Consider the following 144,179-nt stretch of genomic DNA (forward strand, 5'->3'; position numbering starts at 1 on the left):
AGCGAAGTGGAGTACAGGGACCCGGCTCAGAAGGCCCAGGGGTGGCCCGAAGCGGGGTCTGAGTGTGCGGTGCGACACTTACCTGTCTCCAGGGATCGGCAGGGGCTGCATGAGAAGGCACAATCGGGTCCTCGAACCGCTCCCAGCTGCCAGCTGGCGACACAAGAGGGGGCTTAGGGGTGCAAGGCTTTACAGGGTCTCACACCGCCAGTCTGACCCTCTTGGGACCCAGGAACGGAGGAATTTGCTCTTTTGACAATTCGGATACCACTAAACTCTGGGGAGCCAGCGGCGGAACGGTAACCATCTGAAGAGTTCGTCCCCCCATCCCTGGGTGGCCTGTCTCAGGGACGCTTAGTCTTACGCTTGCGACCTGGTTTTGCAGTGCCTGAGACAGGCTGGGCGGCCTGCCTGAGGCTGGCTCAACGCTGAGGCCTGGGTGGAGGCTTCTGCAGAGGCCCAGCAGGAGCGGAAGAGCAGGCGGAGGAACTTCTACCGGTGGCGGGGTGGAGGCAGCAGCGGGCCGCCGGGGCAGGATGTGCCGGATCCGTCTGCACTTGGGCGGCAGAGAACTGTTGGGCGCAGTTTTCCACCACGTCGCCGAACAGCCCAACCTGGGAAATTGGGGAGTCCAGGAACCAAACTTTGTCCGCATCCATCATTTCAACCAGGTTGAGCCAGCGATGGAGCTCCTGGACCACTAAAGTGGACATCGCCAGACCGACCGTGCACGCCACAACGCTCATGCCCTGGAGGGCGAGGTCTGGACTACCCTCGTACATGTCCATGGCATGCAAAGAGGAAGCGGCTTGCCCACGGGCTTTGTAAGCTCTGAACGGACGAGAACTCACAGGCCTTAGAGGGGAAACGAGGATCCCCCGTCCAAGAGGCAGCTGCCGCCAGACACAGGTGTGTCGCAACAGACTGCTCCACTGGAGGGATAGCCTCGTAACTCTTCACCGCTACTCTGTCAAGGGTAGTGAGGGGGGAGGAGCCACTCATGCGGTTTCTGGCAGAGAAAGGTGCCGTCCACGACGTGGTAAGCTCTCCATGCTCTTCGGGAAAGAAAGGCACTGGGGCGGCGAGCTGAGAACCAGCACGGCCTGCCCCGAGAAACCAATCATCCAACCGAGACAGTTTGGGACACGGTGGAGGATTCCACTCGAGCCCACAGCCTTGGCGGCCCGTTTCAGCATAGCTGACATCTCTGGATCTGGCTCAGGCAACGTTACACTACCAGAGGGAGATAACGCAGCTGAGTCATCATCTCCAGAGGTCAGCTCACCCTCCGATGCTGCAATCGGCATCTTCTCCTCTGGAGGGGCCCCGAATGAAATGGCTGGTGGTTCCATTACAGAGGGACTAGCGCGCTCAACCGGGTGCTCCACAGGGATTGGTTACCGGGCAGGGAAGCCATCACTGTAATCCTCCGATCACCCATCCCACATAGCACCCTAGGGTGGGGTGTGGTAATGGGGACTCCACCTTCATGGATGAAGGTGATTCTTGATCTCAACACCTCAATAGTCATGTTCCCGCAATGGGAACATGAACTATCCACAAAAGCTGCTTCAGCGTGTTTTAAGCCCAAACACGTGATACAACTATTGTGACCGTCAGAGGGGGACAGCGAATGACCGCATCCAGAAACACACGGGTCGTATGACATTTTGAAAAAGACTCAAACGCACCCGTGTTCCTCTTTCAGGAAGTTTGGGACTCTCACCAGTGCCGGAGCACACAGGGGAATGATCACAGCAACACTGACAGTAATGGTGCAGCCTGTACTAGTGATGCACTCACTTTCTTCTCCCTCAACCAACCGTCAGACAAACAAACACAAAAAGGAATGCTGTTAAAACAGAAGTTGAGAGCTCAGAAGGCTCCCGACCACCGCTGCACTCGTGCTGTAAAAACACCAGCACCGGGAGAGACCTCCAGAAGAAGCACCGACACACTCGCTCGTTGAAAATATTCAACACTCTTCAGAGACATCGACGTGAAGACCGATCGGCTCCGAAGCGAAAGGCAAATGGTGCGTGCATCCACTTACGTATTTATACCCGCGCTGCGGGGTACACTTCATCGCGCTGCAGGGTACAGATGCAAAGCTCGCGTGCCAATGTGCATTGGCTTGTTTTATCAATACTCGAAGATGACAGGCTCCCTAAGCGTGATCCCAATCAGTCGACACGTCGACTATGTCGAACGTGAGCGACTGAAAGGGAACAATCATTTTTTGTCATTTTTGGAACTTGACTATGTCACGATATCTTATTGTTTCAGTGTCATGTTCATGTACTTTTATGCTGTGTCTGAAATCGCCCACTATACCCTCGTTATCTATTCTCTACATTAGTCCACTGGGGGTGGGAAAGCAGAGTGAATATTCTTCTAAACTTTTTTGTTCTACTTTGCATATGGGTTTGGTAAAACATGGGGTGAAGAAATGTTGATTTTAACAATGTAACTATAAATTATAGACAGGCAACCAAGCAGTGAGGTCTCTATTTACGTATAAATGGCTCAAAGTAAATAAAATAAAAGTATAAATAGCTCAAAGTATTTCACATAAGCTCTGCTCTGGTAGCACTACACAATTAATAGTGCAAATAATGATGTCTGATTGTTGTACCAGAGGACTTTCCACTTCTAAGCTCTTCAGATATCTGGTGGAGTGTTTCATCTCTGAACCCTTGGGGAAGAAAGGGGTTTCTGTGTGCTCATTTAACCCACAGTGCATTATGCAAGTTTATGCAATTCTTTGAAAGGAGAATACGATTAGTTACAACGATTCCTCTGTCTAAAACATAGAGATTACTCATCATCAGCTATTAATAAACTAATAAACTTGCTTTAAACTTTGCAGACAGCTGACATTTCTGCAGGTAAGATTAAAGCTGCTGTAGGTAACTTTTGTAAAAAAATATTTTTTATATATTTGTTAAAACTGTCATTATGTCCTGACAGTAGAATATGAGACAGATAGGGGCCTATTTTAACAATCTAAAACGCAACTGTCAAGCGCAAAGCGCAAGTAAATTTGTGGGCGGATCTCAGCGCTGTTGCTATTTAACCGGTGGGATAAATGACTCTTGCGCTCGGCGCAAATCTAAAAGGGGTTGGTCTGAAGTAGCTTCATTATTCATAGGTGTGGCTCTTAACCAATAAGAGCGTCATATCACATTCCCTTTAAGAGCATGATGAACAAGGTGCGCTTGTTCGGCGCAATACTATTATAACGGCGCATTTACCAGGCGCGCTTCAGAATCGGTTCACAGCCGAGGAGATCGATGTTCTCGTCAGGGCCGTAAAAGAAAGAGAAGTGACATTGGGGATGGGACAAACCCACCCAAATTCGCTTCGGTTAAGCATGCATATACTAATTTGGGTAAATGTGTAAGCTTTATGCCTATTTTTCCCATCGTCATGGACACAACAATGATTTCCCTCGTGTTTTAATATTTTTCCTTATAATAATGTATCATTTGCAAAAAGTAAAATGCATCTGTGTAGATGAGAGAATCATCTACAGTGTATGCGCGTTGTTCACACTCTGTATTATGGCCAAGCATGCGCGCTTAAAATAGCATCTGAATGTACGCGCAAAGCGCCACTGACTTTAGACTAGATTTTTTTCTGGTCAGCGGCGCAATTGTTTTCTGGAACTGCAAAATAGGACCAGGGATTGTTTGCGCCGGAACACACCTCCTTTTTTGCGCTGAACCGCCCAGGGAGCGCAAGTTCATTCCCTAGTTTGCCGGCGTGCGTCTGTGGAGGGAAAAGTCCGCTTTGTACTGGTTCAAAATACAAATGATACATGTGTCGGTGTACAAAGTCAATTGCGCTGGGTGCAAGATAGGGCCTGTGAAAAAATCAAGCTCCTCTGGCTCCTCCCAGTGGTCCTATTGCCATTTAACACCGCTCCCGGTCAGAAACAACCAATCAGAGCCAGGAGGAATGTCTTAGCAGTGTCAATCACGCTCGTGTACGTGCTGATCACAACCCTCTTTTGCACAACACGTACCGTCGTTCAAACTCAAGATTGCCGGTGTGCCGCAGCTGTGCTAATGGCGGAGAAACAACCTAAACTGCCAATTTCTCGATTGGCACCTGCTCATAAAACAAAGACAGGTAAAAGGAAAAAGACCGATGACGATAAACAAGCGAAAAAGAATTAGACTATGTGTCAAAACTCTAGCCGCGTAACATGTAGATAAAATGTCACGCACTGTGCAAAGAAACAATTGAAACCCGCTAATTCACTGGCTTGTCATGTTGCTGAAATAATGTTGTGGCGAGCAGGACGAGGCCGAGGGACGTGAGAGCGGCGCGAGGCCGGTGGCATGAGTGATAATAAAGGACACCCGTGAGACGCATCGGACTCGCATCTCTCACGGAGGAGCGGAAGCATAAAGAAGGAGCGACGACAGTGAAGATCGAGAGAGGAACAGGCCTGATTTTACGTTGTGATTTTATGTTCTGTTTTGTGTGCCAGCAGTCGTCCGTGAGGGGCTGCTGGCTTGTACTTTCATTTTGTATTTGTTTATTTCTTATTCAACTTGTTGAACGTTCGCCGGTTCCCGCCTCCTTCTTCCCAAAACAACTGAACCCTGTTACAAATGTACTAGCAAACCTTATCTAGCATTAGGGCTACGCATCGCTAGAATAATTACTTACATACTGTTACGTTAGTTATATAATCCGGTATATTATCTTACTAGCTATTTATAACTTATAGAAAGGGTGCAACGTTATAAAGTTACATTACATGTATTGCAAAATGCGTAATGATTTGAGGACCAAGTTTGTAGTCAAAGTATGGGCAGGCCTTAGTCAATGTAAAGCATATTGTTGATGTTTCGTTCCTTCTAGTTCACGGCAGGCTCCGCTGTGGGGGAGGAGCTGTGGAGGGAGGGCTGTAGCGCAGCAGAGAGCAAGGGGGTGGGACCTGTAAGTTGTGCTTGTTCAAATTTTCAGGCTAAGTCAACGTTTTCTCAAAACTCCCTACTGCAGCTTTAAGAGCCATGTCAAGCCTTTAATTGTATAAGGTTGTAATATAATCACATGGGACTTTGTAGCATTTGAATAATAAATCAACGTTTCATTTAGTTGTGAGGAACAGATCATAATCTTCTTTTGTTGCACAAAGCAAAATGTCTATGTCAAGCCAGAAACGAGTTAAATTTAAAGCGTTTAACACTGATGAGGTTTATTTCAAGTGTTAGAAAGAGAGAGTAGTCTTCAGTCTAGTCTATTTTAGAAAGCATTGTGTTTATGTTCAAATTTTGTGTCACATGGCTCATTGGGGAATGTTCAAAAATGTGGCTTGGAAATTCAGCTGTGGGGATGTAATTTTACGGGAGTGTAGTTTAGTGCCACATTTCCTGTTGCTTGTGTTGTGCATCAGATCCTAGATACAGGGCGGCAGTCCGGAGACAGATCTTGGCGTGTGTTATGTAAGCAAAATAACTTTTGTAAACCGGTGTCTGGATAATGTTTACTTTACTACTGTAATCAATTCACTCCAGCTTTGGATGTCTGACCAAACCATGCAGCTCTGTAGCTTTGTTTCCATTACAAAATAGCTTCTGTCTCAGGCATAAAGTTTTTCTTACATCTTTGGAACACTGCAAGAGACATTTTGAATAATGTCCTGTACTTTAACATGCAATGACAAAAATGGGGACTGAGGCTTTCAAGCTTGAAATAAACCATATATGAAATTGGTGATATTCTTTAAGGAACAGACCAACATTGATGTATTATTTATTAATTTAATTTGACCTGTAAAAAAAGTCTCCTTTTGTGTTCTACAGAAGTAAGAAAATCATACAATTATGGAATGGCATGAGATTTTTGGGTGAATGATCACTCTACTACACTCACCTAAAGGATTATTAGGAACACCATATTAATACTGTGTTTGACCCCCTTTCGCCTTCAGAACTGCCTTAATTCTACGTGGCATTGATTCAACAAGGTGCTGAAAGCATTCTTTAGAAATGTTGGCCCATATTGATAGGATAGCATCTTGCAGTTGATGGAGATTTGTGGGATGCACATCCAGGGCACGAAGCTCCCGTTCCACCACATCCCAAAGATGCTCTATTGGGTTGAGATCTGGTGACTGTGGGGGCCATTTTAGTACAGTGAACTCATTGTCATGTTCAAGAAACCAATTTGAAATGATTCGAGCTTTGTGACATGGTGCATTATCCTGCTGGAAGTAGCCATCAGAGGATGGGTACATGGTGGCCATAAAGGGATGGACATGGTCAGAAACAATGCTCAGGTAGGTTGTGGCATTTAAACAATGCCCAATTGGCACTAAGGGGCCTAAAGTGTGCCAAGAAAACATCCCCCACACCATTACACCACCACCACCAGCCTGCACAGTGGTAACAAAGCATGATGGATCCATGTTCTCATTCTGTTTATGCCAAATTCTGACTCTACCATCTGAATGTCTCAACAGTAATCGAGACTCATCAGACCAGGCAACATTTTTCCAGTCTTCAACTGTCCAATTTTGGTGAGCTCTTGCAAATTGTAGCCTCTTTTTCCTATTTGTAGTGGAGATGAGTGGTACCCGGTTCTGCTGTTGTAGCCCATCCGCCTCAAGGTTATGCGTGTTGTGGCTTCACAAATGCTTTGCTGCATACCTCGGTTGTAACGAGTGGTTATTTAAGTCAAAGTTGCTCTTCTATCTGCTTGAATCAGTCGGTCCATTCTCCTCTGACCTCTAGCATCAACAAGGCATTTTCGCCCACAGGACTGCCGCATACTGGATGTTTTTCCCTTTTCACACCATTCTTTGTAAACCCTAGAAATGGTTGTGTGTGAAAATCCCAGTAACTGAGCAGATTGTGAAATCAAAAATACAAAAATATTCAGACCGGCCCGTCTGGCACCAACAACCATGCCACCACGCTCAAAATTGCTTAAATCACCTTTCTTTCCATTTCTGACATTCAGTTTGGAGTTCGGGAGATTGTCTTGACCAGGACCACACCCCTAAATGCATTGAAGCAACTGCCATGTGATTGGTTGATTAGATAATTGCATTAATGAGAAATTGAACCGGTGTTCCTAATAATCCTTTAGGTGAGTGTAAATATAATACAATACTGTAAATACTGTCACTTCTTTTGTGTGTGTATGTGGACTAGAAAACTAGAAAAAAACTGATCACTTCAGCTATTTCATGATGAAACCATTGATCTAGGTCCTAGAAAACACAAAATCCACCTCTGTAAATACAATGCTGTCTCGACACATTGATTGCAGCTGTTGCCATGCCAGTGTGTAAAATGTGGATTAATTGCAGCTTTTCATTCTCTGATTTGCATATTCCTCTATAAAGGGGAGTGAGCAGCTTTTCTCATTGCTGATGGAACTGGATGAAACCCAGACAAGAGAAAAGGGTGACCTGTCTCTTTCATTCATATACAACAAATACATTACACACACACACACACACACACAGCATAATGACATAAAGCACAGTTAGAACAGAATTAAATAGAATTTGTGATGATGGTGGTGACAGATCCGAGGAGGAAAAAAGCAAAGCTAGTGAATCACACTCATTTAAGTTCCTTTGTGGATTTTATTCCTTTGTTTTGAAGTGTCTTCAAATCTTTTTATAGTGCGTCCCATTTGATGTGTGAAAAATGTCAGCCTTTATATTTGAAAATTAGATCCTTTTCTTTCACACCTTCAGAAATGTCAAATATTCTGAAGGAACTATAAACATTTATATCAGTTAGTCTAGATGTTCATATTTTGATATTACTTTTAGATGTTTATATTCTTGCAACCTATTTTTCCTCCACAACCTAACATATAAGTTAATGTAGTTCATTTAAAAAAAAAAAAAAAAAATCTAGATGGCCCTTGCTAAAGCACGATGCTTTAAATACTGCTTCCCCAGTCTTAATAGCTTAACCATCAAGACGTCTTTTTAAAATCTTTTTGATCGCGAAAGTCGGCATGAAACGGATGTTGTGATTGTGTGTTTTTGCCTATTGTGACATATCCAAGTGAAACAGCTTCTCAAACAAGACAAAGTCTAGGGTGGGATTTGATTTTGTCCATTGGAAATTGATTGGATGGTTGTGGTTTGCTATTGGTCGATCTCTTGTGAGTGACAGGTTGTCCCGCCCTCGCACCAGTAAACGCGTCATCAGAGAAGAGAAGAGATGTCACTGCAAGAGAGAGGGGAAGTTATGTTGATTAAAGATGATGATAGCATATAAAATTTAAAACATAATAATAATGGTGTGCACCGATAAATCATTTATAATAAATACTGCAATATTATGTAAAAAAAATATATATTTCATGGTGACCAGGATAAACTGAACAAGCATGGTAGTTCATCCAGTTTTAAACGGCTTTTCAGCTGGTAGAGCTCTTTGTATAACGATTGATACATAAACAATTAATCTGTCAGACTAACTGAAGTGCTCTTTCTGAAAGCTAAATAGCTGACATTTAGAGAGAGGCTCAACCACCTGTCTAGTCTCAGTCAGTGTGGGCAGCACTTTTTCTGGACAGAGATAAATCTGTCTGTGTGCTAGGCGTGGGTTTACCTGTTCCTATAGGAGAGAGGTACTTCTGTAGCACGTCTCATCCTTTCTCATTCCCACAGACGGAGTGGGTGGTTCACCTCAACAAAATAGACGTGATTTGCATTTTTATAGTGTTAGTAAGATATTTCTTTCAGACCTGAATGAATGATCGTTTAGTTCTCCATGTGGTAATTTATTGTGACAACCACTGCAGATGATTCTTTCCTAAGGTAGACTCATAGTAATTAGCATTGGTTCATAGTAATTGATGGAATCAGATCTCGTATCAGCAATGTGCATTTGTGTGATAAATTATATTTTGGTGAGTGACTGGCCATTTGATTAAACATTAGTTGTGAGACTGAGAAGACAGATTGCTGATGGGCTTTGTTGTCATTAGATTGGCAGGGACAGATAAAGCAGATCCCTGGACTTTGCGTGACTAAAATAACTTTTTGTTTGTAGAAGTCAAAAGTAGAAGTTTAAAATAAAATGAAAATGTCTGTTGTTGTTAGCATTTACTTTTATATTACATTACATTATATAGACTTTGTATGATAAAACAGAAAATCAAGCCAATTGCCATTTATTTAAAAAAAGACAAAAATGTTTCAAAATCATTTTCATTGTTATTAAAAAATAGATGCATACTTAAGATTGTGTCTTTAATATTTCTTTCTTTTCTCTCTTTATAGTGTAGTGGAGATCTTTAGCTATTTCAAATGATGTTTTGTGTGAAGTTTTCCAAAACAATATCTTTGAGTCATCTTTGTTAGGTGGCTTTTCTGCAAATACTGCTATATTAAATAAATGTATACATTTGATTAGTTTTTTTAAACGCATGTTTGCACGCATGGCTACTTTATTTGATATTGAGACACGAAATGACACACATAAGTAAGTTATTTGACTTTCAGACACAATTTGAGGGGCTTTCTTGGAAGTCATTTTTGTTCATTTGTGGTTCACAAGCTTATTTGCTAAATTCTTTGGTCTTGGTATCCGACATTTGCGCTCATAGAGCTGTACAAATATTTTCTTTGGTTGAGTAAATCTGTAGCTTGCATGTTTTTCTCTAAGACTTTGAACTTCTCCTCATGGAACATCTATCTATATTCTGTTCTGTTCCTCAGATTTGGTGTAGGAGTTTGTGTGTCCCAGAGTTTCATCATTCACTGATGGCACTTTAGGGAGCAGATCTCTCTTTAGACATTTCAAGTTCTCCACACAGTCTCTGATCCCCAATGTGTGAACTCTGAGCTCTTACACTTCAGTCCGTGTCATTTCCTGTTTGTGTGAAAGGGTGTTACTGCAGCTATAGTCACAATGACTGGTTTGTGACTGAGAAAAACAGATAATCTAAAGTGAACAGATATTGTATCTGATGTAAAATGACACGAAGTTCTGGAAAACAACAGAATTTATGTATCCGTTTAATGCAAACAGTGTAACAAGACCAAAGCATTTCCACCTTACAATAATGAGAAATCTCAAAGCTGTAAAGTTCAGAATGTGGGAGAGCAAAATACAGCAGCAACTGTTTTTTTAATCATCTGCTAGTTTATTTTTCTGTGCAGTCTCTGGGTAGCATCATCTGAAAGGAATCTCCTGCTGCAGGTTGTTTTATGATTCAATCATTCAAACAGATGAGAGTATCTCAGGAACAAGAAGAGAGATTTTGAAGGTTCAGTTATGTAATATAACCGAGTTTCAATCATGTTTATGGATGGAGGAAATTCAGCATAATGTTGTATGCTATAAATTGGTGACAAGCATATTTTAAAACCCCCCTGTGGTAAAAATCTACATTTTAATGTTGTTTATATGGTGTTTTTTAAATATGCTTTAAAGACAAACCATTTGCAAATTCATAAGTCAACACCACTGTAGAGTATTTTCTTCTTAAAGGGACAAAAAATCTGTCATCATTTACTCACCCTCAAGTTGTTGCAAACCTGTATGAGTTTCTTTCTTCTGCTGAACACAAAGGAAGATATTTTGAAGAACGATTGGAACTTTGGCACCATTGACTTCCATAGTATTTTTTTTTTCTACTATGGAAGTCAATGGTGCCAAACAACTGTTTGGTTCCAATCGTTCTTCAAAATATCTTCCTTTGTGTTCAGCAGAAGAAAGAAACTCTTACAGGTTTGCAACAACTTGAGGGTGAGTAAATGATGACAGAATTTTCATTTTTGGGTGGAGTATCCCTTTAAATCTGCAGTGAACCAAAGACAGTCTCAAAAACGGTGTTTGAAATCGCTGGTGTTTCTTAAAAAAAAATCTTAAACCTCTTATTTATTTTTATTTTTGAATAACTAAAACAGAATCTCGCCATGAACATAGCCATAGAAGCTGGCATGATGTTAAAAAGGAGAGAACAAAAATATGTTGTTTATTGCAAAATATGCAAATACATTCGATTCTCTGATTTGTGGAGTTTAAAATACCTAAAGCCCACTTTTTCAGATATCTACAGGTACGTGATTTCACACGTAAGAATTTTATTTATTTTCCTTCCCTTCCTGATCCAAACCCTATTGATCAACTTTTTCCTGATGACCCAGAGCAGAGAGGCACCATCTCTAGCTTATATATAAAACTTACATCATTATTATCCACTTCTGTTAATGCACAAAGAGATTCCTGGCAACTGGACCTTAATATCTGCCTGATGGACGAGGTATTAGACGGTGGGCCGAGGGGGGATTTCGTGTTTTCAGACGATCTCTGGGGATGGATAACCCAGTTTTTTATATATAACCACTACACTTTTCAACAAAGCAAATAAAAATTGTTGCCACTCACATACTTTGCACATTACTATAATATCGGTAACTTTGTCCAGGTTATTTTCCCGGCGAATAGAGCAGGCGGCTACGTGTTGGGTCCGACATGCGTGACGTATTTGTTGCCTTCATCCAATAGCGTGCGTGGGAAAGTGTCGGTGTTGGTGACGCGTTTGTCAACACACGGGCGCGCTGATATGAAGTTGCTGTCTGACCTACAGTCTATGCTCTGTGCACATCTTTTCGAGAAGTGATTTTAGCCCAGGAAAGATTGAACTTGTTAACTAATTTTGCCCACTTATGCTACGTATTCAGTTTGACACAAAATGTGAATGTAGAGGTAACGTTATGCATTGTCACTGTTTTTATTTTATGTAACCATCTTTTGTCATACGATGTCCTGTCATTTCGTTGTAATCTTTAATAAATATACCGTTCTGATTTCACACATTTAATCCATGGTATTGCTTGGAAACACAACATCATGAAAACCATAGACATCTACAGCAGGATACAACGTTAAAATAGCCTAAATATAAAGTTATGAAACTTTACTTTGCCCTCAGCCAAAACGATTTGCCAAGGAACAAATTATAGATTAATGAGACCAAAGATTACCTGTTAGATATACACAAGTCGAATTATATATCATGTTTAACCACTAGACATCAGAGCCAGCGGCAAACGTCAGAAGCACTATAGCCGAGGTAAGGCTGTTCCAGGTGGGGTACATGAGCGCCCGGATCTCTCACTCCAAAAACGTCAGATAAAAATTTTAAATAGGCTCTATCTTTACGAATAAACCATAGATTTGAGCTTTAGACAACTACATTGTCGACTGAAAAACTATTAAAACTACATTTCGTGACACAATAACAGTAGTATTTTGAAATTTCTAATTATATAATGGCCAAATACAACCAGAAACAAATTTTCAGTCTTGCTTGTGAAAAGTAATTGCTCGAGACCTGTTTTCAATTGTGTGGCGATTTGTACAGCCCCAAGCAGCACACGAAACACATTTTTCTCAATTCCCGGTATGAAATCTATGGGAAAGTTGCCCTCCGCAATATGGCCGCACCGTTGACGTACGCTCCAGCGGGCAATTGGGCGTCTATGTATTGATTATGTCTATGATAAAAACGCACATTTCTCTTTTTCCCGCACATTTTTACTATGGATGAAATCGCAAAAACATTAAGTGCTGCATGCATATATGTGAGGGAAATAGACCCACCATTCCCTTCACAGACATAAGTTGGGAGAAATTTATTAAATCTGTGTTTCTGTGGAAAGACCTTGAATGCAGAGAAAGTATTATAGCAGAAGAGGCAGTACAGGCATACAAATTACAAAGCCAGGAACCTACAAACCAGTTAGTCAAACCAGCTAACATTGGCTACCACAGGGAGTGCTACAGCCATTTCACAAATATCACAAAGATAGAACGAGCACAAAAGGGGAAGAGAGAAGGCAGTATTAATTGAAGAAACTGCAAATGAAGGTTGGTATTATATTGTACAGACAGGAGGTGCAGTAAAAGACATACAGTGCAGTATTATATTGTATAGACAGGTGGCGCAGTATATTACAGTGCAGTATTATATTGTATAGATAGGTGGCGCAGTATAAGACATTCGGTACAGTAGTATACATTTAAGAAAGTAGTATGTTTTACAGTAATATTAATTAAATATAAATGTGCAATGTATTAGCAGTAGCCTTATAAGAGTGTAATAGATATGGATTTCCAGTACGATCAAACACATACAGTTATGTGCAGTGTAATAGCAGTAACAGTATAATAGTACAAATAATATAAATATATTACTGTTAATACACTGTATATAATAAAAACATCCTGCAAAAATGTACCCTTCCAATTATGGCATTATTAACATCAACAAGGCCAGACACCTGAACGCTGTGAAACTGGTTTATTAACCATTATTAACCTGTTAAGGGAACAGGTGAAACCAATATATGAAGGATGAGTTTTCCCCTGCCTAAAGTTTCAAACCATTTCTTAATTCAGTGATGTGGGGAAGGGTGCAGAACCTCAATCTATTGTTTTACACTTTTTTTAGTGGTAGAGGCAGAGGATGGTGAGGCAACTCCAGTAAAAACACGGGCTCTGAGGTCTAATGCCCGTGATCTCTACACATCCAAGCAAGCCCCACACCTCCTTCCAGTACAATGCATTATTTGCAAACATGAGAAGTACAAGGTTCAGAAACACACCAGGAAAAGGGTAAAAGAAAAACTAACACAGTGTGAAACACTCCATGCCGGGAAATTGCTTCTCGCCGCTGAAGGGAGAAGGGATGAGTCTCTCCTTCTCCATATCCACGGCAGGGACTTGGTGGCTAGTGAAGCACGGTATCACTTCACCTGCTATCGAGATTATACCCGGTACCTGACCACACAAAAAAAATGAGAGAACAGAAACAAACATTGTAATTATCCGGGGACATACAGTGGAGCTGTAGCCTATGTGAGTTGGACGAAGTGTTACCGTTAGAATTAAGTACTTAAAACTTTACACCAAATCAAATATGTAATCGCATGATGCTAGCTACTGCTAGTTAGCCAGCTGAAACTACCCTACTTAAAAAGACACTAACGAGACGCTTACATCCATTTTAATTCCAAAATCTAAACCAAGCTAATCTCATGCATACGATCGCAAGAGATCGTATGCAGGAGATTAGCTTGGTTTAGATTTTGGAATTAAAATGAAGGATGCATTAATCTACTAGTAATGTTGTAGTTTTGGTTCAGAGCTGTGACCTAACGTTAGACATGCTAGCTACTATGTCAGTTAGCCAGCTGAAACTACCCTACTTAAAACGACACTAACGAGACGCTTACATACGTTTGAACAACACAGTGTACAAAACAAACATTTGTCATAGATATCATATTCTAATTAAATGAATACTTACAATCACAAAAACAATGTCCTTGGCGATTGTCACTGTGCTGCCGCCGCAGATGCTGTTCGTGTCTGACAGCTGAATCATCCGCGTAACAACTGTTCTAAATAAGCTACATCTGATTGGTTAATAATAATCCTATGTCAGTATCTTGCCACGCTATTGGCTCGACTGATATAGTAGGCAACCGCGTTTGCCTGCATATTTACGGTCGTGCATTATGATTTCGGGGGAAAATGTGCAACAAATGGGAGTGGCAACACTTTTCATATCGTTGAGGATAAAACAACCGTCCCAACTTTACAAATTCAGGTTCTCCCTCCATGGGGATCATTCATTTCGAAAAGTAAAGCAGATACGGGGCCTCGGCCCACCGTCTATATGGGATGAGGCTAAATATAGAACCCATGGCTCTTCTATCTGTGCATCTGTGCTAGGCACAGCCTTATTCAATTCAAAGTGGTACAGACTTCATCTATCTATGGTCAAGCTGGCAAAGATGTTTTCCTCTGTTGACTCCACCTGTGTATGTAAGCAATCCCCCTGCAATAGCCTGTTTTGGTTATATGTCCTTGTCTGTCTGTTTTTTGGATGTAGATTTTTGTATCTTATTCTAGAATATTTAGCAAAGATGTTTGTGCAAATCCTTTAACTGCCATCTTTGGCATTGTATGTGAAAAAAATACTTTGTCAAAAAGTGAATCGGACTGTATAGCCTTTACTACTTTGTTGGCAAGGCGCTTAATTTTAATTAATTGAAAACAGTCCTTTCCCCCTTCTTTTAAACAGTGGGCCAGAGATGTTTTACAATTCCTAAATTTAGAAAAAAATAAGACTTCATTTAAGGGGCTCCAGATCTAAGTTCACTGTCACGTGGCGTCCTTTCATAAATTATCAATTATAACAGGAAGAACTGATGCTGATGGTGTCAGGTTTTGCTTATATTATTCTTTTCTTTATATTATGTACACAATGTAAAAGCAAAATGTCTGTATATGCTGTGTTGTTGATGTATGAATATGTTTGTTGCTGATTCTTGTTTAAAAAAAATAATTAAAAAATAATAATAATTCTATTCTCCTATGGGGAAGCCGGGATTTTTACTTGCGTAACCCAACTGTTGCACTCTAAAGTCATGTCTCTTGTTGTATCACACAACTGTTGTCATCTTGCATCTCAGTAATCGATTGTAGTGAAAATGAGCTCAGAGGACTTCATGATTAATATTACAGTAATATTGTTGCAGTGTTCGTCTTGTTGTTGGGATGATTGTTTTGTACATTTAATGGACTATTTTTTGGGGCAGAAGCTTTAAGATAATGTAGGTACAATTCTAAAATAATTGTAACAAATACATTTTTTAAATTTCCATTTCTTTATTTATTTAGTGTTGTAATAAGTGGGATAGTAGCTAACTATCATTTGTTATGCCTTATTGCTATATTTCTATTTCGTTTAGTATTGCTGTCTTGTCTTGCTCACATCATAGGAAATAGTTTTATCCTTGTAAAGCCGCTGTTGTTAGACAGAGAACTCTCTTTACAAGGAAACGTTGACATGTTACCGCTTTGACATTGTACTTTCCTGCTTACCCTGCCTGGTAAGGTTGCATAAAAAGACAGAGTAAAACAAAGCACCTTCATTTTATAAATCAACCTGGCCACTGTACCAGTAAAATTCATAGGTACATCTGTAGATAAGTCTGTGTTTAGATATTTCTTTGTTGAAAATAACAAATTCCTAATGTTCCATATTAAGTGGTTGTGTGCAGCATGGCTCCTGTTCCCACATCATTGCTGTCTACAAAGAGCCAATACAACTGTTAAACAGACAGTAAACCAAATCAGTTTCATTGAGGACTGATCTGCCACTGATCTGTTCCCTGAATGATCATTCAGATGTCATTACACTTGTTTAAAAACAAAACGTAGTTCTTAAGATTACATAAAGTAATAGGGCTCAATTTGAAGAATGGCTAAGGCCATTGACCTTTTGAACAAAGTAAACATTCGGTTTCCTGTAAAGTAGAGAACGTTGTTGTTAATTCTGCTGATGTAAATGTCACCAACAGTTTTGGTCATGTTTTGCACTATATGCCATTGTTTTCCAATGGCATATATGTTTTCAACTCACTAAAATTGAAGTGACAACCTGCTCTAATTGCACTGAAGTTCATTCCACCTTTTCAACCATTCAGAATTTCATACTGATTAAAAGTTGAAACGCTGATATATACAGTCATCATCACTGGAGAATGGAAAAGGACAGGATGGGAGTATCCCATGAACAATGACAATCTGATTCATCTGCTGCTCATTAAGCTGCTGTTTGGGCAGTTTGCTTGTGGTCAAATACTGTTTAGTTTGCCTGAGTTGCTTGTATATACAGAGTCATGGTGAAATGAATTCAGGCGGTGGTTGTTTTATAAATTGGACAGTTAACACTTTCATTACCATTGTTGTTCAGAACAGCAATTTAAAACCAGCAGATGTAAACAGAGCAGATTGAATTTTATCCAATCTGACATGAAATATGAAACTAGAATGAGGTTAAAACTGATGTTTGTATGCCACTTTTATTGTATTTTCAATTGCAAGCTAATATACATCATATCCATAACAATCCCTTATCCTGTTTTTGAAGTTAAAAATTCTTAAAAAATGTATTTTTTTAATGCAATGTTTTGTGATGTATAGGCAGTGGGGAATGTTCCACTTTTTATTAGAGCGCCATCTAGCGGCACATAATTATTTTAAATCCTAAATTAAACTCTTGAAGATGATAGTATGTATACTTTTATGGGTTTATTAGATTGCATTTTGTTTCATATCATTAAAACAGATGCATTATAACAGGGTTTTTCTATAAATAATGACTTGTAATTGGTTGCATACCTGTAAAGTGGCACAAGGGGGCAGTTCAGACCTATATAGAGTAAAATTAAATTGCACATTCACACCTGACCTGTATTATTGCATTTATGTTTGCATGCCCCGAATCTTTTTCTTACAAATTTATAGCAAATATAGACCTGGGGCCGGTTGCATAAACCTCTAAGACTAGTCTTACAAGTTTGAAATCGATTTTTTTTTTTCTCTTTAAAGTGAGTGAGCATTACAGGCAAACTGATGTCCCTATTTTAAAAACAAATCATTCCAAGGCAACAAAATATAAAATAAAAAAGAATGGCAGACATTTGGCCAAAGTGGCGAAGATAAAAATCTTTGTCATTATGTTCTTTGTTATTAAAAGATAAGAACACAGATGTACATTACATATACACAACATATAATATGCAAATTAAATAAACAGTGCTTTATTTATTCAGTAAGTGTATTTAACAGAAACATTCAAGAAAGAAATTAAATGGAAAAAATATAAAAATAAAATGGTTCCCCCAAAAATGAAAATTGTCATCATTTGCTCTCTCGAGTTGTTTTAAACCCAAATAAGTTTCTTTCTTCTGTTAAAAATAAAAGGACAGTCAAGACAGTAAACCAATAAGAATGACACATAAGACTAGGGGAGCACAAGACATAATCAAATGATGGCAAGGGAAACACATGACAAACAGGCAACATGAGCATTTCAAAATAATAGACATGAAACATAAACATTAAACAAAACTAAATGTGACTATATTATTACAAATTAAAATAACTTTTCTATTTTAATATACTTATATAATGTAAAATGTAATTTATTCCTGTGATGGCAAAGCGGGATATTTAGCATCTATTACTCCAGTCTTCAGTGTCACATGATCCTTCAGAAATGCTGATTTGATGCTTAAGATTTTTTTTTTTTAAGAAAGTTTTTTTTTTTTTTTTTTACAGGATTCTTTGATGAATATAAAGAGCAAAAGAACAGCATTTATTTGAAATTAATTGTAAAAGCTAAACGCCTTTTACCATCACTTTTGATCGCATTCTTGGTAAATAAAATTATTAATTACTTTTTTTTTTAAAAAGGAAAAAAAATCTTATTGACCCCAAACTATTGAATGGTGGTGTAAGGCAAGGCAAGGCAAGGCAAGTTTATTTATATAGCACATTTCATACACAATGGTAATTCAAAGTGCTTTACATAGAAGAAATTAAAAAAATCAAAAGAAATAACAATAATTAAAACAGTTTAGAATAAAAAAATAAAATAAATATATATATATATATATATATAATACAGTACAAACAGTCAGACGAACAGTGGCACAGTGCTCATTCAGTAAATGCATAGCTAAACAGATGTGTTTTGAGTCTGGATTTGAATGTGACTACTGTAGGAGCACATCTGATCTCCTCTGGAAGCTGGTTCCAGCTGCGGCTGGCATAATAGCTAAAAGCAGACTCTCCATGCTTAAAGTAAACCCTTGGTATTTCTAGCTGATGTGATCCTAGTGATCTGTTAGGTTTATATTCAGTGAGCATATCTGCAATGTATTTGGGTCCTAGGCCATTAAATGATTTATATACCAGTAATAATACTTTAAAATCAATCCTAAATGTAACTGGGAGCCAGTGTAAAGACCTGAGGACTGGTGTGATATGTTCATATTTTCTGGTCCTGCTCAGAAGCCTGGCAGCAGCGTTCTGTATGAGCTGCAACTGTCTTATGGTCTTTTTAGGAAGGCCAGTGAGGAGTCCATTACAATAATCCACCCTGCTGGTGATGAAAGCATGCACAAGTTTCTCTAAGTCTTGACTGGAAACAAAGCATCTAATTCTTGAAATATTTTTCAGATGATTGTATGCTGATTTAGTCATTGCTTTGACATGACTACTGAAACTAAGGTCTGACTCTAGAGACACACCAAGAATCCTGACTTGATTTTTAGTTGTTAGACCCCTAGCGTCAAGGTATGCATTCACCTTGAGAACTTCATCTTTGTTTCCAAACGCAATGAATTCAGTTTTGTCTTTGTTTAACTGAAGAAAGTTTTGGCACATCCAACTGTTTACTTCATCAATGCATTGGCACAGGGAGTCAATGGGGCTGTAGTCGTTAGGCGATAGGGCTAAGTAGAGCTGTGTGTCGTCTGCATAGCTGTGGTAAGCAATTTGGTTCTTTCTCATTATTTGGCTCATTGGGAGCATATACATGTTGAAAAGGAGTGGCGCAAGAACTGAGCCTTGAGGGACTCCGCAAGTCATGGATGTCCACTCAGACTTATGGTCTCCTATACTCACATAATAACCTCTCCCTTCTAAGTATGACCTGAACCATTTTAGGACTGTCCCAGAAAGCCCCACCCAGTTTTCCAGCCTGTCAAGAAGTATGTCGTGATCGACAGTGTCAAATGCAGCACTGAGGTCGAGTAGTACCAGTACTGTTAATTTCCCTGTATCAGTATTTAAGCGAATATCGTTTATTATCTTTATGAGCGCTGTCTCTGTGCTGTGATGCGATCGGAAACCAGATTGAAAATTGTCAAAGTATCCATTCGAGATTAAGAATTTGTTCAGCTGATTGAAGACAACTTTTTCAATTATCTTGCCTATGAAAGGAAGATTTGAGATCGGTTTATAGTTGCTTAATATGGTCTTATCCAGATTGATCTTTTTCTTGACAACTGCAGTTTTCAGGGAGTTTGGAAAACTACCAGAGAGAAGTGTGACATTTACCACTTCTAGGAGATCTGCTTCTAAGCTGTTTAACGCACTTTTGAAAAAAGATGTGGGAAGTGCGTCAAGGGCGCAGGTTGATGTTTTAAGGTGCTGTACGGTTTCTTCCAATATTTTGCCATCAATTTCTTTGAAATCAGACATAGTAACTACATTCTCAGGTTGTGGTCTGATCTGTCTGACCCCAGTGCGGCTCAATGATGTGCTGATCACCTTGCTGATATTATTGATTTTCTCAGAGAAGAAAGAAGCAAACTCACTGCACTTGCCGTCTAAGAGCATTTCACTGGGAATCTGGCTTGGGGTGTTTGTCAGTCTGTCTACAGTAGCAAAAAGAGTGCGTGTGTTGTTTAAGTTGCTGTTTATAATATTTGAGAAGAAAGTCTGTCTAGCTTTGCCTAGTTCCATATTGAAAGCATGGATGCTGTCTTTGTAGATGTTATAATGGACTAAAAGTTTTGTCTTCCGCCACATGCGCTCTGTTTTTCTGCATGTTCTTTTCATATTTTGCACTGCTGTTGTGTTTCTCCAAGGTGCTTTTTGTCTACCACTCTTCCTGACTTTCACAGGAGCATTATTACACCTTTAACCTTCGAGTTAAAATAATCAAGGAGAAAATCAACAGAGTCAGCAGATATGCTTGGTTTTAAAGATATGGCCTTCATAAATAGCACACTAGTGTTCTCATTTAAGCATCTCTTCTTGACAGACACAGATCTAGCTTCAATGGCAGGAGAGATCAATATATCAAAGAAAATACAGAAATGATCAGACAGTGCTACGTCCTTAATAACGATCGATGAAATGTTTAGACCCTTACTGATAAGTAAATCTAGAGTGTGTCCACGATTGTGTGTGGGACCATGTACATGCTGAGTCAGATCAAAAGTTTTTAAAACAGTTTTGATTTCTTTTGCCATATTTGTATCATTATCTATGTGAATGTTAAAATCTCCAGTAATAGCAAAACAGTCAAACTCTGAGGAGATTGATGATAACAGTTCTGTAAAGTCCTCAGCAAAGGCTGGAGAGTATTTTGGAGGTCTGTAAATAATAAGTAAAATGCGTGGGGCACCTTTTAACACAATACCGAGATATTCAAAAGAGGGGTAGTTACCAAATGATGTTTGCTTTAGAGGTCTGCTACCCGACCCGAGCCCGACGGGTCCCGAAAAATGTGCGGGTTTCGGGTCGGGTTCGGGTTAATGTTTAATGAACAGCCTCGGGTTCGGGTCGGGTTCGGGTTTAACTAAGAAAAACTAAATATGCTATATATAGTTTGCGTGCCGTGCGCTTTGCCTGCTTGCTGTGTTGTGGTGACCGGCACGCGAGAGAGAGAAAGTACATACGTGCGCAGCCGCAGATGTGCAATATGTGCATACACACAGACACACAGGCTCTCTCTCAAATATAATGATTATGATATATATATATATATATATATATATATATAAATAATTTTATATAAATAATTTTTTTTAATTATTTGTTTTATTTATATCACAAGCTATTTTGCGCATGTGCTACCGCTCTCGCGCGCTATTTCAGTCACAATACAGACAGACAGCAGACGACAACAAGCAAACCATGAGTCTGATAAAGCAAAAAATTACTGAGGGAAAACTTATGACAGTTCCAAATGATGCAGGAAAAGCTGCAATCTGGAAGCATTATGATCTTGTCGTTTCAACCAGTAAAGAGCCCAGTGGTTACGTGCAGTGTAGAGCTTGCAAAGCTGTCTTGGCGTATGACAGCAAAAAGACAGGTACATCTTCTTTACAGCGACACACTGACCGTGGATGCACTCGTCCAACAGCAGGCCTAGCCGCTAGTAACAACAGACAGTCATCTCTTTCAGACTATCTATCTCCAACAGCCAAGTCAGTACCAGCTTCTGTAAAATCTAATGTAACAGAAAAATGTGTGGAGTTTTGCTGTCGGGATATTAGATCGTTTCATATGGTTGCTGGACGAGGTTTTATTAACCTAGCGCAAGACCTAATAAATGTGGGGGCTACATATGGCCGTGTCTCAGTGGACAGTGTGTTACCTGATCCCACAACCATCTCTCGGAGATGCAAGGAAACCACGGCCTCCAAAAGACAGGCGCTGGTCAAAGAAATATCGGAGATCATGTCTGATATTAGTGTTGGGATGACCACTGACATGTGGACTGACGACTATCGCAAGATCAGTTTCTTAACTATCACTTGCCACTACATCACACCTGATTTTTTGCTTCGAAGCAGAGTCCTTACAACAGCGATGTTCCCTCCTGAAGAAGCGAAAACTGGTGACAACATACGGAGAGAATTACAGAGACTGCTCGTATCTCTACTAGGATTTGATGCTTGTGTTATGAACAAAGTCGTCTGGGTCACTGACCAGGGATCAAACATGATTGCTGCACTCGCGCCGTATCATCGACTGGATTGTCAGGACCATGTTTATAACACAGTTCTCAAACACGCGCTTGATTCTGCCGAACTACGAGACAGCACACCAGAGGTCACACAGACTATACTGGCAGCAAAGGCACTTGTGCGATATGTCAAGCAAACGGGTATAATAAGTCAGTTATCAACAACTGTCAGGCAAATGTCAGACACCAGGTTTAGCACGGTGTTCCTTACCTTGGATTCAATTAAGCAGGTGTACGCTGAGCTTCGAGAAAAACTTGAAAGCCGAGGGGAAAGCCGAAAAATCGACGAAATATCTCCAGATGTCTTGGAGTTCCTGCTGGAATTTCTTCGCCCATTTTACGAGGCTCAGAGGGAACTAGAGGGTGACCAGTACCCCACACTTAACCTGGTTGTTTTGTGGCACGAGAGGCTTAAGCGCCACTGCAGACCTGTGGCATCAGACAGTCCTCATCAGGCCATCATTCGTGAGCGGCATCTTGAATGGCTGAACCGTAAAATCAAAATCCAGACACTACATAAGCTTGCCATATTCCTTTGGCCAAAGTTCTGTCAGCTCCGCATGCTGTCTCTCCCTGACAGAGAGGATATCCAGCAAGAAGCCAGGCTTCGGATAGCCAGCTTTACCACAGGCAACGAGCCAGCTGAACACGTGGCTGAACCGGTCACTAAAAGAAGCAAGATAGTGGCAGAGTTTGAGGAGTGGGTGAACGTGCCCCTCGGTGAAACCGCATATGAAGTTACGCAATACTCCAGCCGCAACCACGACATGGAAGAAGAGCGGGATCTCTTGGGTTGGTGGAAAAACAACAGCGGTGTTTTCCCCTTACTGTCAAAACTGGCCCGTAGTATCCTCAGCATCCCTGCAAGTAGCAGCAGCAGCGAGAGGAACTTCAGTGCAGCTGGACTAACTTTCAATCAGAGGAGGACGGCGCTGAAACCATCAACTGTCGATGCTGTTCTCTTCCTTCATAACTCATACTGAGAAGGATGTTTGTGTAAATAGTTTTGCAACAGTGCGTGAACTTTTTAAAGTTTAGAGTTTGAGTTCCAGAGAAATTTGTGACTGTTACACCTGTTCGACCACAGCAAAGTTACGTAATTGGTAAGTTTTTTTCTCTTACTGCTGTGCTGCCTGCTGATAGGGCTGCGCCTACATGTATTTGTTTAATATGTCAAGCAATCATTAAATACAACATAGCATATTGCAAAAATGGTATTTGCTGTGAGAAACAGAATGGACCTCGGGTTCGGGTCGGGTTCGGGCTTAATATGTAAATGTAATTGTCGGGTCGGGTCGGGTTAAATGATCGCGGGTACGGGCCGGGTTCGGGCTTCAGTTTAAAGCCCGTGCAGACCTCTAGTTTGCTTACATTGATAGACATCTTTAAAAAGAGCAGCTACTCCCCCTCCTCTCCTAACAGCTCTGCAGACACTCATAAAAGTAAATTTAGGAGGGGCTGTTTCATTGAGGACTGTTCCACTGCAACTGTCTTCTAGCCAAGTTTCATTTAGAAGCATAAAATCCAGGTTGTATGTGGTTATTAAGTCATTGACTAGAAGTGATTTATTTTTAAGTGAGCGGATGTTTAAAAGTGCTAACTTAACAGTCTTACTTTTTGTTACTTTTGTCTTAGTTTGGCGTGTAATAGGCACCAGATTAGATGGGTTTGCTGTACGGCTTTTGAAGGCCTTAGACTTTCTATCATGTAATCGAACAGCAATAGAGAAAGATACAGGCACACTGGGTTCCCGCTTGTTCTGTAAACATTTGAGAAAGTTACTGTTATCATAGCGGGGACCCGGCACATATCACTGAGAGCTGGTATAAGTTGTTTTTGGTTCACCTCGAGCCGATGGAGGAGGGTGTGGGCCCTGGCGTTTTTGCAGAGGCCGAAGAACTCTCACAAGCGGAGAGCGAGCTGGGCCCGCAGGCTTTCGTGGTTTTGGGGCCTGCCGTTTTTTGGTTGATGTCTGGGGGCTTGCAGATAGTTTGGTTCCAGCAAACACCAGTTTTTCCATTTTCTCTGAGAAGCACAGAAGATAGGGATAACGTGTCTGGTGAGAGGGTAGAGGCTGGAGGGGGCTGTTTCTCTGGTGTTATTGGAGGCTGTAAAATGCTGTCCTGGTTTTCCAGCAAGTCGTCCTTGGGTGCTGAATGTTGGAGCAGTTCTAGTATGTCACAGTCTGTCTGTGGTGAGCTCTGTGGGCAGGGCTCAGCTGAGATTGTGTCCGTGAGCAGAGGTTGTTGTGGCTGAGTGGTGTTATCATTGTCCTTGTGTGACGTGTCAACCGCATGTCCATCCAGGTGCTGAAGTGAAGTCCTGTGGTCATTCATACTGTGTCCAGGTGTGTGTGTGCCATTCAGGTTGATTGTATTGGCACACACTGCAGAAGGATGATTGAGGGAGAAGTAGATATTGTCCTTTAGCACTCTTGAACCAAGTTTGTTTGGGTGGAGCCCATCCTGTTGAAACAGTTGCCTCTGACTCCAGAAAAGATTGAAGTTGTCAATGAAGTTTACTCCTTTTATATTACAGGTTTTTTGCAGCCATGTGTTGAGCCCAAGCAACCGTGAAAATCTGTTTGTTCCTCTTGCTGGGAGTGGTCCACTGATGAATGTTTGTACTTTCAGTCTTTTAAGTGTTTCAAAAAATTCATTGAAATCCTTCTTAAGGAGTTCTGACTGCTCTTTATGAATATAATTTTTCCCCACATGAATGGTGAGTCGATTTGCAGTCTTATGTTTCGTCAGAATGTTCTCAAGTTCCCTGTTTACATCAGAAGTCGTTGCTTGTGGAAGGCAGCACGTAGTTGTATCCCTGCTAATAATGTTTCTGATTATGGAGTCACCCACTATCAGAGTCCTGTGCTCGGCTGCACTCTGAGCTGAGTGCCGCTGTCTGCTTGACCTTGAGCGCCAGTTAGCAGTGTTAGCTACTGGCTGGTTCAGTCTGTGTACGATCACATTCATCACGTTTGGGGATTCCTCATCTACATTCACTAATACTTCAAATCTGTTCTCAAGATGTATAGGCGGTGGTAGGAGACCAGTATTTGCAATCCTTCTCAGAGCCGTATCTGGGGTAGACGAGGCTACTGCGGCAGTATGTAATGCTCGTGACAATCTGATGTCTCGAGTGCCTTTGGGTCTCGCTCCCTGTTTGTGCCACCGATTTGTAAGTCGATCGGCTTGTTTCTCTACACTCAGTATGACCTGTCGAGGAGGACTAGATTCATGGGACTCACCGGCTGTATGCTGAGGGCGTCCATGACGAAGCTCTGTTGTGTGTTCCGACTGGTTTGGTGGTCCCACAAGTAACTTTGTTTCAAGAACTACAATCCTTTGTAAAAGTCTGTGGCAGTTAGTGCAGCAAGTATATTCCAGAAGAGGCATTTTCTCTTATGCTTTAGAATGTAGGCAGTTGTGTTTTCTTCCCCGGAATGTAAGCAGTGGGAGGCTGGTTGAATAAAAGTATTCTGCTTTTTTGTAGTAATCCAAGCGTTTGAGCACTGTGCTGATTAGCTGAAGTTAAAATTAGGTGATAAAAGGAGATAAAATATAAAAATATAAAAGCGATAGAGCAAAGCGCGGAGCGGTAAGCAAGAGCGTCCGAACAGTACAGTGTAGATCTAATACTGGCACGGACACAGGCACCGGCACGACACATCAACACGGATACGGACACTGGATGGGACACCGGCACGGGCACACCGACACCAGCATGGACACAGCACCGACACCGGCACAACAACACGGACACCGGCACCGAAACTGACACGGACTCCGGGACGAACACCGACACAGGCACACCGACATTGACACCGGCACTGGAACGGACACTGACATGGAGCACCGGCACGAACAACGACACGGGATGCCCGTGTCTTTGTTCGTGCCGGTGCTCCATGTCAGTGTCCATTCCAGTGCCGGCGTCAATGTCGGTCACATCTACACGGACACATCGACACTGGCATGGACACCGGCACAGGCACAGCGACATGGGCACAGGCACGGACACCAGCACAAGGGCACGGACACCGGATCGGACACAACACCGTCAACGGCACACCGGCACGGACACTGACATGGAGACCGGCACGGACACTGGCATGGACTCCGGCACGAACACCGACACAGGCCCATCGGCACCGGAACGGGCATCGACACAGACACCGACATGGAGCACCGACATGGGCACCGACACGGACACCAACATGGACACTGACACCGGCACAGACACCGACATGGAGGCGAACACTGGCAAGTACAACGGCATGGGCACACGGACACTGGCACTGACACACCGGCATGGGCACACGGACACTGGCACTGGCACACCGGCACGGACAGCGACATGGACACGTCGATACGGACACCGACATGGAGACGGACAACGATATGTAGACGGACTCTGGCACTGACACCGGCCCCGACACTGGCACGAACACACTGACACCGGCACGGACACTGACATGGACATGGATACAGGCACATTGACACAGACACACCGGCACTGACCCCGACACAGACCAGCACGGACATGGACACACTGACACCGGCACGGATACCAACATGGACACCAGCACAGACACGGACACCGGCACCGACATGCCGGCACGGACACCGACATGGACACAGAGTCCAGCACGGGCACACCGACATGGGCACAGGCACGGACACCGGCACGGGCATGGACACACCGGCACGGATACAAAAATGAACACGGACACTGGCACAGACACACCGGCACGGACACGGACACACTGGCACCGGCACTGACACGGACACACCGGTACGGACACCAGCACGGACACATCGACACGGACACACCGGCACGGACACCGGCACGGACACACTGGCACCGGCACTGACACGGACACACCGGTACGAACACCGGCACCGACACGGACACATTGACACGGACACATAGACACGGACACACCGGCACGGACACCGGCACTGACACGGACACACTGGCACCGCCACTGACATGGACACACCGGTACGGACACCAGCACTGACACGGACACACCGGCATGGACACAGGCACTGGCACGGACACCGGCACTGGCATGGCCACACCGGCATGGCCACCGGCACTGACACGGACACACCGGCATGGCCACTGGCACTGACATGGACACATCGGTACGGACACCGGCACAGGCACGGACACCGGCACCGACACGGGCACCAGCACGGACACGACAAAAAAACGGGAATTTGATTTGGTTACATGAGACTCACCAACAGCGGTTACAAAAACAAAACCAGACAAGATAAAATGGAAACAACAATGGAAACAATGGCTATTTATACACCAAGACTTGATTAATAAGAAACACCTATGAACAATCAAGACGATCAACCAATAAGAATATGACACTAGGGGTGGGCGATATGGCAAAAATGTCATGTCACAATTTAGGCAAAAGGGATGAAGATAAACATCTTTGTCATTATTTTCTTTGTTATTAAAATATAAGAACAAAGAAACACATTACATATACACAACATATAATACACAAATGAAATAGTGCTTTATTTTTTTCAGCTACAGATGTATTTAACAGAAGCATTAAAGAAAGAAACAATGAAAAAAACAAAAAAAAACACTATATAGACTTCACTGTATAAATTATACATTGATACTTATCAAAGCTACTATTAAAGTTCTCAGAGCAGTGAGTGGTTTTCTCTTTGTTTTTTGTTGTTTTATTAATATTAAAGGGATAGTTCTCACAAAAATGAAAATTGAAATTTGAGTCATCATTTACTCTTTCAAGTTGTTTTAAATAAGTTTCCTCTGTTGAAAATAAAAGTTATTTTTAAGAATGTGGCCACATGTGTTAGGTGTTAGCCACATTCTTCATAATATCTTCTATTAGGCTACTGTCACTGTAAGACCGTCACACTCACACATCTAATATACACGCATATGACACGCACCCGATTTTATCTCAAATGTTTGCTTTCGCTTTAGACATATCTAACTGTGTTAATATACACATTGTGTCTATTTGCCATATTAACCCAATAAGACTCGAAAGATAACTTAGTCCAGTAACCAGACACTGTTTGACAGGCTTGATGTTTGTCAGGTGAATGAAAAGCGCATGTTAGTGTAACCCCACACCCAGGTCCTAGAGCGCCTATTGAGATCAGAGGAGTGAGGTTTACTCGCACAGCGACTACTAACTTGCCTCCGTTAAATTAGAACAGCATCAGCACGCGAATGAAATGTTTAACCGGCAAGACTTTACAGCACATATAAATCTTATATATTTTAATATTTATTTTATATTCACATATAAAAAACTTTTGTGAATTGCAGTATCCCGTGAGTGTAACTCGACCTCTGCGTTAACATGTGAATGTACGTCGCATTGTACAGTATGTTGGGACGGAGGCTCCAGAACTGCAACTTATGGAATACACTGTAGCATGATACTATATTTCTTCAAAATCAGATTGTGGAGACATTTTTAACGTCCACGATCATAAATCGTGATATCGCACACCCCTAGCCTGACTGCTCCTGACTAACTGCTAGTGGGTCATAGAACTTAAGACACTGTCTTAACATAATGGATATGTTTATGCAACTGACTAAGACTAAGCCAGGGTTAGGCCTTCGTTCAATTGGGACATTTAAGTAGCTTTTATAAATTTGCCTTAGAAAAAAACATTACTGATGTGCATCTTGAGAAAAAAAATGGCAGTGACTTATTTTAAGTTTTCAATTTCATAAAACACTTTTTGCAAACCACAACACACAATTCTCTATGTAACACTCAAAAATCTAACAGGACTTATCTTGATTTCCTTTTTCAAACACAACCTATCAAAATGCCACGCTAATTCATCAGTGCCTCACTCAAACTCCTCACATTTGCAAACACTCATTGCTTTACTTAACACCAACCAATCATGGCTTTAGAATAGGCCTATGAATAGGCCAAAGGTCAAGTTATAGGTTTTTCGGACAGTGTCATACTGTATTCACAACCACAAATGCTTACAGTAAAAAAAATAAAAGTTTGGTTTCAATCTTGCTTTCGTGTTTACCGTGAATTTTTTAACATCTCGCTGCCAATTACTTTCAATCTTGTACAGAAAAGTACATAGAAGCTTGTGAAAGAAGAGCTTTAGGTTTTGAATAACTGTTTATGATATCCAAAATATAATGTTATGGTGTTTGCAACGTAAGACAAATGTTTGCTTTTGAGATGTGTTTGTGATATTTTGAATGCAGTGCTTAATTTTGCAAGAGATGCAATTTGCATTTTGTGTGTGCAATTATTGGATTTGTGTATAAAGTTTTGAAAAAAAGAGGCAAGGTTTTAAAAATGTGTGTAAGGATTTGAAAAAACTGTAATGCTTTTTAGCATTTGGTAGGCTTCCAGTCGAATAACATTCTTATAAGTTACTTTTTCAAGAACTCATTAGTGATGGAGCAGGATTGAGAACTGAGGAAATCTCTCTGACTTGACTTTCTGTGAACGTATAGGCTACGCGGGAATGAACGTATACCCGGGAAATCATATGTTAACAAACCAGACTTATATTAACCTGACATGATTAGCCCTGGTTAAAAAGTAATTGCCAGTGGTTTAAATGGGAGTTTATGTTGATTTCTGAAACAGTGAATTTGAGTTGAGGGTGTAAGGTGTTCTGAATAGTTCCGTACAACATGAGATACCGGTAATAATGCCAGTTCATCCACTCAACATAAAAAAAAATAATAAAGAAAAAAATCAATCCCTCAAGGCTGATATTTTGGACTGTATAGTGTCATACCTGCTGTTAAGTCTAGTGGAAAAAGCTTAACTTTTGGAACTTTTGAGAAGCTCAATGAAAGATTAATGTTGCACTTAATTAATGCCAAGCAGGGAACAGTGAAAATATTTTTGTCAACCCCAAAACAAAGAAGCATTAGCTGCCATTGATGTTAACCTTTAGCAGGCAGTTTGACAGGACTCTGAAATAATGAAATTGTAAGAAACCAGAGCGTATTGCTTCTTCGTGCTCTTAGTATTGAAACTGTTATGAATGTCATACAGTATATCGTTACATATAGGCTCATTTGTAGGATGATACAAATCAACGGATGCAGTGTGCAATATTATGTCGAATGCAGTGTTATTTACTCTTCATTCAAAATGTGTAATTCCAAACAACACTTACAGACCTTGGTTACTCTGTAAATAAACTTGTTAAGTGAAAGGTATGATGGCATTTGCAAAATGTAAAAAAAAAAAAAAAAAAAACCTAATGTGAAATAAATCACTTGAAATTAAATATTTATGTGTTGAAAGACCTTGTAGGCTTTCAAAACGCTAATATGAAACACATCTCTGCTAAATAATTTTCTTTCTACAGTGTGCAACAGTAGAGAGTGGGTGTAGTAGACCATGTGCCAGCATGAGGGTCCATCAGGCAGAAATTGTATCATGCTGGGTGTGGATGTAGATTTGGCCCAAAGCAGGATTAGAACAAATGACCCCTAATGTGCTTTACTGACCACTGAACAGCTGGAGGCCCTGAGACTTATTAACAACTGTTTAAAAGTTTAGGGTATGAGGGGTTTCTCCTGAGCGAGCTTGTTTAATAACTGAGTAATTTCTGATGTTAACGATCTATGACTAATTTATTTCTAAGCGCCTCCTCCGGCGCAACTTTAATATGAATTTATCTTTCTGCTCATTACTATTTCAGCATCAGTTGCTCATCACATGCAAATATAGTTTTAGGCCAAATTTGTAGATGCATATAAAATAAGTCACATTGGGTATAATATAATAAACGTGAACCACTTTGATTATGATAACAGTGTTAACTAGAGACAGATTTAACTTTAAAAAACTTTTTAAATGTGTGACACGATCATTCAAATATTGGGGTAATTTTGATTAACTTGATTAAACATGTCTTTACTGTCTTTTATAATGTTACAAAAGACTATATGACGAAGCACAACTGTTTTCAGCATTGAAATGTTTCTAAAACAGCAAGTCAGCATATTAGAATGATTTCTGAAGGATCATGTGACACTGAAAATAAAGCTTTGCCATCACAGGAATAAATTACTTTTTAAAAATATATTAAAATAGAAACCGGTCATTTGTATTTATAAATATTTCACATTATTACTGTTTAAAAAAAACCTATTATTGATCAAATAAATCCAGCCTTGGTGAGCATAAGGGAGTTCTTTCAAATGCATTAAAATAAAATCTTACCGACCTCAAAGTTTGGAACGATAGTATCTTTACCTCTAAGTGCATGTAATGGCTGTTTAGACAAGATGCAGATGTAGACGAGCATATGCGTTCTATCTAGCTAAGCCTAGAAGAATGTAGCATCTTTATGGAAAATCACAGAACAACTCATTAAAGTAGTTTTAAAACCATTTTATGCAAACGCATATGAAGAATATGTCTTGATTGTAGATCTAAAACTATCTTCATAATTATAGATGATACTTCCTTTGATGTTTTCACTCCAAATCAGTTTTCTCAACCCTTTCCTTATAGACTCAAAGACAAGCCCAGACATCTGCACCGCTGACATATTCTGTTTTGACCTCTGTTTGCCGACCTGAACTCGTCTGCCATAAAATTGCCTTGACATGTTTTTACAACAAGCTTCCCTCTTCCGGATGGAAAGCATGTCCAATCAAAGACAGAGTGCAGTATGAACTAAAATAGCAGTAATGAGACACAACCGAGAGCATTTCGAGCAAAGAATAGACCCGATAAGCTCAGCAATTGTTGCAGTGAAAGGCAGAATGACAACTGTGAGGCTAGGCAGCTTTGAACTTTGAATTCCAAATGGAAAATCAACAGCTTCCAAGAGCACAGCATGTTTTCTGTGATGATCCATATGATGTCATAGCTATACAATTCTCCTGTTAAGCCATTTTAAATTATAGGCTAATGATTTCAAATGTAAGACGAGACAAGTTTCTGCTTTAATTCTTCAACATTTGATTCCAACACCCAGTTATAAATGATGCAAGGTAATATTTGTGTGTCATAATTTGTCATAGAAGCCCACTAGGTTACATCAACAAGACAGAACCTGATTCAGAAATATATAGTATTTTCAAACAAAAATGTCTTTACTCTCATTTTTGAGCAATTTAAAGGATTAGTTCACTTTAAAAAAAACTTTTGCTGATAATTTACTCACCCCCATGTCATCCAAGATGTCCATGCCTTTCTTTCTTCAGTCGAAAAGAAATTAATGTTTTGGATGAAAACATTCCAGGATTTTTCTCCATATAATGCACTTTGCTGGGCACCAAACGGTTCAAGGTCTAAATTACTGTTTTAGGGCAGCTTCAAAGGGCTTTAAACGATACCAGACGATGAATAAGGGTCTTATCTAGCGAAACGATCGGTCATTTCAAAAATAAATAAAAAAGTTAAAGTTTTATAGGCACAAATGCTCGCCTTGCGAACTCTCCTGTTCGAACTCGTTCATTTTGATGAACGAGTCAATGACTCGAAAAAAGATTCGTTCATTTTGATGAACGAGTTCGAACAGGAGAGTTCGCAAGGCGAGCATTTGTGGCTATAAAACTTTAACTTTTTTATTTATTTTTGAAATGACAGATCGTTTCCCTAGATAAGACCCTTATTCATCGTCTGGTATCGTTTAAAGCCCTTTAAAGCTGAACTGAAACGGTCATTTAGACCTTGAACCGTTTGGCTACACTGTAAAAAAATTGCTGTAGTTATGCAGCTGTTTGCCAGTAACTTACTGTAGTTTTAAATTTATGTTATTTACTGGCAACAGTTTGTTCAAAGTTAAATGAACATTAAACATTAACAAGTCTTTATCTTTACAGAATAAAACTAAAATAACAGCCTGTTTTGCATTCTGGGAACCAAAATCTAAATCCCAGAATGCAAAACAGGCTGTTATTTTAGTTTTATTCTGTAAAGATAAAGACTTGTTAATGTTTAATGTTCATTTAACTTTGAACAAACTGTTGCCAGTAAATAACATAAATTTAAAACTACAGTAAGTTACTGGCAAGCAGCTGCCAGTAATACTGTAATTTCTACAGATTTTTTTTACAGTGTACCATTGAAGTCCATTATATGGAGAAAAATCCTGGAATGTTTTCATCAAAAACATTAATTTCTTTTCGACTGAAGAAAGAAAGACATGGACATCTTGGATGACATGGGGGTGAGTAAATTATCAGCAAATGTTTTTTAAAAAGTGAACTACTCCTTTAATGCATCATTGCTGAATAAAACATTTCTTTCATAAAGAAAACAAAAATCTGAACCCAATCTTTTGAGCAGTATATTGAATGTGGCGAAGTCTAAATTTAATGTGCGTTCTGAGTCAGATTGCAGTAAAATGTATCTAAACGCATGAAGTGACCAGGTGTAAGTACACCCTCAGGGAACAAATTCCCTGACCAACATGTCAAGTCTAGGCACACAACCACGTGATATTCTGGAAAAACATGCATCAAAAAGAAGACGAACCGCTGTACTGTCTGGTGTCAAAAGTGCGTTACTCATAAAAGCAAGGAAGGGCATATGCTTAAATCAAGCCTCGAAGAGAACATACAATCCGAAGTGGAAAGTCCCCTAGAGGAAGTGCTTTAGAAAATAAATGGATTTGAATTGAAACCCAGGTAATACTGGGTTTATACTCCTTCAATAAAGATGTAGAGAGCTCATGCTGTAATTGTCGAGCAGGATCAGACTGAGGTAATGACAATAATCTGGGCTCATGCGAGAGGATGTAGGAGGTTTCAAAGTCTCACACGTTATTTTTCTGTAACATGACTTTATAACCATGAAATATATAAATATTAAGAGTGCATTTAATGAAAAATGATCAAATCTGTTTTAAATGCACATGAAAATATAGGCTGACTAACGCTGAAACTGCTGACTGTTTCACTGCCGCCTTTCATCTTTTGTGAACATCTGCAGCTTCCTACACATCCAATAAGACCAAAATAACCATTATGTTAAATACAGGGCAGCAGCCAGGCGATGATAAACACTCATAGAGCTTTCACTTTGACCATTTCCCTGAAGTCAGAGTCGGGAAAACCTTTTTCATTCTTCATGCAAGACACATATGAGAAAACTCTATGCCAGATTAAGTCTGGTATAGAATGCGTCATCCAATTAAGACCCTTGAAGTTCTTCTGATTGTGCATTAGAAATAGAAAATTGCAAATACTGTAGCTCAAAAATGGGCAATAGGTCCATAAATCAGCACTAGGCACCTCTAATCTGATCTGTCTGATTCACACTGGGGGTGTTGACAGGGCTGAATTCCTCTGTGATAATTTTAAGCCTTTCTGGAAACAGCAGGATGCCAGAATAGTTGGCTGTGTGATTTTGTGTGACTTTATGTGTAGATGGAGGTTTATTTGTGCATTTATGGCAGGGATGTTTATAAATAGAATTAATTAAAATTGGTTTCATGGTATCATTTATGCAAAATCATGGAAGTCCTGGTTGGATAAATTGTAAAAGTGTATATGTAGACATATAACCCTGTTTATGTCCGCTAAAGAAACCATCTTAACCCTTAAACACATATCTCAGGTCTTTAGTGACCCGGGACTTCATTCACTACCCTCCGCCAAATTCATTTTTTAAAGTTAGACATCAACCTTCGAATTATTCCTCAATCAATTCATTATGAGCAATATTACAAGAAAAAAATAATACAATTATAAAATAATGCCTGTTTTCCCTTTCATTTTTTTTTTTGGATACATTCTATAGGGTTGCTAACGACCTGAGGTGTGTAAGTATGTTTTTTCTGCACAACAACAATTGAATCTTTGATGCCTGAATAAGTGCAATTCACCTTTATCCCACAAGGTGGAGATGTCTGATACACAATGATGAAGTGACGTTTCACTTATAATTACCGCAGGCAGAAAACAAAAGAATATGAAATATCATCAGCAAGAAATGGCTGAGCGATTTACTGCAGAGAAAGTACTGAACGAAATCAAATATTAGAGTTTTATATTATCGCGAGAGGTAGAAATCCATCCGTGTTAGATATCGATCCGGGTGGACCCGAATATGGAATAATAATTGGCGAAACAGTCATGCATCTAGGGGTTAAATGTAAGCTCTTCAAATGGTGGGTATGTCTATATAATTTACCATGAAAGCATTACTGTATTACAAACTGTATCGCATTTATTGAATAAATATAATGCTTTGACTTAAGACCGCTGTTGAGTGTATTATGTTCTCTTCTCTTCCTCTCTCCCCAACACCTGCTCTGTTCTCTCACATCCTTTGGCAGCTGCACAGAAATATGTGCACGTCTTATCAGTCAATAAAACCCATCGCATGTGTGAAATAAAGCTATGGTCCCAAGGAACATTTGACCTAAATAACTGACATGCCTGATTTAGAGTATTATTTAGAGGGTATCATGGCTGGAATAGAACAATGCAATATTTGAATGACAGAATATATCACTACAATTTTTTTCATCTCTTTTTTTTAATGTTAAGGACCCCAAATTTATATTTTAAAATATAAAAGCAGCTGAATATTTTAATAAATTCAGACCCATTTGTGAAGTGTGAGAAACGGCAAGCATTCTATAGTTTTGTAAAGAGGATATTTTTGTAAAGACAACATTTTCAAGGTTACAGAATGATTGTCTTTTATTTGGCAAAAATGTGGAAAATATTTATTTTGTATTAAATCAATAGGGTGTCTTTTTTTCTTTCCCATAAGAGAAATGTTAGAATAAAACTCACCTCAACTGAATATATTGCAAAGAACAGAATTTTTTTTTGCAATAAGTGTAGTGGTACTCTGTGAAGCTCAAAAGATCTACTGCACATTGAAGTTCATGATTTTATTTTTCACCACCAGAGAGAGCTGACACAATACACAGCAGATGTAATGCATGTCAGAGAGCATTATAGAAATTAAAAAAAAAAAATCTTTACATCATCTTACATTATTTGTTTTATGCTTTCTGACTATTTTTCACTTTATTTGTCATAGCTGTCAAAGCAAACTGCTTTGCCTCAAAATGAAGAACACCAGGTTTTTATCCATCTATCCCTTTCAATTGTTCCAAAATTAAAATGTAATGGTAACACTTACAATAAGGTCTCATTTAACATTAGTTAATGCATGAATTTGCAGTGTGAAATATATTTCTTAACATTCATTAACCTTTGTTACTGTTAGTTAATAAAAATAGTTGTTCATTGTTTTGTATGTTAGTTCACAGTGCATTCACTTATGTTAACAAATACAACTTTTAAATTTTAATAATGTATTAATAAATGTTTAAATGAACATCAACTAAGATTAGTGAATGCAGTATTGTTCATTGTTAGTTCTTGTTAACTAATGTAATATGAAACCTTATTGTAAAGTGTTACCAATGTTATTTGGTGATAAGAATGTTATTGTTTTGTTCTGATTATTTCATGGAACCAAAGAATAAATAATTTTAGAATTACAGAATACATCACCATTGATTGTCTGCACACTCTTATGATGGGACTTATAGGTTACCTGTTCATGGTGATGACTGTCAAGAAGGCTACACTGTGGTAAGATGTGTTACTGTAGGCTATTATTGGTTGTTGTTGTTTTTTTTTTTTTGTAGAAAAAGTCATGCATAAACCATTTTAGTTACAAGTAGGCCTATAGGCTGTTACAATTAAAATAAAGAAGAAATTCAGAAGTGCTGGATTTCATGTCATTGTTATTTCATTTCAAAGCTTATAGCACAGGTTCAAACTATACATTAAAAATAGGCTTACTATTAAACGTTGTTTATTTCTTACAGGTTTTCGTTTCGACAGGAGGTAGTGAAAAAGAAAAGAAGGAAAAACACAGTTTTTGCTCAAAATATACCCAGATGAAAAACTTAAAAGTTGACCACAATAATAATAGATAGTAGTTAGTTTAAAGGAAGGAATGCTAATACGGCTTGCCATAATACGCCACAACAAGTCATTCTTTCTGAATACATGCTGATCTGTCCCCGCTTGCCTTTGTGTGACAGTGCGTGCGACCAATCAGAGCTCTCCGAACCAATTCCATCGTAAAATTCATTCAATAGCGTGAGACCGGGGCGTGGTTTCCCTCGCACGGCTCCGCGAGGCATGAAGTTTATTCAGAGTGCGAGCTGCTCAGGGAGAATGATGCACCTTTGCTCGGATGCGAATGGGAGATTTTTCTGTTGTGCGCTTTAAATTTTCCCACTTTCTCATCTTGCCACGGATTGTGCCGAACGTGAATGAGTAATTCTGCCTCACATTACAAATGGCTTGGAGTATAACAGAGCAGCGGCAACGTAGAGCGTGTCATGTGCACTTGTTTCTCTTTATATTGACTTTGATTCGCCATGCATCTACACAGGGATTTGAGAGTTTGGGATTAACCTACGGTTTAAGATCTGAACTTTCAGAGGATGCTATTCTTGTTGCCAATAATGGAATACGGGTTCCCTTCGGCAGATCTGTTTATATTGATCCAATCAATGATCTGGTTATCCAAGTTCAGCCCGGAGACAAGTGCACCATAACAGTTCTGGATAATGACCCACTGTCACAGAGACCGGGACAGCTGTCCCCGAAAAAGTTTCCTTGTGAATTTGGTCCCAATGATGTAAAGTACTCGCATTTCGGATCCAGGAGCCCCTCAAAAGACAGAGTAAGACTTCAGCTCAGATATGATACTCAGACTGATACAGTCATCATTCCCTTTATGATGGAAGTGGAGGTGATTTTCACTCAGCTTGAGATTCTCACCAAACACATGCCTGTAGTTGTAGAGAAACTGCTTGGAATGAGTAATCCTATTGATAAGAAAATCCTGGAGTTTACTTATGATAGAAATGCTCATTTGTGTAAAGTTACATCTCTGGCCAGTGGCAGCTCATTACCCAGGTATGGAAAGCTGGTTGATAATGGAAAATTAGGCAAACCAGTGAACTGTGATGAATTTGTCAGAATGGACATTCGCTATCAGCACACTTTTGCACATCGTTCTCCAAACCGAGATTATATTCCCATGTATTTAGAGTTACAAGACAAAGAAGTTAATGTACTGAAACAAGAGTTTTTCCAAATTGTGGTGCTTATAAAAGAGGGTGAGGAAAACACAGCTCCTAAACCGAGTTTTGTAGCAATGATGATGATGGAAGTCGACCAGTTCGTAATGACAGCTATAACCCACGACATGCTTGCCGCTGAGGATGTGGAATCTAATCCTGATGATTTAATCTTTAACATCACTTCTCCGCTGTCCTTTGAGGAGGGCTACATTGTAAGCACAGATGACAGGAATTTGCCCATCACGTCTTTTTATCAAGCAGACCTGAAAGATTTTAAAATAGCCTACAAGCCTCCCTCTGTTGATTCAGATGCAGAGAGAATTTTCCAAATTGAATTTGAAGTTGTAGACACTGAGGGGGCTATATCAGACCCTTTTGCGTTCATGATAGTGATTAAGCCCATGAACACTCTAGCCCCGGTTGTGACCCGTAACACTGGACAACTGCTTTATGAGGGTCAGTCCAGGCCACTGTCCAGCTCACAAAACCTACAAATTAGCGATGAGGACAATTTAGACCACGTCCAAATCACCGTTATTAATGGGCTCCGCCACGGAGAGCTCACAGTTCTGGGGTCCAGGCGAAAATTTTTCACCCCAGCAGATCTTGATGTAGGTAGCGTCATCTACCAGCATGATGGCAGCGATACGTACAGCGATAATATCATTTTCAGAATGACAGATGGCAAAAATGAAGTTGAGTTTCTATTTCCCATTACAGTGGTGCCAACTGATGACGAACCTCCCATAATCAATGCCAACACAGGTTTAGTTTTGTTTAAAAACCAAATGATGCCCATTTCTCCTTTAATGCTTAGTGCGGCAGATATAGACTCTGAGGATTCAACTATCAAATTCATCATTGTGCCTCCCTCCTCTAATATCGGAGAAGTGATGCTTCGTCAATCAGATGCACCAGAGGATCCATCCACTTGGAGGTTCAATGCTGAGGAAGAGATGTATGAGAAAGTAGTGACCGAGTGGTTCCAGTATGACATCACAGAAGGAAAGCTCTTTTACAGGCATGTCGGACCACATAATACAAAAACCATCATGGACCAGTTTGTTTTCCGTGTGCAAGATGACAATGACCCACCGAACCAATCAGGTGAGAACTCTTTCATCATCAAAGTTCTCCCCATTGATGATATCCCCCCAGAGTTGTACCCTGGGACCACCCTGCAAGTGACCGTCCACGAGTACCAGCTCACCCATTTTCGAAAGAAATTCTTGCGCTACACAGACTTGGACTCAGAAGACAGGGACCTGAAGTACACAATTACCCAGCCACCCACTGACACAGATGAGAACAGCCCTGGCATTCTGGGAAGCATCGTTCTAACTGAGAGTCCAAACTCAGAGGTCACCGAGTTCACTCAGGCACAGCTAAACCATCACAAGATAGCCTACAAGCCTCCTGATCTAGAGCTCGGAATAACTCCACATGTGGTGCAGTTCCATTACAAAGTCGAGGACATGTCGGGAAACAGTGCCAATGGAATTTTCACTATATTTTTACAGCCTGTTGACAACAAACCTCCCCAGATCACCAACACAGGCTTTACCCTGCAAGAACGAGGGGTGCATGTCATCACACGTGCTGAGCTGGACACCACAGATGCAGACACGGACAGCTCACAGATTCTGTTTACAATCACCCAGCCTCCAAAGCACGGTCAGGTTAAGTACACGTTCACTGAAATGACTAAAGGGAAATCATTCAATTTGGTTGATATATCTAATGGTAGAATATCTTACATACATAATGGGGATGAGTCAACCAGTGATTTCTTCCAGCTTGATGTCAGCGACGGTGTCCACGTTGTCACAATCACAGTCAGGATCAATGTGAAGCCTATTGATGATGAAGCACCAACCATCAGTCTTCCAGAGGGCACTATTGGTTCTTACATAGATGTTTTGGAGAACGGAGCGACTGAGATCACCACCAATGTCATTCAGGGTCGAGACGAGGACACTGATGACCTCAGGTTGACCTTTATCGTGGAGGAACCCCCAGTGTTTGGTGAAATATTAGTGAATGGTGTGCCGTCCAATAGGTTCACTCAAGCAGACATCATTAGTGGATTGGTAGTGTATACACATAGTACTGGAGAAATTGGCTTGACAACAAAACTCGACTTCTTTAATTTGACGCTCACTGATATGTCTGATGAATGGACAGTTGGGGGAAATAAAATCAAAGGGGTTCGTGTGCAGGTCACCATTCTGCCGTTGGATAGTCAGGCCCCTGAGGTCTTCGTGGGCCCCCGATTCATTGTCGTGGAGGGTGAGAAAAATGTTATTGAAATTTCGCATATTAGTGCTAATGACATTGACACCCCTAATGATGACCTCCTTTGCACAATTATTGTGCAGCCCACCTCAGGATACGTAGAAAACATCTCCCCTGCACCAGGCTCTGAGAAATCCAGATCAGGGATTGCAATTAGTGCTTTCACCATCAAAGACATTCGGGAAAACCACATTTATTATGTGCAAAGTATTCATAAAGGCGTCGAGCCAGTTGAGGACAGGTTTACTTTCAGGTGTTCGGATGGGATAAATTTTTCAGAGAGACACTTTTTTCCAATCGTGATAATCCCATCCAATGACGAAAAGCCAGAGATCCATATGAGAGAGTTTGTTGTGATGGAAGGCATGAACATTGTGATTGACACTCCAATATTAAATGGCGCTGATGCTGATGTTCCAGCGGGTGAGCTCACGTTTATTATTTCGAAACCTCCGAAACATGGATATATCCTCAATCAGTTAACCTCAGGCACTCTTCCTGTCACAAATTTCACTCTTGATCAGATACGAGAGGCTTCAAGTATTTTCTACGAGCATGATGATTCAGAAAACACAGAGGATAGTTTTGAAGTTCTTCTTACTGATGGCAAATTCACAGTGGAGAAAACCGTCATGATTATGGTCATTTTGGTTGACGATGAAACGCCAAGGATGGTGATTAATGATGGCCTTGAAATAGAGATAGGAGAGGTGAAAATAATCAACAATAAAGTTTTAAAAGCAACTGATCTGGATACAGAAGACAGCATTCTGACCTACATCATCCGTTATGGTCCAAATCAAGGGTTTTTACAAAAGCGAACACCATTTGGAACACTTGAAAACATAACCGTTGGAATGAATTTCACACAAACCGAGGTTGACCAAGATATGATCATGTACATTCACAACGGACAAGAGGGAGTTCGTGACCTTATCAAATTTGATATTACTGATGGCATTAACCCCTTGATTGACAGGTACTTCTATGTAACTGTGGGTGGAATAGACATGGTGTTCCCTGATGTGATCAACAAAGGTGTTTCTCTGAAAGAAGGAGGAAGGGTGACTCTAACCACAGACCTGCTCAGCACCAGTGATCATAACAGCCCTGATGAGCATTTGGTGTTCACCATCACTCGTGCCCCTATACGAGGACACTTAGAGTGCACTGATGTACCAGGGATGCCCATTAGTTTGTTCACCCAGCTTCAACTAGCTGGGAATAAAATATACTACATCCACACTGCTGATGACGAGGTGAAGATGGACAGCTTCGAGTTTGAGGTGACTGATGGTTACAACCCTGTGTTCCGCACCTTTCGTGTGTCCATTACGGATGTTGACAACAAAAAGCCCGTGGTCACCATTCACGGACTGGTTGTTAATGAAGGCGAAAATAAGTTAATCACTCCTTTTGAGCTGACGGTGGAGGACCGTGATACAGCCGACCAGCTTTTAAAGTTCACAATCACCCAGGTGCCTGTTCATGGCAAGTTGCTGTTTAACAACACCCGACCTGTCACTTTCTTCACCAAGCAGGACCTAAATGAAAACATGATCCGCTACAAGCACGATGGAACCGAGTCTTCTTCTGACAGCTTCTCATTTACGGTCACAGACGGAACTCACACAGACTTTTACGTGTTCCCTGACACTGTTTATGCAACTCGCAAACCCCAAATGATGAAAATCACAATTTTTTCGGTGGACAACGGAGTTCCACAGGTTGTAACTAATAAGGGTGGCACAACAATAAGAATTCTCCCTACTGGTCACCTTGGGTTCCTAATCACTAGTAAAACATTAAAGGCAGAGGATAGAGACAGCCCTCAAGGAGCAGTGACTTTTAAAATTACTGTTGGTGCTGAACATGGCTATCTCATTAACTTGGGAAAAGGCAATGCAACTATCACCACATTTACCCAAGGTAAGTTTTGTGATGTTAATTTAATGGAATAGGTTATATTAATTTAAAACATTTAAATGGGTTAATATTAATGGTAGATCAATGCTTAATGCATCAGAATAGTATGTGAGAGAATACTGGATTAACATAAATGTGAGAATACTATATTAAAGGGATTGTTCATGCAAAAATGAAAATGCTGTGATCATTTATCTACCCTCATGCTGCCCCAGACCCAAAAGGTGTTCTTTCTTCCATGCAAAACAAAAGGGGAAGTTTTTGAAGAATATCTTGGCTGCTATCTTGGCTACATATAATAAAAGTGAATCGGAAATGAGTCTGTCAACCCCTTCTTGAGAAAAAATAAAATAAAATATATATATATGCTTAAACCAGCCAAAGTTGTTTTGCCACCTTGTCTCCCGGCTTGACTAGTAGAAAAATGCCCACAACCCCTCTAAAACCAACAAATATTATCATAAAAATAGTAGGAGCAGACTTAAATTTAATCAGTTTGTCCCCCCAAAATAAAACCTCACTTTGTGAGTAAGTCTGTATGGATGAGAAAAATGGTGCATCAGCATTGCTTTGGGTTGTCTCATTACCAAACAACATTGACGTCAATAGGCTCTATGCACGAACGCTGCTGACGTATTTCCGGTAGAATCTCAGCCCGCGTCCTTACTTCCGCATAGCGTTAAGTGTATAGCTGCAAAACTTTAATAAAATTCATTTTCTCAGAAAAGAGACAACGATTTTAGAAACTGATTCGCTAGTCGGATTTCACATGATATGAGAGAATACTCACCCTCAAAGTTGTCGATGTAGCTCGAAAAATATCATTTTTAACCCTTCTCTTTCTTACTCTTATGTGTGACAGCTAACTGCCTAACAATATTGTAAACATCATTTACGTTAACCGCGGGACGTTTTTGTAAACAGCGAGTGTAATTTGCCATTATCTCCAATAATGCAAAAAAACGGCTTCTGACGCAGCACCGGATGTAACTGGGCGGGCTGAGACAAAACGCGGAAGCGATCGTGCATAGAGCCTATGGTTTGAGTTTGATTTGAGAGCTACTGCAGATTGCAGAGGATTTTTAGTGAAAAAGTCTTTTCATCACTATGAAAACACAGTATAGTTTCACAGTATAGATCCCTTTTATGGCGTTTTTTTTAATTTTTTTTTTTTTTGGAGCTTGACAGCCTCAAGTTTCTTTCATTTTTGTTATTTGGAGAAGAGCAGCATGGATAGGAGGATTAATAAATGATGACAATTTTTCTTTTTGGGTGAACTGTTATACTGTATACTGTCTTACAATGTTCTGAACCGTGTTATGAGGGATGATTGTCCTGAAAAGCCTATCTGGAAAAGTGCCCAAATTGAAGAATGAATCAGAAGAATGGCATCAGAACTATTGTAAGATGTGTTTGGCATCAATTAAGACCAATAATTTACAAGTCTTTTTTCACCAATAGATAGTACAAAGCAAACAGTTATACAACCGTGTTACACAAGTCAAAGAGTTACAATAAAGGGCTTTCTGAGCTTTCAGGCATATCAGGAAAGCCTTAGTATAGTTGTACAAAGTTGTAAATGTCTAAACTAGCAGGGGACATGCTCAACTTGCCACTGTGCTTCCCCTTTCTAAATAAGCTCCTTTTTGAGGATTCTCTTTGAATATTTCAAGGGAATTTAGCACAGTTGGGGGTGGGGGGTGTTGGTGTGGGCTACTGACAGTAAATAAAGTTGCTGCTCCCTTGCGGGCATTTGAAAATGATGGGTTTACATTTTTATGAGCTGACCGCTTTGAAGAGAAATGTTTTGACATCAAATATTGAAGATAGGCTAGTGCTGTGGATGTAACACCCTCTCAGAGAAAACAAATACATGAAATGCACTCTAAAGTTTGGGCACAAGAGAGGGTGATGGAGAAATTGATAGATGGGTCCAGCTGGAGACCTGCTGCTCTGTGGCTCCTTTCACTCAGAAGGGAATTGATGTACCATGGCTTTTGTGCCATATATATTTTTTCACTCTAAATTAAAAACTGCCCAGCTGACGAATCTCAGACATAATGCAGTCTGGTGCCTGCAACCCTCTGTGCAGGAGCAGATGGACAATATGCTCTTATTCGAAAGTGGTTTTCAACCTGGTTCATATAGACCCTGTCCTAAATGGAACCCTGCGCCCTCATGGTACTTTTCACCTTTTCAAAGTCTATACTTTGACACATGAGTTGTTGGCTGTTAGGTAATAGTTCCTGTGGAGTCCACATCATGTGGGCCATTTGGGATGGCTACACTTATAGGAAAAATGTGCAAAGATTTTACATTTAGGGGTCTTCTTTGTGCATTTTCTACCCCTAAAGTGAGTGCAGGGCATTAGCGTACATATTATTACATTAAGACAGGTGTAAATGGCAACATAAATGGCAATTATTTAGTTTTTAATATCACACATTACTAATATCAGTCCAAATTAGTCTTAAAATATACATATATATAGCTGCCTTTATATTTTTGGGATTTTCTATTTACTAGGGGGGCCTTGGCATTAAAAAGTTTGAAAACTTTTGCCTCCTGTATTATGCATTTTTTAGGTATAGAAAATATACTTCATGTACAGCTGAAGATATTTATATTTAAAAAAATAATTTTTCCTTGCAATATAAAATAATTTCTATATATCATTCTGTATATAGAAATGTTTGCATCTGAGTATGTGATCATTATAAAAATATATTACTGGAATAGATTCTGAAAAATGTTTGAAATGTATAATACAATGGATCTTGATCTATTTAGTATCTATATAAAGCAATAAAGTGCATCACAACTTAGTTTATTAATATAGTTCAAAGAAAGTTACTTATCTATTTGAATGTTTTCTCCTTCAGCTGACATTGATGACATGCATATATGCTACGTGCTTCGAGATGGAGACAATGCCACAAGCGACGCATTCCACTTTTCCATTGAAGACAATGGTAAGCCATTTCAACTTTTATTTATTATTTTTGCCTCAGGATGATTAAAATATGACTAGTTGGATTACAGAAGTGTGCAGTCCTATCTGCATCATCCTTCATTTCTTTGTGTGCTCACAAAGTGCTTGTGAAGGTGTGACTGCAATAGCAATAACTAGAATCTGTACGATTTAGTTCTGTCTGGAATGTCTTTTGATTGACACATTGGCATTGACTCTCACTCATGGGTTGAATGAAACTGTCCAATTATAAGCCCACCAAGTGCACTTAGTACCCAGTGAGGTAGAAGTCCCAGAATGCAATTAAGGACTTATTGCTTGACTGCCAAATAAAATTAGAGCTCATATGTTAGAAACAAGTGTTCCACTTTGAAGATCACTTGTGCGATGAAAGCTTCCGTCTAAATTTAGCCACCATAATATCATTTGAGAAGGATGACTGTCTGTCTTAATGAGTGCCATTGTCTAGCTAATTAGGTAATGCTGAGTAAGTTGTATGATAGTTTTGTTTGAAACTCTGATACATTTTTGCAAAGCTAATCCATGCCTTCATTATTTGATTTTCGTGTAAACGTATGGTCCTACCTGTCTTCCCTAATTCGTTTTTGTACACACAGCCCACTTGAAAACATTAAAGGCTTCCACTTTTACATATGCAAATGCTGATTGCTTGTTTTTGTGGGCTTTTGAGGACGCTTTACGTTTCGAGACCCTCCTGACAGCCTGTTCATTGTTCTCCTCCGCCATGGCTATAAAGAAACATGCTGTATTGTGATGGTGCGATTTCTCTTTTTCCCCATGAATTTGAAGAAATGCTCTCACCTCCATCTCCTAATCTTCTGTAGCCACAGTGGAATCATCTGGTGAAAACCAGCGTCATTTGGCATGGTTCTGTATGGGGAATGTATGAATATTTAAAGAGGTTGGGAGAAGACTAAATCGGAGCGTTTCGCTTGGTTTACATCGGATCTGCAGAATGAGGCTGAACTCTTCCTGAGTAGGTTAATTTGTTAATCATTTGCTTTGTATCATAAAATCAAAAAGCATAAAAGAATGAAGACTGACTTATTTTTTTATGAATTTGACATTCTCTGCTGTTGTTTTGTGTGCAAGCTAATTAGATTACTCATTTGCTGAGTCAATTGACTGGCACAATTAACTGGCACAAAGAGCCTTTGTCTATCAGAAGTTTGCACGAGGTGTGTGTGTCTTCTGAAGTTTGGCAATTGTACAATAGGATTCTACTGAATGTTGTCATACACTCCTTTCAGAAAGGGCTCAAGATGCCCTCATTTTGTCTTATGGCTGTTTTGTTTTTCTAAATTAAGATTTCTCCTTTCATTTTACTGCTTGTCAAAAGATTGAGGAATTTTGTGCTTCTTCAGTTATAAGTTTACTATATAAGTTTACTATATAAACTCTGAAACATAATCTTATCTCAACAGTGTATATTCACAAATTGCAGGAGAATTGAGTAACTTTCTGAAACATCATGATCATTACCACTGCATCACAACTATGTTTAATTATGTATTTTGTTTAAGTTTAAGCGAGCAGGTGTGCGGAGGTATGGAAATACATTCGCTGACAGGCAGGTAGGACATCCTATCATTGCATTCGGACTGATTGCAATAATTGGACGAACATTTTAAGATATACCATTCAAAAGTTTGGGATTAGTAAGATTTTTATGAAAGTCTATTATGCTCATAAAGACAGCATCTCTTTTAAAATACAGTAAAACAGTAATATTTTGAAAATATTGTTGCAATTTAAAATTATTGTTTTCTGTTTTAACATATTTTAAAAGTAATGTATTTCTGTGATGGCAAAGCTGAATTTTCAGCATCATTACTCCAGTCTTCAGTGTCACATGATCCTTCAGCATTCACTGCTGATTTGCTGCTCAAGAAACATTTATTTTTATTTTTATTAATGTTAAAATAAATTTTAACATTAATAATTTTTTTTTAACTTTGATAAATAGAAAGTCTAAAGGAACAGCATTTATTTGAAATGGATATTATTATTATTTTACATAAATGAATTCAATGTATTAAACATTTATTAAAGTCACTTTTGATCAATTTAATCCATATGTGCAGTGTGCACCTATAATGGTATACGTACACCTCCTTAAATGGACAGAATTTGTCCACACCTTCATGAAACGTCTGTGAAATGGACTTGATAAGATCTAGAGGCTCCCCTAAACCCTTGTGCAATTCAAGTATGCATTGACAATTGATTATTGGTGAGTTACTCATGCTCCTCCCCATGAAAGAGAGTGCCTTACATGTTTAAAATTGTACCCACCAGGTGAACCGATGAGCATAAAGACATGTTGAGGGCTTCAAATCTCCAAACCAGCACAGGGCTTTGCTTCAGTGTGGTTTCTCGCCTACTGTGGAAATTGCTACCTTAATCATATTGGACTTTTTTCATTAACCATTCATTAGTGTTAGCCATTAGATGCATCCCAATTCCCTACTTATTTGACTTATTTTGAGGCTCTTTTCATACTATGTAGCAGTGAAAGTACACATATTCAGATGCAGGGTCAGTTTTGAGAATTTAATTCGTGAATTGTGTGCTTATGAAACTCTAATACTGGATCATTGATAGCAAGTCCGCCAGGCTGCTGATGTTATTTGTAGGCATGAGAGCCACTGTGGCAGCCAAACTAAATTCCCCAGGGACCCCCTGCGGCTGTTTCACAGGCAGTGTATCAGGCAACCACACTGGATTGTGAGTGCTCAGATACAGCTGTATCCTGTCATGTTCCAGCAGCCCAAATCACTCTGCAGGTTGTGCTTGTATAGTAACAGGGGGACAAAAATGGAGATGAATCCAAAAGACTGTTTTTATTCTTTATCTTAATGCAACAGAAGGTGAGTGAGCTGCAGTACAGCTCATACAGGTTGTAAAACAGTGCATTTTTGTTGCTTGTAGAGATTGTGTTGGGTTTATATAGGGTTTATTTAGGCTAAGCTGAATAAAGTCAAGAAAATGCTACTAGATGTGTGGTCAGATTAAGCAGTTTGTTTTATGAGGCGTTTCTGTGTTTAAAAGTGTATCTGTCTTCTCAGATAAAAATATTTAAATCATAGGCTTGACTCTTGAGCTATTGGGAAATTTAGACTCAGTATTCTCAGTCAACTCATCTGAGGGCTTGCTTTCAGAATCAGAATTCATGTCTATTAGCCAAATAAGGTGCACATATGAGAATTTGGCTCAAAAGAACAAGGTAAAAAATGCCATATCAATACTCATAACATGCCATATAGATGTATATGCAATACATACATATGTATGTATATACATACACATAAGTGAATAAATCCAGTAATTGCAATGCATTATACAGCAGGTGCATGCTGCTAAGTCTGTTATTCATTGAGTAAACTGAATCAAATGTCTTTCTTATTGAATACCTTATATTTACATGCGTATGCCCACTGTTATAGTATCAGCATTTGCTTTAAGAATAATTTTATTTTAATTGTTGTTCAAATGTTTTTGTTGCCAATAACCTTTGCCCTTCTCCTATTCTAATGGAGGCCAAAGTACATCTATTACAAGTAATTAATTAACATGAAATTGCCCTTAAAAATGATGCTGTTATTTGCCAGCAGATTCTTCAGTTTAGTTGTCCCTTTGGCTCATGTTCCCAATGATTAATATAATTGGTCTCCCAAAGTATGATTAAGTTTGCAAACTTTGACACAAATATCAGCAGGTGGTTACTAAAGGATCCAAAGATAGTTTTTGGATGATTCCAGATCTTAGTGGAAGTGGTCACATTGCCAAAGACATGCCAGAAATTGTATGCTAGAATATGAGAATGCTAAAAGATATTATGCTTTAGAAACAAGATACACTGAAAACAAACAAACAAAAAAGATTATTATAAAATACAGCAAAATATGATTTAATAGTGTTTTTGTGTGATTCCCTCCTTACCACCTGCGGTGCATGGCTTTGGAAAATTATAATAGAAAAATACACGTTTTATTTCATTTGATTTAGATTTGTTTTGATTTTTTTTCTATTTAATACGTTTTATTTTTTGTATTGCTATTTAAGTTTAATAAATCTTTGCGAGTATGAGACTAATACAAAGTTCATGTTCTTGCAATGTGGGAAGTAAATGTTCTTTGTAAAGTGACAAAAACCTGAGGTGACTGATAAAAAGCAAAGATATTATTCTTTTTGTCTTCAAATTAATATCTGGATGCTCGCGTAGACATCAAACATCAATCAGTGCGTTCCGTAAGGCTATGCAGAGTTGTAGACAGAATGTCACAGAGCAACACAAACAAACAGCAGACGCCTTTTACAGTTCCTCTGTAAGCTTATGCTGCGTTCACTCCATACAGTAATCGTAATTACGAGATGGCAACCCGTGACGTTATACCCGGAGCTGTTTACGTCCTCAAACTCAGATGCCTTTCTATGTCAACAACACTATCAACGCTGACATGAATCTGCAGCAGTCAGGCTCATGCTCTGCAGACAGGGCCGGCGCTAGCCATTTGGGTGCCCTAAGCACAAATGCTTGGTGGTGCCCCCCACCCCCTCACCCTCTCACCCAAGGAATAACAACCATTCAGAATTTCTTAGTCTGATGAAGCACAATATAATAATTCTGTACATAATTTGTAGGGCTGGGAAAAGATTAATCGCGATTAATCGCATCCAAAATAAAAGTTTGTGTCTACATGAATGATATATGTGTGTGTACTGTGTATTATTTTGTATATATATAAATACACATTTGCATGTATGTATTTAAGAAATATTTGTTATTTATATATAAAATATTTAAATTTATATATAATATAAATTATATATAAATATATACAGTATATACATGCAAATATTTCTTAAATATATACGTGCATATGTGTGTGTATTTATATATACAAAATAATTATACACAGTACACACACATATATCATGTAGACACAAACTTTGGATGCGATTAATCTTTTTGGGGGGGGGGGGGGGGGGTGGGTTCTAATTGCAGTTTCACCAACAGATGTCGCCCTTGGGCCTTGGCCTATGAACCTCTTGAAAATGACCGCATTATCCGCATAGAACAACAACGAAAAAACGTATCTAAGCGGTCTTCCTTTTCTTCTCAAACAAACTAACTGCATCTTAAACAGCCCAAGTTTCAAAATTTTACAGAGGAGAAACCCCCGGACCCCCGTTAAAATAAAAGATTCAACATGCAGGGCTAAAAAAGCCCCGGATCATTTGCACTACTAGCGACGCCCCCTGGACATGCATACACGACGCAAGGGCGCCCGCGCTACAAAACTAACATTTTTATTTAAAACATTGTCTTAACTGCAAAGCGACGCGCGAGTATCATCCCGCTGTCTATTCTTTTTCCTTTTTTCACCCCCGACTCTTGGTGCCTTTTCGAGGCCATGTCTGAGGTCGGTGTCTGCCAAATTTGACATTGATTGAGGCATAATCGAACAGACCACTGGGAGGTGGGGAAGGGGGGGCACCAGAGGGAGACTGGTACAGGAGATTCACCTTTTTCTCGACTAATTTGGTCTAGGCCTATATTATTTTTGTATTGCTTTTGTATATTAACATGCTTTAGACATATTTTATTTGTTATTTATACTAGTAGCCTATTGTGATGATTTTTCACGACCCAGATTTTTTGGTGCCCCCCCCAAGCACTTGGTGCCCTACACGCAGTGCGTGATGAGCGTGTGCGGAGTGCCGGCCCTGTCTGCAGACTCTGCAGTCTTTTAGAGAAGGCATGGCTTTGGAGATGCTCTAAAGGGGTGGGATCTTACTCTTTCAAAGCTAGCTTGCTACTGCTAGCCTCTCCAAAATTGCCAACCCTGCCTTTAACTACAGAAATACTATATCACAGCCCTCAATGCGGAAATGTGGTTCTGATTTCTGATTTAATCAAAATTACTTCACTTAAAAATTTAAAAAGAGAAACACTGATCTGCCTTGTTCAATTCCCTCTGCGTGTATACAGTTTTAGACTGAACGCTGCTCAACAAGGAATATACAGTATGAACATTGTCATGCTGCCAAATACAGGCTGAAATAGCAGGTACCTGAAGGCACCTTAAGAAAATTCTCAGCGATGTTTTTTTTTTTTAAGTCTCACGCTTCACAAATACAATCTAGCAGTTAATTTAATCTTCTTGAGGTAGACTACAAAAGCCTGGTTTCCTCCTTTTTGAGTAGTAATACTCTCTTTATCAGGTACGACATTCTTTACCACATTTTTTTTGCATTAGTTTGAATAAAGGCAGCTGCTAAGCTTGAAAAAACGGTATTATGGAAGAATAAATAGGAGACGAAAGTGGCAATAATTGTTATTTGTGAGACCTGTCATGGTTGCTGAATGGAGATTAACAGAAAGTGGAAACTTGTGCTTTTCTTTGGCTGAACCCAGCAAACTCTCTCACCTTTCAACCTAAAGATTCCCCTCGGCAGTGGTCAAGACTGTGTGGATGAAGATGCATCGTCTGGTTTTTGTTTAGTAGATGACATGGAGGCCTAAGGGCCATTTTTTGGCATGTTTGTTCACTTAATTGTTCTGTGTAGCCACCTTTACCCCTCCCTTTCATTTTCTCCTCTGCTTCTTCTCCTCCACCCCTGGAAATTGAGCTTACCTGAGCACACACAAGTTCTAGCACTGCCTGTGGGTTGTTTGTGGAGCTTTAGAGAAGCTGTCTGCCTCCAACCTCTAATCCACTCAGTCAGTCAGTGGAGGAGACGTCCCCACTGACAGATTCCCACCTGCACCTTGCTATTTGTTTTCAATTCCTGCATTTTCTTTCTTCTCTCTCTCTCTCTCTCTCTCTCTCTCTCTCTCTCTCTCTCTCTCTCTCTCTCTCTCTCTCTCTCTCTCTCTCTCTCTCTCTCTCTCTCTTACCTTACCGTCTTGTTGTCTCTCTCTCACTTAACCGTCTTGCTTGCACCTCCTGTGTCCAGGGAGGCTTGTTTTCTCTGTTTGTGTAATAGGAATATGCCAGTAAAGTATGAATTAAGACTGCAATTTTGTTGTTTATTTGATTATAAGAGCTGCGGTTCATTGATTTGATTTTTTGTTTTATTTTTTTGCCTGTTCTTAATGAAGTTGTATCTATCCGCTCACTAAATTCATGCTATTTTAAATGTGAGCAGCCAGTGAAGATGGTTTAATCATTATTTTTCAAGACAAAGAAGTATAGGTTACAATCCAACAATGCAAAAAGTTTGGGTGCTTCCTCAATTATTTTATTACTTTACTTTTAACTTTTACAGCAGGAATGGGGAACATCTGGCTACACAAGGCCTTTTGAGAATGCAATTTTGTAAGTATAAAAATAGCATTGATTCTGTTTACTGTCATGATATATATATATATATATATATAATGATACGTTAAATTAAAATAATACACAATACATATAACTATAATGAAAGTTTATTATTATTATTATTTTTAATAACACAAGACAAAGAACAAAACAAATGGAGGGCTTTAAATACCCAAGTTAATGAGAAGTGCAAAAGAAACAGGTGGCGAACATAATCAGAAAGGGAACAAATTAGAACATACTTAAAACCCATGATGACCAATTAAACAGAAACTTACAGGAAAAGGGAAACCAAAAACTGAAAGAAATAATCTTCTCCGAACACAAAGAACCAAACTTGTGACTATAATAATATAATATAATATAATATAATATAATATAATATAATATAATATAATATAATATAATATAATATAATATAATATAATATAATATAATATAATATAATATAATATGAATTGAATTGAATGCAGAAACAAATAATCTACTACACTACATTCATTCTTTGTGAATTCCTCCCACTTTATTATTTCATTGTAAAGGAATTGTTTAGGTTGACTTCCAAAACCTGCTCAAGCGTTGGTCGCTCAACACAAAACTTTTGTGTTCATTCATAACCATTGACATTGAGGGGGTCTCTTTCCAGCTCATCTCTGAAGCACCACCTCACTCCAATCTCAGGTTAGCAAAAGGATTATGTTTCACCACATGCCATGAAGTGCTACGAAGACAACAAGCTCATACATGCACCGGTCAGGTCAGAGAGTCTCTTACAGGCTTTATCCTTCATCTTCACAACGGATGTGCATAGATCAGCATATTTTTCCACTCTCTCATCTGTTCACATTCCATTATTAATGAAAATACCACCTTTGGCTTTGCAGAATGGTGTTTTAGCAATGGTACAGATCCTCCAGCGATTAGAGCAAAGTCGGTCATAATTACAGGATAAGCACAATCATAAATCGTTGCAGCCTATTTTGGGCCGTAGACAAAAACATGTGCTATTCAGCACATTCGTTGACGGCAGGCCATAGTGATTTTGACATTATAGATACAGATTCACATAAACCATCTGGTTGTGGATTATAGACCATATACAGGTAACATCTGCTGCCCACAAGGGTGTCATTATTATTTTCCTGGATTGTCACATCTGTGTTTCACAGGAAATGTGAAGTGGTTTGATTTTAATATCCCTTTCATTTTCATGTCCACTGTTTGGAAATGTAGGCTTATAGTTAGAAAGTAAAATAGTTACAGTAAAGAAGTAACAAGCACTACACTTATTGATGTAACAAGCACCCCCTCATCCTCCTCTGCACACCTCTTCTGCACAGCAGTAACTTCAGTACTCTTGAGTGGGAGTTATGTTTCTTAGCAGTGGAGCTTGCTTACAAATACATGAGGTTAGCAGGTCATGAAAGCATTGCTTGAACTCCACTGCCCTACTTATTTGTTCTTTTGCCTCTCCGTGAATTTAATACTTTAACACTGGGGGATATAGCGCATCTCAAGTAGGAACCTTGACAAGAAGTGTAACTGTCAATGTAATGTTGATTTTAGTTTGTGCTGGGCGGTATGACCAAAAATTCATATCATATAATTTTTCAAAATTATACCAGTTTCACAGTATATGACGGTATTTTTTTTGTTTTCAAGCATGACTGGGTGTTAAATACCCTGGAAATCCAGAGTTCTTGCGAGAGCACAATTTGAATTTGCTCAGCAAATTGAGTAATGATGCTTATTAACTATGCCCTTGTAGCCGAGCTGCACCAATCACATCGGTGTATCTGATATAGGCAGGCCAGAGGCGAGCTAAACAGATGACGACAGCGCTGCAACGTCGAAGTCCTTAGTAAACATTGCAAGATGGCTATTGGATGAACACCAGTTGTTTGAAACGGCTTTGGCCACTACAATGAACAAGTTAGACTTGGCTTTTTATCTAATAGAGGAATAGAAGACGGCACTCAAATCGTTCCATTGCAAGAAGGACGTTTTTGCTGTATTGCCGACCGGATACGGCAAGAGTCTAATCTACCAGTTAGCTCTGCTGGTAGCTAAGCGTATGGGGTGTATTGTGATTGGTCGTAGTGTTATCCAATTGCATGCAGTGAGATTTTCAAATGCATGCTTGGTGCCGCCCCTCGAGTTGGGCGATTTTCATTACTCAATGCAAGACCCTTAATCTTTTGGATTTGGGTTTGGATTTCCAGGCAATGTGTTAACCACATATTCTACTGATTGAGAGTGCGCTTTTATATAAAAAAATTCATATAATAACAAAAATAAACACCGGTATTCGGTATGAACCGGTATACAGCCCAGCACTATTGTGAGTTAAAGGTTTTACTGCTGACAGCCCTGGTAATGTTAATGACACAATATATAGGTACCATATCAGGCATTTGCAGTAATTAGAGGACTTTTTTTCTTTTCTTTCAAATTAGCAGTAATTGCTTATATTGGATATACAAAGTAATGTCATGAAACTCTAGATGGTGCAGGCTGATAGGTCATTATCTCAATCTTCTTGCAATCACATAATTCTCTATAGGGAACAGCTGATTGGTTCCTGCTGTATCAGTAGCCAATTAGCTTGCTGCTTAACCTTCAAAATACTCGTCAGCATTTTCTGTAGCAGTTGTAGGGTGTTTTCAGACACCCTCCACCTCCCTCAGCTCCACCTGTATCTGCTACAGGTAATTCATGTATGCTATATTGTGCAGCAGCAGCATGTCTTACTTGCTCACAGAAGCGTGTCGTGTATTTATTGGCAGTAGCAAGGTTTCTGTCCGGGTTCACGTGCCCGACACACATTCTCCCCATTCTGTCCAGGCTTGCCCTGCCGGATTATTTGAGTGTCGTCATTCCCTCCCTCAGGATGTTGCTCTTGCAGTAGAGGATTTGAAGACGAGTTTTTACCAGGCTGCACATTCCATTCCAAAAGCTTACAGAAAACCAGCTATTAAACTGGGTCAGTTTTTCCATGCCAGTGCACCTCAAGACCTGTTCTGCCTCTGGAATTGGCTATTGAAGTATGGAGTAGGGCAGTGTTTAAAAAAAAAAATCTATATCTTCTTATCGTTTATGCACTCTAAAATGTGGTAACCTCTAACCTGCAGTTGTTACCTTTAAGTGTGATTAGTGAAATAAATATTTTTGTTGAAATAAATGCAAAAACACGTTGGCCACAATTATTGACACCCCTAGAATTGTTTATGAGTAAAATATCTCTGAAGTATATTCCCATTAATATTTACTTCTTCTTTTTTTAGCAGGCCATGAAATTGTCCAGTTATGACTTCTTCTTTCACAGGAGTATAAATATAAAGAAACACAAAGGCCAAATTCCCTTAATCATTCATCAGAATGAGTAAAACCAAATAATATAGTTCTGATATGCAGCAAAAGATTGTTGAGCTTCACAAAATAGAAAGTATCTAATGCACTGAAAATACCCATTTCCACCATCAGGGCAATAATTAAGAAGTTCCAATCAACTAAAGATGTTACAAATCTGCTTGGAAGAGGAGATGTGTCTCTATTGTCCTAATGCACGGTGAGGAGGAGAGTTTGAGTGGCCAAAGACCCTGGCTTTCACACCTGAGCGTTTGTTTCGGAAACCTGGTGCGTTTTCTCCCCGTTTTTCTCGCCTTAACGCCGATTTCAAACAAACTGAGGAAATGTGCCATATAAATAGCAGTAGCGTCTGATTCTGTGAGTGAGCACATTAGTTATCACAGTTGAAAACTTGTTGTGTAATTGAGCTTCTCCATTTGAGAATGCTGTCTTGATAAAGCCTTTATTCCTGCTCTAGCTGCATTATAACATTCGTATAGTGTTTGCATGTGTCTTGACACTGTTACCCTCTAGACAGCACTGGAAGATCCAGAGAGAGTATGTTTGAATTTGCTGTAGTATTAATATGAATGTAGTATATAATTTAACAGTGGGAATGACGGCTACATTCGTATAGTGTTTGCGTGTGTCTCACAGTTACAAATAAAGCCACAATAAGCTCAGCGAACTTGTCAATCATATTGATGGATGACGCAGAAGAAACTCTGCCCAATAAGAGGACAGTTGTACTCGCATGTGACATGCATAAACCCATTTTGGTATGCTTTGAAAGGTTGCCTTGTGAAAGTAAACCGAACCAAGAAGAAAATGCATTGTAACAAATTAATTCCCTGTTTCGGAACAAATCAAACTATCTATAGGTGTGAAAACGCCCTAAAAATAGCTTTTTGGCAGCAAACCCACCAGATGGGTTGGGTGCAAACAGGGATAAAAGTATGCAATGCCCACGGTTAAATATACTACTGGATCTTTAATGTTGTGGGCCTATTTTTTGCTGGAGGTCCTGGACATCTTGTTCAGATACATGGTATCATGCATTCCTGCAAATACCAGTAGATACAAAATCTAAACCTGATGGCCTCTGCTAGAAATCTTATAATGGTTGGATCTTCCATCAGGACAATGATCCAAAACTGTCAAAATCAACACAAATGTGTCACTGAGCCATCTTTGTTCATATTTACCAGGGGTGCCAATAATTCTGACCACAACTATATATATATATACATAGTTAAATATCCAAACATAATTGGTAACATTTCCAAACATGTTTAGGCTATAAGCACTAAAATAGACTATAAAAATCACAGAACGACAACTGTGACACAGTATATGATACATTGTCAAGCCAGTGATTCAGTTTTCATGTTGGCAATGTAAGGATGAATGCTCTTCACGGTAAAGCCAATCTTTCATCTTATTTTTTGTGGGCCTCAGTCATGGTTTTCAAAGGTAATATCCTGCAAACAAAAAGACGTTGTTTGCTGTTCTTTCGGATGCCCCAGTGCTGCAGACACGCTGTCACTCTGCATCTGTAAGCCTGGCACTATCACTCAATACATCAGGCTGCATAATTCTTCCCTGGCCTTCGCTTTCTCACCGCCTCCTTCCTGTTTTTGTCTTTGAGGATCTGCTGACAGCGAGGGCCAAGCTGCAGCCTCACAGTCCCTTCCCGCAGGGCCTGGGTGTCTTGACTTGAATCTGACAAGCTTTCCGTCCCCCACCCCACCCCCCACCCCATCTCTCCCTCTATCTTTCTTTTTCTCTCTCTCACCCTCCTACTCACTGACAGTCTGAAATTGATAGCTCACCTCACCGTAGAGCTCCATCAGAACAGTGTACCGTCTTGAGAGCTTGGAGAGAAATTAGATCACGTCCAAATTCTTGATATAAAGATGTAGGTATTTTGTAGAGCTGTCCAGTATGGAATAAAGTGTTTAAAATGTTGGTTTTGGACTGCACGATCTTTGACTGTGGTGTAATTTTTATTTGATATTTGATTATTTATTTATTTATTTTAGTATGAGACTTTTGGATCCCACTATAGCCCACACTAATGCATGCAAGCTGGCTTGTATGTTCCGGCATTGTGCTGAATGTCAGATGCAAGTATCTCAGGGGAGTGCGAGGTGTGAGCAGCCGGTGCTGTTGAGCATCTCCTCCGGGGAGATAACCTGTGAAGCACTACCCACCTGCCCCCACCTCCACCTCCCCTCGGGATAAGGGAATTTTTAGATCTGTGTAATGACTGGGAGGAAGTACAGGGGGAGATGAAAGATAGAGAAGTGGCTCAATCCCTTGGAGTGGTTATGAGCAACTTCCTAAAGCCCTGAGCCATGTCACGCCATTCTTTCATTCTGTTACCTCAAATAAATTCTAATTTCTGACTTCTAGCTATTTACTGTTACGTGGCTCTTCTGAAAAAGCATTCAATTGAAAATAAAAGCACAGTTTGGTTTTGTTTTGAATTTTCTTAAAGGAATAGTTTGCCCCAAAAGGAAAATTCTGTCATCATTTACTTGCCCTCATGTCGTTGCAAATCGGTATGACTTAATTTTTTCCCTGTTGAACATCATTTTACTGGTTGTTGTTTTTTTTTTAATCAAAAGCAACAATAGTTCAAATAATTAATATGACTTTATATTCAAAGTCTTATAAAGAAACCATACAATACTTTTGTTCCCTTTCGTCCTGGGAACTCCAACGTGTCGTCGGGGAGTTCCCTGACGAATTGGGATCACGCTAGGGAGACCAATTGCCTTCGAGTGAATTAAAACGAGCCAATGAAAATTGGCATGCAAGATTTGCATTCCGCGACCCGCCTACCAACGCGGGTATAAAAGGCGGAAGTAAACATTGCGCAATGCTTTTAGCTTCGGAGCCGTCCGATTGTGTCCTCTCTGAGTGAGTGAGCTTTAAGATTGTATTTTTCTTACGACTACGAGTCTGCTGTTTCGGGAGGGGATCTCTCTGTGTTGGTGAGATGGCGTTTCAGCGACCGCGCGGTTTCCTGTCTGCCGGCTGCGTCTATATGCTGTTAATTCAAAAGCTGTTTTCACAGCTGGTAAACGGTTGAGTGCGCACAGCGGGCTTGCAGTTTCCCCGCTGTGTTGCCGCGTTGGGTCCCTGTGTGCTTCAGCACGATAGAGTACTTTCTTCCTGAAAGAGCAACACGAGTGAAGATCGCGTCCTTTTTAGGATGACGTTTCACTTGTGTGTTTCTGGATGCGATCGTTTCCTGTCCTTATTTGACGGCCACGTTCATTGTTTCACATACCTAATCAGTGTGTGAGACTACGTTCGTGGGTGGTTCATGTTCTCTCAGGAGTGCATGACCACGTCGGCACGTTGTTCGTCTCCCCTTTCTCGTAAAGGCTTGAGCCGCTCAGCGTGCCGTGTGCCGTCGAGCGCCGGCTGACAGCGCGGGTTGTCACGGCAACCCAGTGCGCGTCATTCGGCGCTCAAGATGCGCGGTCAAGATCAAGACTCGCGAGAGGTGAGTCCCTTTGCTTATTTCCCGATCTAGTTTCTCTTCTGGTGCACCAGAAGAGGGCTGCTTTGGCGAATAACATTGGTGATCTGAGGGTTTCAGTGAGCACGAACCACTCACTCCTCTAGCGCATCGTAAACATGCTGAGATTGTGTTCGTGGGTGGTTTATGCTTTCTTATGAGAGCATGACCACGTCGGCACGTTGTTCGCCTGCCTGAAGGCTTTAGCGTCCAGTGTGCCGTGTGTCATCGAAGCGATGGCCACGTTCACTATCTTGCATGCCTGGTTGACGGCCACGATCACGGTTTCACATGCCTAATCAGTGTGTTGAGACTGCGTTCGTGGGTGGTTCATGTTCTCTCAGGAGTGCATGACCACGTCGGCACGTTGTTCGTCTCCCCTTTCTCGTAAAGGCTGGAGCCGCTCAGCGTGCCGTGTGCCGTCGAGGCTTTCGGATGGGTTTCTGGTCCTTCTCATGAGGGACCAGGCATTTCATTCGGGGCCCCAGGGAGGACAGATGTCGATCGCTACATCGGAGAGAGGGCGGTTATACTCTGAAAATGATGCTGAGTTCCTACTATAATGGTGTGTTCTCATGCTGAAGATTCAGACTTAACAGCCAAACTTTCCTGGGCTGTTCTAAAGTGCCTGGATGTGTGTGAAGAATTTTGGCAGTATGGAAGCATTTTGGTGCCAATATGGCAAGCCAAACATGCCTAAATCTGCAGAAGTTTTTCCTCTCTCACTACCACTGCACGTGCGTAGTTCTAACTCGGGGTTGAGCTGTGCTTAGTGACTGACCGTGATTAGTCACAGCGCTGGCCCTCGGTTAGACGATGTCCACACTGGTGGTCCAGAAGCACCTCAAAACCAGCCCGCTCGGAGTTTGTTTTCCCCCAGCAGAGGGAAGGGAAACAACCCTGAGAGGAGCGACCCAGAGTATGTGACGATCTGCTCTTTGGGAGTGCGTGTCATCACCACTCCTTCCCCCGGGGGAGGGCCGGGTGGAGAATTTCGTTTCTGTTCCGCCGCTGGTTATCCTGTAATCAGCGGTACCCATGAGCAGTCCACTTCCTCTGAGTCGTTCACGGGCCCCAGCGCTCAGATGGCAGTGAGGGCTGCGGCCTTGTCACTCTCGTCTCTCGCTGGGTGAGGGGAAACCAGGACTCTATGCCCCCGGGCCTCGTTCCTCGTTTCCCCTCACGGTCGAGACTGGCAGTATAATAAGACCAGTTTCCTCCGTCCGAGAGGGTCAGAATGGCAGTGCGTGCCGCCCCCGAGCTGCACCACTCCCGTTCCCCTCTCCCCAGCTTGCAGATAGCAGTGGTCTGCAGCTGGACCCGGAGGTGCAGAGACCAGGACACGAGAAGTCAGGGCCTCGTTCTTCGTCTCTCCCCCTCCCTTCGCCACCGGGCAGCCCGCAGCAGAAAGCCTACGAGCTCTCTCTGCCGTCTGCCCCACGGTGGACCGCCCAGACCCCGCTTCCAGTGGCTACATTGCCACTGGAGCCGGGTCCCGGCCTTTCACCTCGCTGCCCCTCCGCGGGTATGCCGGTGGTTCGGGTGGGCTTATTGGGTCGGTACCTGGAAGCCTGGCTAGCGCTTCGGGGCCGTCCCGATGGCTCATCCGCACCATTCGGCTCGGCTATGCAATTCAGTTTGCACGCCGGCCTCCCAGGTTCAGAGGCGTCCACTTAACCCGTGTGCGGTCAGTGGACGCTCCTGTCTTGCATAGAGAGATCGATGTCCTGCTGGCGAAGGACGCGATCGAGCCGGTCCCTCCTGCCGAGATGAGGTCCGGGTTTTACAGCCCCTACTTCATTGTACCCAAGAAAGGCGGTGGGTTACGACCAATCCTGGACCTGCGAGTTTTGAATCGGGCCCTGCACAAACTCCCGTTCAAAATACTCACGCAGAAGCGCATTTTCGAATGCATCCGTCCCCAGGATTGGTTTGCCGCGATCGACCTAAAGGACGCGTACTTTCACGTCTCGATTCTTCCTCGACACAGAACCATTTCTACGGTTTGCTTTCGAGGGTCGAGCGTATCAGTACAAAGTCCTACCCTTCGGGCTGGCCCTGTCGCCCCGCGTCTTCACGAAAGTCGCGGAGGCGGCCATTGTTTCCATGAGAGAACAAGGCGTTCGCATTCTCAACTATCTCGACGACTGGCTCGTTCTGGCTCACTCGCGAGATGTGTTGTGCGATCATAGGGACATGGTGCTTAGGCACCTCAGCCGGTTGGGGCTTCAGGTCAACTGGGACAAGAGCAAACTCTGCCCCGTGCAGAGGATCTCTTATCTCGGTATGGAGTTGGTTCCACTGAAACAATTTCAGAGGCTCCTGGGGCATATGGCAGCCGCAGCCGCAGTGACGCCGCTCGGCCTGTTACATATGAGACCGCTCCAGCACTGGCTTCACGATCGAGTCCCGAGGTGGGCGTGGCAGAGCGGCACGTTCCGGGTCAAAGTAACCCCGCACTGTCGCCAAACCTTCTCCCCGTGGTCGGATCCTGCGTTTCTACGGGCCGGAGTGCCCCTAGTCCAGGTTTCCAGGCGTGCTGTGGTTTTCACAGATCCCTTTGCCATGGGGTGAGGGGCCACGTACAAAGGGCATGCAGTCTCGCGTCTGTGGACGGGGCCCCAGCTGCATTGGCATATCAACTGCCTAGAGTTGCAAGCAGCACGCTTGGCTTTGTGCCGCCTCAAGGGGCTTCTCAAAGACAAGCACGTACTGGTCCGTACGGACAGCACTGCGACCGTTGCGTACATCAACCGACAAGGTGGTCTACGCTCCCGCCGCATGTCGCGACTAGCCTCCCACCTCCTCCTATGGAGTCAGAAGCATCTGAGGTCGCTTCGCGCCACTCATGTTCCAGGGGAGCTCAACCGTGTGGCAGACAAGCTTTCACCATTGCTTCCCCTGCTAGGAGAATGGCGGCTCCATCCCCAGGCGGTTCAGCTGATCTGGAGTGTTTTCGGAGTCGCACAGGTAGACCTGTTTGCCTCTCCGGACACGACCCATTACCAGTGGTTTTACTCCCTGTCCGAGGGGACCCTCGGCACGGACGCCCTGGCTCACAGCTGGCCCCGGGGCTTGCGCAAGTATGCGTTTCCCCCAGTGAGCCTTCTTGCACAGACACTGTGCAAGGTCAGGGAGGACGAGGAGTAGGTCCTGTTAGTGGCGCCGTATTGGCCCACCAGGACTTGGTTCACGGAACTCATGCTCCTCACGACAGCCCCTCCTTGGCCGATTCCTCTGAGGAAGGACCTCCTTTCTCAGAGACGGGGCACTCTATGGCACCCGCGTCCAGACCTCTGGAAACTCCATGTCTGGTCCCTGGACGGGACACGGAGGTTGTAGGTGATCTACCACAGGCAGTGGTAAACACCATCACTTCTGCTAGAGCCCCCTCTACGAGGCGCCTCTATGCGTTGAAGTGGAACCTATTCATCGAGTGGTGTTCCTCCCACCAGGAGGACCCCCGAACTTGCCCGATCAGAGTCGTGCTTTCCTTCCTACAAGATGGGTTGGAGCGAAGGCTGTCTCCCTCCACCCTCAAAGTGTATGTTGCCGCAATAGCCGCACATCACGATGTAGTAGAAGGTAAGTCCGTAGGGAAGCACGACCTGATCATCAGATTCCTCAAGGGTGCTAGGAGGTTAAATCCACCTCGTGTTTTGCACTCTGTACCCTCTTGGGACCTAGCTCCTGTTGGCATTGGCCTCTTTTAAGAGGGTTGGGGATCTGCAGGCTTTTTCGGTCGACGAATCGTGCCTAGAGTTCGGGCCGGGCCTTTCTCGCGTGATATTGAGACCCCGGCCCGGATATGTGCCCAAGGTTCCTACCACTCCCTTCGTGGATCAGGTAGTGAACCTGCAAGCGCTGCCCCAGGAGGAGGCAGACCCAGCCCTAGCTTTTATCTGTCCAGTCCGCGCCCTGCGGGTTTACACTGACAGAACGCAAAGCTTCAGGACCTCAGATCAGCTCTTTGTCTGTTACGGAGGCCAGCAGAAGGGGAAGGCCGTCTCCGAGCAGAGGTTAGCTCACTGGTTAGTGGATGCTATCATCCAAGCGTATGAAGCTACGGGTGAGCCTTGTCCACCCAGGTTGCGTGCTCACTCTACGAGAGGTGTTGCCGCCTCCTGGGCGTTGGCTCAAGGCGCCTCACTGACAGACATTTGTAGAGCTGCGGGCTGGGCGACACCGAACACGTTCGCTAGATTCTATAGCCTACGTGTGGAACCTGTTTCCTCCCGAGTACTCGCTACGGCCAGTGGTGCGAGGGAATAGGTTGTTTCGGCTTGCTACGCCACTCCGTGCCTCAGCCGGATATGTGCGTCTTTCGCTCCGTTGGCGCCCTACGTTGGTTAGCCTCGTGAGTTCCTCCATCACCCCTTCGGTGCCAGGCGTGGCGGACCGCCGGCGCCAGGTCTACTACCTCTAAGGGAGTTGTTGTGTAGACTGGGTGTTATGTCCAGTGGTCTCTGCGGTGACCCATTATGCCACGTGCAGTCCAGCCGTCCCCTTGACAGATTCGTTCTGTCGTCCCTGTTGAGTACGCTCCCACTCCCCTTGGATGTGACTACCTCAGGGACTGCCATATGTTTCACTATCCCCCTGGGCTAGTACATATGTGTATTCCAGGCCTTCTTCAGGCATCTGGCTTCCGCAGCGTTCCCTTCCCCTTTTTTACGGGTTGGGCACGCTTTCCCAGTGTTGTCCAATCCACTGTATGGGTCTTGTGGAACAGCAGTGTGACTCCCTTGCTAGCTCCTGTAATTTGTGAAACTGCTTAGGGTAGCTTAGCTGGGCGCTGGAAGGGGCCAGCACCATGGCGTTTTGTTAGGGATCCCAATTCGTCAGGGAACTCCCCGACGACACGTTGGAGTTCCCAGGACGAAAGGGAACGTCTCGGTTACGTATGTAACCCTCGTTCCCTGAGTACAGGGAACGGAGACGTGTCGTCCCTTCGCCATGTTGCTGTACCTTCGCGGAGGACTGGACACCGTTCGGCTCCTCAGCGAAAAGCATTGCGCAATGTTTACTTCCGCCTTTTATACCCGCGTTGGTAGGCGGGTCGCGGAATGCAAATCTTGCATGCCAATTTTCATTGGCTCGTTTTAATTCACTCGAAGGCAATTTGTCTCCCTAGCGTGATCCCAATTCGTCAGGGAACTCCCCGACGACCCGTCTCCGTTCCCTGTACTCAGGGAACGTGGGTTACATACGTAACCGAGACGTTTGGTCAAGAAACAGACCAAATAAAAAAGTCAATTAAAAATAAGTTATTTGCCTTGGCACTAGGGGTGTGCCGGTTTCAGGATTGGTGATGACGGTCATGACATGAGTCAAATGTGACGGTTCGTAACATAACCGTCGTCGTCCGGGGGTGGGGGGTTATAGGACGTTCGGTTGAATAACTGTTCGTCTGTTATAGGACAACTCGCTCTTAAAATGAACAGCAAGACAACTAGAAGTGAATGTGCTTTCCATTAAATGAATCACACACAGTAAACAAAACCTTAACAAATGAACTTTGCAATTTAGACGCGCAAACTGCGTGCCGGTGCGGTGAGACATACATGCTCGGGCAGATTCGGCTTGAAGTCGGTCATCCTCGGACGCGGCGCCGCGCGCGCTGTTACAAAAAAAGCCGTGCACACAGCCAAGCGAAATGAAGTCTTGCCGGTCTTGCGCACCCAGCGCGTCATTTTTTTTTGACGTGCGGACGCGTCGAGTATAAACAAGGCTTAACCGTGTCAGCGCGCGCTCTGATCGGTAAAGGGGGACAGACCTCTCCCGAATCATCTCCAGCACTCAGCCTCCGACGCACCACTAACTCCACCTCCGTTTCCCTCGTAAGCTGATATTAGTATTTAAACATTCTCTATGATAAAACATGTTTGTAAAAAATATTTTAATAGCACGGTTTTGGCGGTTATAGAGATCTAATGACGGTGTTCAACTATAACCGTCGGTCTCACGGTTATATAATAACCGTCACACCCCTACTTAGCACTCTTTTGTGTGTTCAAGTCAAGTCAAGTCATCCTCATTTATATAGCGCTTTTAACAATGTAGATTGTTTCAAAGCAGCTTTACAGAGATAAACTTAATATAATTTAAGGTAACAGAGATTGGTTTGGTTTTATAGCGGTTCTTGAATAATGTTATTTTCCAGCCAAAGTTAGTTTTGATTGATTCACTTCCGTCGAAATGATCATTTGTTATTAAATTAGGGGCCGCTAAGATGACACCGTTCTCTCTAAACAGACTTTAAACGCGAACCTGTGATAAACGCTGATGGCGTTCACATGCGCATTAAGAATTGATTCTATAGTTATGTGCGTTTGAATATATGTGCGCAGGTTTGTAATTCCCTGCAAACCATGCCTAAACAAACTACTAGTCTTGCCTATAAATTTTTATACATAATTTTATTTTATTTTATCACTTCGGGGTAGGTACGTGAACCCTAATTTCCACAACGCTTTATATGTAGAGTGGAATAGGGATCCTCCATAGGGAGAGGCTAGTTGGCACTTCAGCACTGCGTTGTCATCGGGTCCAGGCGAAGGTCCTTCGTCAGATCTGAAAACAGCCTGGATCCGCCAGGCTGCGGGAAAACCTCTGGATAAACAAAGACACTAAAATTAGCGTAGATGCCATTCTTCTTATGATGTAACGAGTACATCAGGATTTAAGGGAAGTGTTCCCAGTTCCGGCTGACCTAACCTATGCAGCCTAACATTGAATTATAGAAGTCGATAATGTATTATGTGAATGTTAGGTCAAAGAGATGTGTTTTTAGTCTAGCTTTGAACTGGCAGAGTGTGTCTGCTTCCCGGACAATGGTAGGAAGACTGTTAGTAGAGATGTCTGACCCATTCTTTTGAATTGGATCTTTTCAATGGATCAGGTCATTCAGTTCAGCAGGTCTGAATGATTTGTTCATGAATCAGACTGATTCTGAAGTTCATCTTTCTGACTCCGTGATCCATTTGGTGAGGTTAACAGCTCACTGCAGAGGAAGATGATTGAAAACTAACCAATATCTGAAAAAGTGTTTAAAAGCATAATTTTCTAGTTTTCTGGATGACACCAGTACTAATAAAATAAATGAGGAGCACTGTGACTGAACGGCTTTATGGACCATGAGGGATAAAGCTGATGAAAGGACAGGCTTTGCACTAGTAAAGTGAAGCCCCCTTTTTCCTTCATTCAGTCATTTTATTTGTTCATTTATTCATGATTAGTCAATAGATGTCATTAACACTGCATGTCTTTAGCACTTGTCTAATCATCAGTCTACGCCTTTGCCCAAGATGTAGCACTTTTCAACGCTGTCCTCCTAACCTTGAGTTTTACAAGCAACTAAAGGGGATTTAGCGCATGTTGCAGACTGTTAAAGAGCCATCAACAAGTACAGCCCAATCCCAGGGGATGAAAGTCAATCTGTCCCGGCTGTGAGTGTAACCTTCGTCCTGTAAATCAATGACACGCATGCTGACCGCCTCTTCAAGCCTCAGGACAGCAGCATGAGCACCTTAGTCTGTAAAAGCTGCAATGCTTTTCCTATTCACTGCTCTTCATCATAGCACTGTACTTATGCGCAAGCTTCAGCATGCCTTTTTTGCCCTACTAAATAAAGTAAATCACTTGATTTATGTGTTTTTACATATCGTTGGGACTTTAGTCTGTTTGGGAACTTGTCCAGGGGCCTGAAAATGGCCAGCGTTTAGCAATGTATGTTTACATAGCCCTAAGATTTATTTATATTCAGATTCCAGCGACTTGGACTTTTCTTTACTCCAAAGCATTGAGTTGCAAATACAGTTGTAGGGAAAAGTATGTGAACCCTTTGGATCCATTTCTTGTCAATAGCAAATGTTTTTATAGGTCAGAGCCAATCACCTCCCATCTTGTCTCATTGTTTGACCTGCTGGTTAACTGACCCCTGACTTTAGTTAGCTTTTGCAGTCATTGTGTTCATTGAAGACATGGAATTGTTTGTTATTTATTTGGAGCACACTGTTTTTGTCTGTTATAGTGACTAAGGAGGCAATGATATTACAATTTTTTTATTCGTTATTAAAGCAGGTCATTTTCATGTTGATTGAGTACATTTCCATATACTGTATGTGACCCTGGATCACAAAACCAGACACAAGTAGCACAGGTATATTTGTGGCAATAGCCAAAAATACATTGTATGGGTCAAAATGATAGATTTTTTTTTTATGCCAATAATCATTAGGATATTAAAGCTCCAGTCCATAACTTTTGTGGGTTAAAAATTATCCAAAAACATTTTTTGAGCAAGTACATAACCAGCCAGTGTTCAAAACTATCTGGTTGCCTTAGCTCGATTCAAAGCGGTAAGCTTGTAATAATGTTTTTAATTCCAGTGTTACTGGTGGATTTCCGCAGGAAATTTGAGCATGCCTTTGCGTCATTACGTCACATCTGTACACGTAAAGAAGGAGTCTTGGCTAGTAGACTACCGGTATATGCTTGTTCGACTTGAACCGGCGTTGCACAGACCGATCGGTTTATGACATTAAAGTACCGCGAGAGTGATTGAAAAGTATACGGACCCGTCTGCTCACTAATCGCTCTCGCGGTATTTTGATGTCATTCACCGATCGGTCTGTGCAGTGACTGTCAAGTCGAACAAGCCTTATATTGCGTGTGGGGATGTTGGAGGTGGAGATTTATAGCCTTTTCTCACAGCACTTGATATAATTAAACTTATTCATTTGATGGCGGATCCAGAAAGGTTCAAACGTCAATCACCAGTGACAACTGGAGATTCACCCGTTGTAAAATGCAAAAGACTTCGTTCGGACTTCGGAGTGGCTACAGAAAAAAAGAGACTGCAACCGGACCCATGCGAAAACAAGGATAATAATGGAAGGGCATTAAATGTAGTCACGCAATGCTGATGTTGTTAACATTAACAGTTTGAGAACAAAGTAGGCTATAATTTGCACAGTTTGACTTGATATGATAAGCGATCGTTAGATTTAATCAGCGTGATTTACTGCAATGCTTTTTTTCCCTTAGTTGGTCAGAACAAAAGTGGATGTTACTTACTTGTTCAGAGGACATTTTACGGTGAAAATTCTTATGTTGGTCATACTTCCAAAAAGTAGAATCTGTGATTCCGAATGACAGTATCCACACCAGTGCGGTGACTGACAGTTGCACATTCTCCTCAAAACATTGGATTCATCCGCACTGTGCCGTGCCGAGGCACAACCCACGTAAAGTTGATAATTCCGTGAATAACTGCAATTGCAGATTTCGAACAGAGATGGTGACAAAGTGGAAAAACTGCTGACTGCAGCTTTAAGTAAAGATCATGTTCCATGAAGATATTTAGTAAATTTCCTACCGTAAATATATAAAACATTTATTTTTGTGGGTGAATGCAGCACAATCGCGAACATAAATGGACAACTTTAAAGGCGATTTTCTCAATGTTTCAATATTTTGCACCCTCAGATTCCAGATTTTCAAATAGTTGTATCTCGGCCAAAAATTCCTTCTTAGTCCTATCCTAACAATCCACACATCAATGGAAATCTTATTTATTCAGCTTTCAGATGATGTATAAATATCAATTTTAAAATAAATTGACCCATGTGACTGGTTTTGTGGTCCAGGGTCACATATGTATACATACATACATTATATATAATTGTAATAATTTATTCATTTTCATGGCTGATAAAAATAAATTGTCAAAAATGAATCAAAACACTGAAACCTGATTTCAGTTGTTTTAAATGCTGCATCACAATATTATAATTTACAGTGTGAGAAATGGATATTCATTTTAAGATTTGCTAGATTACTTGTGTTACAGATTACATATTAGCATTTTTAAAGATTAACTTCTGTGTTAAGTGAGAGTTTGGTTATGGCAAATGTAATCTAAATGTAAAAATAGCCTAAGACATCTCTATTATAGGCTGATATTTATTTTGTGTGTCTCTATAATTGTGATTTTTTTTAATTTCATGGCCGATTTATCCATGTAAGTCAACTTTTACCTGTATCTGATTCTGAAGTATCTTCTCTTATTCGCAGTACATTTGATTGTCAGCTCTTCCTTTCAGCTGTGTTGCTATTCTGCTTTGCACAGCCTCTTAAGTGAAGATCTCTTAGAAATGGCACTCTAAATACCACTTTTCAATGAAAAGGTCACTGGCTGTCGAGAATGCATCAGCACGCCACTCCAGAACATGGTAGTGGCCTTTCGTGCTTGTGCAACGAGAAAGTTAAGGGCAATGTTCATTTTTAGGCACTCTTCGCGGCTCTGTGTATGTCACATCTGTCAGACTACTCAGGTATGATGCTCACTATGTCATATTTTGTTACTTCAAACCAGTGTTCATCTTTATGATAGTTTTCATTGCTGATTTGCTAGTTTTCTATCTGTCTTCTATTAATTGTATTTATTTATTTATTTATTTATTTTTGCTTCTTTTTTAGTATGAACCACAATGAAACTCTTACACATCCAGGGATGTTATCTTATACTTTTTTCTTTTATTGTATGTACGGCCACTAGGGTTTTAGACTTCAGTTTGGTCTCGAAACGAAAGTTGTTAGACATCAGACATGAATGGGCTAGAGTTGCAGGGCAGACAGGGAATAAACCAGGCTTATACTGAATTAACTCGGACTTTGTCAGACCTATTAAAAAGTTTTTCTTGGCCTTTGGAGTAAGACTGAAAAGGACATGTTGGGCATTTGCAAACCGTGATTAGAACACTTTGTTTAGAGGTTTTTGTGGTCTGCTTGAACACCAAATAGGCTCATTTAAAGTAAAGCCTCTGATTGCTGCTCTGTACTCAAAATGCATGTCTTTGCTGATAAGCAGTGAAATTGTTGCATTTAATTAACTGCGATGAAAGAACTGTGTATAAAAGCATAAATATGTGTTTTGACTGCAGACTGCATTAACAGATTAGTGCTAGTCAATAACACTAATGAAACATTTCATTGCATTACCAATTGACCTTTACATAAAGCAGTGTTGACCAGAGGAACATGTCTGTATACATTGTTTAAAGCAAATAATTTTTATTATTATTTATAATATTTTTTTTTTTTTTTTTTTTTATAAATATGGATTAATCTATGTGTCCATGGCAATACCGTCCAATGTGTTGGCTAGAGCTTGGTACGTTTTTGAAGGTTTCTTACGCTGCATTTTTTTAAATCAAAAGTACAGTAAAACAGTAATATTGTGAAATATTATTACAATTTAAAATAACTGTTTTCTATTTTAATATATTTTAAAATGGCAAATGGCAAAGCTGAATTTTCAGCATCATTACTCCAGTCTTCAGTGACATGATCGTTCAGAAATCATTCTAATATGCTGATTTGATGCTCAAGAAACATTTATTATTATCAATGATGAAAAAAAGTTTTGCTGCTTAATATTTTTGGGGAAACCGTTTTTTCCGGATTCTTTGATGAATAGATGTTTTTAGTTTTTTTTTTTTTTAGAAATTGAAATCTAATAGAAATTGTAACATGTCACTTTTTAAACAATTTAATGCATCTGAATTAAAGATTTTTAAAAAGAAATCTTACTGATTTTGAACAATAATGTTTTATTGTTCAAACAACCTTTTAAACAATATCTTGTGCTCATGTTTCCCCACTTGTGAAAAGCACTAACTTCCACCACCCAATTGATTTAAGGCAGTACCTCTAACCCAGTATGCTATGCACCATTATTTTTCATTTTTCATCTCCTACATGTAATGCAAAAGAATCTTGAATCAAATGTTTCTCCGTTTAATCACTCCCACAACACAGAATCTCCCTTTAACGACAACTTCAAAATCTTTGTGTTTTTGAAGTGTTCTGTGTTTTTATCTTCCCAAAATGTACTTACATCATATGCTGCTTTTCAGTAGCTATAAGTTGAGAAACATCCCCATAGCCAGTCTTTTTCCACTAACTCCCCATGTTACCTTTTTGACAGTTCGAAAATCAATTGTTTCAGGCAGTGCAAATTGGCATTCTCTCTCTGCTTGAATTTGCAGAAGAGATCCCTATTTTTGAGAAAAGATGTGGCAAGCCACTCAAAAAAAAGTTACAAGTGACTAATACTGTTCAAACATGTCCTTCCAAAAGAGGCAGCTCAGTTGGAAACTCTCCCAGAGGGGAGAATAGGCTCGCTACAAACAACCTGAGAGCTATTAGCATGAAGCTCGACACAGTCAGGGGGCCCAGCTTTTACTCGCCGTGTCCTTGCGCTGAAGCCATTCAGCAAACAGGCTGCCATTATTCTGCCTGATGAGCCAGCAAACACTGGGCATTGAGGGGTCAAGAAAAACCACAGTCCCTCTCTCATTGTCACGTCCCTCTCATCCTGAATCATTATATGCCTGTGTTGTTTTTTCCTTTCTGCTTCCAGTGTTTTCACTCTGGCCCTTTCGCCGCCTCCTCTTCAAGTCATTGAGGTTTTCAACAGTGAGGAGAAACGCACTACTGCTTTTTAAAGTTTGGTATATAATGCTCCTTTCACCCAGTTGACATGTTAGTCTAGACTTTGCCAAATTTGTCCACTTGAAATGACAGGCTACCATGCATGACTTACTGTAAGTAATAACATATCTTTTACTTTAGGGGAAAGTTGTCAGTGGAATTGCAGCTATTTAAATTGGGGTAGTAAACAAGATGCTAAATACCAATTCAGATTTAAAGGTATAGAAGTTAACTGAATTTTAAAGAAATTCATATAACTGTAATTTCTGAAGAAGATTTCTGTAATTTCTTATTTGTCTTACAGGCAGATAGATACAGATATTGATTTTCTTTACTATTTTCAAGTGTTTTTTCAGGTAAAAAATTCTTCAATAATACAAACATGTTGTGGTCGGTAAGATTTTTAAAAGTTTTTGAAAGAAGTCTGCTCACCAAGGCTGCATTTATTTGGTCATATACAGTAAAAACAGTAATATTGTGAAATTATTTTAGTTTAAAATTACTTTAACTTTTGAATATATTTTAAAATGTAATTTATTCCTGCGATGGCAAAGCAGAAATCATTCTAAAATGCTGATTTGAAACGTTTTTTTATTATTATTATCATTATTAAGAAATACTAGAAGGGAATGGCAACCTGCTAAAATGTCCATGATAAACAAGTGCATTTGGCATGCCAGCATCAGCTCACCCAGTATTTCTGAAACGTTTAATTAATCCCACCTCAGTAGAGATGTCCTTTTTGAGTGCTCAGTGGCTGTGCATAATTGCTACTTTCAATATTTAATCGTCAGTGACCTTTATGTGTGCACACTAGAGTTTTGCCATGCTAAAAGACTTTGTTGTTGCTTCCAGTGCCACCATGAATTCCTGATCTTAACATCACAACAAAGGTGGTAATTAAACCACTCAGTGGGTGGAGAGGACTTTCCTATGGATATAATAGCTGACAAGGACATAAATTAACAAGTCTCTCATCATGAAGCGCCTTTACTGACTGCCTGATAATTCCCTTGTTCTATTTCTGCTGCAGTTTTCCATTAGCCAATCAGTGGATCCACAGTGGCATTACAGCGAGTTATGAATACAATTATGTTCACTTTTCAAAGTCGCAGGGATTGGGAATGTATTTTTGCTATTAATTGCTATTTCTTTCCTTGCCATAGAAAAAGAAAAGGGTTGGATTGTCCTGGAGAGGTTATGTTATCTATCCTGAAACTGAAGAAAGCAGAGACTCTCACATTGACTCGCTCCATAGTTGTAGTTGGTCTTTTTTTAGGGGGAGGAGAGTTTACATTAGAACAGGCTCAATATTGTGGATTACACCTACTATCGCTTACTTGTATTCAAACACTTGCTTGATCCTCAAGAAACTGTTTCAGAGCAGGCCATTCAATCAAAAAGCAGTGAAAGAAAGCACTGTTAAATAATCTTGTGTCCATCCAGGTCTGCGCTCTAATCCTCTTTTTTTAATGAGCAGCGGTCAAGGATAAGACCCGACCTTGGTGCTTTGGAATGACATTCTGCCTTTAAAGGAGATCACAGAGAAGGGAGAGAGAACGTTTCTTCCACTTAGACTATAGTTTTGTATGAGGAGAACCTTTAAATAGCTTAGTTGAAATGGTGCATCAGCTACATGTTTTAAAGGAATAGTTCACTTCAAAATGAAAATTCTGTCATTATTTACTCACCCTCAAGTTGTTTCAAACCTGTATTAAATTATTTATTCTGCTAAACACAAAGGAAGATATTTTGAAGAATGTTGTAACCAAGCAGTTGATGGACCCCATTGACGTCCATCGTATTTTTTTTCCTACTATGGAAGTCAGTGGGGTCCATCAACTGTCTGGTTACAACATTCTTCAAAATATCTTCCTTTGTTTTCAGCAGAAGAAATAATTTAATACAGGTTTGAAACAATTTGAGGGCGAGTAAATAATGACAGAATTTTCATTTTGAAGTGAGCTAATGTTTAATGTATAAAGCTCGGTCTCAAATGGCGCTTTTCCACTGCTGGGACGGCTCAGTACGATTCGGTTCGGCCCGGTTCGGCTCGCTTCGCTTTTCCACTGCGTGGTAGCCTACGACTCGGCTCAGCACGGCACGGCTCGGTTCGCTTTAGCTCGGTTTGGTTTTCCACTGCAGTTAGTACCGCTTCAAAGTGGGTGGGATTATAGTCTGACCGTTATAGTTTATTTAATTAAAAATACAGTAAAACTGTAAAATTGTGAAATATTATTATGATTTAAAATAACTGTTTTCTATTTTCATATATCTTTTCAAATGTATTTTATTCCTGTGATGGCAAATCATTACTCCAGTCTCACATGATCCTTCAGAAATCATCAGACATTTGTTGTTCTTGTTCTTGTTCTTGTTCTTGTTCTTGTTCTTTTTGTTCTTCTTCTTCTTCTTAAAAAATAACTTTTTTAAATAATAAAATTGAAATCTAGTTTTGCATAAATACCTGAGAGAGGCACTGGTTTGTGCTTTTGGTTCAGAGTCTAGCATGGACTTGTGTGAATGAACTAGTGCTAATAGGATTAGACTCCAAATTACAGGATTTAGTTTTTGTGTGCCAGTGTTTTCCAGGCATATAGAGTGACCTTCATACAATCCCCCTGCCCAGTGAGATAGCAGAGTGCATGCACAGCGAAGACCACAATACGAATGCGGTGTGCTAAACGAAAGAAATGCCTATTGCACTTTAAAATGTTCAAAGAATGTTAAAACACCTTGCAGCACCACCAACATCTCCGGAAAGCTGAGAGGTTTGAGACAACTGCAGACAGGCTTTATGGGTGAGAAGCTTTCACTGACAGGTTTGGTGGAAGGCCATATCATTTTATTGACAACGTGAAGTCCCCGTCTTGAACTGTCACAGGATTTGGTGCTCTTAGAAGCTTCTACATCCTCTTAGCTTGTCCTTTTTCCATTTGGAAAAGTGCATAGTGAAAGGCATTTTGCAATGAAAAGACAAGCAAGGTATTTTCTGGCACTTCTCAGAGTCCTCTGTCGGTATGTGTGTATGGGGGGTTGGGTTGGCAGGGGACTTAAGCCGATGTGTGAGGGAACTGACCTCAGCAGTGATTGCAAGTGAAGTCACTAGAGCATGGTTCAACTCCCAAGGTTCAGTTTGACCTTTAGGCGCTAACACACTTTATTTCTCACTCCCAGTCTCCTTGAGACACACGTAAATGAGCTGCGCTGACTTCAGTGAATTCCAGGCAGCTCCTCCTCTCAAGAGTGCGTGGGAATCCTGCTTTTGTGACCCAGGAAGTGAGCTTCAGAATGTATGATACTGATTCAGAATAATGATGCTGAAAATGCAGTTTTGCATCACAGGAATAAATTACATTTTTGAAATTGAAATATAATTAAATATAATTATAACAGATTACAAATCTGATAAAATCTTCTTTAAAAACCTTAAAAAATCGTATCAACCCCTTTGAGAAGCTTTTTGTAATCACGTTAAAATAGTAAAGAAAGCTAAAAGTAGTGAAAAAAACATTAACCTCATGTTTGTAAAAAAAAACAAAAAAAAAAACTGGAATATTGGGTCCTAATTTATTTTTGTATCCAATAACTATAGATGCAGACTTTCAATTTTGCTCCAAGCTGGTCTTTTATTTAGGCACTGAGATGTCAGTGTTTAGCAGTGATGCCTAACAGGCGGGTTTGTCTGATGGAGGGAGAATGATGGTGGGCACCGTGGGCCCCTCGGTCGCTCTCTCAGTGACCAAATAAGGGTAGTCTGCAGACTCAGTGCTTATGGAGGAGACAGGGGGCACAGAGTTGGCACAGCTCAGGCTGAGCGGAGCCTCCGGTCTCATTCTTAACAGATCTGTACCATCAAAAGCCGATGTCATGCTTAATATCGTGTGGTGAGAGACAGGACATGCTATGTTAGGACTGTAGTGACTACTAAATCTATATTAGCTCTGCCCAGAGCATTAATCAGTGACATCATCATTTTTGTAATGTATTAAATGATGGGCTGGTTCGTGAAATGGAAATTCACCCTATGCATCTGATTGATCTTCCATACATAAGTTTCTTTCTTTTTTTACATTTAGACTTAGTGATTTTTAAATAAAATATTGTAACTCGATCTTCCAGTGAATTAACAGACTTCTTTCTGGTGACATATGCCAGACTTCTCCAATAACTTTGTCCACTTTAAACTTTTTTGACTGCTGGCTCACATTCAGATCTGCTTCCTTCCAACCAAGTCTCCTACATTTTTTTTTCGATAATCCGTTTCACGTGCATGTACATCACAATACGAAAGAATCCACTATAATCAGGTTGATTTTTGACTTGAATAAAACCATTAGATCATTTATTTTATTTGTATTCCCCAAAATATGCTGAATAACAGGTAAAAAGATTCAATGTCAGTACGTATTGCCCATGTGTTTTTTAAGAGGTGATGTAGAATGTGCTTGCTTACAAAATTATGTTTTACAATACAAATAATTAATTACATGAATTGTTTGGTTTTCGTAACATATTGCTTGCAGCAAGCAGCATATCATCAAAGAAATGAGAAAACTACATTATTGAAGTTGTTTTTCAAAGCATTGTCTTTTCAAAGGGGGCTCTGAAAATGCACTCGACCATGACCTAGAAAGCGGGACCTTGAGAAAACATCGCTGTTAACGAAACCCCTGCTCAGCAATCTTAACCTACAGTTATAGATTAACTGTGAGGTTTTCCTTGAACTCTTTGAAGTCGGTTTATCCAGCTGAAACACAACCTCACCTCAGACACCTGAACTGTGGGCCGGATCTAGAACAATGCTAGACCTATCATATGTTAGTTAAACATGACTTATCATATTGCATTTAAAATAATGTGCATATATGCGCATTAAAATCAAAGCTTGATATGGTCTTTCTGTGGGAAACACATGTGGAAGTCTGTTGTACGGGTTGCCTCTGGAAAATGCTCTTTGAAGGGTTCTTGCAGATAAGGTCAAGTGAATGAACTTGTTGAATTTCCTTGTTTTACCAGAAACTATTGAATGTTTAACTGAATAAACTTCCTATAGCACATGAATTTGCTATTTGATCTCACCCACACACAAAATAAACTCTTATACAGAGGTCATTTTGTGCAACCGAAGGTCTCTTTGATTTCTCAGTTTTTGCACTGAGGAGAATTAGAATCGTTTAGAGTTGTTACTTTGACATAGTTACTGTATGTTGTTTTTAGGTGCCAGATCTCTAGAAACAGAATGAAATTTCACCTCACATCTTTCCTCAAAAGTAAAGTGGATCCTGTTTATTCGCTGTCACAGAGAGCAGGCTTTGTTGAAGTCCAAAAATCTTTGTATTCTGCGAATCTCGAATTCTCTTTCATCAAAAGCGTGTTGACACAGCCAATTATTCAGCAAAATGTCGGAGTTTGAAGATGAGGCAGGTACTTCAGCTCAGATCTGAATCTTCTGTCATTGTTGGTTAATTTCTTTACTCTGACAGGGCTTCATCTTGCAGTTTGAAGACGCTTTCTTCGCTTGTTACGTTTCATAAAAGCAGCTCTCACAAATCCTTCAAATGAAACCGAATCATTGGAAAAGTGTCTTCTAGTTGTTGATCCATATTTGTCAAGGTTAGTATTTGAATAATCAGAGGTGACACACTTTTATAGGGTGTGTCTGTGCTGTAGTGGTTTAACATTGTGAATCTTCCTCATTGACCATGCTAGATATTTGGATTGATGGGATTTTTTTGAGAATTGTAAAAATACATGAAAAGCTCTTAACAGGTGCTACTAGCAAGCTTTACACACATGCACATTTACGTAAACTATAAAACATCCAGACTTGTGTGTCTCGCCCCTTTGCATGAAAGGAAAACGGAGATAGTTGGACGTGACGGGTTTTCAGAGCGTGACAACTGGACAGAGGAGGAAGGAGAGGAGGAGTGTGCGGGGTGGGTACGGCCTGTGTAGTGTTGCCAAAAGCAAAGAAACCACAGTCCACTGATAGTACAAAGAAGCCAGAACAGAACAGACCTATGGATTGAAGTCTCTCTCTCTCTCTCTCTCTCTCTCTCTCTCTCTCTCTCTCTCTCTCTCTCTCTCTCTCTCTCTCTCTCTCTCTCTCTCTCTCTCTCTCTCTCTCTCTCTCTCTCTCTCTCTCTCTCTCTCCTTGCTCACTTCCTCTCTTTCTCTTATTCTCTCTTTGCATGCCAGACTGGACTGGACAAACGATCCCAAATGCTGATTGGATGGGTCTGTCAGACAGATCAATCTTTCTCTTTGTTATATGAATAATGTTTTTTTGTGTGCAGTGTGTGTGTAGGACTCACAATTTTCCATTTCCTCTTGAAACAGGACATTAGGTGGTACTTATCAGGGTTTGTCCTTTTATTAAATAACTTTTGGTATATTTCACAATGGTAATTTTGGTGTCCTTCTACGGTGTTTTTCTTATGAGGTCTCTTATAGTTGTTAGACTATTATGTAACATAAAATTAACTTAGTATGAAAAATGTCTAGTTTTAAATGCATCAAATCTATTCCCCCCTTTAAAAAAGTAATTTTGGCCATAATCTGTTGATTTGACATTAAATCTATTCATTATTTTTAATTGATAATTATTGTTTATCAGGTTTAACTTTTAATGTAAACAATATTTAATCACTGTTTTAAAACGTAATTATTACAATTTTAATTAAACACATAATAATAATATTTATGTAAAAATTTTGTTATTTTGTATAGCTGTGTCCCAAATTGTGTGCACAAAATGGTTATGAAAACTTACAGACAAGAACAAACAGCCACAAAATTCAATGTTTTACATTTTATTAAACCATATTGTTTAATACAAATTTATATAATTCTATCTGAATTATGAATATTTAATTTAACATAGATTGACTAGACAAATATTGTATATATATATATATATATTATATGTAGTTATTTTCTAAAATATTTGTGTCCTACATTTTGTGCACAAAATGGTAACCAAAGCTTACAGACAAGGTAAAAAAAACCACAAAAATCAAATTTTTATTAAACCACATATTTATTTAATGTATTTACATAATTCTATCTGAATTATGCATATTTAAATTAATATAGATGGACTAGACATATTACATTTTTCCATTATTTGCATTCCTACATTTGTGTGTGTTTGATGTCTGTGTGAGTGGCTGTCTTTGTGTGCAGATTGTAACTGGTAGGGATGGCCTCCAGGAGTGAGCTCTCACTTTGAATCGCACTTCAAACGCTGACGATAAAACAGACTAACACAGATAGAAAACAGACAAACCTTTTTTTTATTTTAATTAGAAACGAAGCAATTAAACCTGCACTTTCCCTCACCGCTGCATCAGAGATTTTGACTGATATCACACTGTTCTTGTTGAGATGAATAAGGTATCCTTTATGAATTCGAGAATTCAGCTCCATTAAACCTCAGTGGGCCATATTAAAGCTGTTACTTCAAAGAGAAAGCCTTTGCATGCTTCTAACAAAGATGTATAGAGTTGAGTCTAACTTTTGTACGTTTGTACATGGATTGATACAATCAGTGCACAGCAAACAATTCATACCCTGCGAGATTGATCCTTTCCAAATCATTTTTGATACTAATCTTTAGCTGATTTATGTTTCTTCTATTTTTCTGTAGGGGGCAACAAGCTGAAGAACCAACATTTCCGGCTTAATTGGGCATGGATATCCTTGGAGAAAGAGTACTACCAGGTTGATGAAGAGGCTAAGTTTCTGGAGGTGGTCTTGAGACGTAGAGGTTACCTTGGCGAGACCTCATTTGTTAGTAAGTGATGTTAAGAGAGTACTTAATTTCCCATCATGCACTACTGATAAGATTTTATGAAGAAAAAAGCCTTTTTGTTGTGTGAAATAACCGTGACCTCTAATTTGCTGATAGGAGTCTCTTTATAATATCACTATTTTGGTTTCTTTGAACCTCTGTAGATGTTGCTCCTCATGTCATCAGATTTGGTTACTTGATTTGCATCAAGGCATAGCTACGCTTCCGCCCACATACACAATGATAATACTAGTTTTTCTGACATTGTTTTAAGTCAGAAACCCTCCCACACATCTCTTCATTGCTGGTCCCCTAAGGGCAAAGTTGAGTTTCCATAATCAGCAGGAAAAAATCATTAAATCCCTATAAACAGGAACCTCACATGGGAAAGGTCAAAGATCAAAGTTTAGTTGTTGGATTACCATAACTGCAAAAAGCAGTTAATTAATGGGAGGAGGCCACATAGAGATGCATTTTTGTTGTATTGGTGAGGATATTCTCAATTGATATTAACATTTGCTATGTTATGCAAAAAAATAATGGACTACAGCTTTACATTATTAAACTATAAAATAATGTAAACTATAATTAAACTATAAAAAAAAAATACTATACTATATTAAACCGTAAAACATCAAGTATTTATTGACTTGGTGCATAGCATGCGATAAGTGTTACATTCAGCTTTGTTTTGGGGTCATGATCACCCTGTTAGGGTTTATTTTGTATTAATTTACCAGCTGACTGTACATTCAGTACAAGTGGTCGCCAAGGCCGATATATCTGCCAATATTTGGCATTTTTTAATTATCTCCATCGGCCGATAAGTTTTTCTGTTTGGCAGATGTACCTTTATTTCAGTAACCTTGCAGACTTACTGTAGTCAAATCAGCGGTAAGATCTTATGATGTGTTCATTTGTAGACTGCATAAAAACGTGTTACTCTGTGCCAGACGGTCCGTCCAATGCGAAATGCAGACAGGAGATTTCAGGAGATTGGAGACAAACGATCGACAAACTTTAAACCCTATAGATTTCAAACTTTGCTGCACTAATTTTCAAATCATTACTATTCATTACTGTTCAAAAATTTGGGGTCAGTAAGATTTTACTTTTTTTGAAAGAAGATTCACCAAGGACACATTAAATTGATCAAATCATTCAACGTTGATAATAATAAGTAATGTTTTTTGAGCACCAAATCAGTGTATTAGAATGATTTCTGAAGGATCATGTGACACTGAAGACTGAAAATTCAGCTTTGCCATTACAGGAATAAATTATGTTTTCAAATATATTCGATTGGAAAATAGTTATTTTAAATTAGGAATATTTTAAAGTATATACAGTTTTTTTTTTGTTGGTATAATAAATGCACCCTTGGTGAACATAAGTAACTGCATTCAAAAGCATAAAAAAATTATATTTACCCAAACCTTTGAACAATAATATGGTTGTCAGAATTTATGAATTTTTGAAGAACAGAAAAAATGTCATGATTTTGTGAAAGATTGAGCTTGTGTGGGAATCAGGGAAAGAAATGAACCAAAATTCCATAGAAGCATCACAGCACAAATTTTCCATAGTATTATATTTCCCCCGGTATTATATGTTATCTTTGATATATTTCATAGTATTTTATTCTGAGTCTAGAATAGGATCTAGTTTTGAATTGGTTGAATTATTTGGACACATTTTTTTAAAATGCTTTGGAGAAATCGCTCTTAATAATGTAAAAAAAAAAAAAAAAAACCTGAAAGTCTGTTCCAAAGGGCAAATGTTACTCCTTAATAGAAAACGTCAGATTCTGAAATTAATGTTTATCAGATTTTAATCTAAATCTGTCCCTGTAGCCCAACTGGTAGAGCATGGCGCTAGCAACACCAAGGTCATGGGTCAAGGTCACAATACAGATTGTTTCAAATCAGTTTTACAATGATAAACGAGTAAATAATGATCAGTGATGCAAACATAATTCAATTCTGCTGTAAAGCAGCTCTAAAAAGAAAAAAAAGTGTCATTGTTCAGCTGGTCAGTTCAGTGTTGATTCAGTTATGTTCAATAACTCAACTGTGTAAAGTTAATTTCAAGTTCAACTCAGCTATAAAGCAGCTCTGCAGACAACAGTGATGTCATCGTCCAGCTAAGTTCAGTTCTCATCCCAACAGTCAGTGTCAGTGCAGTCAAATTAATAATACTGCTGAATATTAAGAGTCCCCAACTATCAAGGTCGCCGTCAGAAGTGGCGGCGACAAGGAACCCAAACTCCATCAGGTGACAGAAATGGAGTGTTCACCTCTCTGGCCAAAACAAAACTGGCATGGAAAAGACTGTAAAAACAAGGGTTAGACCTCTGCATGAGACTTGCAGGATCACACTGACAGACCTCCACAGGTTCTCATCACACAGATGAATATTCCATCCACATGCTGAGCTTGACCACCATTCCAGAACTCACCTCGGTTCCGGTCCAGGGCCTCTCGGTGAGACGGGCTGCTGTCCTGCTGTTCGTCTGCCACTCGCTGGGCCTGGATCACAGACCTTCCTTTACTGAAGCGAGGAGATGAGGAAGTCTTTGAAATTATGATTTTTATATTATTATTTAGATTTTTCACTCCCTCAGTTTCTCTTCAAGAGCTGATGTTCTATGAATAATTGCATTTTATGTGGCACATGCGCAGGCAGGACATGACAGGACCCCTCTTTTTTATGTGATGTACCTTAATATCAAAGCGCTTCTTTCTAAGTTTGCTTCAAAGTAGTCTTTCTTCTTTCGGCAGCTCAATTTCTCCTCCTTTGCCAAAGCTCATCATTATGCGTCCATCGTAACCCTTCTAGTCTGGCCTTTCCCCTGGCATTTTCCCCCAGAAATTCTTCATCTTTCTTTTTTTTTATTTGTGGGTTATATTAATATCTTATTTTGTTGGTGACCAATTTCTGTGTTGAAAAGTTAGTGTTCTCCTTGCTCACTAGCTGACAATGCCCACCTGACACACCTGCTGTGAAGCTCCTGGCATTGTAAAACCCTTTTCAACCCAAGTGGACAGAAATCCACCAGCGGGACTATGAGTATCTGATCTTCTGAAGGATGTTGATGGACTAGCCTTCTGAGTCTTAATCTTATTCTCTTTCCAATGAACGACACACCGCTCTCTTTGAAGCTTTTTATTACCGAATGGTTGCGTCACACATGCTGCAACTTCTCTACATTGAGCTGTTAACAAAGCTCTGCTGTGATTTAAAGAAACACAGAAGATGTGATACAAACAGGAGATTTTGCCAATCCCTTGGAGCAGTCTGTCAAAATGACACTAACAACGTTTTTGTCAAAAGTACATTCGTAAAACATTATGTTCTTAGTACCCCAAAGCACTGGAAAAGACTGTATTTATTTGTTTGTTTGTATAGTTCCAGAAAGAATATTTCAGCAAAATTACAGAAACAAAAATAAATAAATAATAATAATAAAAAAATATTGTACATAAAAGTCTTAAAAAGACTTTTTTTTTTTTTTTTTGCAGACATCAAATAATACATATAAATAAATTAGTAAATAAAATAATTAACAAATACAAATAAATAAAATGAATATAAATCCTGAACATACTATTTAACATTTTCGAACTCTGTTTACCTTAAATCTAGCGCTTAACCTACCTACCATTTGATCTACTAATGTTAGAAAATACTAAATGCTTTATATGTTTGATTTAAAGTTGATTTACTCTTACATTCTTAAGGTATCGGCACCAAAGATGGTACGGCTGAAAAGGACAAAGATTTTCGAGGAAAAGCCCAGAAACAAGTCCAGTTTAACCCAGGTCAGACCACTGCTACTTGGAAGGTGCGCATCTTGTCGGACAGCCTGTACGAGCAGTCCGAGACCTTCCAGATTGTCCTGTCAGAGCCTGTCATGGGAGCACTGGAGTTCCCAGAGGCAGCAACGGTGGAAATCGTTGACCCCGGAGATGGTGAGCTCACAAAACAAAAACAAAGAAACATGGGTTCCAGCCAGGTGCTGAGAATGGTTTAAGGTAGCAGCAAAGATCAGTATGGGGGTTCAAAAGCCAGACTTTTTCAAACAAATTTCAACTTAAAACAAACTATCTCAAACTTCAGCCAGTCATTAGAAATAGATTTAACATGAACTATGTTTGGGCTTACGGGTTATGTGTTTAGTCTGTTACTCAGTCTTAGATATTCAATTTCAGGACATTTCAACTGTTCAAAAGTTTGGGAATGGTAAGATTTTTAAGTTTCTTATGCTCACCACGGCTGTATGTACGTATATATATATATATATATATATATATATATATATGCTGTATATATTGCTATATACTGTATATATTTAATCAAAAATACTGTAAAAAACATTATTGTCTGCCCTCAGTGTCACATGATCCTTGCTAAATCATTCTAATACATTGAATTGATGCTCAACAAACATTTCTTATTATTATCCATGATGAAAACATTTGTGCTGCTTTGTTTTGGTTTAAAGTGTGATATTTTTTTTCTGGATTCTTAGAAAGTTCTAAAGAACAGCATTTATTTGAAATATATTTTATTGGAACAATGTAAAAGTCTTTATTTTTGTTCAATTTAATCATACATTCTTGCTGAATAAAATAAATTATTTCTTTACAAAATCTTACCCCAAAATAATGTGTCATTAAAATCAGGCAAATATCTGAACTGGCAAATCAAATGACAACATTAGCGTCAACACAAAATGTCATTCGCAACCTATTTTACTGCTGTAAGATTAATTATTGCTGAGTGAAATTTAAATCAAAATGTTGCCCAGGACTGATTTTATCAATTAGAAACTATTTGGATGTTTTTTTTTTAGGAAAGGCTACGAAGACGCTTTATTTTTTGGGGTGGAATCACCCACAACAATGAAATAATCATAAATGTGTAATGAGACAGTAAACAGGGTCCGTTTATGAAACTTTAATAGTACATTAAATGAATGAAATGAGAAATATTACATTTTAGATTGAATTTGCTGAGTGAGTGTTACTTGAAGGCAATACAATAATTTGTGTATAAGACAAACAATCCAACCAAGCAAAGGGTAAGAGAAAAAATATGGAGAAGGAGTGTCGGTGGGGGCAGACATCACAGTGGTCACCCTTCTGTGCATTGTAATCATAGCATAATATCTCCAGAACATCTGAATAATATCCTGGTTCCTCCTCTTCAAAACAGAGCAGCCAAGCCTTTGATGGCAGGATCTACGGCTGATATAGCAGGAACAAGTCCCTTTGTTCTCTTATCTGACTGAATGAGCGTTCTCCATAGATCTTACACTTACACTGCTGTTCTTAAGATGGCGAATTTCACGCCTGATGTCCCTAAAATATCTTGTGCTCTTTACTGCTATTACACTTACAAAATAACCATAGTATTATGTTTTCTTTTGACATGTTACCATGGCTGTTGTGGAGATTGTATCATACTGCATAGTTTGATGGTAGGAAGTCATAGAGAATATGATTTTAACAGTATTTAAGTATTTTACTCGTACTGAATGTAGGCTCAAGGATACGCAAGTCCTCAAAAGCTAAGAGACATGCCAGTGAAAAACAAGAAACAGATGATTTGTGAGGAGAGCAAACTTATTTTCTAAAGTCGAAATAAAATGGAACACCTCAATATTGCAATAAATCAAGGTCGACACAACAGCCTTAAGTGCTAAAAAATCCTTCAAAAAGGTCTTTTCAATGTAACAAATAAATAAAACAATGTTAAGTAAAAGTAAATAGTCAAAGCCTCATCACCGGCTGGAACCACGTCCTCATCTCATATATGAAACACCTGAGGTTCACAATAGGCTTTATGCCGAGCGTCATGTGACCAAACTGGAAAACGGGTCTCATTGCATCCGCTTGTCAGAGAAAGTGTTAACGGCCGTAAGAACTACGATATCTATGGATTTTTAAGGTAATCAGCTAACCTACTAAGTTCACTTTGTTATTGGTATTTTTTGCTATTTAAATATCTAAACGTTAGTGTGAAGAAGAAAAATAAAAAAACTTATTTTTGTTATGCTCATTTTTGCTTGCTCCTTTTAAGTTATCTTGAGTAAAACCGCAAAAAAATTTCATGAAGCACATACAAAAGGCCTGAATCGGAAGCGATGTGATCTGTTTTCCGTCTTGGTCACGTGACACTCGGCATAAAGCCTATTACCTGCTAATGCACTCACATTCACGTAATGTAGCCTTTTTGACAAGTTTGGGTGAGTAAGGGCAAAACACACGATATATAGTACCTTCATTGCCCTGTAGATGGCAATATCGTTTCTTTTGTAGTAGAAATAAACTGCTGCAGAAAAAGTTATATGCCATGCAAAATGAGGAATTGCATCCCTCATTACAAATGAATTACACAAATGTATACAGTATATAGAAACTGTGCACCAGCAAACACTCATTTTTAAGTCACATTCATCAAAGATCAAGATTCCGATCTTTTCGATTTTTAGTTCAGTGTTTAAAGGCACACTATGCAAGAATTGTACCTTAATATAACAGCTTCAAAGTAATTTCGGTGGTAAACAAACTCACAGTAGGGCGAATCATCCTGGTAGTAAAGCTTGGGGGGACGCCGCTGGAAAAAACAGCAATGCAAGTTTGAGAGGAGCGCCCCCGACAAATCTCGCGAGAATCACAACATGCTTTACGGCAACGACGTCACACACATCAACAACAACATATGAAGCAAGAAGACACTTGCGCGCATTTCAGACGTGATACTCGACGATGGAAAAAGCGAAGAAAACGCGGTCGGAAGAGACTAGGAAAAGGAAAAGAGAATGAGCCTCTCTGCTCAACCCGTAAATAAATGCATCAATCCGCAAGTTTTGTTTGAGTTCTTTAATGGTCTAGTGGTACATCTTTTGCCAAGCGTGTCAGAGGTTACAGGTTCTACGTTTTTTCTCTCTCATCAAAACTGAATATGTTCATCAGTGGTTACAGTCTATATCAAGCAGGGACACGTTTTTGTTCATTTTATTTTGTGATTTCACCGTAATGAATAGAGAGTCTCCGCAACTGCGATAGATTGTAGAGCGCGTCCGAGTGAAGACTGCACGCCACAGAGAGAGAACACTGTATCCATGACACTGATAGCAGCGGACACGAGCGCTCAACTTGAGTTCAAAAACACATTTTAGCGCTAGATCTCTTATTTAATGCAAAAAATGCACACTATGCAAGATTTGTACCTTAATATAACAGCTTCAAAGGGGTGTCAGGCCGTGAGTGCAGAGACCAGTCTATGGCAGAGACGCTCTGCGTGAGTGGCATTTACGACAGTAACGTTAAATACAAGTACTCCACATCGACTCTAGGGGTCGCTGTTTGACAAAAACGGAATTCCTGCAGTGCGCCTTTAATTGAGAGGTTAACATTACATAGTCAAGTTGAGCTGGAATGGAGAGATTGATGGAGCAGGGTAGGCTACATAACACTCATTTGACATTTATAAATTACAGTGATAAGCCTATGTTATTCCCTTGCAGAAGGACATAAAAGCAACTTAATGCCACAGTCTGAAAGGTTAAATCTCATTTAATTATCTTCTGCCTCTATAAGTGCAAAGAAAGCTTCAGATTTGAACAAAGCATATAATCAAGTTTTTAATTTCGTTTTCTGAAAGAAACCCCAGTTAGTGTCCTTAGAGAGCTGCTCAGCCATATATTGTCCCAATACTCACTTAAAGTCAAGTCTTATACGGATAAAGGGGTTTCATTTCATTGAAATGGTGACCGTGAAGTTGCCAAATGTTTTTTAACCTATGAATACATGGAGCTTAACAACACCCCATAGTATTAACATGCTATCTTTTGTGTTTTCTTCGATGCTACTCCTATTCCTGTTATTTTTTTTTTATCCATTCCCAACTCTTCTGATAAGAGTTGTTATTTGTATCTCTCCCACTACAATTACTTATCATGAATCTTGTTTTTTTTTTAAATTATTATGAAATTCTGAACCTTTTGACCACAGTTGTGAGAGATCAATCCCACATTAAAAATACAGTAAACTTAAGTTACACATGCATTTTTAAAAGGTTAGAAACGTTGGTGTTTGTTTGAAGACATACATTTCAAGCTTTGACAAAACTTTAGGTATGAAGCACAACCGAATCCATCTGAACCGATGAAGCTCCTCAAATAATGATGATTTCAGTAACTCTTTTCTTTCTTTGTCTATAAAGTTGTGTTATTTTTTGTGGATTTATACTAAATGTGATAGTTGCTTTTTGCCCTAGAATGCACAGTGTTCATCCCCTTGGCTACATACTCGATTGAGGAAGATATCGGAGAACTTCTGATTCCTGTGCGAAGATCTGGAGATGTCAGTCAAGAGCTCATGGTGGTTTGCTTCACACAACAAGGTGAATTATGATTGGAACTGAATGAAACTTAACTTAAAGGTATTTCCATTCTTTACTAACCAAATCAAATTTCGTGAACTTTTAAACTTATCCGAATTCTTCAACTACATGTTTAGACTTTAAAGTGGCGTTTGTCCCTGACTAAACCTGTGAGATTAAATTTGAATGCTCAAACCTTCCTCTTATCTTCCCTTTATCCTCTTCCGTGCAGGTACGGCCAAGGGCACAGTTCCCACCACAGTGCTTTCCTACTCTGACTACATTTCCCGGCCTGAGGAACACCACAGTGTGCTGCGTTTCGATAAGGGCGAGACAGAGAGGCACTGCCGTGTGGTCGTCATCGATGACTCCCTCTACGAGGCAGAGGAAAGCTTTAATGTCACCCTAAGCATGCCCATGGGCGGCCGTCTGGGTCAGGAGTTCCCCACCACCAGAGTGACCATCCTGCCCGATGCAGATGATGGTGAGAATGTTCACTGTGTTGGATGTGTTTGATTTGTTTGGCATGCTTGCTGTTTATATTTCAGTTTCGTAATATTGTTTCACCAAGAGTGCGTAGTTTGAGGTTGATGATCAGAGGCATTAAAAAAAAGTACAAATTATCCTGTGGGATTAAGTTCTGCAGTACATGGAAAATATAATCGCAAGAGCTTGTAACAGTTGCAGGACCTTTTGAGTGGGATTTCACGTAACCAGTAGTGTTTTGCACTGCTTAAGCAATGCACAGAAAGACTGGAGAATTCTTAAATAATCGTAAAATATTTATGAGCGCTCTGAATTTTTAGGCAGGGCATCTTATACAACAAACTATTCTTTTAAATCTTTGGGGCACTTGCAGGCTCAGATGTTTGAACATTTTCTTGACAGGTGCTTCCATATGAGGCAGCAGTCTGGGAAGCTGTCGGAGGCTTTGTTTTAACACAGTCCCGTAGCGATCTAGCGCAGAAATCTGAAGGCAAGATCACACTGAATGTTTAATCTAAATTCATAGGATTTATTGAACACCACAGCAAACCTTGAAACGATTTTCCAGCCATAATTCCTGAAGTATGAAAGCATAGAAGGGTGCAGCCTCACCTTAAAGTGGAGAGAATGGATTATTTTGTCTGTAGAGAGATTGTTATTATTCCAATATGGTGTTTTGGATTTCTTTCTTTCTTTCTTTTTGGTGCTTCAAAGAGCAACCTGCCTGAACCTTTCAGAGTGAAGCTGTGCTTGAATTTTTTTATTTATTATTAAATTTGTATTTAATTATAAATTATTTTAATTTAATTTATTATAGTTTAATTCATAATAAAATGAAAATTCTGTTATCACTTACTCATCTTCATGTTGCTCAAAACATGTGTATATATTTTTTCATACAATGCAATTATCGTTGAATTATTCGACTTTTATAATAAATACTAAAGCTATGTACGAAGAACTGACATTGGGTGAGCAACGAGAGTGAATAGAAAATGGCATAATTTCCTTTTTTAGATTAACTATCCATTTAGAAAGTAGAAGTTTTTATTGATAAACAAAACGTATATAACAGATCCTGGCATGTTTATTTTATCCTTTAAATTTTAAAATGATTAAAAATTACACTATGGGACAGATTTACTAAACAGGGCAAATATAAGTGTGAGAGTGCAATTCCAGAAAAGCGCAGATTGGAGAGGAAAGTTCTGTGCATGATCTACTGACGACACGCAAATAAAAGAACACAAACACAGCCGGATCATTTCCATAATGACCAACACAATCTACCAAGAGCAGCGCAAATTAGCATTTGGTTTAAGACATGCTTTTTTTGGTCTTTAAATAATGCCGCAAATACCAGTAAATTGACTAGCGCAAACCTTAGTAAATCACCGTCAATTGCGTGATTCATTTCAATACTCTCCTCTCATAAATTTGAATCTGAAAGGGAAACTCCTACAGATGCATATGCAATAAGGTCAGCCGCAAAAATAACCCTGTCCACACCTTTTCAGCGCTAATTTTTCACTGCCTGTCGTTAGTAAATCCTGACAGTAGTTTTCTAACACCAAAAGAGGGTTGGTGCTTCTGTTAGTAAATCTGGCTCTAAATGTGCACCAAAAACAAGACTATCCAATATGAAGTAGAAAGCAGTGTTCAGTCGTGTGCACACGTGCGTCTGTGCCCCAGAAAGCACCTTATCGCTCATCTCCAGGCGTAGTTACAGGTGCTGTTCTCTATCATATCTCCCCACGGTGCCTCTTTGTTCAGCAACACCTCCGGGCCTCCCCTCCCCTCACAGCTGCCCGGCTATCTCCTGAGACCGATGCTTATCCTGCACAGACAGGGTACACTGGAAGTAAAAGATCCAACAAAAAACCGCTGATTTTTAATTTCTACCTACATGAAACTCGGATTCTGTTGGGAAAAAAAGAGCCCTCAAGTGTGTGGGAGGTCTGAAATCTATTTGCATTTACACACACACACACATGCCAGAAAATAAAACTTCAGCAAATCAAATTTATTCAGTTTGTGTTTGATGTATAACACCATTTGAAGTAATTTGGTTTATACAAGCAAATCTTTCATTAAAAAATCTCATGGAAAACAAAACAGCAGGGAAATCAGACGATAGACAGCCTGCCTTTGCCAAAGCTCCCCTATCTCTGGGCAATTGAATCGTGGATAAGACTGATTTTATTACTATTTATGGCAACATTTTATGGTGTTTTAAAGTGTCCTTATTTTTAGAGGACAGAGGTTGCATGCCTGAAATTCCCAACAGTTGGTCGTTGTGATGTAATTTAAACTGCTGTGTGTTGAAACGCCGTGTTTGAGACTCCAGGGTCAGCTCTGGAGGCGTCAGCACAACTGTGGTGCCACGTTGATGTCTCTGTCAGGATTTTTATGAGGGTCGACTTCAGAGAATATTTTTTCAATCTGTAACTCTGTCCAGAATGTCACCAAGCCATTCATTACAGATGCTTTGCTGACTTTTAGGTGATAATTGACTGTGTTTGCAGACAGATTGATAGATAGATAGATAGATAGATAGATAGATAGATAGATAGATAGATAGATAGATAGATAGATAGATAGATAGATAGATAGATAGATAGATAGATAGATAGATAGATAGATAGATAGATAGATAGATAGATAGATAGATAGATAGATAGATAGATAGGAGTTTGGAGGATGTAAAAATCTAGATGTCACACAGAGTTTGTTAATGATCAACATGTCACATCTCAAGCATCTCAAGCCAAAACTCTTGTTAAAAACTTAGGCGTTTGGCTTGGCAGGGAGTTGAAACTTAACAAACAAGTGAACTCAGTGGTTAGATCTTGTTTCTTTCATCTCTGTCTTCTTTCCAAAATTAAGCATTTTCTCTCTTTTCAAGACTTTGATAGAGTAATTCATGTTTTTATATCATCACGTTTAGACTACTGTAACTCACTGTATTGTGGAATGAACGCTACTTCCTTGGCCCGTCTCCAGTTGGTCCAAAACCCATCAGCAAGTCTTTTACTGGGCCTCCGTAAATTCACTCACATTACTCCTGTGTTAGCATCATTGCATTGGCTTCCTGTGTGGTTTAGATTGGAGTTTAAAACCCTAGTTTTTGTTTTGAAGTCCCTAAACAACTTAGCCCCCTTATCTGAACTTATATCTCTACATATCCCCTCTCGAGCTCTTCGCTCCGGTAGTCATAGATTGCTCATTGTTTCCTGAGCCAGATTAAAACAAAGAGGAGAACGTGCCTTTGCTGTTGCAGGCCCTAAACTCTGAAACAGGTTAGCAGTTCACATTAGATTTGCTCCTACATTACAGATTTTTAAATCTTTGTTTAAAACATATTATTTTTCCATTGCTTTTACAGTAATGTTCCTTGATGATAGTTTTTGTATTTGACTTCTGTTAGTATTTTGGTTTTCTTTTGCTATTTAGTTTGAAAATTGTCTCTGATTTTATTTGTGAAATTAGTTTTCTACTGCTTTTGCTTGTATTTATTTTATCTGATGTCGTAAAGCACATTGGTCAGCTGCTGCTGTTTTTAGATAGATAGATAGATAGATAGATAGATAGATAGATAGATAGATAGATAGATAGATAGATAGATAGATAGATAGATAGATAGATAGATAGATAGATAGATAGATAGATAGATAGATAGATAGATAGATAGATAGATAGATAGATAGATAGATAGATAGATAGATAGATATTTGAGCTAACAAATTTTACTAAAGATATTTTGTTTAGCACTTTTTCAGTTTTAACTCAGCTCTTGATTTTCAAGGTGACGTAAATGACAATGGGAAGTCTCTTACGTATAGCAGTTCGCAGGTTGTGTCACGATCCACACACGGGAAACAGGGGTTAGATCCAAAAGCAGTATTTAATAGGGTAATCCGTACTCACAAACTAGTCCAGGCAAAGGTCAAATCCAAAAGGCAATCCAAAAACAAGAAAACAAACAAGAACAGGCAAAAACAGGCTACCAGAAGTGGTGTGACAATATACAAGGACTCCGTAACAAACACTAAACAGGCAGGGTATTTATACACAGAACAAGACAATTATGATGGGGAACAGCTGAGTTCAATGAACAGTGATGAGCGCAGACAAGGATTGTGGGGAATGCAGTTCCAAACGTGAATGACACCGTGAGGAAAGAGGACCTCTAGTGGACACCAGGGAACATAAACCAGACACTGTGACATGACCCCCCCTCTACGGAGCGGCTACCAGACGCTCCAAGACAACTAACACACAACACAAGAGTTCAGGAGGGAGGTGGAATGGCGGAGGATCAGGGGGAGGGATGGTGGGCCAGGTCCATGTAGGGGAACAAAAACGGGAAATAACGATTTAGCCGGTGACCAGGGCGAAGCGGTCAGTTCATCCGGCTGCCCGGGCGAAGCGGTCAGTTCATCCGGCTGCCCGGGCGAAGCGGACAGTCCATCGGGTGGCCAGGGCGAAGCAGACGACCCCTCGGGCGGCCAGGGCGGTGAAGAACCCTCGGGCGGCCAGGGCGGTGAAGAACCCTCAGGCGGCCAGGGCGGTGAAGAACCCTCGTGCGGCCAGGGCGGTGAAGAACCCTCGGGCGGCCAGGGCGGTGAAGAACCCTCGGGCGGCCAGGGCGGTGAAGAACCCTCGGGCGGCCAGGGCGGTGAAGAACCCTCGGGCGGCCACGGCTCCGGCTCAGGAACAGACACTGGCTCCGGCTCAGGAACAGACACTGGCTCCGGCTCAGGAACAGACACTGGCTCCGGCTCAGGAACAGACACTGGCTCCGGCTCAGGAACAGACACTGGCTCCGGCTCAGGAACAGACACTGGCTCCGGCTCAGGAACAGACACTGGCTCCGGCTCAGGAACAGACACTGGCTCCGGCTCAGGAACAGACACTGGCTCCGGCTCAGGAACAGACACTGGCTCCGGCTCAGGAACAGACACTGGCTCCGGCTCAGGAACAGACACTGGCTCCGGCTCTGGAACGGGCTCTGGAACGGGCTCCGGCTCTGGCTCTGGAACGGGCACTGGCTCTGGCTCTGGAACGGTCACTGGCTCCGGCTCCGGCTCTGTAACGGGCAACGGCTCTGGAATAGCAGACACGGGCATGTCCAGGATCCGAGCCAGACGCTCCAGGTGGTCCAGGTCCATGAAGGCAGACGGAACGTGAACAGTCTCTGACTGGGCAGACGGGACGTGAACAGTCTCTGACTGGGCAGACGGGACGTGAACAGTCTCTGGCTGGGCAGACGTGACGTGAACAGTCTCTGGCTGGGCAGACGTGACGTGAACAGTCTCTGGCTGGGCAGACGTGACGTGAACAGTCTCTGGCTGGGCAGACGTGACGTGAACAGTCTCTGGCTGGGCAGACGTGACGTGAACAGTCTCTGGCTGGGCAGACGTGACGTGAACAGTCTCTGGCTGGGCAGACGTGACGTGAACAGTCTCTGGCTGGGCAGACGTGACGTGAACAGTCTCTGGCTGGGCAGACGTGACGTGAACAGTCTCTGGCTGGGCAGACGTGACGTGAACAGTCTCTGGCTGGGCAGACGTGACGTGAACAGTCTCTGGCTGGGCAGACGTGACGTGAACAGTCTCTGGCTGGGCAGACGTGACGTGAACAGTCTCTGGCTGGGCAGACGTGACGTGAACAGTCTCTGGCTGGGCAGACGTGACGTGAACAGTCTCTGGCTGGGCAGACGTGACGTGAACAGTCTCTGGCTGGGCAGACGTGACGTGAACAGTCTCTGGCTGGGCAGACGTGACGTGAACAGTCTCTGGCTGGGCAGACGTGACGTGAACAGTCTCTGGCTGGGCAGATGGAGCGTGAACAGTCTCTGAATCGGCAGAAGTGACGGTAGACGTCTCTTTCTTCCTCCTCCTCCGCCTTCGGACCACCGGACTCGGGACCCCCGGATTTGGGACCACCGGACTCGGGACCACCGGAACTGGGACCACCGGACTCGTGACGGTGTCGGCATGGCGAGGCTCCAATACATCCCACTGACTCCGATGCTCAAGGTATCTGGTAAAACTCCAAAAGTCCAAGACTTCCAGACCCTTCATTTCCCACCCCGGCAATGGGTCATCAAGACAGGTATTAAAAATGTCCTTTAATGCTGCCTCACTGTATCCCATTCCCCTCGAGAGCGTCCAAAATGACTGGGCAATGCAACCCACCGGCAGGCATTGCTGACGAAAGCTCATCAAATTTTGGACATGGCCCCTCCTCTCTTTCTCCGTGGTAGGAGGGAGGATACGGAACCCCATCATGCTGGATCTCTTTGTGACGGAGTCCTTCTGTCACGATCCACACACGGGAAACAGGGGTTAGATCCAAAAGCAGTATTTAATAGGGTAATCCGTACTCACAAACTAGTCCAGGCAAAGGTCAAATCCAAAAGGCAATCCGAAAACAAACAAGAACAGGCAAAAAAAACAGGCTACCAGAAGTGGTGTGACAATATACAAGGACTCCGTAACAAACACTAAACAGGCAGGGTATTTATACACAGAACAAGACAATCATGATGGGGAACAGCTGAGTTCAATGAACAGTGATGAGCGCAGACAAGGATTGTGGGGAATGCAGTTCCAAACGTGAATGACACCGTGAGGAAAGAGGACCTCTAGTGGACACCAGGGAACATAAACCAGACACTGTGACAGGTTGATGATCCTGTTTCTTACGGGTGATTTGTCAAGTATAAATACACAGGGTGGAGGACACTGCCTTGTAGAAAGTGGCTTTGTTTGCATCTTCATTGTTATTTTGTTTTCCAGTCCAGATTCTTGGCTGATGTCAAGAATTTCAGCAAGAAGGAGAAGAAAAAAAGAAAGAAAGAAAGAAAGAAAACATCGCCTTGAGCTGCTGTCTGACAGCAGTGCTCGTTCGCCTTTGCAAATGACGCATACACCTGAAACCTGATCGACTGTTTTTTTAGAAAAGACAGCACTGTGTCAGCTTATTGAGTGCCACCTACTTAGAGTACTCAAAGCACGCACAGACAGCAGCAACACCGGGTAAAAATAGTCTGCTTACACTGGACTTTTTTTTTCTTTGGTAGTTTTTTATTTAATAAAAAAGTGATGGGTGGGTGGATGGATGGATGGATGGATGACAGACCTCTCTTACAGGCTTTACCTCTAGTACTACTCTATTCTTTCTGTACCGAGCTTCTCACACACGTTTGTTTTACTCTCAAGGTTGGGACTTTCTATTGATTTATGTTGTTTTAGCTTATAGTGAGAAAGGGGTATTTTCATTTGTATATTACCTCTGAACCTTAAGGCGATAACTATAAAGATAATGATAAAGATATAGTTCTAAAAATCGTTCTCAATATTAAAGAATAGCAGTGTTCACACCACATCTATTAGGATAACGGCACAGAGCAACAATATCGTTGAAATCACTTTCAGAACGATTTTATCCAGCTTAAGAACGATAAAAACAATGACAGCCAATCAGAATCCATCCTGTTGTAACAAGCTCGAGCATTTAGAGTGACAGACAAGCACGCGCTTAGAATAAACAGAACAATATCGTCCGCTGGTGTAATGTGTGGATGCTAATATAGGTATCTTTATAGTTATTGTTCCTGGTATGAACAGGCCTTTATACAGACCTTTTCAGGTTTTACTGTTCTTGTATTTGGTCCTCACAAGCCTTCTGTAATTGTATTGGTAACAGAAATCAGCTGGCAACATCACATGTTGAAAACCTGTTTGTTGATAATGAGTGTGTTGGGGACGTGTTCTCGCACGCTGCAGTAACTGCCGCTGGATACGGCAAAAATCACCCTCGTAAGCGTAGAGAAAGAACTGTGCCTGAGTTGTTGTAACTGTAAAACAAGAGGATACTTGTACCTAAGGATCGGGCTCACTAATATGCTGCTTGATGTCAGGCAGTGAATGTGTGTTGGGCTAATAAAGCTATGATTATGATCCACTTGGAGAGCGAGATTGGAAGGGAGTATCCGGAGGGAGCAAAATGAGTGTAGGTGGCTGTCTGTCTGGAGCCTATTATTAAGATTCAGTCTTCCGATTCTGGGTCAGCCTGGAGGAGACGAGGCAGATGTCCTGTTGTGAAACTGTTTGTTTATTCCTGGTTATTTAAAGAATCTAAATCTCATATTCATTACGTAATCATCAGTTTCTGGACTTTTGAGCATATAGAACTTGCAATTGTGACTGAAATCTTTACATTACATGCAGGTCATTTTGTAAACAGTTAAGCAATGTTAACATAAATGGCTTTTGCTTTTTTTTGCGGTTGAAGTAAATGTGACCTGCTTTTTTGCACAAAAATGACCTGTCCTGGTGTTTTTTTTCAAGAAAATTACCTTAAATCAATTCAGACTCATGTGAGAGCTCCTGTGGAAAGGTGTACAATGTGTTCACTCTGAAAAACACTTAGCGCTGTGCTAATGTGTTCTGCCATTTTCTTCCACCCTGAGGTCTTTGCTTTTTATAAATGCTGTCGCTCTGTGGGAATGCTAAGGAAAGTTCAAGCGCACAAACGTGTCTGTGCGTAGATGTGTGAACCGCACACCAGACTCCCAGGGTACATTCTGCCTCTCTCCCTAGGCTAACGCCAAGTGTTTAAATCAGATGTAAACTCTGCTATATACATATATATACATGTGTGTGTGTGAAATTTATTACAGTTTTAAAATTTAGTTATAAATAAATAAAGATGCTATCGTTGGCCATGTCACACTAAACAATATTTTAGAAATAGGAAGAAATATTTTATGTTTCGGAAATATTAGTCTTTGAAATGATTGCATTTCCCTCCTTTGTTTCAGCTTTTTCCACCTGGAGGTTTAATTACAGAGAGTTGAAATGAGGTGAGAAGGAGCTGTGCATAAATGTCTTCTGGTTCTGTTCTTGTGAAAAGGTTGCTGGCTGGAGTTACTTTAAAGAGCAGCTTTTGAGCGGTCAAATGTGCAGTGAAGTAAAATGCCAGTTAAGAGTGATTGTCAGAGTGCACTATAGGCTACAGGCCAGATAATTCAAGTTTTGGAAAGATAATGCATTAGTGTACCTAACTGCAGAACCTTTAAAGAAAAAAAAAAAAACTCAGTTGTCCAAATTTAGCCCACTAGCACCATGGCAGACTGCCACATGGGTAACCTGATCCACCCCGTGAAGCGCCTGAGTTTGGGTTTGGGTCGTGTAGGAGTCAATGGCTTGCCTTTCAGTTAATGGACTGTGGTGCTTTGAAGCTCACTGTTTGTACCTTTTAGAAATGAACCTTATCTGATAGTGGGAGCAGTGAGACACACACCAAAACGCACCCACACAAAAGCAAAACCAAAGCACTCATTTTATATCACCTTCCGATCGCCCACAGTACTTTATGTCTCTGCAGGGACAGGCTCTGGCAGTGCCAAGGCACATCATGCAATTATATTTAATGTGTCTCCAAGACCTAGATAAAGCTGGAGATAACTGCCTCTCCGTTTTTCTGGTCTCTACATTTTATAATGGGATTTTCACATCATGAACAATTTTCGCCCTTGGACACAAAACTCTAGGCAGTGCCTAAAGACATATTAGGCCCCTGTGAGCTTTTACGCAACTTCACACGTTTGTTATGTGCGTGTTATTGCAGGTGAAGCATGACAACTTTTTTGTTAAAGTTTAGCCTTTGATCATTAATGCAAGTTATTAATTTAGTAGTTTCAGCACATTAAAAGGAAATATGAAACACAAAAATATTACTATTGCTCATACTTAAGCAATACTAAACATCTGTAGTGCGACGGCAAGTTTGGAATAGAAAAGCACCACTTAAACTAACATAAAAGTTTTCAGGGTCATTGTGATTTTTTTTAATGTTTATAAAAAGACTCTTATGCTTACCGAGGCTGCATTTATTTGATCAAAAATACAGGAAATACAGTAATAATGTGAAATATTATTATAATTCAAAGTAGCTGTTTTCTCTTTGAATATAATTTAAAATGTAAGTTATTTCTGTGATGGCAAAGCTGAATTTTCAGTAGCCATTAGTCTTCAGTGTCACATGATCCTTCAGAATTTATTCTGAGTATGTATTAATTATTGAGGTCACATTATGTCATGTTATTCCAAACCTGTGTGTTTTTCTTCATTCTGAAAGAAAAATTTTGTAGAATGTCCAAGCTGCTCTGTATATTCACAAATCAAACGTTCTAAACTAAACGTTCGAACACATCACTTAGTAATCAATCAAAAGACATGCATTCAGATGTCAAACTTGGCATAATGTGGCATAGAATATTTGTCAGAATTTCATTTTTCCGTGAACTATTTCTGTCACTCAAAATTTGACTCTGTCCCTGACAGTATTTCCTCATAATGTAAGAGTTGGAGCTTTGTGACCGGTAAAATCATTCTATGATGGGCCTTAACAAAAGCTCAAATGCTGAAGTGGTTCTATTTTAAGTTTTTTTAATGGAATTAACCCATCTCCAAACACCCCGCATGACCTCATCAATGCATTCCATCCTAATGTGTCAACTGTTCAGTGCTGGTTTAGGGGTAAAAATGAACCTGCTGTTTTTTTTGTTTTTTTTTTATCACGTCGCCTGTGAGTCACCCATGCCACACAAGACTAAAACGAGAGGAAAAGAGTCTCATCACACATGTTGTTTATTTTCCTTGGGCTTAGATGTGCTTCCTACCGTGGACGTATAGCAGCTTAAACTCCTTCAACACCCGCAATGTCTTACCCTCAATCAGATTCAGTACATGACACTGTGTCTTCCAAGAAAACACATTTGGAAGCTGAGTGTGACATAGACCTTTCACCAGCAGATAGGGTGTTTGTGCTATGAACAAGGATTTGGCACTGAATTCTAAGATGGGTAAAGTGTTAATTGCAGACAGACAGGTCCATGCTAGCCCGTCTGTCTCCACATCCTCGTACCTTTTGTCAGAGCTGCCTCAGACAGTTCCTCATTCTTAAAGGGATAGTTATCCCCCCTGCCCCAAACCCCATCCCCTCCCCCCCCCCCCCCCCCCCCGCCAAAAAATTCTGTCGTAATTTACTCACCCCCAATACAAACCTGTATGACTTTCTTTCCTTTACGGAACACAAACTATATTTGGGTTTATTTGTCCGTATAATTAAATTCATAGGGGTCCAAGTGTTGTTTTGGACCCTATTGACTTTCATAAAATGAACAATAACAGTTATTCTAAATATTTTATTTTATGTTATGACATTACTCGTGTGGTGATCATGCTTATATCTAGATTGTTCCTTCCATTAAACACCTCTTTTTATTTTCTAACAGCACCAGTATTTTATTTCGGAGAAATGGAGTACCACGTAGATGAGAGTGACGGTTATGTCGAAGTCCGGGTTTGGAGAACAGGAAGTGATATTTCCAAAACCGGAACAGTCACAGTGCGGTCTCGAAAGACTGACCCTGTTTCAGCCGAAGGTATGTATTAGACAGACCTGTCCATATGGCAATTCTTTGTGCAGATGCTTTTATATATAATTACTGTCAACATGCTTGGTTAATATAATACATAGTCGAGCTTGTATTTCAAGAAATCCACACCATGAGACAATAATATGCTGTTACAAGCCCCACAGGCTTTACAACACACACAAAAATAGACAGCGCCAGAAGACGAGAGCCCTACTCACTCTTACTGACAAGGTCTTCAGTGCCTCTATCTACCATGATCAAGAAACACTCCATCTTCCTAGTGTTATTCCCGCTCATTTGCAGGGTCCGCTTGACACAGACACACATTTGATTTGGCACAGGTTTTCCACCGGATGCCCTTTCTGACACAACCGAGGACTGAGACACATTCACACTCACACACACTCCTACAACAATTTGGCATATACAATTCACATAACCTGCATGTCTTTGGACCGGAGCACCCGGAGGAAACCCATGCTGACTCTAGGAAAACGTGCAAATTTCACACAGAAAGGACTCCTGGCTCAGCCGGGGCTCGAACCAAGGACCTTCTTTTTAAGGGAAAAGTAATTCAATTACAGTTAATAGATTATTTAGTAAGTAATTACACCCAACACTGCTAACCACAAATGTATTCTTTTACCAGTCTAATATCAGTATACTTAATTTATTTTGCTTTATTCGGGACAAAAAGGTTGGCCATTCCTGCAGTCATGTGACAATGAGAGAGGCATTTATTTTCCCACTGTTAATTTACCTGTGAGAGGAAATTGTTCTTTTGTCATTGAACTTTCTTAATTTGTTTCTCCATTGACCCACTAACTTTCTTCAAACCTTTAACACAGCTGGTGTGGACTATGTTGGGATTAGTAAGAACCTGGACTTTTCCCCGGGCGTCAACATGCAGACGTTCAAGGTTACGATCCTGGATGACCTGGGACAGCCGGTGCTAGAGGGGCCAGAGAAGTTTGAGCTGGTTCTCCGTATGCCCATGAACGGCATTTTGGGAGAACCTGGAAAAGCTACAATCTACGTCAACGACTCCATCTCAGATTGTGAGCAGTCTTATACTAAACCTTAAAAAGGCAAAATAAAGAATGCAAAAACAAGACCAAAACAATTACGATAAACAGGATTTGGGTTTAAATATGAGACTTTTGTTTTTTAGTGCCCAAAGTGCAATTCCGAGATCCTACGTACACGTGTAATGAGAATGATGGACAGATTTCTGTTATTGTGTACCGGAGCGGAGATCTGAGCTACAAGTCAAGCGTGCGATGCTACAGCCGTCAAGGCACAGCCCAAGTCATGATGGATTTCAATGAGAGGCCAAACACAGACGTCTCCACCATTGTCTTTTTACCAGGTAGTATTAAGTGTGTTTAAGCTATAAACATGATAGACATGATTCTGATAGAAAATCCATTGATTTATCCTAAATAATTATTTCGCTGTTTGATGTGCTGACATATTTTATGCATACTTAACAACAACTCTCTCTTGAAATGATTACTTGTGTAGGTGAGGTGGAAAAGCCTTGTGTCCTCATCCTCGTGGATGGCACTGAACATGAGGAAGATGAGGAGCTGAGATTGGTGCTGGGAAGTCCCAAGAGTGAGTCTCCGTTTGGGGCCTCCATAGGGGTTCAGAATGAGACGCTCATCAAGATAAAGGATGATGCTGACAGTAAGACTTTTATCTCTTACTTTCCCACATTTCTGTACCCACTTATGTTCACTTGCAATTGCTGTAATCTCTGTCCTAGAAAGTACTTAATTGGCCTAAGAGCAGAAAATGTACTGTAAGCCTATGAGTTTTTTTTTTATTATTCAGAAATTCAGAAATGTAGATTTTAAAGATGGATAGGAGATGTGGAAAGAGGAAAAGCCTACAAGTCGTTAGTATAATAGTATGCATTATTTCACAATAAATATTTCAAACAGCATAAAAGAGCAAGAATGTAGCATTTAAATGCACTTATCTGCTAGATTAATTGAAAGATAAATGGATGATTTTGTCAACATTTATAAGTTCACTTGCAAATAGATTGCTTAAAGGGATACTTCACCCAAAAATTAAAATTCTGTTATCATTTACTCACCCTAAAGTTGTTCCAAACCTGTTTGAATTATTTTTTTCTGCTGAACACAAAAGAAGATATTTTGAAGAATATGGGTAACTAAACAGTTGATGGGCCCCATTGATTTCCAAAGTATAGGAAAAATATACTATGGAAGTCAAGGGGGTCCATCAAATGTTTGGCTACCGACATTCTTCAAAATATCTTATTTTGTGTTACAGCAGAATAAAGAAATTCATATAGGTTTAGAATAAATTGAGGGTAAGTAAATGATGACAGAATTTTAATTTTTTGGGTGAACTCTCCCTTTAAATCTTTAAAGATTTTTAATCATCAGTCTGGTTAAGCTGATTGGTCAATATTTGACTGAAGTGATAATGCGGTGCTGACATACGTCTTAACTTTCCCGCAATCCTCCTTCCCCAGAGGCCATTATCAGGTTTGGAGCAACCAAGTTCAGTGTCAGTGAACCCAGTGAGTCAGGGCAAATCTCAGTGGTGAGGATCCCGGTCCATAGGACAGGAGACACATCCAAAGTGTCAGTGGTTCGGGTCCACACAAAGGACGGCTCAGCTTCCTCTGGAGAAGATTACCATCCCATCTCTGAAGGTGGGTTCAAACACAACATCATAGCACAGTTTTGCAAGACAGCTCACCGGGGAATTTCACAAGAACATGTTTTACCCCAAAATCATAATTTTGACTTTCAAATGATGCTGATCAAAGAAAATTAAGCATTGTCATAACAATAAAAACATTGCCAACCCACATTCACAGTAACCTTATACAAAAGAAAACATTGAATAAGATAGAATCAAAAAATAATTTTCATTCATCATTGTAGTATGTTATATTTACCTAAAAAATATATTCATAGTTGCATCTGTTATATTTACCTAATTTATTCTGATTTAAATTAATACTACTATGAAAACAACAGTTTTTTTCTTTTAAATCAGCATAAATTATGTAAGGGATGATGTACATCGGTTCCGGAGCAAGTTCAAACTAGACGGACATTTAAGAGATACGGTATATACAGTCATACCACTTATTACACAGCAATTCGCCACATAAATAATTATGAGGATAAGATATATTGATTTCAGATTAAACTGTTTTAAAATCATACCTGTTTGTATCTCATAATCCAAAAGAACAATACAATAGTCACAAAATGGCAGCAGCTGCGTTTGTGTGAAACAAGAGAGAGCGAGTCCACGATACTGGATGGCATAATTAAATAACTGTACACAAAATATTGATTCGACTGTGTTTTAATATTTTATTTGCTCAGCAAACGCAAAACATCGACAAAGAAAAACCGTTCCTGGCGCCTCTGACTTCAGTAACCCGGATGAGCCTGCGTTATCTGTTTTGAGCGGTTGTTATCTGGGAATAACATACCACTGGATGGCACTATTGACCAATCAGAATCAAGTATTCCACAGAGCCGTGTAATAAGTAAATATAACAAATACTACTATATGAATACAATTATTTTTCAGTTTACCTATTTTATGCTGATTTAAATAGAAAAACAATTGTATTCCTAATAGTATTTGTTATATTAACCTAATTTATGTTGATTTAAATATAATAAATACTACCAAGAATATAATTGGTAATATGACAATTTCCCAACTGCAGATGTGGAGTTTAAAGAGGGAGAGACAGAGCACATCTTAGAGGTGGAAATCCTGTATGATGGTGTGCGAGAGATGAGAGAGGCCTTCACGGTCCACCTCAAACCTGATGAGAACATGGTAGCAGAAATTCAGGTACTCCAAAATATGCTTGGCCTGGAATATGGAAACAAAGTATATAATATTGCTGTCTATTAGACCCACACTGTGTTGTACACATTATAGCTTCTCTTCCAAACCTTCAGGTCACCAAAGCCATCATCTACATTGAAGAGGCGAACAGTATGGCTGATGTGACCTTCCCCTCTGTGCCAGTGGTGGTTTCTCTGTTGCAGTATGATGATACAAGCAGGACGAGAGATACTCAGCCAGTCGCAGGATATCCCGTACTCTGTGTCACGGTAGGTTCACTATATAGGGAAACAATGAACATAATATCTATCTATCTATCTATCTATCTATCTATCTATCTATCTATCTATCTATCTATCTATCTATCTATCTATCTATCTATCTATCTATCTATCTATCTATCTATCTATCTATCTATCTATCTATCTATCTATCTATCTATCTATCTATCTATCTATCTATCTATCTATCTACAGGATATACAGTATGTTAATTTATTTCTATATTTATTATAGTCATGCAACTCCAAGTATCCTGATTTTGACCGGACGGGCTCCATCTGTGTTTCGGAGCACATCAATAACACCCTGACCCGGTACCGCTGGCTGGTCAGTGCCCCTACAGGACCTGACGGTGTGACCAGCCCCATGAAGGAGGTGGATTTTGACACCTTCTTCACCTCCTCCAAAACAATCACATTAGACTCAGTGTATTTCCAGGCAGGCTCGCGTGTGCAGTGTGCAGCCCGGGCTGTCAACTCAAATGGGGATGAAGGCCTGGAGCTCACCAGCCCCATAGTTTCCATCAGCCAGGAAGATGGTGAGTTATTACAGAATTGGCACCAGTTTTAGGCCAAAATGAAAAGACAAGTGGCTGTCTGATTTAATTTTCTCATTCTTTTTTTTTTTCTAGAGCTCTGCATCATTTGATCCTGATAAAATTGTAGCCTTGCTATTTTACAGTATTGTTGAGGACTTTTGTAGTTTTCACAGTAAATTTTTTGACAGTAATCTCTATGATATTTAAAAGTTTATTTCCATTAATTTTTTTCCCTAAAGTCCACTTATAATGTTAGTTAAGGTTTCTTGTACCAAAAAATTTTACATGGGAAAATGTAGTTTCCCATGACCATTTTAAAACCTATGGAAGCTTGTTTCCGCCACTGAATAATAAAAAAAAAAAGGTAATTATGACTTTTTACCTCACAACTCACATCTTTTTCTCAGAATTGCATGATATAAAGTCAGAATTTTGTGATATAAACTTCCAATTGTGAGAAAAAAAAGTCAGAATTCTTCGGAAAAAAAGTCTGAATTCCGATATATAAACTCGCAAGTCTTTTTTCCCCTTAGAATTGGACTTGCACTTGCCAGTTTATATAGTAAGAATTGTGAGATATAAATTTGCAATTGCAAGAAAAAAAAGGTCAGAATTTCGAGTTTATATCTCACAATTCTGACTTTAGAACTGGGAATTCTGACATTATAACTTGCAATTGCGAGTTTATATCTTGCAAATCTGAGAAAAAAAGAACACTGTTCTGGGCTGCGTTTAACTCTACTTTTAGACTTTTAGTGTCACAAACGTACTCGGTTACTAGCGTAACCTCGGTTCTCTCTAGAGAGGGAACGAGTACTGCGTAATAGCTTACGCTAGGGGAAAACCTCTTTTCCACGAGATATTGAAGCCAAAAATTATCCTTAATTTTTTATTAATGTAAAACGCTTTGCAGCAGCAAGCAGACACAGGCGATACAGCTCGCGCGCCTATTGGCTGCTCTTGCGGCAAATGCAGCAGCCTATCGAGAGAGACTCTGCGTGACGTAATGACCAATGGGGGCAACTCGCGCCCATATCGTCACGTCCCGCCAGAAAGGGCGTGGTCTCACTCTATAAATATGCTCGTTAGGCTGGTACAAGCTGGTTTTCATCGCCGAAGCGAACCAGAGCGTATTCCAAGCACGGCAAGATACGCAGTACTCGTTCCCTCTCTAGAGAGAACCGAGGTTACGCTAGTAACCGAGTACGTTCTCTTACGAGAGTATCTCTCGTACTGCGTAATAGCTTACGCTAGGGGAACACAATGCAACACGCCGTGCGTACAGGGATCCAACACCAAAGTCCCAGGGGCCGAAGCCCAGGGCTCATATAGTGCATAATCACCATAAACTCACATAGAGTGGAGGAAGAGAGGCTGGAAGCGTCATTCCTTATAAAATAGCACCCAGCGGGGCTATCATATGACAATAAAACGCGCAGCCAGGGTGAAAGCTTTCAGCCTGATCTGGGTGGCCATACGTGTGTCAACACTCATGGGGCTGCAGTAAACTCAGCATCTGGGCCGCACAGCGGGGCAGATAGCACTGAATTTTTTGACCGCCAAAAGCTTAGCTTGTAAGGCGGGTACCTCCAGGTTATAGTATTTCATAAATGTAGACGGCGAGGCCCAGCCCGCGGCCGTACAGATATCTTGCAGGGAAACCCCGCTAGACCATGCCCACGAAGAGGCCACGCCTCTCGTGGAGTGCGCTCTGACACCCAAGGGGCACTGCAGGCCCTTTGCAGTGTAAGCGAGCGCAATGGCATCCACTATCCATCTGGATAAGCTCTGTTTTGAGGCGGCAAGTCCCTTGGAGCGCCCGCCAAACAAAACGAAAAGCTGCTCAGTCTGTCTGAAAACAGACGAGCGCGACACATAAGCTCTTAATGCCCTGACGGGGCAAAGGAGACTCGCGTCCTCCTCCTCATTGAGAACCGGAAGGGCGGACAGGGAAATTACCTGGGCCCTAAACGGTGTATTGAGGGATTTCGGCACATACCCGTGCTTAGGTTTGAGAATGACCTTCGAGTCATTAGGCCCAAACTCCATACATGACGCGCTTACTGAAAGCGCCTGCAAGTCCCCTATGCGCTTCACTGAAGCGAGAGCCATGAGAAACACTGTTTTGAACGACAGGTGTTTCATGTCCACCAGCTGGATTGGCTCAAACGGGGGGCCTTTCATGGCCTCCAGGACCGTGGAAAGGTCCCACGTCGGGACTGAAGGGGGCCTGGGAGGGTTTAGCCTCCGAGCTCCCCTAAGGAAACGCACGACTAAGTCGTTCTTCCCCAGCGACTGGCCAGACACCGGTTTTGCAAACGTTGCTATGGCCGCCACATATACTTTGAGCGTGGATGGGGTCCTGCCCTTATCCAGTAGCTCTTGAAGGAAGGAAAGCACTTCCGAAACCCCGCATTCCACAGGTGAAAAACTCTGGGCTTGACACCATGCAGAGAAAACAGACCATTTCGAGGAGTAGAGCCGCCTGGTAGACGGAGCTCTAGCCTGCGCGATCGTGTTTAACACTCCTTCTGGGAGGCTAGCGGGTACCCGTTGATGGCCCATGCGTGCAGGGACCACAGCTCCGGGCGAGGGTGCCAAATCGAGCCCTCCGCCTGAGAGAGGAGGTCTCTCCTCAATGGTACAGGCCATGGGGCAGTGCTGGTCAGCTGCATCAGGGCAGGGAACCACGTCTGGTTTGTCCAGAGCGAAGCTACGAGCAGCACTGGGCATCCGTTTTCCCTGATTCGTTCCAACACCTGAGGCAGGAGCGAGACAGGAGGAAAAGCGTATAGGGGGCAGCGGGGCCAAACATGAGCCAGCGCGTCCTTGCTTTTCGAGAAAAACTTCGGGCAATGAGCGTTTTCGTGGGACGCGAATAGGTCCACCTGTGCTCTGCCGAATGTTTTCCACAGCAGCTGGACCGTCTGCGGGTGCAGCGACCACTCCCCTGCTGGAACATTGTTCCTGGACAGTCTGTCTGGTCCCACATTCAGGTGACCAGGCACGTGCGCTGCTCTCAGTGAGAGCAGGTTGTGCTGAGCCCAGACCAGGAGGCGTTCCGTCAGCCTGTGAAGGTTTCGTGACCTGACGCCGCCCTGGCGATTTATGTATGCCACCACTGACATGTTGTCCGACCGGACCAAGACGTGGTGGCCTGTTACCTGGGGACAAAAACGCCGTAGCGCTTTGTCGACTGCTATCATCTCCAAGCAGTTTATGTGAAGGAGCTTTTCCCGTTCTGACCACAGGCCAGCTAGCGGTCTGCCCTCGAGCAGCGCTCCCCACCCCGAGGTGGAGGCATCCGTAGACACCACCTTCACACTCGAAGCGGTCCCCAGACTCACACCTGACTGATACCAGTCGGTTATTTTCCAAGGTTCCAGAGCTGAAACACACTGTAGGTCGACCCTGAGGCGAAACAGACCCGCTGTCCATGCCCTGGGTGGAACCCGCGCTTTCAGCCACATCTGCAGTGGGCGCATGCGAAGCAAGCCCAACTGGAGTACAGAGGCCGCTGAGGCCATCAGCCCCAGCATTTTCTGAAACCTTTTGAGCGGAACTATCGAGCCGTGGCGGAAGGATTTCGCGACGCGCTGAATATTTAGTCCGCGCTCTGGTGACAGGCGTGCCGTCATGGATAGCGAGTCTAACACTGTTCCCAGAAAGGAAATTTTCTGACTGGGAGACAGTGAGCTCTTCGCCCAATTGACTGTGAGGCCCAGCTCCTCGAGGTGCTCGAGTAATGCGGCCCTGTGATCTATGAGCTCCGATCGTGATCGAGCTAGAATCGGCCAATCGTCCAAGTAGTTCAGGACTCGCATGCCCTGAATTCTCAGGGGTGCGAGCGCCGCGTCCATGCACTTCGTGAATGTACGAGGTGCTAGGGACAGGCCGAACGGCAGGACTGTGTATTGATATGCCTGGCCCTCGAAAGCGAATCTCAAGAATCGCCTGTGATGGGACGCTATTTGTATTCGGAAATAGGCGTCTTTCAGATCTATTGACATAAACCAGTCCCCGTGGCGCGCTTGCGCGAGGATTTTCCTGGTCGTAAGCATTCTGAACTGGCATTTCACAAGCGCTCTGTTCAGCTGTCGCAGATCTAAAATGGGTCTGAGACCTCCATCTTTTTTCGGTACCAGAAAATATCTGCTGTGTAGGCCCCCTTTGCTCTGAGCTTGAGATAAAGGTTATATAGCACCTTTGCTCAGTAGTTTCGCCATCTCGGCTCGAAGTAGATGAGATACTTCGTTTTCACCGTCGTCTCGACGCGCGCCGTCGTATAACGTATAACGGCGGGGACGTCGAGCGAACTGTAGCGAATAGCCTCTTTTTATAGTGTTCAGCACCCATTCTGATACCCCAGGAAGCTGTGCCTACACTTTCTTGTGAATAGCTAGGGGTAGAATGAGATCTGGGCTCTGGCCGAGACATAGTGACGGCAAGGGAGCTCCGGCGTGCTGTAACGCAGACACTGTGTTTACAGTGTGTGAGGCGGGGGCGCGCCGATCGCGGCGGGCAGCCTGGCCGCGCTCAAAACCCTTATAGCAGTTTGCTGAGGGAGAGAGAGCGGGGTGAGCCCCGTGGGGCTTAACATGTCTGTGAGTGAATGTGGGCGCAGGACAGCGGGCACATTTACTGCACTGAAAAACACCGTCGGCCTGAGCTGACTGAATGCGTGTTGGTTTCGTTTTTACAGAACCCGTGGGACATGTGGTGTGTAGTGTTTGTGGGCACTGAGACGTAGGCACATTCACTACATTTAGTGCACAATCGACATGAGGCGATTTTGTTTGTGCGAGCCCTGCAACTTTGCGGGCTGTGTTTGTGTGTAGAAATGAGCCCTGGGTTGTGGGCATTTTCAATACACTCATAACACCATCGGCTGTGGCCGGAATACCAGAAAATACACCGTTTATGTGATTTATCTGGGTCGCCGTGGAAACAGCATTTGTGTGCAGGCAAGCGGGCATGGTACTGGCTTGCTTACTGCAAAATACACTGGAACAGTCACATTTTCTGGAACTGAACGAGCGAAAATTTCAGTGTAAGTCTGGCCACGGTGAGACTGAAACACCGTCGATTTCCTAGGAGGCTAGGAAGACTTGTGTTGGTTTCGTTTTACAGAAACCTAGGTAGTGTTTGTGGGCACTGGGTTGTGGGCACATTCACTACATTTAATGCACAATTGACATGCGTCGATTTCATTTGTGCGAGCCCTGTACCGTGGCGGGCTGTGTTTGTGTGTAGAAATGAACACTGGGCTGTGAGCATTTTATTACACTTATAACACCATCGGCTGTGGCCGGAAAACCAGAAATTCAATGATTACATGATTTTTCTGGGTCGCCGTGGAAACGGCCTTTATGTGCAGGCAAGCGGGCCGTGGAACCAGCTTGTTTACTGCAAAATACACTGGAACAGTCGCATTTTCTGGAACTGAACGAGCGAAAAGTTTCAGTGGAAGTCCAGCCGCGGCGAGACTAAATTTTTATCTGCTGCGAGAGCCGGGATCGAACACGGGTCTCTCACGCAATGGCTTCAGGTTCTGCCACTGGGCCACAGGGAAAACTACATTAGCGCAAGCAGATAAGAAAGTGTCATCACAGTTTTGTGTGTGTCGGCGTTTGTATGCAGGTGTGCGTGTTATACAACAGGCTCATTGCTGCAATAATGACATTTTCAGCCGCTCAAACTAGGAGCTGAGAAATGTTTGAGAAATGGAGATTAGTCCGGCCTCGGCGGGGACTAAAACACACTCTTTTCTCATTTGCCGGTGACGCACGCCCATGGGGGGCGGGGTAGATTTCTTATAATGTAAAGAAAGCTAGCCGCGGTTTTAGGGCTCGCGGTCTTGATGCTGGCCCGTTTCCCTGACGACTCGCGCGGCGGTTGCGCGGGCGCCTCCCAGTCGAGGCCGATGCTTTCCACGGCCTGAGAGAGCAGACGCATCAGCTCAGTCTCAATGCCGGCTCTCTTACCAGTGGTTTGGCGGGAAACGCTAGCGGAGGGGAGGTCCACGGAGCTCGCCCAATCCTCGCTATCAGATGCCAGAAGAGAACAAGCCTCGGTGGGTTCGTCGAACTCGTGGACGGACGCGGCGGCAGGCGGCGGCCTATGTCCGTCAGTGAGCGACTCGAGCGAAGCCGGCGAAGCTGGCAGGCGAACCGGCGAGCTTTGGCGGGCTGGAGAGAGCTCGGGAGCGCGCTGGGCGCGGCGCTTCTTGCGGCGCGGCACCACGGCGGGCTGTGGTGAAGGCTCGGAGAATGATGCCAGGCGAGTCCTCAGAGTCACCATAGGCAAAAGGTCGCAATGAGGGCATCCGCCGTCAGCGAGCGCGATGGCCGCGTGATCCTCACCCAGGCAGGACACACAGATGACGTGACGGTCCCCGTTGCTGAGTGGGGCGCGGCACGAGCCACAGGATGGCATCTTTAAAAAGACGCAGCTCTTTTGTGATGAGAAGTGTGAGTCGCGTCAAGTAAGCGAGCAAACACTCTCAGCAGAGTAAGGATACAAAGTGATATAAAAGGATATAGAACGCCGGAAAGCGCAGCAGGTACGGCAGTTGAAGGCGGCGAGGCCAGCGACTCCAGAGCTCGTCCCGCTGAAAAGCTTGCTTCGACGGCGCGGCTTCTCACTCCGGATCCAGCGATGCGTGTGCTTCGCTGAAGAGATGAAAATCAGCTTGTACCAGCCTAACGAGCATATTTATAGAGTGAGACCACGCCCTTTCTGGCGGGACGTGACGATATGGGCGCGAGTTGCCCCCATTGGTCATTACGTCACGCAGAGTCTCTCTCGATAGGCTGCTGCATTTGCCGCAAGAGCAGCCAATAGGCGCGCGAGCTGTATCGCCTGTGTCTGCTTGCTGCTGCAAAGCGTTTTACATTAATAAAAAATTAAGGATAATTTTTGGCTTCAATATCTCGTGGAAAAGAGGTTTTCCCCTAGCGTAAGCTATTACGCAGTACGAGAGATACTCTCGTAAGAGAACTGCTCTGAGACACGAGGGTTGAGGATCCAAATGCAGTATTTATTTAAAGGGTTATCCACAATCGTAATCCAAATCCAGGCAAGGGTCATACACAAACAAACAATCCAAACAAGGCAGGGAACACGGGCAAAAGAGTAATCCACAGAACAGGAAAGAAATCCAAAAAACCAAGAGACATGAAACCAGGGAGAATGCTCAGAATTCAGAATTTAAGTCTCTAAACAAGACTTTGCAGATAATGAATGAGAAAACCTGGCTTATATGGGGTGAGCTAAACAAGATAATGAGACACAGGTGATTGTGATAATGGATGAAGAGTCCGGGCAGTGAGTTATGGGAAATGTATTTTGTGAGGGAATGACAATAGTCTGATGTGGAGTGCCCTCTGGTGGCTCTCAAGGGCACTCCAGCTGGTGACCGTTACACAGACTCGCAAACTTACCTAAGCACTTTTCCTTGGGGGAATCACCACCACCATTTTGAAGTGCATCCAACTTCAAAGGCCTAAAGAATGGAGCTTAAAACAAATTCATAAGTGAACTGAAAAACTTTAAATAATAAAGTATAACCATAGCAGATTCTAAGTGATTAAGGGCTTAGGACGTTCCACCAGTAGTGGGCACTCGTGCAACATAAGCAATGACATACGGTACATCCAAGTGAATGAGACAGAAGGGAAGTTTGCATAAAATGGCATAAAAAATTGACTTATTTGCAGCATAATTCACACCCACTTATTGTGATCCAATCGGTTTCCAGTAGAAAACATTAAGTCCCGTCTTACAAATTTTCTCATTGAATATACTATTTCACTCAGAAATATATGGAAGTAAAATGGGTTGCAAAAAAAATTTCATGCCCCTTTAATCTGCTGCTGTTTAATTTTTCTTTCTTTTGGCATCAGGTATGTGCCAGCCGCGGGTTGTTGGCACAGTTGGAGCTGAACCTTTCTCTGCCAGACTGCGCTACACTGGAGCAGAAGATCCAGACCATCCAAACCTCATTAAACTGACTGTTACCATGCCCCATATTGATGGTCAGTACATATTTATTTATGCGTGCATGCTTTATTCCAATGACAAAAAAATATTTTCAATATTTTTAGTTTGAGTTTTAGTTAACAATAACAACAGATACATCCATGTTACATCATCTGCCTCATTCACTTGTTAGGTATGTTACCTGTTGTCTCCACTCGGCCGCTCTCCAACTTTGAACTGACCCTGAGTCCAGACGGCACGCGTGTTGGAAACCATCGCTGCTCAAACCTGCTGGACTTCACAGAGGTGCGGACACGCTACGGTTTCATCTCCGACGCCACCCGCAATCCAGATGCCATTGGCGGGACTGCGCCCTACCAGTTTAGCACGACCCTCAGGGGACAAAATACCCTACGATTCTACCGAAACCTGCATCTGGAGGCATGCTTGTGGGAGTTTGTCAGCTACTATGACATGTCTGAACTACTCAACGATTGTGGAGGGAACATCGGGACTGATGGACAGGTGAGGAAAGAGAAGAAAACTATTTAATTACATTTCATCATGCCTTTAGCATCAGGCAAATAAAAAGTCAAATACACTATACCGTTCAAAAGTGTTGTTTTTTCTAAGAAATTATTTTATTTAGCAAGGATGCATTAAATTGATCAAATTGACAGTAAAGACATAAAGATTTCTATAAAAAAATCCCCTTTTTTAAAACTTTCTATTCATCAAAGAATTCTGAAAAAATATCATGGTTTAACATTGATAACAGTAAGAAATGTTTCTTGAGCAGCAAATCAGCATATTAGAATGATTTCTGAAGGATCATGTGACACTGAAAACTGGAGAAATTATGCTGAAAATTCAGTTTTGCATCACAAGAATAAATTACATAAAATAGAAAACGGTTATTTCAAATTGTAATAATATTTTTCAATATTACTGTCTTTACTGCAAGTTTTATCCAATTACTGCAGCCTTTGATTAGAAAAAGAGCCTTCTTTTGAACGGTGGTGTAAGTATTTTGTGCCCTCAAATGCGGCTAACATGTTTCTATCTCTGTTTTGTTTTGTTTCAGTGTCAATTCAGGAATGTATTTAATTTGTTTCAAGGTTTAGACTCCTGCTCTTGATATATGGATTTCCAGTCTATCCCAAACATATTAAACTTATTTCACAGATGAGAGATCACACCAAACCATTATGCTGTGGCTATCTGTTTTAGCTTATTGGCAAAGGGATTTGCTTTATGTACCTCAAGTTAAAGCAGCCCACTTTGTCTTTCGCCAACAATGAGTCAAACCTGACCTTTAGATCATAAAAAACGTCTTTTTTTTCCGTTCTTCCCTTTTAACAGCTAGCTTGGAAAGCGTAGACCTTAAAACAAGCTTGGAAGACAACTGTTTACATGCCTGTTTGAGCCAGTTGTTCATCTTCACCATGGACACAGGCTCTGTTGGTTTACTCTGCAGTTAATTAAAGTGGACTAGTGTCATCAAACAGGGATGGACGGGTGTACAGGCCACATTCAAGTTCAGTGAAGTCGATCTGTGAAGTTATCCGAAACACTTTCTTAAAGAGTTAGCTGTTACTATGCTACAGTGCCTCACAGCTAAAGTAGCCTACTTTTAATTTGAGTTAACTGCAAATCTTTTAGGATACATTTTTCTATTAGAAATGTGTGATTCTAACTGTTAATGTAATTTTAAGAGTTCAATTTTTTTATTTTCAGGGTAAACCAGTCTATGGGGTAAACTGATGAGGCTTTCAGTGGTTAACGTAAAGCAAGAGCAACAGCACCATCTGCTGGTGGCACATATGTACATACAGTCATTTCAAAAGCCTTTTGCTTCTCTTAACATAGTTAAGATTTTTATTTGGCAACCAAAGTATACTGTATGTCACAGTATGTGTAATAATCATGAGGTTAGAAGTTTAATTCTCAGGTGCTAAATGATTTGAGACTGTACCCAGCAAACACAGAACGACCTTATAATGTCATGTTTTTGTTTTGTTTTTCGGGACTAAAAAATATGTTCTTTTTTGTAACCAAAAACAAATCTTTTAAGAAAGTATCAGGGAGGTTTTTGTGACAACCTGTACAGAACCTTTATGGATCTTTAACTAAACGTGATTTTTATAATCATAAATTAACCAAATCTAAACCTTCTCCAAACCTAAAGGGAACATTCTATTTATGTAAAGAAAGCGTTCCTGACTAATTAACAGAGAACCTTAGTACCGGTATGTTCGTTCTGGGTAGGTTCCCAAATCTGTTATCTGGGTAGTTACAATAGTATTGACCTTTCTGTCCTGTGTAGGTGCTGAACCTGGTGCAGTCTTATGTGACCCTGCGTGTGCCCCTGCACGTGTCATACGTGTTCCATTCACCCGTTGGCGCTGGTGGTTGGCAGCACTTTGACCTGCAGTCGGAGCTGCGTCTCACTTTTGTTTATGATACTGCCATCTTGTGGAGAGATGGCATTGGTAGTCCACCAGAGGCTGAATTACAAGGCAAGACAGCACAATTTTCTATTTGAATATATTTTAAAATGTAATGTATTCCTGTGATGCAAAGCTGAATTGTCAGCATCATTACTCCAGTCTTCAGTGTCACATGATCCTTCAGAAATCATTCTATGCTGATTTGATGCTCAAGAAACATTTATTTATGTTGAAAACGTTTGTGTTTTTTTGTTGTTGTGGAAACTTATACATTTTGTTTCAGGATTCTTTGATTAATAGAAAAAAAGAAAAATTCTATTTGAAATGCAATTCCTTTGTAACAATGTACAAGTCGTTATTGTCACTTACAAAAATCTTACTGATCCAAAACTTTTGAACAGTAGTTTATGGATTTTTTCATTATGTGAAATTCATTTTTTAGGGGCCCTCTATCCTACAAGCATGCGCATAAATGAACAAGGTCGCTTGGTTGTCAACTTCCGTACAGAAGCACGTTTTCGGGGGCTCTTTGTTACTGCACATTCAGGTGTGTTATAACTTATTAAGCATATTAAATACAAAAGGTACCTGTAAATGATTTCATCTGGTTCTAATAATTGTTTTTCATTTACTTTTTTTTTTGGCTCATGACTTCATGAAAGCAATTATACAACTGGATGAAACTGTGAAGATGAATCCTAGTCATAAGTCACAAGAAATTATATTTTGAATATAGAAAATGAAGCTTATTTTTGGAACCAGCTCTTGTTATAGCTCTATTCTTATAACTGTAATTCAATTAAAATAATTGTAAAGTACCTTTGTAAAATAACAGTTGATGTCAAATGTAATGTTTGAGTATTTTCAAATTATTATGAGTTTATATATATATATATAAAAAGAATTGATTTGGGGGTGAATTAAGAGACATTTCTTGTGAAATTTGTTCATTTAATGGGTCAATTCATTGAAACTTGTAACGATGAGGCAGTGTCATGATCTTACTTGTGTTCAATCATAATAATAACATTTCTGTTAACACAGCCTCCCTCATGACTTCCATGGTCATGTGTGCGGACCACCCTGGGCTGACCTTTAACCTTAGCTTGGTGAGAAGTGAGCCAACATACAACCAGCCAATGCAGCAATGGACCTTCATCTCTGATTTTGCTGTAAGTGTTAGGGTGTCTGATTTTCAAAGCAAAATCTGCTTTTGAGACTATGGGCCCTATTCTAACGATCTAAGCAAATGGTGTAAAGCGCACGGCGCAAGTGCACTTAGCTTGTCACTTGGGCGTGTGTCCGAATCCACTTTTGCTAGTTTAACGACGGGAAAAATGGTCGTCGCGCCAGGCGCATGGTCTAAAAGGGTTGTCCCTATTCTCTTATTGAGTAATGGGTGTGTTTTGGGCTTTACGTGCAATAACCAATCAGAGTCTCATCTCCCATTCCCTTTAAATGCCAGTTGCGCTCGCGCCATGGCGGATTCGCTATTTACATGACGGAATTTGATAGTAGAAAGACCGAATGTGTCTCCAGAGCCCAAACAGATCTGCTCGTGCGCGAGGTTCAAGCGCGCAAACAGACCATCTACGGGACAAGCCGAATTCCACCATATCTTTATGTCCACAATAATAATCTTTTACATTTTAATCCTTTTATTTTTAATATTTGGCTAGTTTGTGTGGTGCTGCGTGTCCCTGTGTGTGTAATAAGCAGAGTGTACGTGCGTTGTGGACCCGCCTATAGGCGCACATTACTAACGCACTCTTTAAATAAATAAAAAAGCAGTCTATTTCAGTTGCCTCAAAATAGCAATGTGCCATCAATGCGCCTGAACACACCTCTTTTTCAGACCAGCATGCCCATGTGGGCGCACAGATGGGCGCAAATGCATTTGCTATTTAAACAATGTGGCGCAGTATGTGAAAATGATAACTGCGTCAGGCTGAAACTACCAAAAAACACTTGCGTCGCGCCTGGCGCTGCATTGCGCCAGGTGTATGATAGGGCCCATAATGTTCATGATTGTATTTGTCATTATTGGGTCCTTTACTGTCTTTCCTGAAATGCTTTCCTCCAGGTGAGGGATTACTCAGGCACTTACACAGTGAAACTGATTCCCTGCACGGCTCCTCCCAGTGTCGAGTATAGCTTCCGTCCTGTGTGCCATCCCAGAGAGCCAATTACCTTTGATCTGGACATACGCTTCCAACAGGTCAGTACTGAATCACAAGCACTCATCAAAGGGTTCACGTCAGTGGCTGTATAGCCGAGCTCAGAGTTTTCCTGTGTGTGTGTGTGTGTAGGGCCCTTAAAGCTTGCAGGGAACACATCATACATACTGTACAGTACATCTTTGCAAATCCTGCATTACAGTCTGACAGGTTTACAAAACAATCAATTCTGAAAAGCAGAACTTAGCACAGTCAAAACTGATTATTTCAAAATCTAGTAAAATTCTAATTATATAATATATAATAATACTATAATTTTGTGTAATATGAAGTTTAGTTAAAAGTAATGTGTATGTTATTTCCTTTAGGTGAGTGATCCAGTGCCAGCAGAGTTCAGTCTTAACACACAGATGCTCCTACTTTCAAAGAGGACTCTCTGGTTGTCAGACGGCTCCATGGGCTTTGGTCAGGAGAGTGATACTGCTTTCTCAGAGGGTAAAATGCTAAAAACAACATTTTATTCATATATGTGATTTGATCCTGTGACCAAAGTAAAGATTATGAGAACTGAAGTATGACACCTCTCACTAATTCAGGGCTGTTGCATTTCTCTAGGAGATGTCATCTACGGCCGTGTAATGGTAGATCCTGTTCAGAATCTTGGAGACTCGTTCATCTGTAACATCGAGAAGGTGTTCCTTTGCACAGGGGCGGATGGATACATCCCAAAGTACAGCCCTGACAACTTTGAGTACGGCTGCTTAGCTGATTCACCATCTCTTTTGTACCGATTCAAGATCATTGTAAGTATAGACACAAACTTCGCATAAACAGTTGGAATTTTTTATTTGAATATTGACTTTTAAAGTCTAAATCAATTGTAAAAAATATTCATTCATATAAATTAATTTTTTACTTTTTAGTTGGTTTTTGAAAAAAAAAAAAAAAATAACTAAAAAACACTTACATGCAGTTGAATTAAAGAAATACATACAAACATTGTAGTTACAATAAATCATATTTAGAAAACAGACATATAATACAATTAAACATAATGACATCATGAATTAGGTTATATTTTAATTCCATTATTTTTTTCAGGTTTAAGTTGTGGTAATTTGGTTGTCATCATTTTTATTTCAGTATTAGTTTAGTAATTTTAGTACTTTAGCTTAAACTAAATGAAAATTAGAAATGTTGCCTTGGCAAGGAACTGAAATAAAAAAAGATATATTTCAGTTATTATATTTCAATTAACATAAATGTTGTTTAACTCTTTCTTCGCCAGCTTTTTTAAAAATGTTGCCAGCCAGTACCTGCATTTTTTTTTAATAATTTTCACAAAACTTTCATGCCCCCAGAATCATGCATTCTTTTTTTATCAACACTTGAATGTGGGCAAGTTATTGAAAAAGCAACATTTTGAACAAAAAGCTAAGAAAATTGCGTTTTTGTCAAAGACTACATCCAGATTGGCTTCAGAACGATGATCAAAACATAGATCGAGTCCATCAACACCTATACCTTCAAGTCCTATACCTTTTCCTGGGTCGACATTTCATTCGGTAATATTAGGAGGATTTGATTTTTATGCAGTTTAACGTTTGATAATAGCGTTAGATTACATATGCGTAAGCCATGCTTCTTCGCTTGTTTTGGGATCTGGAGCTTCTGTACTCTTAGAGAAGATGCGTAATTGCGCCCCCTTACCGTATAACACTGAAAACATGGATTGCCAGAACATTGCCAATGGTGGGGAAAGAGTTAATAGTTATAGTTTTAATTAACTATACCACTGTTCGGGATTGATAATTGTTATTGAGAGCATGGAGAACAACCTTGGCTTTGCGTTGATTTCAGGATCATATGACAGTATAACCTATAAGTTTGAACTTGTTCTGCTTTACAGGACAAAGCTCAGCCAGAGACTCAGGCGAGAACATTTGGTAGCATTAGTTTCAATGCTTTCCTCGCAGTAGACGATCCGCAAGCTCTGGTGCTGGTAAGGCAGCCAGGCTCTGATGGCTTTAGGATGGATTCCACAGCTTTGTTTCAGGTAAGATGCACACAACAGCAGGCACATTAAGAAATGTTGCGATCATGTTCTGATGCTAACACTGTAACACTCCTCCCAGGTGTCGGCAGGCAGGGAGTGGTACATTCACACCATCTACACCGTCCGGTCCAGAGACAACGCAAACCGGGGCATTGGGAAAAGGAGCCTTGACTATAATTCTGTGACACACAGACATTCAATTTCCAAAAGGTCAGCCAGCAGCGTTCCAAATTTGGCTCAGGATATTGGTGCAGAAAATAATCGTGGCACAAACATCTTGCATATAACGCTGGACCGCAGCACTCAAAAACAACCCAACCTTCACAAGGAATCCCAAGCGGAGGGTGTCGTTCCCAGAGAACTGAATCACAGGGACTCTAGTGACGACCAGCTTGTCTTGATCATAGGAATCTTGGTAGGTCTCCTCTTCACCATCCTCCTTGTCGTTCTCGTCGCTCTGGTGGTGCGATCTAGGCGGGAGAAGAACGTCACGGAGCCCCCCAAAAGCTCCAACAGCACAGAGCCCATGATGACGCAAGTCCTCGATAGCAACAACAGTTCAGAGGTTTGATTTCCCAACAGTGGATCCTCCCTGTTCAAATCAATTTTTGTTTGCAAGTGCCTCTTGTTTATTTGCTTGGGCACGCAAAGACACATGTGACTCGGAGTGGTTGGTCTCTACCTCTCCTCTGGATTTTGACAGTCCGAAAGTGTACTTGAATTTCAGAAGCACTTCTGTTGTCACTGCTTTAATAATTGTTTGAAGTCTGAATCTTTTGCCGAGACTTGAGTCCAGTCTTGTATACTACTGCTACTGTTACTACTGCTTGATGGCATTGATATTCATCCAAATGAAAGTTTGACTTTTATATCCAAAGGTGCTAGATGAAAGAACGGTATTATGGAAAAGGATGATATTGTATAAATACAGGTTGTTTTAAGTCACTGATCATTTTTATTGGCTTGTTATTATTATATGGATGAATGAATTGTACTATATACTGGATGGGTGATCCATCCATGACATCATTTTTTTATTACATTTATGTGTGTTGTTTTCCCACTGCTATTATTTCTAGTTTTGCTAAATAAATATACTGTAGTACTATAACTTCAGTAACATCAAACTAGCTTTCAAACTAACTTTTCCTATTATCAAGAACGAGATTGTTTTATTTTTGGAAAAACAGCAGCACATTAGTGGTCTATTACTTTTCTGTATTTTACATATTTATGGTCAATAAGTTTGCATGGTTTTATTTTTATTTTTTAACTACACTTACTGTGTAAAAATGTATCATAGTGTATTATAAGTCAGATAAAATTTTGGGGGAAATTATCAAATGATTTTGCCTTGTTGCGTTTCTTTGACGTTACCCAATAGACCTAATTCACAGAAGCGCAGTCTTTGATTTTTAACGGGAATGAAAGGCTGTGAGGGATACTCTTCAGTGGGTTGTACTGTTATTTAATGTTTTTGGATTGTTCTCTAAACATATTTTCCCCAAAAAAATTCAGAAGACAAACTCCAGACAACATGAGGTGTGGAAAATTATAAGTGATCTAGGAGCTTTTTTTTTTTTACAGTGGATGCCATTGAAAACATGATAAGTCTATCCTCTGCAGCCTTGCTTTCATACCTGTCATAGTGCTGCACTGAATAGGGTCTATCAGCCGTTACTCTGGTGACCACCTGGTCATTGCTCTGTTGCAGGACAGTAGATGTGATTTTGAGTGAATGCGGGACACGTGTGTGAGAGAGAAAAGTTCACTGCTATTTTACCATATAAATATACTGATATTTTTTACATTAGTTGGAAAGCCTATTTGGCATCACTTTGGATAATAACGTTTTAAATCGGCAAATAAACTTAACTTGCACTCAATTTACCCAGGTTTGAGTGATACGATGTAATTTAGTCTATGGGACCTATATAGTCTATACTAGTTCTAAATATAATGAACCGAATAAAAGGCTAGTAGGTAAAAATAGCTTTTTATTATAAAATAAATTCCCTTAAGTAGTGGCAAGTTTATTTTCCTTTATTAGATTATGCAATCATTAAATGCATTTTACTGGATTAAGTGCATCTTGAACTTGTATTTGTTGATTTGAATAAAAACAAGGAACTCTAATTTCACTGTAAAATGTTCCTCACTTTTTTACTTTCATTTTTAACAACAACGTATATTTCCTCAGTTTTCCAACAGTAGTTTGACTGTCCATGCACGCTGTCATCATCAGGGGAATAAAAAAAATCCTCTTTACGAATGCATTGGTCAGTTATTTTCCAGCTCTAGCTAGAACATGACGGCTGTTTTTTTTTTTTTTGTATTATAAAAAATAATAATACAGACATAAATGAAATCCAGGACACACTTACATCTTGCAAGATGCGAGACAAAGCTCTCTATTTCGGACTGTCCTGCAAAATCCGTCCTGCAATTTATTTGACTTTTTACTGTATAGTCAATTCAAGTCACCTTCATTTATATTGCTTTTAACAATATCAAAGCAACTTTAAAGTGATAATAGAAAATTAAAGTAACAGAGATTGTTTTGGCTTTACAGCAGCTCTAGAATAAAGTTATTGTCCAGCTAAAAGTTAGTTTTGATCGATTCACTTCCTTTGCAAAGATCATTACTTATTAACTTAGGGGCCGCTTACACAACACCGTTCTAACAGAAAACCCTAAACGCGCTCCGGCCCGCTCATTCACGCAACAACAGTGCCTGGTGGCTCGAGAACACAAACCTAGAAATAGGTTCCAGGGTGCAAGCCTTGAAGAATATATATATATATATATATATATATATATATAACGTGAGGAACTAAATAGCAAACACAGATGATGGTAATTAATAGGACACAGGTGATACAGATGAACTAATGATGGTAACTGGGAGACAGACTAGTGGCAAATGACAACAAACTGAAAAGTCCATCAAATTTTTGTCCAGCTAAATGAGCCCTAATGACCCTAAGTCATTAGGGATCCCCCATAAGAATTTATTTTTGGATTTTGGGGGGTCCCGACAAATATATTTTAACATTAAAAATGATTGTGAAAATTATAGGTCTTTAGTGACATTTTATATTTATAACAGTAATTACTTTATTTCCTAGCACGAGACAGCAATCAGGGCAGCTAGGCCTGGCCTCTCTCAATCTCCACTGTCGTTGCTCCTCCTTTTATGCTTCCGCTCCTCCGTGAGAGATACGAGACCGGTGTGTCGCGCAGGTGTCGCTCATCAGTAATCACACCACCGGCCTTGGACAGACGAGGCGAGAGAAAAGGAGACGGAAGCATGAGGAGCGACAGAGACGAGAGAGGGGAGAGGGGGAAAAATAAATAAAAAATCTTGGTCTGGTTCCCGGACACACTACCGCTCGGTCCTCAGCCAGCTGAGAGACTCACTCGCGGTGCCATGCGATGGTGCTGGACATCCGTTGGGGGACGGCTCGACGCTCCTCCACCTCCTGGCGGATGGCTCCTCCGGTCGAGGGCAGCCGGCAGCAAGTGCTCCGCCCCCATCATGGCCGACGGCAACAGGCGAACGAGTGACTCCTCCGCTCCCTCTCGCACGGCAGGGAGCGGAGGAGTCAGGAGCACGGCAGCGAGGTCTCCGTCCCACCTGCTGTTCAATCGCTCCAGCACCATCGGAACATTCAACAAGTTTAATAACAAAATAAAACAAATACAAAATGAAAGTATAAGCCAGCAGCCCCTCACGGACGTCTGCTGGCCACACAAAACAGAAACAAAACACAACATAAAATCCAGGCCTGTTCCTCTCTCGATCTCCACTGTCGTCGCTCCTCCTTTTATGCTTCCGCTCCTCCGTGAGAGATACGAGACCTGTGCGTCGCGCAGGTGTCGCTCATCAGTAATCACGCCACCGGCCTAGCGTCGCTCTCTCACGGCCCTCGGCCTCGTCCTGCTCGCCACAGTATCCTAATGACAAAGATGAATTAATGATATTAAGAAGAGGATCTATGACCTCTGGAAGCATCTCTTTCAATAGCTTAGTCGGTTGTCGATTTAGGTGATTTAACAAGTTAAAAAAATTCCTCCTCTCCTCTAGCAATGAATGAATCAAATTGTTTCTCAGGGAGACTACAATGCACTGCCTGATGCGATATTGTAGTAGACGGTTGCATAGTTATAATTTTCTCCCTGATATTATCAATCTTATAAGTAAAGAAGTTCATAAAGTCATTATAGGCAGCCACGTTTTATTAAAAGCCTATTTTTCCAGCGATGAATTAAACCTTTGAGATAAAAGTGAGATTTTCTTTTAGATGACTCAATGCAAAGCAAACTACTGATTTATTGGTCATACAATGTGTATTTTAAAAAAAAATGGAATTCAGTCCAAGACATGAGCTATTTTAATAAACAACAAGCATTATTGTGCATCATGTAGAGAATGCTGTTATTTTGAGAACATTTTGAAAACGTCTCTGGTTATGACTGTAACCCTTGTTCCCTTTCAGACCATGGGTCTGCGGAATTTGCATCATGAACTCTGCCCCACCGCGTCGGTATAAAAGGAGCTGCGAGTGCAATGTGCAGTGACTTTGCACATGGCTCGTGTTCTCCCCTGGGCACTCCAGCACTGCTTAGAGAGCTTTTCTTTTTCATAAAAGAGCTGCATGGGCATGTCTTTTTCAAGATGTCTCACCCGTGTGTTTTTGGTTGTGGGCGCGTGATCCATCCGCCTGACAGTCACGAGCGCTGCCTTGCGTGTTTGGGCTTTAATCACACTCATGCTCTCACTGCGGGAACATGGCCAAAAGTTGTGAGATCAAACTCTCCCCTGTGCTGAGGATCTCTTTTCTCGGTATGGAAATTGACTCGGTCCCCATGTACTCGCAGCTTTTCAAACTGTTTCAGAGGCTCCTGTTTCAGAGGTCACGCCACTCAGGTTGCTTCTTATGAGACTGCTTCAGTGCTGGATTCGCGATCGAGTCCCAAGATGGGCATGGCAACAGGGCACGCTCACTGTCACCTGGCTAGTCACTCGGGCCTGCCCTCAAACCTTCACCCCGTGGTCAAACCTCTCTTTTCTACAGGCCAAAGTGCCCTTAGCCCAAGTTTCCAGGCATGTTCTTGTGTCAACAGATGCCTCCACCATGGGCTGGGGTGCCATGTGCAATGGGCATGCTGCCGAGGGCTCCTGGACAGGACCCCAGCGCCTATGGTATGTCAATTGTCTTGAGTTGCTGGCCGTACGTTTAGCTCTGCACCATTTTCGGCGCAGAGGTAGTGAGCACGTACTGGTCCGATCAGACAATACGGCGACAGTAGCGTACATCAATCATCAGGGTGGTCTGCGCCCCCACCGTATGTCGCAACTCGCCCGTCATCTCCTCTTATGGAGTCAAAAGTATCTGAGGTCGCTTCAAGCCATTCACATCCTGGTAGAGCTGAATCGTGCAGCCTACGAGCTCTCACGACTATGGCCATATTCCGGGGAATGGAGACTCCATCCCCAGACCACGACCTTGTGGAGTCTAAGACGGTAGGACAGCTTGACCTTGCATCAGGTTCCTTAGAGGGGCCAGGAGGTTAAATCCTCCTTGCCCTCCACAAATGCCCTCTTGGGACCTCAAAGTGGTACTATCTGCACTGCAGAGAGCTCCCTTCGAGCCATTGCACTCAGTCAATCTTAAGTACCACTCTATGAAGACAGCGCTCCTGGTTGCTTTGGCCTCCATCAAGAGGGTAGGGGATCTGCAGGCATTTTCGGTTGACAAAGCGTGCTTGGAATTCGGGGAGGCTAACTCTCACGTTATATTGAGACCCCGGCCTGGATATGTGCCCAAGGTTCCCACCACTACTTTTAGGGATCAGGTGATGAACCTGCAAGCACTGCCCTTAGAGGAAGCAGACCCAGCTTTGGCACTTCAGCCTTCGGGGCACCCAGCCTTCGCGGTCGCGCCGGCGCGATCATATCGCTTTTTTTCTTATCAGTGCAAAAGAGACTCAAATATCTCTGTTTATTTTTGTCATACAGGCAAGTTTTATACATCATTCAAAACTGTTAAATGTCTACGTTTATTGGTGTACGCTACAAAATGTTCTGCTTTACATAAAATAAAGAAATAAACATGATGCGTGTTCTGCCGTCTCTCTCAGTGTGAAGTTCATTCTAAACCGCGACAGGAAATGAACTGTAACTCAGCGAATACTTGCCACACATACGTAAGATATATGTTTTAGAAAGCTTGAAGTGTCTATTTTTAAATCATGTTAAAAACAAATATTCTCTGTTTAAGTAATCTGTATAAAAGCAACGAGATGTACAGTTTCTCAAGCGAGTGCTCATTACCTCTAATGTGACCACACCCACACGCGCACAAGCGATTCACATGTAAATAGTCCATGTAAAGGAAGCAAACCTGTAAACGCCCTCATTACCTCAAAACTAAGAATCCGACTTCATCATTCCTCTGCTTCTCGAGTTTGGAAGACACTGTGAGTTAACACTGGATTTACCTCAGAAGAAGAATGTGATTGGAAGATAAGATTAGAAGATAATCTAGAAGAAGATAAGTTAAGAAATGCATCATCCCTTATAATAGTTAGGCCCTATTTTAATGATCTGAAACGCAAGTATCAAACACGAAACGCAAGTAACTTTGTGGGCGGATCTCGGGCGCTGTTGCTATTATAGCATCCCGCTGTTGCAGGATAAATTACTCTTGCGCCCGACGCAAATCTAAAATGGGTTGGTCTGAAGTAGCTACATTACTCATAGGTTTGGTTTGGGCGTAACGTGAAATAAACCATTCCATTCCATGGCGGATTGCTATTATAATGGCGGATTTGCCAGGGTCACGCCAGGAGCGGTTCACAGCCAAGGAGACCGACGTTCTCGTCAGGGCCAGAAAGACAGAGAAGCCACCCAAATTAGCTTCGGTTAAACAGGCGTATAATAATTTGGGTAAATGTGTAAGCTCTATTATGCCTATTTTTTCATATCTTCATGGACACCACAATGATTTCCCTCGTGTGGAATATTTTTCCTTGTAATTATGTATATGGTTTGCAAAAATGGGAACTGCTGCGTCTGTGCAGATGAGTTTGTCAGCGCCACTGACTTTAGACTAGGTTTTTCCTGGTCAGTGGCGGAATTGTTTTCTGGAACTGCAAAATAGCACCAGGGAACGTTTGCGCCGGACCACGCCTCCTCTTTTCGCTGAACCGCCAAGAAAAAAAAAGTATGGGGTTCCCTATACAGAAAGAGTTTTCAAAAACATGGTTGTAAGGATTCCTGCGGAATTTAATATTGAGTTGAAAATTTTGGGTGACAAAAGAACATGAGTTTGAAGTTTGTACTAGCCTATTTCGTTTTGCTTGGACAAAGCTGGCCTTGTAAAACGATGTATAAATCATCTCATCATCTGATTAAGCAAAAGCATCTGATTCTGTTTTAATTCTTCAATCATTGACATAATGAAATATTTAGTCGATAAACTTTAATGACAGAAATACTACGACGTGTAGCCTAAATGATTTAATTCCTTCATTATCAAAAACTTTAATAATGCTAATGTCTAGAATGGCGAGTTCTCTTTGTTTTAAGTCAGCCTCAGACGCTGCTCTCCTCTCAAATATAGCCTGTGGGGGGTTGGGAGGGTCAGTTCGGACAATTAAGTTAAAGAGCAGGCAAAGACAAAGGTCCTTTCAGGATAAATCTCAATAAATAAATATTGTAATGTAGCCTATTTAAAGTTTTTTTTTTTTTACGTGAATCAATTGACGTGTTCAATCTAATTGTTTCATGGTTTCTTTATTTGGCAATACAAATTTAAAATGTCGCAAGAATAAGAATAAGATTTGGTATTCCACATTTTGCATCAAACAGGAAATAAACACCACTCGATGCAAAAGTTTTAAATAAATAACACATTCCGACACTTTATTTAAACCTTTTGTAACTAAAGTAACACTATTTAGGTAGTAGGCTAGTAGCCTATAGTCTTTTTTTTTCACCTTTTTTGTCAGTATTTTTCTGATTTGTTCAATGTATGGATCTGTTTTGAAATGTGTTGTATGGGTATCACTGTCAGTCTCCATATCGTGAATTGTGAATGACTCACAAAACAATAATCTAGCGAATTAAAGACAAGCTTCTTCAGGCCATTGTGCCTTTCTAGTGCGATCGGCTGTAAAACTGCCTTCAACAGCAGGTTTTGACCATAACGCTTAGCCTTAATAATAATTCTAATAATTCTAAACATCAAGAACGGTAAAAACAAATGCTGTCACCCAACATCGGTTAACAGCATGTGCAATGTTATCGTCTTAATAAACGTTAAAATGGCAGACAATGAATAACAAAGCTCCTAAAGGTGTTTCGAAACAATAAATGTACATTTCAAACGTTTTTATTCAAAGGGTAACAATTTGATTATAAAACAATTATTCTTTTCATCTTTTCCTCCAATTATTTTATTAGTAATAATTACTATTAATAATCACATTATTGTTATTTTTGTTATTCTAGAGCTGCTGTGAAGCCAAAACAATCTGTTACTTTAATTTCCTATTATCACTGTAAATCGGCTTTGAAACAATCTATATTGTTAAAAGCGCTATATAAATTAAGGTGACTTGACATATTCAGTTTATTAATTAGAAAATAAACTGATTATTAATAATTAGCTATTATTAAAGTTGTTTGATAAACATTAATGACACAGACAGCAGGTTTATTTAGTAAGTCAAATAAGCATGCTTTTCCAATTTGAGGATGATAAAACAAAAAAATGAGGTCTCTGACATGTACTAAACCATTTTATAACAATTTAATTAGGGAAATTAAACTCAGGGAAGTGAAATAGGATTTCTCTGTGTTTTTTTAGACAGTTTTTCTCTTGTATTAACAGTTATTGAACAAAATTGTCAAGATAATTTAATTTAAATTCAGTAAGGGCAAATAAAAGAGAGTAAAATGTCAATCTCATTTTTAATGATGATAGGGCCAGGATGAATGTTCTCTGTGCTGTAGTGACATGCGGTCATTTGCCAAACATCTATAATATAAACGCCAACATCCTGAAAAGCCCAGTGTAGAATTCTGTCCAGCTGTAGAGAATACCAGTCACTGCCAAAAATATCCTATTGTAAAGACAGAGAAACACAAAATCATCCATGATCTTGTCATCACAGAGTGCCTTAATTATTTGAACACTTGGTACTCTATAGACCTTCACGCATTGGCCGTGAGACACACGCATTTGATTGGTTTCACACGCTCACACGCCACACCCCCGATTTCTCACGCTGAAGTGGCAATCTGGTCGGTCAAATGCCTGGAAGATTAGTTTATCTATATATCTACCCGTTGAACCACTCGTGATCGACTAGTTATGCCGCAAATTAGTAAAAATCTCCCGGAATCTAGAGGGAGCGCGCACGTGAGACAGAGATTGTGCTCCAAACCGCGTATCGCGCGCGCAGATCGGGAAAGTGAGTGAGAGACCTTCCACCTGAGATTGCCACCACAAACCTCCGACCAGATATTGTTTTGTGGTCTGGATCAGCACGCACAGTAAAGAACTTATCTGAAGCAGCAGAGAGGAGCAGCAACTGACTGTGGTTGAGACGGAAAGATTCTAGCTGGCTGTGTACAGGCCGCCACGCTACGGTTTCGTAGAATTCTTGAAAAACTCGAAGAGTCAGTTGGTTTATTTGTATAGTTTGCATAGTAATTACAGTTATCATGTTCCTGTGTATATTGCGTGAATGAGGGTTGGTGATTGGGCGGATGCCACTGAACCTACTTTAACGAAGACAGTGGGGCTAGACAGCCTTAGTCAAACGGGTTGGCGCGTATGGTTGGGTTGCGGAGAGATTGTGAGATTGTGGTTAGGTCACATGTGAACTACGAGGAAGGAGCAACCTCAGCAGCAGGAGGGATGTAAAGGTCAGTAAGCTGGGCTGAGTTGAGTGGGGGACAGAGGGGGGTGACTCTGGGACGCCAGAGTCATTGTCGAGCCCTCTTGAGGTGTCGTGGGCTAGTCGACGAAACACTGAGGACGTAAGGTGCCCACTTGAAGACCCTAGAGATGTCCCCTACTCAGCTCAATCCAGACGGTTGTCGTGCTGGTCCACTGGGGAGACCACACTGTAGGTGCAGCCGTTGTGTGTGCTGACGCGCCAAGTACACTGCAGCCGTTAACGCCGGACAGAAGGAGATTCACATCAGCATATGGAAGAAAGCGTAAATGGATGGAGAAGCATAGGTTACTGTAAAGCTACGTCTTAGTTTGTGCTTATCTTGGCGAAAGCCGAGTACAAATCAGCATGAAGTTTTAACATCTACTCTCGTGTAATGGAAATCATAATGTATAATGTAATAAACATATAATTACATTGTAATAAATGTATAATTACATTGTAATAAACATATAATTACATTGTAGTAAATGTATAATAACACTGTAATAAATGTATAATTACATCGAATTAAACGTATTTAATACATTGTAATAAATGTATAATAACACTGTAAACAATGTATAATTACATTGTAATAAACGTATAATTACATTGTAATAAATGTATAACAACCTTGAAAAGAATCACTACATTTCTCGAAAAGAGTTGCTACTTTTTTACTTCAGAAGTAAACAGTGTAGCTGACTTAGGCCGTGTGTCCACCAAAGCGTTTTTAGTCAGCTGAAAACGCTTGACGCTCTGCTGAAAACGCCTAGCAGTGGGCGCTTGAGAGCGTTTTGGCAGCGAAGCGTTTTTTCCGTTGAGACGTTTGGTTGCTATGATACAGAATATCCGCAGCACAGTTTACTTGTAACTGATTTCGCAGATAATTTGTTTCATATTGAAAATTAATTTTTCATCCATTTTGTTCGGTCAGCTCTGCTGGTTGATGTTGTTGTACAGAAAGAATGTTGTGACAGTTGGTCGGTGTGATATTAGTCCCGCCCCTCCTCCACTGTGATTGGACGGCTGGGTAAAAGTGACAGTGATGAGCGCTGCGTTTTATCCAAAAGTTGAACATTTTTCAACTCACAGCGACCAGTAAAAACGCCGGGCGCTCAGCGCTTCAACGTGTAAAAAACGCCGAACGCTCAGCGCTTGAGCGTTCACGAGTTCACACTTACAAATGATCAGAGAATAGATGGTTATGCGTATTTGGCGTGCTGTCCGGGGGGAGGGCTCCGAGCTCGGAAATTGGGCCCGAACCCAGAGTACTCCCCCCGTATCTCTGTTTAGGAAGATAACTAGGCAAGTGTGAGGAGATGGGGTGGTGGAGGGATGCTGAAAACTGTCTAGGAATATGGGTGAGTCGACTGAGTATATTTATAGGCTTTACTCGTGCTGATTGAGTGGACCTGTTGATTACTGATTGCTGACAGCTGGCTGGAATGACTTGATTGTTTGATCATTAGAACGTGTTCCTCCCGAACCTTGTTAATAAAACATCAATTCACGAGTTCACACTTACAAATGATCAGAGAATAGATGGTTATGCGTATTTGGCGTGCTGTCCGGGGGGAGGGCTCCGAGCTCGGAAATTGGGCCCGAACCCAGAGTACTCCCCATAAAGCAAAGTAAATAAAGGACAGCCGCCTGCTTAAAGACCCCCCGAAAAGAGCGCAGAGATTGGCGGGCTGGCATTTCAAGGAGAGCCTGGTTGTTTGGCTGGGAGAGCTCTCGCGGCGTCCGACGGGAGTTCAATGCTTACGGTGTCGGACGGGTAAGTATGGATGTTCGAACGGGAGGGTTCTTGTGGCAATGGTCACGGCATCGGAAAGGGTAAGCCTCACCAGTCAGGAAAGAGAAAAACGTAGATGCTTGACTGGGAGGGTTTGGCTACGTCCTCTGGGAGATCAATACTCGCTAGACGGAGGAGGAGGAGATGAAGATGCTTGACCTGGGGAACTCTCGCTGTGTCCGCTGGGAGATCAATACTCGCTGGACGGAGAAAGAGAAGATATAAATACTCGACCGGGAAGGCTGTCTCTGGGTCCGCTGGGAGATCAATACTCGCTGGACAGAAAAAGAGAAGAAATAAATACTCGACCGGGAAGGCTCTCGCTGTGTCCGCTGGGAGATCAATACTCGCTGGACGGAGAAAGAGAAGACATGGATGCTCGACCGGGAAGGCTCTCGCTGTGTCCGCTGGGAGATCAATACTCGCTGGACGGAGAAAGAGAAGACATGGATGCTCGACCGGGAAGGCTCTCGCTGTGTCCGCTGGGAGATCAATACTCGCTGGACGGAGAAAAGAGAAGACATGGACGCTTGACCTGGAAGGCTCTCGCTGTGTCCGCTGGGAGATCAATACTCGCTGGACGGAGAAAGAGAAGACATGGATGCTCGACCGGGAAGGCTCTCGCTGTGTCCGCTGGGAGATCAATACTCGCTGGACGAAGAAAAGAGAAGACATGGACGCTTGACCTGGAAGGCTCTCGCTGTGTCCGCTGGGAGATCAATACTCGCTGGATGGAGAAAGAGAAGACATGGATACTCAGAATTTTTTTTTTTTTTTTTACCGATGAGGATTTGGTGGGCTTTTTTGATATGGAAACGATTAGTTCTGATGTAGGTTTGGAACGCGTCTGAGGACCATCTTCCAAGCGCTTGGATCTGCTGTTGGGAGAGGCCTTTTTGGGCTGCTGAGGTTGCTGCCCCGATGCGGAAGGAATGGCTGGAGAAATTCTCTGCTGGGATGCCTGATAGTTGGAGAACAGATTTTAGGTGTTTTTGGAACCAAAAGCGTGTCACGGGTTTGTTAGAGTCGTCTATGAACAGGGGTTCGAGATGGGATTTAGCATGAGAGTTTCTCAGTTGGAGGTATGCTAGTATAGTTTGGAAAGGTTGAATTGGTGACGAGAGGTTGAAAATATATATGAAGTGGCCTTTTTTGGTTTGGTCTGTTTTGCTTTGTTTGATCAGAAAAGAGATAGTTTCGCTGTCAAGCACTGAAAGATCTGAGATGTTTGGGTGGATTTTTGGGTCGAATCTGGAAGTGATAGCCAGTTCAGAGCATCTTAGGAAACCAAAAAAAGCTAGAATAAACATGGCGTCAAGTGTGCGAGAGGTATTAAGGGATCGGTAGCCTGAGCGGAGGGTATGAATGCATTTAGTAAGAATATCTAACGTTATGGGTTGTCTGGTGTCCGGGCGGGTGGGCTGGGATCGTTGGATGCCTTTAATTAAGAGGGAGGTTTGTGAATTATTTATCTCCGGTGAGGGGGCGCCGTGAATCAATTTGTGAAAAAATTGGATGCCGCTTAAGTAACTTTTGATGGACCCGACTTGGAGGCTCTTAACGCTGTTAAGGTAAGAGATGAAGGAGGTAATTGTAAGGAGGGAAAAATCAGGGAATGGCGTGTTGTAAGAAAGGTGGAAGGCTTTAAAACATCTCCATGCGGTCACATAGGATTGGAGAGTTCTGGGGGAAACTGCTTGGAGAATGGTGTCGAGCGATATGTTGAGGAGGGATTTTTGCGGGTGGGTTATGGGAATATTAATTCCGAATAATGAGGTACTGGAGTTGGTAGCTTGTCTGCCTCTGGAGCCAGCATCCTGAATTTCTGAAACATAAAGCGAGACAGAGAGTCAGCAATTTGGTTTTTTGACCCGGGGATGTGTTTAGCAATTAAGATAAATTGATCACATGCTGAAATCCAGATTAGACGTCTTAGAAGTGGCATCAGTGCGGGTGAATGGGAACGGCCTTTATTAATGCACTGGACTGTAGCTTCATTGTCACAATGCACTACGATACTGCTAGCAGTCCATTCTTTCCCCCACAGGAAGGCTGCTACTACGAGAGGGTAGAGCTCGAATAATGCGGAGGACTGTAGCGTGTCCTGTATTTGGGGGGGCCACGTAGACGCGAACCAGCGTCCTTGGCAGAACCCCCCAAAGCCGACTGAGGGGGCTGCATCTGTGAACAGCTGGATGTCGATGGGGGAGGAAATTAGATCCTTATAGAAAAATGATAGGCCGTTCCACTGTTTAAGAAAAGTTATCCATAGCCTGAGTTCGTCGTGGCATGCTGGAGTTAGGGAAATGAGATCCTCTAGTGCGTGAACTGAAGACGCGAGAGAGAGGAGATGAGAAATGAAAGGGCGGCCTTGTGGAATAATGCGCATGGCGAAGTTTAAGTGGCCGAGCATGGATAGGAGTTCGCGTTTGGAACACTTTGAACTGTCTACGAGGGTAGATGAGATGAGGATTATTCTATCGATTTTTCCTTGGGCAGGGAGGCCTGGTATTTAACTGAATCTAGCTTAATGCCAAGGAACTCGATGGATGTGGCGGGACCCATGGTTTTTTCCTGGGCGATGGGAATTCCGAGCTCGGCAAATACTCTTTGAACTGTGAGGATCTGGGCTGCTGGAATGGCGCCGGGAGGCGAAATTATTAGAAAATCGTCCAGCAGGTGAATGAGGTGAGGAATTGCGTAATTGTTTGACAAGATCCAGCAAATGGCTTCAGATAGCATGTCAAAAATTTTGGGGCTGCTTTTGCATCCAAAAGTTAAGCGTACGGCGAAATAGAATTTCCCATGCCAGCGCACTCCGAATAAGTGCCATGAATCCGGGTGGATGGGCATCACTTTAAAAGCCGAAGTGATGTCAATTTTTGCGAGCCAGGCACCCCGACCCACGATTTTTATGAGGTCGACTGCGTGTTCTACGTCGTGATATTTGAGAGAAAATTCGTCGAGTGGGATCAGGCTGTTAATGCTTGGGAACAGGGATTTATGTGGAGCTGACAGATCGACTATGAGGCGTTTCTTACCTGAAAACTTTCTCGTAGCCACTCCAATGGGGCTAATGCGAAAAACTTTGAAAGGAGGCTCGTCAAAAGGGCCAATCATGAAGCCTGACTCGACTTCTTTTTTAATCAGGTTGTCTACCACGTTGGGCTCGGCGAGAGCCGATTGGAGATTATCGCAGATTATGTTTTGGGAGAGCGGACAAACCACTCCCGGTTTAAAACCGTGTTGTAGGCCAGACAGCAGATATTTAGTGAAGTCAGAGTCCGGGTGGTGAGCTAGTTCGATAGAAAGGCGAGAAATATTCACGGGAGTCGATAAATAATTTTTAGATTTTTTATTGACATCTTTAAAGACAGGGCATACAGGACGGGCATGAGCACCGCCACAGAAGCTGCATATGTGCAAGTACCGACAACGCTGCCTGGTGCACTTGCCGATATTAAAATTGTTGCAAGGCTGTTTGCTGTCCGTAAGTGCTCTGGAGCGGAAATTAGCCTCGTGTGGATATGGGTTGCTAGTCGCCGGTCTTGGTGTGTAGCTGGTGGATTTGACTGGTCCCGTTTCCGGGCATGGAGGAACGGAGGGGTTAACTTGAGGGCACGATATTGTGGAATGTGCCACTGACCTGCAGACCGCGCAAGAAATATTCCTGCAGCCAAGGAAAACTCTGCTGTGCAGGTCAGTGTCTAGTGCTCCCCAGTATGGGCATTGGTTCCACTGTGAAACCCTAACAGCGCATTTTGCTGAGAAGAGTTTGTGATATGTGTAAAAGTGCCCTCCCCCGTAGGACAACGCGAGCTCGGCTATCAGCGCTAAATAGTCGTTCAGTTCGCGTCGCCTATGAGGGAAGGCTGAGCAAATGATTTCTGTGAAGTGGCTGAAAGCGATTGAAAACTCCGAAAAAGAAAGTAAACGTGATGAATGTGTATTCTGGTTTTTTAAAGTGACTGAAAAATCCCCGCAGTCTAACTGACGGTTAGAATCGGATACGGGAAGCAGAGAAAGTAAATGTGAAAGGTCTACATCCGCACCTGCCAGAATCTGTGCTCGGATGTTTTGAGTCACTGGGGGAGGCTCCAGAGCGACAGCGTTTGGTGGGACTGGCATCGGGGTAGCTGTGAAAAGAGAATATTGTGATTTGGCATTTAAGAGAGAGCTGTAAGGGAGAGAAGCCTGGGCTGCGACTATCGGCGGAGGCAGCCTCACGCTTAAGTCGGCCTGTGGGGCTTGAGAAGGAAAATTGAGAAAAGCATAAGGGGGAAAAGGAGGAAATAAATGAGATGCCTGAGCCTGTGTTGCAGGCGGACGCGGTCTCGCACTTGCTTGAGCTGCAGGCCACTGAAAATGGGAGGGGTTAGCAGTAGTCGCGGGAAGGTGGTGGAAAGTTTGAGCCTGCACCGCTAGCGGAGGCAGCCTCACGCTAGCGTCTGCTATGGGAGCCGGAGGCCACTGCAGAGGAAAAGAGTTAGAAACAGCAGGAGGAAAACACTGGGAGGCAGAGGGTGACCCGGCGGGCCCAGCTGTGTATGGCACTGCGGCGGGAAGCGCCGTGCTGAAAAGCTCAGCTGAAGCGGGAGGCGAGTGAGGTCTCGTGGCGGTGGAATCTGGAGCGCGACCCAGGCTCGCAGAAATCCTGGCGCCGCGGGCTGAAGCGTGCGGCAAACCGAATCTTGCACGGGAAGGTGGCGGAGTCGGGCGAGGCGAATTCGGGGCCTCACGAGATTTTCCCGGCCTGCTGGCCGCCTTGGAACCTGGGGTGGATTTAGGAGAGAGATTTGATGATTGCAAGGTAACGTATAAGTTGTATAGTTGCGCTTTAGTCATCCTGCGCGAGGGCTGAATATCAGAGTTTATCAGCGCTTGTCTCAGACTCAAGACTGTCCACTTCCCAATAGGCGGAATCGTTGGTACGGCCGAACGATAGGAGGATGCCGGGGAGGAAGCTGGAGTCCTCGCCGGTGGAGGTGAGGGTAAACCTCGGCGTCTTGGCGTGCGAGGGGTTGCTTGCGCAGACCGGCGCCCGCGAGATGAAACGTGGGGCTTGGAGGCGGTATCCGGTGGAGAGGTTGTCCTGGGGCCAGCTGATGGCGGCGGAGGAACCGGAGCATGGTTAAGCTCGTCATCGGATGGTGAAAACTGCATTTGGGACATCGTAGCAAAGCGGTAAACCAAATGCTGAAAACTGTCGAGGAATATGGGTGAGTCGACTGAGTATATTTATAGGCTTTACTCGTGCTGATTGAGTGGACCTGTTGATTACTGATTGCTGACAGCTGGCTGGAATGACTTGATTGTTTGATCATTAGAACGTGTTCCTCCCGAACCTTGTTAATAAAACATCAATTAAATACACGCTCAGCGCCTCGTTGAGCTCATGGCGTTTAAAAAACGCGGCGCTCCCATTGAAAACAATTGAAAACGTACGCCAGGCGCGAGTAAAAACGCTTTGGTGGACACACGGCCTTAATATTTAGCTGACAGAATGTTTATTTTTAAACCACAACCCTCTCTAATGTCAGAATGTTTATTTTTAAACCACAACTTCAATGTGTGCTTCTTTTACAGATATATTTAACGATATCTTTTTCATTTCTAATCCAAACAATGTCAAACTCGGCACTGCACTTACTCGTGCCGAATCAAGACACCTGTCAAGTTTGAAATCCATCGGACCAACGGTTCGAGAGATATTCGATTAACAGACAGACGGACAGACAGACAGACAGACACACAGACAGACAGACAGACAGACGTTCCTGTAATTTATAGATATCTGTGATTAACTGTACATCAATATATCACAACAATCCTCTGCCACATGTCCTGCCATTGATACAGGCTACAGAGGAAGTTATTTTACGCTACTATTTGAAGCGTCTGCTTTTGAAGTGCGTTAACGTTACCTTATAGCCAGTATTGACAGTCTTGATTATAACAGTTGTATCAGGTGCCCGCTGTAACAATGCTAGAACAGCTTTGCGAATCCTCAACACTCTATGGGTGAAGAAATCCAGAGGGTACGTGGTGAAATGGGGTCCCAGATTGAACATAATGACTGTGTGGGATCCTCCAGCCAGGTCATCGATCTCATTACTGATGTAGTGCAGATCAGCGAATGCTGTTTTCAGAGTGCGCACAGGAACGCCGTGAGCCCTCCAGTGTAAGTCAATGTTGTTATCCACATCCACTGCAATGAGCGGCCCTGACTGATTTTGGACATGCAGGTTCATCTGCTTCAGGGCTGAAAAACAGACCCACAATTTATGCATCTATGCACTGTATAAATAATTATAATTAACAAATAAGCAACTATTTATCTCACTTGGTATTGCTTTCACAAAGAACTCAAACCACTGTCTCATAGTAGAGTCTCCCATCATGTAGATGTGTTTGTCTTTCAGGCACTCTGTTGTCGTTTGGGTTGTAAAATGGCGGGTGCTACAGACGAATGACGTCCACACATCATTCAAGTAGAAGCCAGCTGGAACTGGAGTGTGTAAACCAGGGTGACATTTCTCTGTAACATCTGCAGGACGAGTAAATGTAAGTTCTGTGTCAAAGGTATACGTTTTCAAAAATTTGCCTGAACTGGAGATTTTATATGACTTGCATTGTCTAAATGTCAGAAAATTAATTATGTGCAACACATTTCCCAGCATATCTGCCTCCTTGTACTGTATTATTCTGCTGGGTTAAACCATTGACCAACATACCAATAGTTTCATTTCCCTCGGAATGAAAAATTTTGATGATCCTTTTATCTTCATTGATACCTTTGTTAGTTTGCTTCCTGCCAAAGAGAACATGTTTGTCATACTGCCTTCAAATGCATCAAATATATCAATCAAACAGTCAATCAAGAGTTCTTTAATCTCACATAAGCATTTTCTCCTTATTAGTCAGGCGGTTTCTATAACCACCCATAGAGTGATACACAAGGGAACTGCATGGCAGCGATTTGGGTCTCTGACAGCGCCAAGTTTCTTCGGTACGGGGATCGTTGTATTCACAGCAGCAGTCTTCTGTTCCCATACGCTCTAGTCCATTGTTGTCCCACTTTACATTACACATCACTGTTTCACTCAGCCTGGTCTTATTTGGTCCTGGTCCCTCATAATATCCTTTAAAGAACACTCTGTCAGAGTCAGTATCTCTGTGATGCTTCAGGACCTGCACAGCTTCACTGGAGTGAATTAGACGCACAGCCACCTGTGCCTCGCCGACCCACGGCAAGAGGAAACGTACAGAGTAGGAGCCATTGAGCAGGTCCACCACCTCCCCAAAAACACTGGCCTGTGACAGAAGTACATTCTCAGTACAACTCGCAGGGAGATCAATAAATCAGGCAAGTAGTTTTAGTTAATCTAATGTGTACATTAACTGACCTTAGTTTTAGACCAGAATAGCTTGGCTTGAAAAAAGTCGCCTCCATAAAGCTTGGATTTGTTGTAAAAATCCTTTGCGTGCACCGTAACATAAAGCTCCTCACCAATTTGATAGCTCTCTTTCAGGTTCTGAATGATGAATTTGGTGTGGCCTGGACTAGTACTCATGGACACATTTGTGATTACTCTGTCAGGCCCGGCCCAGTAAACATCCTGCTGTAACCTGGAGTAGTCGTCTAAATTGATTCCTTTTTCAAGGTAAAATGAGCTTGACTCTTCTGAACTGAGTACTGAAGGAGAAGTGGAGTTTGTATATATTCCTGCAAAGTGCAGAGACAAAAAGCTGGGTGGAGGGTGCTTCTTCCAATCATTACCTGTATAAGACCATACAACCTACAAATACAAAGATTGTAATTAATCAAAGGTTTTGTATTTGTCGGATTAATGCTTTTCGATTATTAAAGGGGTGGTTGATTATGATTTCACTTTTCTAACTTTAGTTAGTGTGTAATGTTGCTGTTTGAGCATAAACAACATCTGCAAAGTTACAACGCTGAAAGTTCAAAGCGAAGGGAGATATTTGCTTTTAAAGAAATCGTTTTTTAAGGACTACAACAAACGGCTGGTAGGAACTACACGAGTTTCCCCCTGGGTTAGTGACATCACTAACCCTAAAATTTACATAAACCCCGCCCCCGGGAACACGCAGTCCATGTTGAGAAGAGGATGAGCTGTTGAAGTCAAGCACATTTGTGAGTCAGCTCAAACTGTAGCATCCATCTTTTCCAGCCCGTTCTCATCCTTTGGCGTCATACATGTGACGCTTTGGACATTTCGTTGAAATCTTACGCACATGGCATCCTTTAGCATCAATATGAGACGCAGAACCCAAGGCGTCATACAGGTGACGCTCGTCTAAATCCAACGCACATGGCATCGTTTAGCGTGAATATGAGACGCAGATCCCAAGGCGTCATAACCGTACCCTACCCCAGACCTAAACCTACCCATAACAGTGCGTGTTATATTGACGCAAAAGGATGCCATGTGCGTGAGATTTCGACGAAATGTCAAATGGCGTCACCTATATGACGCCAAAGGATGAGAATGCGTTGTCTTTTCACATGCAATAGAAAGTCACTCTGTGTGCATCTCACAACAGTTCCTATACAAGTGATTTATAGATTATCCTGACAGAAAATCCTAATTGAAGATAGTTAACTCCACATCAGCAACATAAATTCATCAACTAACCATTCAGAGATGTCCTGTTGCATTCTACATGTTGTCACTTCTTCTTAGTCTCTCCATCTTTGTCTGACCCGGTTTAAACATAAAAGGCAGAACAGTTTCTGACATTTTAGCGTGTGTCTGCGTGAGGTAATCGGAGCTGCTAACACACACACACTCTTGAAGCTCTGCCCATTGTGTCCTGAGCAGCAGCTCATTTGCATTTAAAGGGCCAGACACAAAACAGTGCGTTTTTGCTAAAAGCAAATATTTGCAGAAATGATGTGCCTGTTAATATTGTTATATTGAATATATAACATTATTCTCTCCTTGTTTAGGAACCACAAACACCCAACCCTGCGCTGTATATAAATGGATGTGCCTTGGATGCAGAGTCTCTTTTACAAATAATGATGGAAGGGAAGAAGGTCTGTGAAGTTGACAATTTGACCATGGCTCTATTGTTGTAATGGCAATATACTTCATCTTCAACCTTGAACCTTGAAGTCGAGAAACCCGAATTAAGCAATAAGGTTCGATAGGCTGTGCTGTATCGTGAATAAGTCACGGCTGAAGGGCGTTGTTAGGCACGACGCGAAGCCGTGACTCATTCACGATACAGCACTAGCCTTGAGTACCTTATTGCTTTTATAAAACGTTTACCACACAATCAAAATATTATGTATACATTTTTTTTTCAAAAGTTAAAAAAAATATGTATTAGTGCAACTTTCATGAAGTAAAATCACTAAAAGCCTTCCTTCCGCTTGAAAAAAATAGTCCCTGAACGTGAACAGCAACAACATTCCAATGTGTAATATGCATGAAAGCTCAAATAAAAACAACAGGAAAAACATAGGAAAACGTTCTCAAACTTGGTTTCATTTTTTTTTTAAACACAGAATGTAATATTTCCTCACACAAATATAGCTTATCTCTCAGCATGAGACAATTAACGTTCATTTTCCGTTTATTCCGTTAATTTCTCTCTGCACTTACAAATAAACCTTACTAAATATTTACATAAATAAAAACACAAGGGCACATATTTTGATGGTAGCCTATTTTATCTATTTTATTAATGTTATTAATTTAGTTGCTAGAATGCTGCCTAACAAGAGATACATTTTTTCCATTGTTGTTTATTTAAATTTATTTGAACATCTCCGTTTATTGTGCATGCATTAAATTTTTGTCTCATTTCAATCGGCTCCACTGTGCTGGTATTCGATGCGCTTGATGTTCACACCGCCGCCGACTTGAGCTTCCAAACCGGCCGGAAGTCATTAATTTTCAATGGAAGCTGCCTTCTCTCAGCTCCAAGGAGCGTCAAATCCATCGGCGTCGCGTTTTGGGTGTTTTGAGCGTCAATCAGAAAGTTGAAAGAAGCTCAACTTTATGGTAATGAGCAATGACGCGGTTCAGCGGCAAGCAGCGGCAAAATGCCAGCAACCAATCGGAATATAGACGTCCTTCGCGCTGGCTGATTCCGGAGAAACATACGATGTAAACTTTCGTTCCTACCAAAACATTAGTTCCGAGAAAATGGAGAAGCTAATAATCGCCGTTGCTGGGTTTCCCATCATTTATGACATATACCAAGGTATATTTGTGATGTTATTGTGCCATACTGTCCTGCTAGGGCACTTAGATCTTTAAACCACTTGCTTTTAAATGTGTCACGATGTCGTTACAAATTAAAGGGTCATTTTTAAATCTACTCTGAAAACACATTTTTATTCTTTAGCTTTTGGAAACTTGTAATTTGTTGGGGGTTTTTATAGCGTAGTCATGCTATGCACTATGTACAGCACTTTGGATCAATTTGTATTGTGTTAAATGTACTATATAAATAAAGGTTGTTGTTGTTGGATGTGGCTTCCGCAGCGTCCCTTCCTTCCATGTTCAGGGAACGCTTTCCCAGTGGTCCTGTAGGAACAGCACTGACTTCCCTGGCCTAAGCCCTGTCCCTTCCCCGCCTTAATTACGGGGGGATCTGGAGGCTTTTGTCTAGGCACTGGAAGGTGGCAGCACTAGATGGCGTTTTAATTGGGATCCCAATCAGTCGACACGTCGACTACGTCGAACGTGAGCGACTGAAAGGGAACATCTCGGTTACGTATGTAACCCTCGTTCCCTGAAGGAGGGAACGGAGACGTAGTCCCTTCGCCACTATTGCTGGACCACCGCTGACTCCGAGTTAAGCTCGGCTAGGGCTGGGCGGTATGACAGTATATATCGTTACCACGGTAGAAAATGTCAACCGTAACAGATTTTGTTATTCCGTGTATACCGCGACATGTAAATAAGTGGGCGTGGTTAACTCCCGTGCAGCGTGCGTGAGACTGAAACACTGAGATTTGTCAAAGAAACATGGAGAAAGCATATCAAGAGGATCCACAAAGGAATTACGTTTTCTAAAGGGTTGTTGTTAACGTGATATTTTCGGGGGGAAAGGCGCAGCCGTCAACTAGCAGTGCAGCACCCGTAGACTACAGTTTAGAGGAGTGCACGTTTGCAACGGGGAAAGCATGAAGCTTACTTGATAACATTTCATATATCAATATCGTAACGAATAGAAATAACCTTAAATAATGTATAGTTATCTTATCTGCATCTTTCCGTCTCTTATGTATAGTTACTTTTTAAACACGAAAATCGCAAGCGGTTGCCGTGGTAATGAGCAACCTTGTTAAAGCGAAAAATCCTGTATCTGAGGCAAAATTACTAAATATGCAGCGCGAGTTATATATTTCTAACTCCAAACAATTGGCCACTGAACCAGCTGATAAAATCTTCCTTTGATTCGATACGTGATTACAACTTGACACTCATATTAACCGATCGCATTTTACTGATGCAAAAGACGCGCGCGTGTACACGCACTGAGAGGGAGCACGGTGTGTCAGTGTTCACACCGGGCTGTGGTCAAATAATGAGGCAGTTAGGTGTGTATAATTTAAACTACTTAGTCAACACTAACAGTAGCTGCTGTTGGGTTCATACTGCTCCTTCTAGTCACTTCTGAACTTAAACTTCTCTTGATTAAAGCTCCAGGTGACAGGTTGCCATATATCACAAAAAGAGAAAAACAATTAAAGGGATACTCCACCAGTTTTTAAACTATGTTATTCCCTTAACTAAGACGAGTTGATACATACGTCTCTCGTCTCAGTGCGTGCACTCAATCGCTCTGTCTTGCGGTGAAACTTTGTTAGCACTTAGCTTAGCCCAGTTCATTCATTAGGATCCAAGCAGAGAAGCGACCAAACACCTCCACGTTTTCCCTATTTAGTTACACGAGTAGTGTAACTCGACCAAGAATGGTGACACAAAATAAAACGTTGCGCTTTTCAAAGCGTGTAAAGTGGATAACTATAATGTATGGCGGAATACCATAGCAAGTGCTTGGGAGCACTTCGACTCGGCGCAGTGATATCGTCACTCGTGAAAAATCCTCTCCCCCCTCTCCGGAGTGATATTACTGCGACGAGTCCATAGATATATATGCGCCGAGTCGAAGTGCTCCCAAGCACTTGCTATGGTATTCCACCATACATTATAGTATGTACGACATACGATATAACTATATCGTGAAATATATCGTTACCGTGAAATAAAATTAGTCATACCGTGAAACAGAATTTTGGTCATACCACCCACCCCTACGCTCGGCTCCTCAGCGAAAAACAACTAGTGCGTGCATCCACTTCCGTATTTATACCCGCACCGGGGGGGCGGAGTGTGTAATGCATTTCACGCACGCCAATTACATTGGCTCGTTTTAATAGTACTCGAAGATGACAGGCTCTCTAAGCGTGATCCCAATCAGACACATTGACTACGTCTCCGTTCCCTCCTTCAGGGAACGAGGGTTACATACGTAACCGAGACGTTTTAATTTGAAGTGCTGGAAAAAGATGTGTAGTAGGCTACTTGTAAGCGTTTGACT

At 41.3% G+C, this 144,179-nt stretch overlaps 1 protein-coding gene and 1 pseudogene across 1 annotated transcript; one reads left to right on the top strand and one right to left on the bottom strand.

Moving 5' to 3' along the window:
• Positions 1-37,523: 37,523 nt before the first annotated feature.
• frem2b (FRAS1 related extracellular matrix 2b) lies at positions 37,524-121,186 on the top strand. Its single transcript, XM_056272010.1, has 24 exons — positions 37,524-42,674; positions 45,554-45,643; positions 80,024-80,170; positions 83,908-84,138; positions 88,454-88,579; positions 88,791-89,042; positions 100,353-100,502; positions 101,345-101,554; positions 101,668-101,865; positions 102,021-102,185; positions 103,006-103,188; positions 104,230-104,360; positions 104,471-104,626; positions 104,873-105,176; positions 113,081-113,212; positions 113,350-113,681; positions 115,483-115,675; positions 116,049-116,153; positions 116,651-116,778; positions 117,690-117,824; positions 118,152-118,278; positions 118,399-118,586; positions 119,693-119,839; positions 119,919-121,186. Exons 1-24 carry the CDS (start codon positions 37,658-37,660, stop codon positions 120,408-120,410), a joined length of 9,339 nt encoding a protein of 3,112 aa, XP_056127985.1. The 5' UTR covers positions 37,524-37,657; the 3' UTR covers positions 120,411-121,186.
• A 7,540-nt stretch (positions 121,187-128,726) lies between these two features.
• On the bottom strand, positions 128,727-139,396 carry LOC130105822 (NXPE family member 3-like; annotated as a pseudogene).
• Between the last annotated feature and the right edge of the window lie 4,783 nt (positions 139,397-144,179).

Source organism: Rhinichthys klamathensis, unplaced genomic scaffold (genome assembly GCF_029890125.1).
Source record: "Rhinichthys klamathensis goyatoka isolate OS25496 unplaced genomic scaffold, OSU_Roscu_1.1 h1tg000329l_1, whole genome shotgun sequence".
In the NCBI taxonomy this organism is placed as follows: Eukaryota; Metazoa; Chordata; class Actinopteri; order Cypriniformes; family Leuciscidae; genus Rhinichthys; species Rhinichthys klamathensis.

Bases quoted from the DNA above. Each gene is read 5' to 3' on its own strand.
- frem2b (XM_056272010.1), top strand. From the start codon at position 37,658: ATGGCTTGGAGTATAACAGAGCAGCGGCAACGTAGAGCGTGTCATGTG. The intron at 84,139-88,453 runs GTGAGCTCACAA...TTTTTGCCCTAG, and splicing joins AATCGTTGACCCCGGAGATG to AATGCACAGTGTTCATCCCC. The intron at 104,361-104,470 runs GTACTCCAAAAT...CCAAACCTTCAG, and splicing joins ACATGGTAGCAGAAATTCAG to GTCACCAAAGCCATCATCTA.